This window comes from Lipophrys pholis (assembly GCF_963383615.2).
Source record: "Lipophrys pholis genome assembly, chromosome: 11".
In the NCBI taxonomy this organism is placed as follows: domain Eukaryota; kingdom Metazoa; phylum Chordata; class Actinopteri; order Blenniiformes; family Blenniidae; genus Lipophrys; species Lipophrys pholis.
Window position 1 is genome coordinate 5,014,449 of NC_137631.1, and position 144,179 is coordinate 5,158,627.

Below are 144,179 nucleotides of genomic sequence, written 5' to 3' on the forward strand. Positions count from 1 at the left end.
TGAACTGGCGCTTCGTTTGTAGCATGGCTATGGTTTTTTTTTTTTATTATCTATTTTTCTTCTGGGACCCGGCTAGCTCAGTTGGTAGAGCATGAGACTCACAATCTCAGGGTAGTGGGTTTGTGTCCCACGCCGGGCTCACCACCTGCAGGAAGGTTCTTAATCAGGTGTGATGTGATCTGGGTGACAGTCTGAGCACCGCGACCTGGAAACGGATAAGCGGAAGAAAATGGATGCATGGATGGATGGATCTATTTTTCTTGTACTGGTGCACGGTGTGCCCCTTCACAGATTGTGCCCTGGGTGACCACATCGCCCAGGGCAGAATCCCTCCCCGTTGAGTGTCATGTTGCCCGGGCTCCACTCAGAGCTCAATGGCCAGCATACAATCGTTCACATCCTTTTCTACTGCAGCAAAATCAAAACACGGAGGGAAGCAGCTGCTGCTCTCCCTGGAGCAGTGCACGTCCGCACGACTACAGCACAACTCCGGTTAGAGGAGACGCTTTTGCCGCTCTCTCCTCGGATCCCTCTGGGAAGTTCGTCCTGAAGGTGTTTCTCTCTGGAATTATATTTGTGCTCAGTGGTTCTATATGTAAATACTTGGTGGGCCAAGGGTTTTTATTTCAGGCCGAGTTCAACACCACTGAAGGCCAAAGTAAAGAGCGTGTACAACCTTTTATCCACAAAAACATTTTGACAAGGATGGAGGCGCTGATCCCGTGAAAAGGTTGAGCAATGGGGATAGCGGACGAAAAAAAACAACAAGATTAAATAAACAAAACTTTGTCCCAGGCGGGATTGAGGAACCCATCCCGGGACTACCACCTGCCCCTAACTGTGCCACAGTCCTGAGTTTTAAGCGCAGAAAATAAAACTTGAGCTTCATCTGAGCAAACAAAACTGTATTCTTCACTCTGCAAATATATTTTCTTGTTTGCGACGATCCACATACAAGCACAATCACGACGTTTTTCACTCGGTTTTATTTACCCTCAAAGAGATCTGGAGTCAGCGCACTCCAGGCGCTGTTAAAAATTACACCTAAATCCCACGGAGAGTGATTGTAGATTCACCATGAATCTAAAATGTCCCGCTTCCTTCTTGTGGAAGCAGGACTGACTTTCTGCAAAACCCTATCAAAACCATACGACTGCACTTTACCACACTGAACAGAACTGTCCTTTATTTCATGTAATTCAATAGTAAAAAGTACTCATCTAAAATGTTTAAAACCCAGAATAAATCACAAAACTCCGTTTTGATTTAGGGATCCTTTTTAACAGCGCAGTCAGGCGATGGCTGGAACAGCAACCTGATTGGATAGAATCAGCCAATAACAACGCCGAGTGAAAAACACCACGATGGTGTGTGTGTGTGTGTGTGTGTGTGTGTGTGTGTGTGTGTGTGTGTGTGTGTGTGTGTGTGTGTGTGTGTGTGTGTGTGTGTGTGTGTGTGTGGATAGTTGAAAACATAAAGATATATTTGTTGGATGCAGAATATTGTCTTTGCTCAGATTAAGAGTTTTCTGTGCTCAGAATTTCACACTGTGTGCTCTGGATTGTGGCACAAATATAATTCCGTATTTCTCCACGTGGTGCCTCGAGGGGAATGCAGTAATAGACAACTAAACACATGGGTTTGGTATTTGAAATTGTTTGTGAAATAAAAAAGATCCTTCTCTGTGCAGATCTGGTTAAATCAGCAGTTTTTATCTTCAGGGGTTTATTTGTTTGTTTGTTTTTTGATTCGGTGTGAAAATGGACATTTAAATCCATTTTTCAATGCGACGTCAGTCAGTCCCACCGGCCGGCAGGTTTCAAAGTAATTCACTGCGAGGCGACTCAGTCTTAAACTTGCTATCAACATATTTATTTTTATCTCGGACAAGAAATCTGTCCTGATCCGCTCTGTTTGCCATGTCATTGGATTGGATTTATTCATCCTGGACCAGGTCTGGAGCCTTCCAGGTCATATCAAAAATGTGGATCTATCAGGTCTGTTGTGATCCCAGACTGAGATGTATTGAGCCTATCAGTCTGCAGTCTAGGACTGCTCGGGATGGAGTCATAGCTCAATGAGCAACAGGAACGAAGTACAGTCACATGACTGCTGCAGACTGACGAAGGAGAAATCATGTAGGATATCTGCTGAAAATAATCTGCAACAGTCCTCTCCTCTCCTCTCCTCTCCTCTCCTCTCCTCTCCTCTCCTCTCCTCTCCTCTCCTCTCCTCTCTGTGGAGTCCTGGAACTTTACAGAGGGTACCCTCTGGCCGGACCGCTCAGCGGCGGCTTCGTTCGGCCCACCTCTTGATTACGCCTGTTTAAGAGCATTTCTTGCTTCATTGTGCTGATAAGCTGCACAGAAAAGCTTGTTTTCCTTCTCCATCGGGACTTTGCCCCTTTAAACTGCTCTGCTCACTGTAACTGAGCCGTGATCAGCTGGTCGGCCGAGCAGAGACTCTGGGCTGTCCACGACTCCAGCCGAGATGCAGCTCAGCAGCTCCACACACCAGCCAGGAAGAGGCTGAGACCTTTGACTTCTGTTTGTTCCGAATCCATTAGGGGGGGTTGATTTCATGAAGTACGGTGATTTTGAGGTTTTTACTTCATCCCTCTCGGACGACACGACAGCCACAAGTGAAGTGTGTGTTTATTGTGCTTGTTCCTCACACAATCAAAGTATCGGCAAGAACAACAAACGCTTGGAAAAGACAAACAACGAACCTTTAACTGTGACGGTGCTTCGCATACGTCAACAAGGCTGCGGTTTCACAAATGTAGCAGGGGTGTTAAACATAAGGTCCGTGGGCCAAAACCGGCCCAATCCACCAGAACCACCAGGCGAATTGTAAATATTTGGAAGAAAACATTGATTTCATTAAACACATTCCTTAAGAGAGGCGGTTCCAACACGACACTGAGACCTGAGCTGAGGTATCGGCGATGGCGCGGCCATGAAAGATAAGCGACCTTATTAAAGCCATGTAAGGTTTGGAAAAACATGCATAATGCAACAACTATAAGAGAAGGCTTTTGGACATTTCACCGTATTCTTAGATTCATGACGAGTGGAATCAAAACACGAAAACAAACGATCAAACAGAATAAATGATGTGATCAAAGTCAAATATCAATCTTTTTTTTTTTTTTAACCCGATAACTTGACATTGATACTGTGAAAACATTGTGGGATATCGGAAACTGATATCTGGTATATAACTTTTGACTTTTCACATTTCTTTTATTCTGACGGGTAATTTATGGAACAAGTTTCTTTAAACTTGTTGAAAAGTCGTCGGCAAAGATTTCTTGGCTTTGGAAATGTGACACATCTGATACACAAATGATTAAATAAATGAAATTGTTAGTGCAACTAAACTGTATTATTAAAAGTGACGGTGGGCAGTGAGCGCGTCGTGAGTCCGTGCTCTGGTCCAATAAATCCTGAGAATGAGAGACTGAAATATGACTTTGACATTCCGCCCTTTCATTCTTCTTACTCATGAAGCCCGTTTCTCCAAACCCACGGTGGGTTCAGTCACCACTGAAGCTCAGCGGGTTAAACTAAATATTCCGCCAGGGACTGGGAGTGGTGGCGTCGTCCCGCTGGGATTTGTCCCGGTATGCCGTCTGGCCAGTACACCACCGGACACCGTGTATTTCCAATAAATATTTGTATCGGAGGTGTTTACGCCAGGTGAAGGACGTAAAGCGCGTTGCTGTTGTAAACTCGGCCTCTTCGACTAACAAAAAGAATTCGATGGGAGAGGAGTGAATCTGAAACGTGAGAATGAATCCGGGAGCTGAAGGTCAATTCAATGAAATACAGTTTTGATTTTATTGTCCACATTCAAACCAATAGATTCAATTTCAAATTAAACTGTTCAGATTCTGATTTAAAGAAAAAACTCACCTCCTGCTGGCACAAGATTTACCCCGTACTGCAGTATAGAGACCTGACTGGATTAAATCAGCCAATCAGGACGACCCTCTGCAAGTCAGATTTTCTGTTTTCTCATTGTGTCTTTTTTCCCCGTGCTCACAATTTCACACTGCATGCTCACGATTGTGACGCAAATATGAAATATGATCCCATACATGCAGGCGGACTGGAGCGCGGACACAATGCTGCTCACACACGCCTCATCTCGCACGTGTGAGGACAAATGTCACTGCGAGGTTATTAGAGAATGTTGCAGGTGGAACAGATAAACTAGTTCTGCCCACAGAGATCATGGCCTTTGTCAGGAAGAGTTTCACTGCTGCGCCAGCAGGCAGCACCTCCACCCGATCACCGGACCCGCACCCTTCGTGAGCACAAGAAACACTTTGGCCCACGTTCCCCCGACCTCAGACTGTTTGGAGTTAATTGATTGATTCTATGTTTTTCTTTTCTTTTCTTTTAAATGCCATTTTTACTTGTATTTTTTATTTCTCATGATCTTTTCGAGTGACTTACTCTGTTCAGCGGTTTGAGCAATTTGACCCATTTTAACTGTTTGTGAATGAAATAAAACACTTTTTTTTTTTTCATCCATTAAGTTTTCTGATAGCTCCGTGGTGTTAAAAACCGGTCCTCCCAGATCATCCGTGACACATCCAACTCAACACATATTCAATTTCCTCCCTTCAGGCAGGAAATCCACGTCAATCCACTTCCTCACCGGAGTCAAACTGCTGAACTCAGTTTCACTCATGTATGTTCATGTGCAGTGAAGTGTTTGTCACTTTAATGCACTTTGCAATGTGCATCAGATAACATTCGCCAAGTTTTAGGTTTTTTTTTTAATGCACTGTCAGAGAGGACATGTGACCGAAATGATAATTGAAGGAATTTAGATTTTTAAATTCTATATATTGCTATTTGAGTGAAAACACTATTTCTTCTGCCTCTCATTCTGTTCCGTTGCGGCTCTTTTATTGTGTTTCTATGCCCTCTTTGACGCGCCTCTGTCATGTTGGGTTATGAACAAAGAGTTCAGAAGTTGATCTGGTCCAGGTGAATTTGTGTTTTAAATCCTGCAGGCGGACGCTGCAGCGACTTTGGATTTGATAAAAGCTGCAGATCCAACCGGACCGCAAGCAGCTCGGAACGGGAGCCTCTCCACCCCGTTTTAATAATGGAGTCCAGCACCTCCATGGTCCGCTTCTCCTGATGGTCGGTGAAGACGCACACTGGTTGGCGTTTTGTGAGTCTGAATCGATGAAGGAACGCCTCCGGAGCTCCACGGCTCCGTTTCCTCCTGCAGACGAACCTCCTCTCAGCTCTCAGCTCAACAGGCACGCCTCGGGTGAACCAATCCTGCACTGGTGTTTACATTCATCACATTTCTCCGAGGGTTCAACCTCACCTTACCAAATCACATTTGCTTCATTTCCGCGGGGCAGGAGGGCCGACGGTGTGAACGTGACCTCACGTTGACCCGTGAGGCTGAAGGGGCTGCCGTCACAGTGGGGGCATTCAGAGAGCTCTGTGACGGCGGGAACATTTAGACGGCAACTGAAAACCTTTGTTGCATTTTCTGGGTCCATTTAGCAGTAATGAGACCAAGTCACTCATGTGGAAGTCCCAAGTCTATTTGTCTTGGGCAAGTCAAGTCGTCTTATTTTCACATACTGTTTTAACATACATTTACTCTATTTTGAATGATATATACTTACTTTGCTTTTACAACCAAAGTTTAACAACCATATTTACCTCATGATCTGTCTGTAAGCAATACTCGTGTTTTTAGCTTGTAACGTTTCAGTTTCTGAGCCAGTACTTCATTAAGTCCTCACACAGTTTACAATCAACAATTCTAACCAAATTTCTCGGTACTTCATCTTTGACACTTGATTTTTTTTACTGCATGTAAAGATGGAGGTGAGTCTCACAGTCACTGCCGGGGGTTGTTTACTGGAGTCGTCAGAGTTTCTCCATCAAACCTGGGCAGTGCTGCCAGTGTCAGGAGTTTAGTGTGAAGGGATTATCGGTGAAAAAGCTTTGAGCAGCTGTAACTGTGGGAGAGTTGCAGCGATTTGTGTGTGTCAGTAAATTTGAGGTCACCTATTCTGTGTACTTTGATTTCTCTCTCCACAATCACAACACAACACTTACACATTCACGCTCATGTTGTCGCTCTGATTGTTGCTGGGAATTTAGTGGAAAAACAACTTTGTGACGTTGAGGACAAGTTTTTTTTCCGGGTGATGAAAATACTCCCCATGTTGTTGGACTGCGGCAGGAAACCAGAGAGGACACGCAAACTCCAGAGTTTGAACCCATGACCTTCCTGCTGTGAGGTGAGAGTGCGAAACCACTGCCCCACTGTGCAGCCCGACGGAGGGAAAAGCTCCACAGTTGCTCCACACAGATTCGAAGGATATTAATAGAATAGAGTATTAAGATATCAAATATTAAGAATACAATATTAAATAAGTAAATACTAACATGCACAAGGAAAAATCAATATTTATAAAGCAAATGGTAAATAAATACATACACAGTGAAGAGCTGGACAGTAAAAACAACCAGCCGGTGCTGTCAAATTCTCTTCTTCACGTTTTATCTGATTCAGTGGAGCCTGTAAACATTATTCTTTGCACTTCAGTCAGTTTTTTTAAGATAATTGTAGGACAAATATTGATATTGCATGATGAGACATGTCTGATACATTGTGCAGAATAAAGGCGGTGGTTAATCTTCACGTAGTTTTAATACTAGATGTTGCTTTTGAACCTCTAATGGTCTTAAAATGATTTTCCATCGGATCTCAAACTAAACTCTGAGGAGCTTTGTGTGTTTTTAACTCCTCTGTGTTTTACTACACTGGGTTGCTATTTTGTGAGACTGTCGTGATTTTTTGGGCCTTTTTCAGTATTGCAGTAACTTGCAAATGGTGTAATCAAATATTTTATCCATTATCGTGATAACATTTGATCAATAATGTGATAAGTTATTACAACGTTGAAGCAGCATTAAAAAAAAAAGTATTGCTGAATGTGATAACTGCTGCTAATCATCATCATCATCATCATCATCATCATCATCATCATCATCATCATCATCATCATCTTTATTACAGACATATCAGTCCATAAAAAAACATTCACAAATACAGAAAACTGGTAAAAAAAAAAACCTGTATAAAAATATCAGAAATAGAACAATCACAGTAGAATATCACCTTATTTATAAGAGACACTCGTACCAATTCCAATGACTGGGATGAGTCAGCAGCGTTATAATGGTGTTCTGAGAATCCTCAAGCCTGCGTATGAATTTAGACATCAGATTCCTCATGAGAGCCTGAAAAGTAGAACATCTCACTTGCTCTTTCCCAGCGAGGTTTTTTTCAGCCGGATCCTCAGAGCATCATTCTAAGCAACCTTAAGCCGCAGTAAGCTTGATTTTCCCAGTTTAATCCACAAGGGGGCGGTATACAAGGGAGTATTTTGTTTTGCTACTGACACTGAGTTCCTGTTCTGACAGGTAAAAATGAGGGTAGTTGAGCTCCTTATCCTCCTTAGTTCTACGTATCAGAACTGTGATCTTTATGGCATTATATTTAACATCATATTTTAGCCCACACTCAGAACAGATATTTAAAAGCTGCAGAATGACCAGATCATCAGCATACATGAGATGATTAATTATCTTGTTACCCAGCACACATCCAGTTTTACAACTATTCAGTTGTTGAGACAACTCATCCATGTGCAGGTTTTTAATTAATTTCATAAATAACGTTTCATGGTTTACACGGTCAAAGACCTTAGAGGCACCAGTATAAGAACAGATGAATTTTTTCTCATGTAAACTTCAACAGTTTCTTTCAAAGCATAAATAGAGAGATCAGTGCCATGTTTGGATTTAAATCCAGACTGATTATCATTGGTACCAATATATTTAGTGATTTGATCTAATAGAACCCTTTCCAGTACCTTTGATACCACACTGGCAAGCTCAATAAGCTCGTAGTTATCTCTAGTAGTAGGCTCCCAATCCTTCCAGCTTTGTCCTTAATGACAGGAACTAACAGGACGGACAACATAGAGTCTGGTAGCAGACCATGACCCAGTGAAGCACAGAGCAACAAGTACTGCAACCTTTGGGCTGGCAAACTTCAGATGCTCTGCGGTGATCCCATCTGAACCACTTGCTTTGTCAGACAGCTGTACTATTGCCTCCTTTGCTGAGAATCCCACCATTACACAGGGTTCCCCTTTAACACTGTCGAGTAGTTCCTGATAGTGTTTTCTCCTTAACTCTGCTATATTCTCTGAAGCAGAAACTCCCTCTACTGTACATGCAGCTGCTTTTCTCTTATTTAACGCTCTCACTTCAGAAATCTGTGAGCTTGTTCCTGAGGAGTTCTTCAGCCGTTGAGTCTGCTCTCATTACTTTCTCATTTCTGCACACAACACGTACAGCATATCTGAACCCAGCATTGGCAAGCTTCTTGTGGGACGGCCTGCCTGAATCCAAGCTCTGAAGCCTTCTTCAGCTGCTGATGATGGACAGCTACATGTTTATTCCATCCTGGTTTGATGTTATATGTATTCTTATAGGCAGTAAAGTGTGCTCTGCTGGCCTCATAAATAGATCCTATAGGACCATTATAAAAGGAGCTAAGGGATTTACCATGAGAAACATTTTCACAGTTGACATTAGAGCATCTATGGGTAGAAATAAGCCACCTCAGTTCTCTTATAGTATACCAGAAGCTCCTCATTGTCAGATTATGTAAACCAAACTGCATTTGTTGGGAATAAATGCCTTTTTTGGGGGATTTCTGTAGTTTGATGATCAAAAACAGAAAAAATATGACATTATTGGCAAGTTATTATATTATTGGTTGTCTATGAATGTTCCATGCACTGTATTTTGTAATAGTGTGTTTTTATATGTGTTTGTGTTTTAACACTGTGTTTTGTCATTTCACTTACCTTGATGGCTGAGATACAGGTAAAATAAACAGTAGAACAGTAGAACAGGGGTGTCAAACATGAGGCCCGCAGGCCAGAATCAGCTTGCCGGAGTCCAATCCGGCCCTCCAGTTGAAATTTGCCCCCTCTGAGGAATTTTCACAATTAACTGCAATATATTTATTTGGCCACCAGGGGCGCACTTGAGTTTGTTTTGAAGGATGCAGCAGACAAAGTGAGTCTTTATCATTTTTATTAATACTTCATCAGCATAACATTATATTCTCATCATCATCATCATCATCATCAGATCTGAGTGACCTTCACAGTTTGGATCCAGTCAGCAGCCGTTGTCTCGCGTGTCCAGTTCTCAGACTCCACGTCCACATGACATCCAGTGAAACCGCTTCAGAAAGGCACTTCCTTCATTTTCCCCTCACAGCTCATTTCCTTCGGCTTCATGTGGGCAGTTCAGTTGGGGAGGTGGGGGTGGGGCGGAGGTGTATTTGCTTGTTGCATGAGCTCCATCAGTGTTTGAAGCCTCGCAGGCCAAAGTCTTCATCAGCTGGAGGAGGTTTTGGTGTGTGTGTGTGTGTGTGTGTGTGTGTGTGTGTGCGCGCGCTTGTTGTTGGAAGAGGATCAGTGTCACACAGGCCAAAGCAGCTCTTTGCAACTAGACATACTTTGCATAAATAAGATTTTTTTTTCTTTCTTTCCAAATCTGTGTGCAGGTAGCACCGCCTGCTCCTGACTGGTTAGTACACACCTCCGATAAACACTCAGCGGCTCGAGGACCGCTGCGGTCGACATTTATAAACAAATAAAACACAAAGATATTTAAAATGTTGATCATGGCCTCGGGCTTCAAAGAAAATATGAACAAAATCAAATTTGATGAAATATCCTAATATTTTGAGATACTGTAGTACATGGGTTTCATGAGCTGTGATGAAGGTTTTTCGGTTTTGGTGGGAAAAAAAAAAAAAAATCAAGTTTGTCACAGTTTAGAGGAAGAGTTCCTCTCCGCTCCTGCTGACTGACACCTTTCACGTTCTGTCTCATTGAGTTCTTCCTTCCTTTAAGGCGATATGCTGAAAAAACCACGGGCACTGAAATATTGTAGGTGGGGATGCACCGATACCGACGGCAGTATATCGGTTCCAACACGGCAAGGCTGTGGAAGCTCCCCGATACAGCAGGGCAAGAATTACATGAGCGACGTCGGCTGCAGGTACAAAACAGAGCCAGAGGCAGTGCCTCCTTCGTGTAATGGAGTATGAATTGGGCCTAATGGCATTTAAGTACTTGTATCGGCACTCGGTATCATCAAGGAGCTAAAGGTTAGTACCCACACTCGTACTTGTGGTATCGGCACGTCCCTAATTCTAGAAGCTAAATCCTGAATGTCCATGAAGAACATTATTCGGTAATGAGGCAGTCGGCATCTCTCACCAAAAAAAATACTGGATTTTCTTTTAAAAAATAAAGACTTCAGCTGTTGATGAATAGTACAGTTACGTTCAAGTTTCACTTGATACGGTTAACGATGCATGCACTCATAGAGACTGAATGGAAACACACACACACACACACACACACACACACACACACACACACACACACACACACACACACACACACACACACACACACACACACACACACACACACACACACACACACACACACACACACACACGCACGCTTTAGAAAAATAGTGTAATAGTGTGCATATTTTACACGTTTCTATAAAATGTTCTCCGATAAAAACTTCTCCTGGGTCAGTTTGTTGTTTTCTCTCCTTTTTTTTTACAAAAGTGTGTTTATTTGTGGGCGCATGCGTGAGGAAGTTGACATCAGACGGTGGAAACGCGCTCAGGCTCGTCTCTCCCGTCTGTGAGTGACGAGACGTTCAAGGTTGAGTTCAGTATTTAAAAAAAAAAAAAAAAAAAAACGGAATTTCGTTGTATTTGCACAATGACAATAAAGCTTCTTAAATCTTAAAGTATTTGATTCTATGAAGAAGTAGCGGAATGGAATCGCTGCAGCGCCACAGACCACAGTCGAATGAAATTAAAGAGTTAAATAGTATTAGAATGTATAAATGCTCTTTCAGCAGCACGCCTGCCACTATTATACAATCAAATGAACACATGTGGAGGATGTGACGTGCAGTCTGAACATCGTGAGCAGAAGTGACGGAAACTGGAGCATTTTGCCAGAGGAAAGTCCATTTTTAGCTTCTTTTTTTTTTCTTTTTTTCTTTAAATGGTGCAAACCCAGCATGCAGTCTGGAAGATCGTCCAGGCAACGCTTCAACTGAAAACGTTTGCTTTTTTTTTTTAGTTTCAGAGACATTTTGCATTTATACGGCAAGATCTTGAAAACAAAAGTCTGTTTGCAGGAAACGGGGAAAACGACGTAGTTCTCATGTTGGGCCACTAGTGGGCGGTATTGTTCTGTACTTATGTGGGCCGAGACTTAAGTTGACTTGACTTTTGCTCACTAAGAACTACCTCTCGATAAAAAGCAATTGTTGGTTTTTTCACATGATTCTTTAATGAGCTACGGTCACTTTTTTATTCCCAGTCCTTGTCTGGGAAAACATGGGTCACATTTTTCTAAATTTCAAGTTCAGTACATAAAAACTCCAGTTTTATTTCTTTTTCCTTGCCCCACTGTTAAACACTAATTCTGTGAGGTAACAATTATAAGATACAACCAATAAAGTAATAATGGCCAATAAAATGAAGATTTTCACAATTTTTGGGGAATAAAGCCAATAATAACAGTAGTTTTCATTTGATTGAGGATTTCCTAGTGAACAATGAGGGCCGGTCAAGCAGAGCTGACGTTCTGAACTATTACTTGGCTGCTGCTTGACAGTTTGAGGCAACTTGTTTCAGCGTGAAGGACTGCGAGGACGCTTCACGTGTCACGCTAAACTTCCAGCTGTTGTACCGAGCTGTGGTTTATTCCCGGAGTAGGTGACATGGATGGAGCAGGCATCTTCAATCCGGTGTATCACGTTTGCAGTAGTCGAAAGGTTGTGTTTTGGCCTCTCTTTGTGTACTTCTACCCCCATACCAAGTATCTATCAAAAGCTGTTGCTGAAATATCAACAGGCATAAAAAAATATTCGGAGATAGTCAAATGAAACACCTTCCGCCCGCATAAATCCGAAGCTTTTCAAAGAACCTGCAGAGATGACGATGATGATTTGTTTTATTTGGTGCAAAAAAATAAAAATCTTAATAAAAATGACAATGAAAATATGTATAACATTCGAGATATCGCCGACGTTAACCATCTATTAAAACCCTAAACTGAGATGGAACCATGACTCTGCTGTTCCTCTCCAGCCATCAGGCACTGTCTGAATGATGCGAGAGCACAACGACCAGTGTGGAGCGACGCTCGGCACAAACAACAACCGGCACCACTTCTCCATAACGCCACACCGCAGACCGACCGCTCAGCGTTAGTCAGAATGTAAATACTGGCCCATGATGGCTGTTTTAAATGGAATAAAACCAATAACCTAATAACATTTGTAGAAATTATTTGACTATTATTACAATATTGAAGTATCTTTTCTTTTTTTTTTTGAATCCCTTGTAAATGTAAATGCAACACTGCAGCCAATAAAACATGAAGAAAACTGGATTTTTTTTTTGCCGTCATTGTGCCGTTTGTTTATCAAAAATATGTATAGTGGAAAGCATGATCATCATATTCCTTCACTGAGGTTACACACTATGCAGTACTCTCTCTGAATTCTCTATTAGCTTTTACTACATTCACAACTCCCCACATTACTACATCACGATCAGATAGAACGTGATCAGCCACTGTTCTACTTCCTCGTGTTCCATTAGTTGTGCTTCTGTTTCACTCGGTTTATTTGCTTTTAAAAGACCAAGCGGCCCGAAACAGACGCAGTTTCTGTGATCCGATCTTAAGGTGCAGTTTGTATGAAAAGTTAGGTTTTTGGCTCCTCGTCTGAATTCCTCCTCCCGCCGACCTGCAGGGCACGATGACCCTCAGGCGGACGGAGTGTTTCTGCGTCGGAGGAACGCCACACGGACAACGTGCTTCTCAACACTGGTCGTCGTGCTGCTTTTTAAAAGTGTTGTTATTTTGCACAGTATTGCATTAAGCTGCAGTAAACAGTTCGTAGTGCTGTTTTGTCGTATTAACGGCGTTTGGTCAGGATCCCGTCACAAACTTATGGCTTTTTTACCAGCAGACCGACTTCTTCATTTTGTAACTTTCTGTGGATCCCGGTTTAAAACCCGACAGCGCCCAGTGACTCTGACGCCGCAAAAACAAGGACAAGGTGGAGCGCTCTTCGTTCCCACCTGCTGGAGAGGTGTGGCTGCAGACTGAGTGAGGAGGAGGAGGAGGGGGGGGGAGGAGGAGGAGGAAGAGGAGGTTGCAGGGGACAAATCAACAGGAAGAACCTGGAAAGAACCAATGATGCCGCAGAGGCTGATCTCTGACAGGCGCACTGCCGGCTGCGGGTTGTCATGGTTACAGCAGCGCGGCTGTCGCAGTCCCGGGTGCGGCGGTGTCCCCGTCGTCACGGTTACAGAGTGATTATGGTGCCGTCCTCTCTCATGCTCTGTTGACTGCTGCTGGCGGCGTGGGCGGGGTTCCCGTTGTGATTGGACGTCGCGGCGCCGTCGCTCAGCGACGCTGCGATGCTATTGGGCAGCGAGACGCTCTGTGGGAGGGGCCGGCCTCCGGCGGGGAGCTGCGGCCCGTTGCTGGCTGAGTCTCTGTTGAGGTTAGTGTTGTTGCTGTGAGTCGACCGGTGGGAGTCGTAGGACGTCAGGCAGTCGTTCTCCAAAATGATGTCGCCGTCATCTTCGTCGTCTTCACTCTCTCCTTCTGCGATGCTGTTGCTGCAGTGGCGAGAAACACAACAACTTCATAGAAGACCTCCGAGGGAATCACAACAATCCACCTACTTCTGCATCTACAGTACACGTAGTACTGCACTGTAATACTGGAGCCACCAGGCGACGCAGTCGTTCACGACAACACATAGCCTTTGTGTGTGGATTATAGATTAGGCTTAATAGCATTTAATAAGAACTCGTATCGGTACTCGGTATTGGCAAGTAGCTAAAGGTGAGTACTTTAATGGTATCGGTGCGTCTCTACCAACAACCCCCCAAAGAGTGATAATAGAGATGTCTTCCCTCATCCATGCTGCAGTGGGCTACAACTGAGGAAAACATTTAAAAATAACTAAATAAAAAACAGTCAATGAATGAATAATATGTATAAATATTGTAAAATATGCTACCAGAATGAATAGATAAATTAATAAAATATAAGAATATAAAATGTAAAAAAAAAGTTACACAAATGAGGGCGAAAATACAAACAAAATGAAGATTTAAATTAGGAATAAAAAGTGACTAACAAGCCAAAAGATGGATGTGAATTAAAAGCTTCATTAAAAAAGGAGGGCCTTGTGCCTGTTTTTAAAAATGTTGACACTCTCCTGCAGGCTGTTCCATCAATGAAGGACAAAAGCTCCGTTCACACAAAAAGTGTTTTCACGTGAAAAATGTAAATTTTGTTTCAAAAAACGCTCACCGTCCATGTAAATGGGGGAAACTCAACTTTTTGGAAACGCTGCTACTGTGCATGCGCACCGAGGACATAGGAAGAACTTCTCCTGCACATGCTCAGTACATGAACAATGACGACAACGTTTCCTCCGTCGTGTCGTGACTCTCAGTCCAGAGTCTCCTGGACTTGGTAGTTTTATAGTCGAGTCAACGTGACAACAATCCAACTCTGTGGTCCGTCCACTAAAGTGTCTGTGTTCTCCCTTTGTTAATGTTTACAGCGTGTTGTTGTCTGCGTGTGTGTGTGTGTGTGTTTCCACTACAAAAAACAAACAACAGCACCAACTATTGGTTCAAAATACTGTAATGCAATGTAATGTGAACCCACCATCTGGTTGTTTGTGCTGAACAGAACAGCCCAAGCATTTTTTCTTATATATGGTCCGGTATAAACTCTTCACCGCCTTGTCCTTTCAGCTCCACTCTTATTTACATAAAACTATCTCAGCAGTGAAGATTAAAGTTGGATTTAAAGTGAAGAATGCTGCAGGCGTGCTGAAGGTCCTGAACTCCCTCTATCTAACCACAGCCTGAACAAAGAACGAGTCCACATGTTGAGTTCAACCAGTTTCAGCCACTGAACAATGACTGAGGGGAATCCACTGTGCTGCTGGTGGAACCGTTGAAGCTGCTGCAGAGAGCGGCATGTTCCACTGGTGATTATTTCAATTCCATCCTCAGTAAAACACATACACAGTACATGCTCTCCTCTTTGCAGTCCACCAATTTCATTTCTTTAGACCACTCATGTAATCCCCTCCCGGTGCTTGTGGCTATATTCGTCCCCATAATCCAGGGTCAGAAAGGCTGTGGTGCTTTTAGGAAGGTGTTTTCCACGGACTGTTAAATTGGTCAAATCGGGACTGAATTCTTTCAGGAAGGAGCCGGTGCGATGGAGGCGACTGAAGCCAGCGTGTTGCTCGTTAGAATCACTGGACCGTCAAGAGCTTTATGTGGGGGAAGCCTCCTCCATTGTGGACCCTAAGCCAGCGCCGTGCGGCTGGATTCTCCTTTGTGATGTTTATAATGTAGGGATGTCCGGATCGGACGACAACATGAGATCAGGCTCAATTGTAAGATTTGTTTTTTTTGGATTGACAGACACAAATTGAGCCAATTGGCTGTCGAACATCCCGACTGCAGCAGGTACAGCAACACAGAAGCTAAAATGTCAACAGTGTGGAAATACTTCAAATGACCAAAAGAGTCCAACAGTCACTTCCAATATCTGCAGTCACAGCATTTTAAGAGCTATTTCGGACTTTGCTTTGAAAGGAACTGTACAAGAAAATATGTCACAACATGCAGGATTATTTAGAACAAGAAAGGACTTGTGTTAGGACCCGTTGACACGGGCAGCACTTCAAGTGAAAACGCCTCGATTTCCCATTTCAGAAAAGTGTCACGTTTATGCTGCAACATTTTGAAAACGACGTCCACCCACGTGGAAACGGCCGATACGCTGAAAACAATGTAGTTTCCATGCCAGGCCACTAGTTGGTGCATGTTTTCGTATTAAAACTAGACACACATGCAGAGGACAACACGTTATTAACAATGGGAGTACCTGGACAGACGACAAAGTTGGATTGTGATTCTGGGTGACCGTCAACTATAACACTACAGAGTCCCAGGAGAATATGGACTGGGAGTCAGGACACTCTGGAGGCCGCCATGTTTGTTATTGTCCATTTACTCGTGCATGAGCAGAAGATTAGTTGCTCAGGGCCGTAGTGCACATTTCACCGCACATCAGCGCCGCCTACAGGGAGTCAGAACGTTTCCTGAAAGTTGTGTTTTTCCTTTCATTTACACAACAATTAAGTCGGAGCGTTTTCAAAAAGTTGCGTTTTCAGTGCCTCCGACTACAAAACACAACAAACGTTTCAAGTTTTCAAACGAAAAACGTTGTGTAAACAGGCCCCATGCAGAAGAAGTGCAAGAGGAAATCCAGGAGACGAGGCACTTTGCCAAAAAAACTGGACAAATTAATGTAATTTTGGATAAGAGTAAACCACCTGGCAGGTCGATATACAGAGAGAATATAATCATCTGATTTAGGGATCGGCTGATGGTTTGATTGAAAGAAATCCTCCCCATTTAAAACTCTTACATTCCCATGTACACGCGACAAATAAAGCAAGTTACTTTTCTCTTTTCCTTCAGGAAAACAACATGAACCGTGACTATGATTAGCTTTAGCTCAAAAGCATCTATTATTTGCAGGTGGTACCTGGCAGTGATGGGGTTGCTCTGAGAGGCGGGGCTGGGCGAGTCATGCGACAGAGCCGAGCCCGCAGATCCAGCGGAGCCCACAGAACCAGAGTTTCCCATGGAGGCTTTGCTCCCGCGATGCACGACGTTGTTCCGCTGGTTGGCCGGTTTCACAGTAACTATCAGGTTGTGGCTGTTGGCCACCATCATGTCTGTGACCTGGAAGAAGAAGCAGAAGATCTCAGCTCGGGTAGAAGAAGAGGAAACATGGACGGATTGTGACGGCGTTATTTACCTGGTCCAAAGATTTTCCCGCGACGTCGATCCCGTTCACCTCCAGGATCTCGTCGTTGACCCCGAGCAGCCCCGTGCTCTCAGCTAAACCGCCTCGCACCAGACGGGATATGAAAACCCCAGGTACCTACAGGAGGACGGAAAAATAATCCAACGTCAGAGCTGATTTTCAAAAGAAACCGTCTCTGACGTTACACCAGCAACTGTACATAATATCATCACACATTTCCTAAAAATTCAAAGTACAATGGTAATGTCAAAGTGTATTTCAAACATTTTTTTTCAATCTAATTCATAGTTGTTGTTTTGCTGATTACAGAACATCTGTACTTCAATTCTATCACTGTTGTTTTCTTCATGTTATTGGCTCGTTGCCAATTACCTCACGGGATTAAAAATGCTCTTCAAACTATTTTATCAGAATTAGAGAAATTTTTTTTTTAAAACAGTGGAACAAGTACGTACTGTAGACTGTGGGTCAAGACACAGAGCTCGCCGTCAATGAGTATCAGTCATTCTTTAATCATGTCGAGCATGTAGCATCGCAACTCAACTTTATTTAGAGAGCAACACCTGCTGCTGAAGCCAAAGTGCTTTTCATAAATAGACTAATAATATATATATTATTAAATGAGCAAAACCCAAAATACAGTGGAAGAATAATAAAACAATAAAATTGGGAACAGTAAAAACAGGCAGAGTCTCAAACTTGGTTAAAAGCCAGGGAATAAACGTGAGTCTTAAGATTGAAAGTGGAAAGTGAAGGGGATTGTCTGACGAGCAGTGGGAGCTCATTCCACAGAAAACTGAAAAAGCTCTGTCCCCTCTGAGCTTCCGTTTGGACCTCGGCACCGAGCAGGAGTGGAGGGATGAAGCAGCTCAGCGAGGTAAGGCGGGGCAAGACCATTCAGAGATTTAAAAAGAAATAAAAGAACCTTAAAATGAATTCTAAAATGCCCAGGCAGCCAGTGGAGAGAAGCCAGAACGGGAGTTTTGTGTTCCCCCAGGAGCCACTGGGCCCGAACATAGCCTTAGGAGTAGCATGTAGCATGTAGCATGTAGCACGGCTCGGCGTAAAATCCTCCCGGATCCACTGAGCAGTTAAAACAATGAGTTATTTAATCTTGAGCGAGCTGAACCAGTGAAATAAAGACACAACCTTTAAATTTAAACCTTCAAGTTAGTCTTTGTTGAGGGGCGGAGTATACGTGGGAAAAAACTTTGATATTTTCACAAAAACAAATAATTTCTACCAATATTGACCACAATCTCAACATAAAGTCGATTTTAATGATACTTTGTGGTGCAAAACAAAGTGAAATGTCCAAAACTCTCCTCCTGTAGCTTCTTATATTATCCATGTTTTTACAAACTCACCCAGACAGCATGGCTGTGAGACTAATGCTCGCTTTCATGGCAGCATCACCGATATCTCAGCCTGATTCACAGCTGTGTTGTGTCCAAAAGTCCGAAGAAATTTGTATAAAATAAAAAAATAAATAAAATAAAAATCGATGTTTTCTTAGAAATGTTCACAAATTGCTTGGTGGTTTGGCCGGATCAGAGCCTCTCGTGGGACAGTTTTGGCCCACGGGCCTTATGTTTTACACCCCTGCTTTAAAGTTCCTCTACCAGAATCCACGGGTGAAAAATTCTAAATTCCGGACCCAGTTTTAGTCTAATACATTGTCGATATCTTTCTGAAGGATGTTTGACATTTGAAATAATTTCACCGACAAGTGTGAGTACTTCGATTTGGTCACTTAAATGCTGATATGAGTACTTAAAAACAATTTCAAAAATGTTTTATTGCCAGTAGCTGCCGTTTGAATGTAATTTTTATTACTGAAATATCAGTTTTGTTTTTGTTTTATTCAAACGAGGCATCTCCACAGTTCGCCAGTCTAGAAACACACTGTGCTTTTTGTGCCTCCGGCTTCTCGGCTGACGTGATGTTTATTGCGGAGAAATACGATCCAGGATATTTTTGCTGTTAAAAAATTATTTACTACGCCTTTCATGCGCGCATTTCCTGCCTAAGTAATCTCATCAGCCTCCTGATGGACGGCCTGCGCAGAGTCAGAGTCAGAGTCAGAGTGAGAGGGAAAAGTAGAGCTGCAAACAGATTGGAGTGCGGCGTGGCCTGGACTGGTGTGAAACAGCTTCACCACTTAGCATCACTTAGTCCCCACTTAGCGCCACTCAGCATCCTGGAGGAAATACGATTCATCCTTTCATTCAATAAATGTTTTAATGGTGTGTTTCTCCTTCTCGACCGCAGCAGAGAGGACGGGTGGTGTCCAGGTGGGAAACAGTCCTTTGAAATAGACAAGTGTCGGTGGAGATGTCTCTGTGGAAGGTGGTGGTGTGTTTGTTTTTCAGTCAGCATTACATTCGTCCACTTCCAAATCTCCCCGGCGCACCACTCCGTGGTATCTACGAGTCGCGTTGCTAATTTTTTGCCCGAGGATGATGAATCCAGATCCTTCTCTCCTCTGCTTCTAATTGGCTAGTGCGCGCTGCATTCACTGATATGATTGGTTAATGTCTGTTTGCCGTGCAGCACGAGGGCTGACGAGCCAATTAGAGGCAGAGTAGGGCAGGTCGTTATGAAATGTTACCAACCGCTAAATAATAACGAAAATATGTGACAATGAACAAATACCATGATGGATTTTCACTAAATAGAGTCGTCTTATATATCACTGTTTCTATTAAAAAATGTAATTAAAAAAAAAATAATAATAATTTTTTTTAAAAGGTTGAGAGTATACCCATCTCCAAGGAATACTACACCTCTGGCAGTCTTGTAAATGAGGCCTGACTGATATTGAATACTTGTGGTGTACAACACACAAATAACAAGGAGGAAGTTGCTGCTTTCCAGAAATCCCTGAACAATATACCAAAAAAACAACAAAAAACTATGACTGGAAATTTGTTAACACAGAGTAGTTCTCATGTGACTGAATTTAACAGGCACCTGTGTTTGTTGTTTGAATAAATCAATCAATCAATCAAATGAATGAACAAACAAACAAATAAATAAACATGAAAGCATCCCCCTAAGGTGAAATTTATTGAAACAACCATTACATTTTGAAGTTAATATGCAGGATTTGAGTCTTTATTAATCGGCGTTTATTTATTGATGTACTCTGTACGGGGGACGCCGTGTGACTGTAGCTCAGCCTTGGCAACATTAAAGTCTGATCAATCAAATTCATGATGGTAAATCTCGTGCAAAATGGCTTTTAAAAAGGGGGGAAAAAAAACAAACCTTTGAGGTCTTAGTGAAGATAGACTGTATTCAAATCATCATCATCAAATGGTTGCTCTCACCTTCTCCACGCCCTGCGGCGTCACCCGCACGCTCACCCCGTCACGGATGTAGAAGCCCAGCGGTTTGTGGGTGCCGTGCTTGTGCAGCCGTACCCGCCGGTGGGTCTCCGGTAGTATGTCCACGTCAATGATGGATGAGATTTGTCTGAAGTCCTGCGGCTGTCCAATCAGGAGGCCTGACTTGTTCCTGGAGTGGGCGGAGCCTAAACTGGCAGTGCGCAGTCCTGTTAGGCCCAGCCCCTTTTTACGCCGCTGGAGGGAGTTCGTAGCAAAAACTACAGGCTCATCCTCTGAAGAAAAACACGGAACAAAGGAAAAATGTCATTAGATATATAATCACACAGTAATGCTTTGTGATGTGGAGCAGCTTCACCATGTCACAAAGCTGGTGGTCATATGACTTACAATAAATAAACACTGTCTTTGTGCTGTGAGAGTGGTGCTTCCAAATAACAGTACTCGCTCTTTTTGAATGCAGTCCTATTTTCTTTCTTTTTTTTTTAAATCAAGCCTGTCAAACATAAGGCCGGTGGGCCAAAACCGTCCCGCAAGAAACTCCAATCTAGCCCGCCAAACCACCAAGATAAAATGTAAACATTTCAAAGAAAACTGATTATTAAACACATTTCTTAAGAGTATTGAAACAACACAACACTGAGACGCGAGCTGAGATGTCAGTGACGCTGCCATGAAAGTTAGCAAACTAGCATTAGCCTCAACGCCGTGCTGTCGGGGTGAGATTATGAAAACACCCAGAATGCAACAGCTGTAGGAGAAGTTTTTAGGACATTTCACTGTATTTTGCACCTGAAGGTTTTATTAAAATTTGCTTTATGATTACATCGTAGTAATTTTCATTAATGATTGCTTGGTTTTGTGAAAAGTTGGTCATGGCGCCACAACAAATAAAGCCTTTAAAGTTCAAATGTGAAGGTTATTATTGCACTATTTTCCGGTGTGTGGCCCCTGAACTAAAAAGTGTTTGACACCTCTGCAGTTGCCAAAAGCGGCGTTTCTGAGGATGAGCAATTTTCTGACTTTGTGTTTGGTTATTTTTCCTCGATTTCCATGCTGCTGATTTGTGTTTGAAATATTGACATTTAATACATTACCCTTATTAACACAATGTAGAAGCTTTGAGGCTCTATTTGAGGGCCAAATATGCTTGGAAACGTACAAAATGTAGAAGTTGTGTATTTTGCGATATGTATAACCCAAATGTTGCTATTGCGATAACAATAAATTTGAGATATATCGCACAACACAGGTAGAAATGAAGCGATTGTTCCTTTTGTTTTTATTTTTAATGTATCCTGGAAAAAGTTGAATAGGTATCTTTACAGTCCTAAAAAATAGCTATATCTTTGATCCTTTTCAGAATAGTTCATTCAAATTCCAATTCAAAAAGTTCAGCTAAAGTGCATGTTACTTACACTTGGGATGCACCGATATCGTAACAAATACTGGTATCGGTATCAGTGTATCTCTAACATTTACTAAAGTCTGGACCTTATTGAAATAGCTTTAATGTACAGTGACTTTAATATGCATCAGAGGGGTTGACGATCACAGGTTGCTGTGGATGTTCAGTCGGCTGTGCCAGAGCCGAGCTGAGCCTGGCAATCATTCATTCACACAGGGGATATTTACATAGTTGCAGAGCGCCATCACTGGTTCCTTCTATAATCTAATAAGGTGAAGCGGGGGATCAGAACAGCTTCGGGAACTTTACATTAAATATTATTCTGGGTGTCAAATTTCACCTGTGAATTTTCTCCACACACGCAGTATCATGAATATTACAGTCATACTGAAATCTCCACAGATACTGCTTCTAGTTCGTTAATCATATATCCAACTTTACTTTTCCAGAATGCAGTAATGTTATCTTTCCTTTTAACCAGAGCAGAGAGTTGACGATAAACACGAATTGGGCGGTCTTCAGAGGCAGAGGAAAGGAATAAAAGATAAATGTCAGGACACAGGCTGTTTGAGAATATCAAGTACTATTCGGGGTAGAATCTGAGTGGTTGTACTGTTTGTCCTCCACGCTATTATTTATGGAATTCAACTCAAAGGACCTTGGATAAAAACAGCTGTTTTGACAACGTGACCATAATATCCACAAGCTTTGTGTCATGGTGGTGCGGTGGTTAACACACTGATCTTACAGTGAGGAAACAGATTATTCCAAACATAAACCTGAAATGTTGAGTGACCACTCTAAACTGAGCTCAACAATCCTAACCTGGACGAAACAAGTATAGGAGATTAGATAATTACAATGAGACTAATGGGAAAACAATACTTCTCAACGGTATAAATACACATCAGAGCACAAAATAACCCTTTTTTCCCCCCCATTTACTGATTAGTTCCAGTTGTTATATCTCTAAAGCTGCAGGTGACACTCAATACTTTCTCTCCTGTTTAAACCCCCGAGCAGCTTTAATGAGGACCAACTGTGCAGGAAGACTCGTGTTTCACTGACAACACGCCTTGGAAATGTGTACAATGTCATGATTGAAGCAGGAACCAGGTAGACTTGGAGGTAGAGTTTAGAAAAATAGACCGGAGCACGAGCTCGGTCACGTCTTTAACGATGTGATGAAATATCCTTGTTTGAAATACAGAGGGATTTGTTCTGCAGTAGAGCCTGAGAAAGAGAAGAAGGAACATGAGAAGAGGTGAAGTTCAACTGCCTGCACAAACCCAACAAAGACATCAGCAGACGGGATAATCCTCCTCATCCTCCACACAAGACCGTGGATGTGTAGACCTCTCCTGGACGTGTCGTCCACTGAGCGAGATTAAAATATGACACGACTCTGAACTCAGATAGTGAAGCTCGTGTAAAAAACGCTCCATCAGAAGTGGGCACCCCCGGACCTGGATAGAAATATACCGTTTGTAAACGTGAAGCCTCACAGCGAGACGACGAATATGGTCCACAGGCCCTTTCATGAATGAATGAATGAATGAATGAAAGGCTTATTTCTGGTCTCAGTCCAATACATGAAATATAAACAAAACCTTTACTTGCGTTCTGCGAGAAAAGCAGTGAGAAAACAAGTTCTGTTCAGTCGCTCCTTCAGTGTGAAGCTTTAAAGCTTTCCTGTGCGTCCAGCTTGGATCAAAATGTAGATTTAGTTTCAGTGGGAGAACAAAAGAAGTCTTTACTACTCTTAACTTTTATTTACACTTTGCATGTGTTGGATTTGTGTTCCCTGAAAATTCAAGGATGAAAGGAGTGTAGATGTGATGGGTTTGGTTAAAGAAAACAGACCTACTACTTCGTTTTCTGCACTTTCTGACGTCGCAGTGAGTGAACGAATAGAGTTACACTGATAGAATGTACTGAAAGTGCTCAGACACGTCACACTGGATTCCTGAAGCTTCATCCTTTTCCGCAGCAAACCGGCTGAAACAGGAGCAATGTCAGTTTTGTCGCGATAGCACGGAGAGATAGTTCGGAAATGACAGATATGTTGTTGGGAATCATCAGGTAAATAAAAACACCTTTGGAAGCTGCTTCCAGAACATGTTTTAGTATCTGACCTGTCGTCCCTCGTCAGGCTGTGAGCGAATGGTCACGACACTGGAAATTTAATTTAATTATAGTTTGGTGTAAATCTGTAATCAGTCATTTCTAATCTGTTTAATATACATGTAAACTTTTGTTTCTGAATGAAGGACATATGCCGCTTCACTAACCAAAAAATACAACAGCATCGATAGAACGAGGGGTCATTATCTACATCTACAACACAGCCGAAACTAGAAGAAGCACCTGCTTTGACAATAAAGCCATAAAATGTAAGTAAACCCAGGCAGCCTGACTATAACTAAAGAGAAATGAAGGTTCACGTCGTGGTGTCGGGGGATGTTCACCTGTCTGCCCACAGAGGACAGGCAGGGACCGGGTCGAGATTCTAACACAAGCCGGAGACGACAGAGCTCACTGCAATACGAGTGTCATGAAACCCTCCAGGGGGAGACAACCGGTCAAACTCCTGCAACAGGAATTTGAAGAAGTTGTGACTCCCAGCACAGTCACCATGTGATTATTACATTAGACATTTCATCTAAATTCTCCCCGGCTGCCCCTCCTTGCCACTCCCAGTAGTATCCAGTATGCTGTGAGTTGCTTATTAACAGGACAGAACTGCTCACCCGAGTCCATCCCACTTCTCTTGTGCTTGTTTTTGTGAGTACAGAGTCATTAACGGGGTATGTCAGAAATGTTCTGAATATTTTCCCAGTGCTGAGGAGAATCTGACCAGCAGATTTGTTTTCAGCTTCATGTCTCGAAGGTCCAAAATCACGTTTACTTAACTTAACCTACAAACAAACCTAATGTCCATTTTGTCATACCTGATAAAATTAAAAATGTGTCTGTGTACATTCTTCAAGCAGACACTTTCACAGGCACTGAACCTATCACAGCCACATCTACTCAAAACTTTCGGGGGAAAGTTTCATCATCTCATAATGTATTATACTGTATTCAGTTCTCGTTCAATTCGCTGAAGTTCATAGAAACTGAGCATGTAAATAAAACTATAAAGCGTCGATGGTTGAGAGGATTAGCCCCATTCGCTGTCCTCTTACCGGTTTCTTCAACTAAATGGCAAAGGGAAGCACAAAGCATAGTTTTTACACTTTTCATTACAGAACATTTGCTTTCACACAGCAACATTTCAATAACGATGGACGTTCACACGAAAACGCTGGAAACGAACTATTTCCTGCGGCCACGGTACGCCGTGGTAATCTTTTCTACCGTCTACGTGGAGACGGAGCCCAAACCTTTCCAGAAAGTTGCATTTTCCCCCGTTTGTACGACGACTGAGTCGGAGCCTTTTCGTTTCAGTGGCTTCGAGCACCGTTGTGGCGTGAACAGACACCAAAGACGCCCCGGAAGGTTTCGTTTTGACTTGAAACCGTCATGTGAACAGGGGCCTAAAACTGTATTCCACCTCATTACAGTCAAATGCTTTATTTATTTGTAATAGAAAGACTGAGTTTCACTGCTGGAGACAAAATACCTGAGCTGCTGCTGCTTCATCCCCCGTAAAGCATTCTTCCTGTCTGACAGACACACTTCCTGCAGGACTGCTGTGTTTGTGTGTGCGTGTGTTTCCTGAACAGGCAGACAGGACAGCACCTGACTTACTGGAAAGAGGACCATATTGAAGCCTGAAGGCCCAGACACCACTAAGCCCCCGCCACACACACACACACACACACACACACACACACACACACACACACACACACACACACACACACACACACACACACACACACACACACACACACACACACACACACACACACACACACACACACACACACACACACACACACACACACACACACACACAACTGAAAAACTGACATACAAAACATAATTATTATTTACATGGACTGCTGATTAAATTCATGCTGCAAAGGAATTTTTACATTTATAAAAAAACAAAAAACAAAGCAAGATTCCTTTTTCTTCAGCTCAGATTAAAGAGGCACGCTGTACCCGCCCCGATACTCTGCGGCCCTCGAGCCAATATCCAAAAATACATTTTATAGTGTCACGTGTAGAATTACATGGGGGTTTTTATGTTTGTTTTTTTGTTGTTTTTTTTAACCAAAAATCTGTTAAAATTCCATTAAATTGATGTACATTTCAAGATTTAAAAAGAAAATCTAATACATGCATATGGCTTACAATTATAGACAATCAGTTATTTTACATTTAATTAGCTGACACATCCCATAAGTCTTTGTGGTTGAGAGTTAAGGTAATTTTTGAGGCTGCAGCATGTTGTTCTCTGCACTCGTGTGCGTGTGGTTTCATTACAAAATCAAACAACTGCACCCAATAGGGGCCTGGCAGGTTGACTACCCTATTTTCAACATTTCTGCCACTGTCGTGGAAGCAGATATTGTTTTCAAAATGCTGCTGTGTAAACGAGAACCTTTTCTGAAACAGAAACGTTGTGGTGTAATCTACCGCGTCAGCATGTTTTTGTCACTGTATCTCTGTGGGAGACCGATGAATGTGACACGTCATCGTTGGCTATTTCATCACGCCAGTTGATGATGAAAACTAATACATAAGTGTGGTTTTCTTAAAGTATCAGTCAAGAAGCTTCAGATGGATTTTAGAGAAAGAATGCACCCATGAGGAGGCCTCACAGAGACACCCGTATCAGGATATTCAGTTGTATATTTGTGCACTGCAGCTGCAAAAATCCTGAAATCATATCCTGAGATTATCAACACAGACTAAATGAAGGGCTGTCTAAAAATCTAAAGTAAACCTCACAAAATGCTTATCTGTTAGGAAACAGTTTATTGATATGAAGGCTGTTTCTCCGTGCCACACACTGTGAATAATAAATATCTGTCTCACTAAGAACGTGTGCGTGGACTGACTGGCTTATTGACAAGCTCAGGGTGAAACTAATTTATTCACACACCGTCAGACCTGCGGCGGAAATTACATGTGAACTTTGAAACGTATATATTTTTATAGTGCTTATACAATGGCTGAATAATATATTGCCTATATAAGTCCATACTGTGAATATATTATTGTCTCAATCTGTGTTAGTCATATTGTATATATATTTTATCGAATCTATTAGAGTGTACTATCTTCATTGGATAATTATGTCTTACATTGGTAATATATTCTATATTGTGCGCATATTTCTTACAACTCCGTTGCATATTGCTGCGACGAAATCTTGAATTTCCATTTGATTATTTTCTCATCTACAGCCCAGATTACACAATGCGTCAAGTCAAAACACATATCTGGTACATTTTCATTTCAGAAATGTTTTGTATTTACATGGCTACATTTCAAAAACAATGCCCATTAACATGGTAACAGCAGAAACTCTGAAAAAGATCTCATTAACCTACCAGACCACTAGTGGGTGCTGTTGTTTGTTTTTTTGTAATTAAACCACATGCACACATCCACAGAGAACAATACACTAAAAATATTAACAATGTGAGCAGACGGACATTCATATGGACAGACGATAAAGTTGGATTGTTGTTAACATTGTTCATCTACTGAGCATGTGCAGAAGACCTATTTACTACAGCTGTGGTGCGCATGCAAAGTAGCAGCATTTCAGAAAACTTGTAAACAGCAAACCCAAAACGCAAAGAAAGATTTCTGATTTCACGTGAACACGTTCGGTATACAGGACATAAATCACCTCCACAGTCAGTAAAATAGCAAATAAATCTGCCTTACATGATCTTGATTATAGCATGTGTTCTCTCTACATTCTGCAAGTTTTCAGAATTCTATGCAAAGAAATAAGTTACTGTTGACTTTACAGTAAATATCACTTACTGAACCCTAGCAGTGCTTGCAGTTCAGATTTTCATGCTTGTTCCTGCAATGCCCAGTTTCGTGGGCTCAGTTATATTCAGCTTAGGTTGACATTACTCTAACTAGAATTATTATTATAAAGGCTGTTTATGTGCAGTCAGAAAGTACGGCGATGCTAAATTAGTCATGGTGAAGAAACAATACTTTTTCAGACCATTTCTGTCGACACGACGAGACAGACCAACTTCATTCCTCCAATTTCACAAGAATGTTTATCTATCAACAAGAGAGAAAACACTCCCGATCAGTGAGTGACAAACATCAGACATGTGGGACAAAACCGGCCCACAAGATGCTTCAGTCCAGCAGCCAAACCAAGCAAATTGTAAATATTTCAAAGAAAACATTGATTTTTTTTTTTTACAAGTTCCCAAGCTCAGATATCGATGTTGTATCGCGTTTGTAAACACACGCATAATACAACACATATAGGAGAAGGTTTCTGGACATTTCACTGTATTTTGCACCAGAGGCTTCATTAAAATGGGCTTCATGTTGAGATTGTGGTCATTTTTAGAACTAATTGTGAAACAATTTGCAAAAACATGCATTTTTTTTTCAAAACTGACATTCTGCACCACAGCAAAGAAAAACTTTCAAGTTTAAATTCAAAGTTTATTGTAACATTATTTTTCCCAGTCCGGCCCACTCTGGATGAGATTGGGCTGGATGTGGCTCCTGAATTAAAATGTGTTTGAACCCCCTGCTCTAGATCAAATCTATTGCAATCTCCCTCATACATATTTCATGCAATCACTCTGGGTCTGATATGCGTGTGATCACTTCTTCCACCAACATGCCCGACTCCATGGTGTCACTTTTCATTTTGTGCTGGCGAAGAAAAAAACAAAACATGGCTCGTATACCGTTTCTAATCTATCATTCCCTCATTCACCTGTTTGAGCGTGACGCCACTCGCTGCGTTATTCTTGGTAAAAACACCAGAGTGCAAACTGAAAGTGCTCCCCATTTTTGTGTGAGTATTCAGTTCGTCACACTTTTTTCTGGGATCAGGCTCCCCGTCTTTGATTGCAGCAAAACCACTCAGCAGGAGATAAAACACAACAACAACAACAAAAGAAAGAATCGGCGTCAGCAATACAACAGTGTCACAAAGTCAGACTGGGGAGTTGAACTGATGAGGAGGCAAACCTGGAGAGACACAGGCACAGTCTCAGCACTAAAGTTTAAACGGGAGATGACACTTTCTCAGTTTTAAAACTAGTAAAGTGCTCTCCAACAACAAACCGTAGCTCAACAGCACAGTGTGAGCCCTCTTCAAAACACGCGAGTCGGCTTCCCTCTGATTCCCTAATAACTGATCTATGAACCTCTTTTCTAACTTTATAATATGAATCTGGAAGGGCTGTTTTGGAAAAGTATGTCAGTGAACATCCAGCATCTTATTTGGGACCAATTGGCTCGTCTTTTCTTCAGTTTCACGTCTGAGCCGTTGTCCCCCGAAACAACAGTGAAGAGAAACACATACAACATCTTGTGTGTTCAGGTCTGGAATAGGTGCTTAACACAAACAAATTTCACTGCATGTTACACCGTGTATGATTGTCCATGAGACAAATAAAGGTCCTGACTCTTGATGTCAAAACAATTCAGCCAGCAGCAGCCAAAGTTTAGGCCAGTCACCACAGCAAGCGGTGCTAAATGTGATTTAAGTGTGAGCTCAGTCCCTCGGTCTACAGTACGCATAGGAACGTGCGTAGATAGACGCTCCGTATTGCTCGGTGCATACTGAAGGCTGCAGGGCTGTTGGAGGTGCGCGGAGCATCGAAGCAGATGCTGTGCAGAGGTGGTTCGTAGCAACGCAGTGCCATCGTGTATCGTTTGCATCTGGAGTATAAATTAGGCTTAATGGCATTAAAGAAGTTCTTGGCTTGTACTCGTCCTTTAAAAAAGTGTGACCGTGCATTCTTAATTTAATATCATTTTTGTATTTCTAACACCATGCACGGTCATTCCTCTTTCTCTTCCCGATCAGCGGTGACCAGCTCCTGCTGAATCTCCTCGTGTCCTGTTATGGACGGGAGCGTCTGCACCTCTTCAGAACACCCGAGTGCCGCGTAGCGCCGACATTTTCATAAACCCAGTTAACAGAACAACCAGTGTGCACCAAGCAGCGTATGTAAACAACCACGGGAGGGTTTACGGGAGATGAGACATTTAAATATTGCTGCTTGTCGACCAATCAGCAGACGGCTGCGCCGTCGCTCCTCCTTATAAGACCCGTTTCGTAGAGAACCGTACCTCAACGGAGGGGTAATGAAAAATCGAAACCGTTGGTTACGGTTGTTTCGGTGCCATCCACGACTTTCGTCAGTGGGGACGGTCAAAGCCCCGTCCCGGGACATACAACACGGTGGGACTGCAGCTTATGACTTATCCTGCTGTAGTGAAAGCAGCTCTGCTTGGAATGGACGAAATGACCAGAACTGCACTTGATCCAGATGGAGATCAGCGGAAGCCTTCCTCAACAACTGAGCAGACCAGTTGACTAAATAATCTTTAAACTCACCCAACAGCAGTGTATTTCTGCCTGAAGGCAGTCGGCATCGTTCCAGAACCAAAGAAGAAGACGTTCAACTCTCTCGATGCCTACAAACCCAGATGACTCCTGCCCTGTCATCACGTCATGTTTTCATATAATTAGTCGACTGAAAATGGCAAGGATTTGATTTGATTTTACTCTTGTTCTCTTTTAATTCCTTTCTTTCTCATTTTACTGCCTGATTGTACTGGAAAGCACTTTGGTCACCTTGAGTGTTGTAAAGGGCTTTATAAATAAATGTTGATTGATTGAGTTTGAGAAAGGTTCATCTTCACATGGGTGCATTTTGAAAACTATCACCGCTCACAAGGAAATCCTGAAAATGCTGCAGTCTGCCCGTCAGGCCACAACGTAAACATCCAAGATCCTTTCAGGTGTCTTTGTTTGTCGTATCGGCCCACTCAGTGTCTGGCAAAAATCAAGAAACATGATCCAGATGATGATGAAGTGAACAGATAGTCCGATGAAGAAGTGCTGTTGAAGGAGAGTCACAGGCTTTCAGAGGGCCTTGGTCTCCCCGACATCAAAGCTGCCAGCCCTGCAGACCTCGTTTGACTCCAGTACGTTAACAGAGCTAACGGCACAACAGTGTACGGATTCATCAAAGAGCAGAGCTCTCGCACACATGGACCATGAGAACACCTCTGAAAGAAGGACATTTGTGTTCTGTGGACTTTGGCTCCGCCTTTAACACAGCCCTATCTGGAACAGAAACTGGGTGACCTTGGATTAGGGAGTTCAATATGTGCTGGGATACTGGATTTGCTGAGCAACAGACCACAGACAGTCAACACAGGACTTCACACATCATCAGAACTCATTCTGAACACAGGCACACCACAGGGGTGTGTACTGATCCCACCCCTCTAATCCCTCTTAACCCATTATTGTTCACTCATACACCTCAAGACCAACATAGCCACATTTGCTGATGATGCCACCATAGTACGACTAATGACAAAACAACATTGAAACAGCCCACAGGGAATAAATTCAACTGTTTTATGATCATTTCTCTAATTACTGCAGTGTGCCTTCATCTCAAAACACCACGTAGCAGCAATTCCTCTACATTTTCAGCTTTCTTTCCCCTAAGATTCGCCATAAAGCGTGGTAAGACGCATGCTCACAGAAATAGATTGTGGTTTCAGTTCGTGTGCATTTTGCAAATGATTCACTACAAACAACACCATGAGTAATACTGGGAGTACTGAAATGAGTCTTTTGCATGCTTTACATCCAGTTTACATGAGAACAATCTTTTGGAAACTGTGTTTGTCCCATTAGGAGTGAATGGATGGAGCGCCGAGTCCCCACGTGTGCAATCCTGTGGAAATAATAACCGAAAATATTCTACGATAAAGTCTGCAAACAAACAAGGTGGAAGGCCAACTGAGGAACGGACTCGCATGACAATAACGTGTGTGTGTGTGTGTGTGTGTGTGTGTGTGTGTGTGTGTGTGTGTGTGTGTGTGTGTGTGTGTGTCATAATCCTCGGTGCTCCCATTAGTAGATCAACTTCCACGTGTGTGAGATCAATATCACAAAGCTTTTCGTACAGGGGTGTCACAAACATAAGACCTGGGGCCCAAAACCGGCCTGCAAGAGGCTTGAATCTGGCCAAACCACCAAGCAAATGGTTAAAAACCCCAAAGATTTTTTTTAGGAAACACAACACAACACTGAGACATGAGCTGAGATATCAGTGACGCTGCTAGGAAAGCTACCCAACTAGTATTAGCCTCAAAGCCGTGCTGTCAGGCTGAATTTGTTCAAAAATGCATAATGCAACACTTTTGTGGGACATTTCACACCAGGAGGTTTTAATAAATTGGCTTTATGTTGAGATTGTAGTCATTTTCTGTAGCAATTGTTTGGTTTTGTGTAAATATAGACATTTTCATCAAGTATACTCTGCGCTACAAAAAAGAAAAACTTTATCATTTTAATTTAAAGGTTATTATGGTAGTATTTCACCACTTCGACCCACTCAAGATGGAACTGGACTTTGTGTGGCCCCCTCAATTAAAATACTTTTAACACTCCTGCTTTAGTAGATCAGGCCTATTGTGTGAAAATGAAGCCATCCTTGACTCTGAACTTGAAATTAAACAAGCTTGTCTCTTTTATCAGCAGCAGATTGATTGGATAAATGATAAGATCGCTGCATATCTGCTGTAAAATGAATATTAGACATGGAGGTTATCAAGCCTCAGACAAACCCCTAAAAATCCATCTTTGTGTCTGATTGGGCCACACATGTATCATCCATCTTTGATCTGCAGCTGCCATAAGCTGGTGTGTGTGTGTGTGTGTGTGTGTGTGTGTGTGTGTGTGTGTGTGTGTGTGTGTGTGTGTGTGTGTGTGTGTGTGTGTGTGTGTGTGTGTGTGTGTGTGTGTGTGTGTGTGTGTGAGAAACAGCGTCCTCACTCAGCAGTGTCCACCATCTGGAGCCCAAGGGGACCGCCATATGGCTCAGGTCGACAATAGGCCTGTGGTACAGTGGGGGCAGAGGGGCAGCGCCTTACACTAGACAAAGAGCAAGCTTCATGCTGTGAAGGGGAGGGGGGGCAGTGTGGCAACACTACATTACTAGAAATGCAAAATCATGCTGACACGGCCAGTTATCACGCATAATTTACATGTATTTCCTGTTGCAGGTTACACAGCGTCATTGTTCTTACCTTCTACCATGGCTTCATACTTTAGACGTTCCAAACAATTTTCAAGCCCTGACTGTGATTGTTTACAAGCTGTTGCTAGGCGGAGGGACAATAAGACAGATTCCATATGTGACTGTCTAACAGAGGTGTTATCTGGTACACATCTGCAAACTTCAATTATTGGACCGATCTGAAGGCGTGGAGGCCTGAAGTTGTTCACCAAAGTCACTGGTCTGGTGTTCTTAAAAAAATAAATAAATACAACTTTGATGTTTCATCTGTTGACATATATATTCAATGTATTGGTCATGGTAATAGAAAACAGACAACTTTAACAATCTATCTGAAATATTTCCCCCAAAATAAAAAGAAACTACAACGTGTTTAAAAAAAGGGGTTTTGCACAGACTTCTATCCGAGATGTGTCTAAACATGAATGTGCCAGCCTTGTTTTCCTCCTATTGCAGATGTTCCCTCAGCCGTCGTTCATTATGTCTTGTCCTGACCTTCACCGACGCTCCATGGACAAGTCGTGGAGCGTCTAGACGTAACATACCGAACAAATAAACACGCGGAAGAAGAAAAAAAGAAGTCCCGTTAAATCCATCTTCTTATGGAGGCTACACTGTGAGCACAGAGCGTACAATTCAGTGCCTTGTCTCCCGGCCGGAGCAGAGTGACTTCAGATTGAGTTCTAATCTCCAGCTGCTGGAGCTGCCGGCTCACAGTCACGTCTCCGAGGAAACTGCTGTGGGGAGGAAAGTGCATCTGTCCGAATGGGCATCAATGAGGTTTCTCATAGAAGCGTCGGGATCATTATCTCTCTGTAGCAGGCCGCTGATGAGATGGTACTGATGTTGCGTTGCTGAAATTATCTAAACATTGACAGACAAGTTGACTGTCTTGGAGAGTAAAATATTTATCCTTCTTATGTGGCAGCTTTGGATCTCGACAGCTCTGTCACAACAAAGATTTCAGGTTAATTGATAACGAATAGCCTTTGCATATTGTTTCCATCTGGAGTATAAATTAAGTTTCATAGCATTTAACAAGTACTTGGATCGGTACTTGGTATCAACAAGGAGCTAAAGGTTAGTACTCGTACTCGTACCCGTCATTTAAAAAAAGTAGTATCGGTGCATTTCTAATGAAAGGATTCAATAGTAACAGTACTGCTCCTGTCTAATACCTGCTTGTTTTATCAGTAAACAAACACTATACACACCAAATAAACTACAACCACCTTCCATTAGTGGTACTGAATCTGTGCCAACAGTGAGAAGGCGCCCAGCCAGCGCGGGCTCTCTTACTGTTGTTGAAAACCTCTTTGTAGAACTGCATTCTAGTTCCACTCATCTCAGCTCATTAGATGAATTACTTTGATGATAAAGTTTTAAGAGAAGCGGCAGAGACTTAATAGTCTATCAGTCACATGATTGCTACTGCACAACAAATCAAAGTTGTTTTTTTTAACCTCGTCAACTGAGAGGATCAAATGGGATGAGTTTTTTCATTATCATTCGAGGCGTATTTGAATTAATCCCACCGTAATTTCCTTTCTAAGAAGTTTCGAAACCAAACTTTTCTATTTGATAATGCTCCTAGTTCAGGCCGGATCATTGTGTTTGTGAGATTATCTGTTCAGACTGCTGGGAGACGTCATTTAACTGACTCATCCATTCATTCTTTGCACACAGTGGTGTAGTGGCCCCGAGATAAGCGACTATAATCTCTGTTTTTGCCTTCTTTTAAAGCAGCCCAGAAATGCCTTCTTTTATTTATTTATTTTTTAAAACCAAAACGTGTAAGACGACTTCATTTTGTGGAAATCCGTCCATAGTATTTGCTCATTGTCGCATCATTTTGGTATCATTTTTTTTTAGTTGGCAATATTTGCCTTGTCATGACCCGAACCCTACTTTTCTGTGTAACATCCAGAATTCCCCGCCGCTGTTGCGGGTTGCTCAAGCCAATCTCAGACCACCAAGAGTACAGCCTGTACAGGATGCCAGTCAAAAAGCAAACACAGGAACAAACAACAGTCTCTCACACTCACACCTGCAGGCAGTTTAAGGTCACCAAATAACCTGAAATGCATGTTTTTTTGGGACTACCAGAGGAAACATGGCATACCGGAAGAAACCCACATCCGCAATGGAAGAACATGATAAGTGAATCTCAGAGAGGCGGGGCCAGCTCTCGAATCCGTAACATAAACACTGTGTTTGACTTCAGACTGCGAACGGTTGACAGAGCAACGGTTTTACTTTAAAGTAGCAACGACCTGGACCAACAAGCCAATGAGATGTGCACTTGTGCCGACCCGCTTTGTGCTGAGCATCACAGAGAGCGCTTTATGCCATTTCCCACTATCTCTGCATCTGGCTGCTACGGATAAATATTTGATTTTCTCCTTTCTTTCATCGTTTCTCTTAAGCCTCGACCACTGCAGTGAGATTTCCATAGGAAGTTTGCATTTCATATCCGTCACACTCCTATTTCCAGACTTCACACCAGAAGCTGGTCTTCTTGCTCTTTATTTGCATCGGTGTTGGTGTCATTTCTGGAAACTTATGTCTGAAAAAACAAATTATGCCTGTTTATTCATTCATGCCCATCAGCCTGCACAATCCTCTGATAGGATATATATCATTTTCCTTCCTGCGCACACGCACGCACGCACGCACGCACGCACGCACGCACACACACACACACACACGCACACGTTGTCACACAAGAGAGATTTATGAAGTCTTTTAGACTAAAGTAATCCCACTCAGTGGCTGATCGCTTACAACACCAGATGGGCTGCTATTACTCTCCCTTTCTCACGCATAAATGCATTCACACAACTCCAGTCCTAAAAGGTTGGGACAATTTGTAAAAACGTTAACAAGAACAGAATGTGATGATCTGCAATTCTCATTAGCACCATACAACCGATCAGCCACAGCAACATTATGTAGACTTGTCGGTCTGATCCATCAAGATTATTTGGACTCAAGAAAATGTCTCAGCGTGTTATGATGATGCACCAAAGTCTTTGACAATTAGAATAAATTCTTTATCATTTTTTTTTTCTTTTCAATCGGGAGAAAGTGTGTAAACAAATACATGTAAACATAAGAGTCCCATTCAGCTCACGAGCTCGCATAACATTCTCCATATGTTGATCGTTAACATGAAGGCTTACGTTTCTGAACATCATGTTTAAACTTTCGTTTCAGAAACGTTTCGGCATTAAAAACGGAGTGTGTTAACACGGAAAAAAAAAACGATGCAATTTTCATGCTGTTTCACTCGTGGTCTCGATTTGTTTGGTTTTGAAATGAAACCACGCGTCCATGCATCAGAGAACAACACGCTATAAACATTAACAACGGGAGAACACGGACATTCGTACAGCGAGACGAACAAGTGGGATTGTTATCACAGTGACTGTCAACTATAAAACTACCAAGTGCGAGGAGAATCTGGACTGGGAATCATGGTACGACGGAGGAAACGTTGTTCTTATTGTCTCTACTGAGCATGTAAAGTAGCAGCATTTCAAAGTGTTCGGTTTTCCCCCGTTTCCATGGAGCATTTTCAAAAATGGAGCCGTTTTCAAACAGCTGAATTTTCATAGGCTCCAAGCACCGTTGTTGTGTGAACAAACACCTAAAACGCCACGAAAAATGCCCATTTTCAATTGGGAACATTGTCGTGTGAACGGGGCCTCAGTCAAATTACTTTCCGTTCCCCTACTTGTGAAGCTGTGTTTGTATTGCCCGCAATGAAGCAGAGTAATCCCAGGAAAAAAGAAAAGTGTCAGCCTACAAATGAGGACTGACTGCGAAAAGGACGAGAGAGAAGCAGACAGCCATCAGGTGGCGTCGTCTGTGAAGTATAAACCCTGTTTGATGTGGAGAGTAAGGACCTTCCTGCAGCTGAGCGAAACCACACACGTCTGATGAAGCTTCAAACGGGGGAGGAACAGCCGACAGGCGGATCAGTCTCGTTGCTTAACAGCAGGTGTGTTGCTTCAGACCGTTCCCGCTCATGTTACATTTGATCGCCGCTCTCAACCTCTTACCTTTCTTGGTTATAATAATCCGGAGCAGCGGATTGGCCAACGACACAGCCTTGTGGTAGTTGTCGTCGTTGTTGATTGGAAGGAGGTCCCCGTGCACGTCTGCGTAGCCCAGCAGCACGTCCACGCCGGCGATGCGGTGGACGGTCTGGAGGAGGCGGTAAAACTCCTGGAAGCCGCCCGGGCCGTTTCTCTTCAGGGCAAAGCGGCGGTACTCTGCCTCGAACTGCACAAGGCAAAGAACACACACACACACACACACACACAAAACTGTTTAGTGTGAAAAACTTCAGATCAGTTTCACTGAAGCCATTCGGACGGTCGATCATCTTGGTGGGACTTGAGCACACAGCCACTTTCTGAATGTGATGTCTGCGGTTTGTAGGTTCTTTAATATTAATGAGGATGACAAAAGTAAGACAGACTGAGAATTATGTTCTGTCAAAACAACAAGAGGAGGAGAAAAGAGTTCGTACGACACCAGCAACTTAATCCGCAGAGAGGTTTTTGGAGCAGCGGCGTTAGAATGATGTCGCTCGTTAGTTTTACTGCTCAGGAGGATTTCACATCAAGCTGTGCTACATGCTACATGCTAAAGAGTTTCAGGGCTCACACACCGGCGATGCTACACGCTAAACATGATTAAAGTGTGACTGACACTCATTAACGGTGAGCCGGAGCGTGTGGCGGCACACAGCGAGCTGGGTCTACAGTCCACATAGCGCAGTGCGTACACAGACGCTACACCCTGCCCCGTGTGTGGCGCCGACGCAGTCGTATTAATGGAGCCTTCAAGGCTGTGCCTTCGTGTTTCATTTGCATATGGAGTGTCAATTAGGATTTATGGCATTTAATCAGTACTCGGTATCGGCAAGTAGCTAAAGGTTAGTACTCTTTCTTGTGCTTGTCCTTTAAAAATATGGTATTGGTCCACCCCGAGTGGAACTGAACCACATTAATGACATCCATAATTTAAGTGTTTTAATGTAATGTGACCCTCAAAGCCTTGAAAGGCGCCTTTAAATAACATGTATTCTTATAATGGTGAGAAAGATATGATGAGGAAAAGGCGCCATGTGGATCTTTGTGATTTGGGACCAATGGATAGGTAAAGGAGAAGAAATAGGAACACAGTGGCTCAGGGTACAACAAACAACTGGTAAAGAAGTGGGACAAAATGTATTGTTCAAATTAAACGCAATGACAAGAGACACAATTAGATCTACACAATATATCGCAACTGTCCATGCACTCTCTCAATCTCAGGCATCGGCTATTTAACACAAACCGTGTAGTTTTTCCAGTATCACTCATTTCAGTGATATTGTACTGCTATAAACACTAACCCAAAACTAATTAATCCAGAGAAAAAAAGGTGTCAGCAGCCTCTCCTACCGATCCATCAGTGAGACCTGCTGACTCATCGAATCCTGTGGTACCACATTCATTCACTATGACGTGCTGCCCATATTATATTTAATTTTTGCATCCATACTCTGTAAACAACAAGGCAGAATTTCTTTTCAGAGCCGAAGGTGACGGCTGCGGCTCATTCTATTTTTACGTTTTCATGTGTATAAACCTCTTTATTGTTTTGGTGTACCCTGATGGACTCTATGTGTCCAGCAGCACCGAAGCTGACCAGCCATTAATCTAATATGGACTTCCTAACCTGTAAACTGTCCTGCAGATCATCCACTGCCTCCATATGAAATGAGCTAAACAGAAGGAGAAAAGTACAAAGAGGAGGAGAAAAGGAAATCGGTCTGGCAGCAGGATTACTGCGCTGACTTAAGAGATGTTTGAACAGCCTTGTGGAGACGTTTTGCCGAGAGGTGCAGATGTAACCTTTGCAGGGGCAATGATACTGCCTGTTGAGGGCATTAACATTTGCCCTGACAACTGACTGTGTCTGACCTTGTCAACTTAGTTTAAAACAGCAGCGGGAAAGAATTTTTCATTCATGAAAAGGCTCATACGTGTGCAGCTAAGAGGAGTCAAAGACTTTTTTTAAAAGGTAAATACAGAACGCAGACGGTAAAAATGCTGAAATAAAAAGATGGACAGAACTAAATTTGACCATTTTGTCCTTCCAAAGTTCAGATCTTTCAACTATCTGGCTTTTCTCTTGTGGAATCAGATCTCAATTTCACTGATTGAGGCTTTTGAAAACGATGTCAGTTTCCGTGTAACCGTGGTGCGCAGCATTTCCGAAAAGTTGCATTTTCACTAATTACACAGCGATGGAGTGTTTTCGAAAAATTGTGTTTTCTACCAGTTTACATGAAGATGGAGTCAGAGCGTTTTTTTTTTTAAAAAGTCATGTTTTCCTTTGTTTCCCTGGTGACGGAGTCGGAATGTTTTCAAAAACACGTATTTTACCTATTTACATGGTGATTAAGCTTTTTCGAAAAAGTGAGTTTTCTCGCTGTTTACATGGAGACAGAGTCAGAGTTTTAAAAAAGTTGCATTTAACCCATTTGCACGGTGGAGTGTTTTTGAAAAGTTGCATTTTCTCTCAGTTTACACAGAGACAGAGTCGTAGAGTTTTCCAAAAGTTTGGTTTTCCCCATTTACCCGGAGATGGAGCATTGTCAAACGTTTGCATTTTAAACCCATTTACAGTGAGATGGAGTAGGAGCATTTTCCAAAGGTTACGTTTTCTACCCTTTTACACGAAGATGGAGTTAGAGCGTTTTTTGAAAACTCATATTTTACAAATTTACATGATGATGGAGCATTTTTGAAAAAGTACATTTGATGGAGATGGAGTCGGAGAGTTTTCACACTCAGACAGAACCATGTGTTGCCACTTGCAAGTCCAGTGTGGATGATTGTCATTTAGGAGAAGGAAACAAGGTCACATGTAGGCTGTCCAAGACAAAAACAATGATGTTTAATCACTCCACGGGGTCATGGCACTGACAATCATCTGAAACATTTGAATTTGAAGGAAACTGCTTCCTCCGTTATCCACTCCAATGTCGTTTACCAAGATAAGCGCTTATTCCCCCTGGTGGAAGAAGAGAACTCCTCATCAGGACAATGACCTTGCCAGATACCGCTTAACCTTGTTGGAGGTAAATTCTTAAGGATGTTGATGGAATACTTTGAGCCATAATCCCCATAGGAGTGGTAATACTTTGTAACGTACCTTGTTTATGTAATTGTTACCTTTTTTTTAAATCTTGTTTTATATCTTTTAATCTATTTTAGAGATTAGTTGTGCCTCCTTATTTTTCATCTGTTCATAATGGTAACTTAAAACAAAACACATTTTGGAAAACATGAATAAATTGTATTGTGAGAGAAGGACGATTGTACCATTTTGCGACTTTGAAGTAGACATTCATACAAACCGGCCTTTTTAGGCCCCGTTTCCATGACATTTCAAGTGAAAACGCTTTGTTTTTGCGTGTTCGTTTCAGAAAAGTTCTGCCTTTACACAGCATTGTTTTGAAAATGATGTCCATTCATATGTTGGGCCAGGAGTTACCAATGGCAGCACATGGGACATTCTAGTGGACGGACGACCAAGTTGGATTGTCATTACGTGACTGTTGACGATAAAACCTCCAAGTCCCAGGAGAACATGGACGCGAATAAAAAACGCGACGACACAAAATGTCCACTTTCACTTAAGAACATTGTTCCGTGAACGAGGCCTTCGTGTGAAAGATTTTGTCACAACATGAAGAGGAACCGTGTCTCATGAAGGCAGACGAGGCGACAAAGGGTGTTGAGGACATGTAGAGTCAAAATGAGAAGTGTTGTAGCCGGACGGTCACCCAAACACAGCCAGACCTTCAGCACGGTGGTCCACCTGGGCCTGCTCTCAACCTGAACACATGTCGAATCAGCCACAGGGAGCAAAATGTTTTCATTTATCTTTCCAGGTGATGTCGTGTCTATTGTTCTCTGGAGCCAGCACGACAAGTACTGCAAGTCTGCCGCGTGAACCGCCCACAGTTTATGAGACACGGGTTGCGACTGCAGGTCGCCCTGATCGCACACTTTGAAACGTCTCCCGATGACGCCACTGTGGTGGGAAAGGGAGGTGGTTGCTTCATTCACTTCTACAGAGTGAAGCAGTTCTAGTATCTTTGACCACAGAAATATTAAGAGTGATCATCATGTGAATATCAATTCTTTTCAGTCTCCAGACAGCCTCACAATGTTTGGGTGTATCACAGCTAGAAGCATGTTATTAGGGGCAGAGAAACGCACGCGGCTCATTAAAACCCTGAAAGTAATTCAGCCTAAGTAAAGGGATTATTACCGGGAGAGACAGGTTCCTGTAATTATGTTCACAGTTTAACAGGACTGTGCAAAGCACACGGTGATGCTTTGCCTCACAGCACAGAGACATTACCAACACAGCAATGAAATGCGTACAGCGACAACAGAAAGCTTTTTCATTAACCTACGAGACCCTCATATTAACAAATATTACTGTGATAGGCCATTTAGTAGTTCCCTCAGCAACATTGTTCAACCATTATTCCAAAAAGGCAGGGACATTTTGTAATAAAAATTTTAATTGTGCTAATGAAAAGTCTAGAAACGTTTAAAAAAATGCAAATGAGGGAGCTGTCTGCTGTAAACAATGTAGTTTTCATGTAGGGGCCACTGTGCTGTGGTTTGTTTTGGTTATGAAACCACACACACATGCTCACAGAGGAACAATACTCCCTAAACATTAACAATGGCGAGTACGCGGACATTTTTATGAACAAGGATTGCCATTACTGCGAGTGTCAACTCTAAAACTACCAAGTCCCAGGAGAATCTGAACTGGGAGTCATGACACTCCGGAGGAAAACATTGTTATTGTCTCTTTACTAGTGCATGTGCACAAGAAGTATTTACTCTGGCCGTGGCGTGCGCACAGTTCAAAAACTTTTTGTATCTCCTTGTTTATGTGCAGAAAAATTTGGGTTTTCCTGGGTTGCAAAGAGACTGAGCAATTTTGAAAAGTTGCCTTTTCCCCCTTTGTGCGACGCATTCCAAAAAAGTTGGACCATTTTTTCCAAAGGTTCCACCTCGGGAGCAGTTTTTAAAAACGTTGTGCTATACCTCACTTAATGCTGACAGTCGGTCTGTTTTCAAAAAGTTGTTTTCAGCATCTCCGAGGCCTAACAACTACATAACTGGGTATAAAAAATAGCATCCTATAGAGGCTGAGGAAATCTACAAAACATCACGAAAGGTCATCAGGTCAATTCAGAGGGCACAATCGAGCAAATTGGATAGATAATTAAAAAAAAACAAAAAAACAATAACTGTACTATCATGAAAGTAACTACTGTTACTGTTTCGCTTCAGTAAGAGGTTTAAGCAGAGGCGTCTGATGAAGCACCTGTCTGTAAACAACTGTGAGCTACAACCATTGGGAGAAAGGTGTAGAGAGATGGTGGGTGGATGGATGGAGCTCATAACACCCACCTCCGAGGAAACAAATCTAAACAGCAGACAGCAACAACGGTTGCAGCATATAGATCAGCAACTCTGCCGTGAAAGACGGTTATCTTATTGCCATCGAAATAACCTTCAAATAGAATCAGTACACGAGTGCATTAGTGAAAACATGCAGAAAGAGGCCTTTGCCCACAGTAGTAGTGGTAAAAGTGAGGGAAAACTGACATTGTTGTGAAGCTGCTGTATTGGTCCAACCCAACTGGGATCAAATAGCCCCTGAAATCCACGGGTTTGGTATTTGCATGGACTCAACACTTCCTGGACAAACATCATCTGTGAACATAGTTTGTCAGTGCGGTCTACAGAGCCATGTGTTAACACAACCCAAAAATGCAAATGTCTCTTCAGTTCCAGATGGACTGAGGCAAACTGCTCAATGAAGAAAAATGAGTAACTAACTAGTAAGTATTGTGCCACCACAATACCACACTGCAGGACTCATCTGCATTAGGAAAAGCTAAGAAAAAAACAAAACCAAAACACTGAACTGGTCACGCCAAAGTAAACCAGTAATAATGAAACATTTCACACAGGCTTGGCTGGTTTCATCAACTTTAACTATCACTTACATTACAATGCAATTTGGGGGGGGGGGGGGGGCTCAACTCTGAGTCATGCCTGCTACTCAGATGGTGACTCACACTGAATGCAGTATTCACATGAAAGTACTATTGACTGACAGTGCTCTGAGTTGGGGTCGCAATTAAGGTTCAGTTCTCTAGTTTGGACTAAATTTGGGGGAAAAGGGGAAAATACACCTCATCTTGGTTCACTTCACACTGGCCTTTTTTAACACGGGATCAAAAGATAAACAGGACGGATGTTGAACAGCTGTGTCTGCGTTTATTCTACAGTGCAGGTTCCACAACAACGCTGTGTTCTACACAAAATGCACGTTGGATTTTTATGGTGTTATATTTACAGGCTAAGAACAGCCAATAAAATGTATAAAGGAGCCTAAACAGCAGGAGGAATTCCTCGGTTGGAAGTGTTAATTACGACGAGCTGGGAGGATACGGCGCTCCAAAAGTGTTCGGCGTTCTGGTCTTCTTACAGATCTTTGGTTTGTGCCAAACTGGAACTGAACTGTACTATTCCAAACTTACACAGACCTCCCTCTCAAACGGACTCTGGCACCATGACACAAATACTCTTTTTCTAAGCTCTTAATGACCCAGTTCCATCACATCTCCGGCCCAAATTATTCCACAGAAACTCGTGTGCGAGCTTATTGATGATGTTGGAGTCCAGACAGCAGAATGGGAGGCGGAGCTTTCACCTTCTGGCTTCAGTTATTTTTGACATCAGGCTAACAACATTTATCCTTCATCACTTCACGAGTCACATTCAGCCCAATTTCTTCCCGAGTGTGCCGGACCAGTAAACTCGAGCCAGAACCTTTATATTTAAACTTTGAAGTTTATTTTTGGTTGTTGTTGTTGTAGCGTATATGTGATAAAGAAGTTCCACCTTTAGATGCATTTACATGGTAATGGAGCGTTTTTGAGAAGCAGTGTCCCAAAGTTTTCAAAAAGTTGGGTTTTCCCCATTTACACAGTGATGGAGCACTTTCATAAAGTTGCGTTTCCCTCCCGTTTCCATGGAGACCAAGTCAAAGAGTTTTCAAAAAGTTCCATTTTGGGAGCGGTTTTTCATCATTTGCATTTTCAGTGGCTCCAAGCACCGTCGTCGTGTCAACGGGGACCCAGAAGACAACTGAAGTTTTGTGTTTTTACTTGTGTAAAACAGAACTCAAAAGATCTGCGGTTTCTGCTCCTACTAGTCGACAACGAGGAGACTACCACGCTTCATATTGTTTGTTTTCTGTGCAGTTCTGCCCTCTTTTCATTATGGATGCAGCCGATAAACGTTTAAATGTCTGAAAACCAGAAATACTAATGGGTTAGTGTTTTGTCCACACGTTATAGTGTTTAACTGAAATGTTGTGGAGAATTCTTTTCGAAACTATGCCACGTTCGGACAGCAGCACTGCTCTCATTGACAGTCGACTCTCGCATGTGCAGAAGAACTATATACTTGGGCTGAGAGGCGCAAGAAGTAGCATTTTATAAAAGTTGCGCTTTCCCCTTCTACACAGAGACAAAGTTGGAGTGTTTTCAAACACTTCCCCCGTTGAGAACCCTTTTCAAAAAGTTGCATTTTCAGTGACTCCGAGGATCATTGTCGTGCCCAAAAAACAACAAAGGTTTTCACTTGAAAACATCAAAGCTTTGATAAATCACCCACAAAACACAGGCCAAGTGAGAGTGCAATTCAGCGCTGGTTGTTTGTCCCACCTGAAGTCTGGTCTCTCTTTTCTCTCTTTCAGTACTTCCCTGCACTCAAATCAAACTCGACAGAACAAGCAGTGGTGAGCTGGTCTCCCGAGAATCGTCTCCACTTTTTATCTGCTCCCACTTGTGCTGCAACTGTCAAACACAATCCAGCGAGGCGACGTCGAGCTGCAACAAGTTTGCCGTTATTTCAGAACGATCTGAGAAACAGGAGCCACCTTCATTCGTTTATGAGATTATGAGGCTCGTTCTGCATGAGGGAGGCAGAAGCGCCACTGAGAATCTGCTTGAAGTTCAATGAGTCATTCCTTTGGAGTTATTCCTGCTCCGTCTGGGTGCCATCAAGGAGAACTTGACTTTATCTTTTAACGTTGAGAAGAACCGACTCCCACGTGTAGACTCACTAAGTTACAGATTATAGAAAAGAGGTGATCATTTCCAGGTCACGTCTCATGTTTCCAAAGGTTTTGACAGGTCACTGAGGTTATTGTTGCTATCTGTAAAAAAAAAAAAAAAAAAAAAGATGCTGTGTAGATCCAGAGGGTCGTCGACATCAGCAGGCAGACAGCAGCACTTTGTTTAAACTCTTCACATCTTCATGAACTAGTCGTTACTTCAATACCAGAACCGTTTGTTGCGGCCAAAGAATGAAAGTATACCTTCATTTTCGATCTGAGACACCCACATGATTACAAAAAGGGCCGTAAATCAAACCGTCTTCAGCGGCTGTTTGGAAGCGTGAGCTTGCACGAAAGTCAAATCCGTCAGAAAAATCTCACAAAACATGAAGCAAAAGTCTCATTTCTTCCCGACCGGGAGGAATTTTAAACCCTCCACAGCTCAGACACTAACAGTGATATCAGCTTTCCCACTTGAGCTTCATACACGGATGATAGAGATCTAAAATATGAAATAAATCCCACAGGGGAAGTTAGGATTTTCTTTTAATCTGCTCATTTGGCATGAAATCCCCCATACTATCTATCTTTTAAACTGCTTTTTTCAACTACGGGTCACCGGGTACACCCTAAATATTAAAAAAATGACTACAATTAGTCTTGACTTCTTAAAACCTTCTGTATATTTGCACTTTAAGCATTTTCTTTTACCCTCTGGAGTTACTTTGACAGCGATACTGCATATCTACCCCACTTTCTTGACATTAAGGAGTTAAAAAAAAAACATCAATGACACATTGGACACAAAGTCCATCTGCACACGTTTACATGACAACGTTTTCAAGTGAAAACACTAAACTATTAGTTGGGTGACACTAGAGGACGCAACTTTTTGAGGACGCCTCCCAAAGCGTAAGCTCCATCCGTCTCCGTGGAAACAGGACGAAAACACAACTTTTTCAAAACTCCGGCTACGGAGACGCTACGACTGGGCGAGCGCACGGCGGCCGTAGTGAACAGTTCTTCTGCACGTGTGCGAGTAAATGGACAATAACCACAATGGTGGCCTCCAGAGTGTCAGGACTCCCAGACCATATTTTCCTGGGTCTTGATGCTTTTTCACTTGAAACGTTGTCCTGGAAACGGGGCCTTCGTGTTGTGTTGTGTCCACTCGTCTAAGGATTTCATTGTTTTTTTCCCCAAATCAATGTTTTCTTTAAAATTGTGACCATTCGCTTGATGGTTTGGATGGACTGGAGCATCTGGGTGGCTGGTTTTGGCCTTCAGCTTGAAACCCCCGATTTAAACGATGTAATCATACTCATGAATACATTTTCGGTCCTCATCTCTCTTCACCCTCACCACTCACTGTAATATTTTAAGGTTGAAAAATTCCGACCTCGTCTTTGTGAAGAGGACTTCACAGCTCAATTTTCACCCAAAGCATTTTAAAGCCACCGCAGTGAAACATTACAAACATTATGTGCTATTAATTCATCATACAATTTATATAAATGTGTGAAACTGAGCAAAATCACCTACATTATATAATTTCGAGCTTTAAAAGGTGTCTAAATAGAATACATTTCTCACTGGATTTCTGTAGATTTTGTGATGTAATGTAAAAATGTCTCCAATATGTCTCTTGTTATATTAGATATGATTTAAACATGATTTCCAACATCAGTCAATAGATCTTGTGGGGTCAGAGCTGCTTTTACAAGGCAAAGGGACAAAACATCAGATTTGATGGTCAAAATATGACAAATTTGCAGCACGACTGTCATGTTTTTATCATTATTTAGACAGATTCCACATGTTAGCGCCTATTTGAACGTGTCATATCGGTATTTTTCATGTTGTCTTTGTTTATTTGTCAGTAATTTGTAATTTAATGTTTAGGGAACATAGTGAAATTTAAACTAGGTAAAGAAAGACTTGATTAAGATACTTGTAAACAGTGGACAGTTCTTGTTTAAAGCAGGGGTGTCAAACATGAGGCCCGTGGGCCAAGACTGGACAGGCCAGAGGGTCCAATCTGGTCCTTTAACTTCAAGTTTCCAATAAAATCGACAGTCTCCTCAGTGTGGCTTTTAAAAAGTGAGGTGTTGGAAAACAAGGAGACAAAAGATTTTATCTCCTTTAAAATTCTAGACTCGGATGAATCTGAACTGAGGTGACCTGTCAGGACCGGGACGAAAGCAAACGGTGAAGCCGCCTCACGGCAGCGGTAATGGGATGAAGAGACAGACAAAGACGCGGTGAGTTACGGAGCGGGGATTACGGCGGCTGATCCGGGGGATGAACGACGACAAGCGGAGGCGGTGCAGCCGGGCGGCGGGCTGGCTTGTCCCCGGTAGCAGGCTCGCTTGTCCCCGGTAGCGGGCTCTCTTCTCTCCGGCGGAAGGCTCCTCGCCTCCCCGCGGAAGCCCCGCGGCAGCCAGTCGGCCTGTCAGCCTCAGTCCACACCGGGTGTCGCCGTTTGTCCGACACACGTCACGACTCACAACAACGCAAGGTTACGTCGCCGACATGCACATCCGCAACGCACACACTGCCGCTGAGACCCGGACCCCGGACACCCCCTGAAAGCCCCGGACCCCCCGCACTCACTTTGCTCTTGACCTCTATCACGTTGTCGGAGCGCCGGACGGAGACCCGCTGCGGCTGCGGCTGCGGCTGCTGCTGTCTGGACATCCTGCTCCCGAGTTCGCTCCCTGGCTCAGGCACTGCGGAGAAAACCATCCACCGGGGTTATCCTCGGTCTTTCCCTCCGTTTGCGTCCCGGGCGGAATGACACAATCCCCGGTTTCACCGGCTCGCTGCGTGGAAGAAAACCCGCAGGCTGCGGAGCTGCGTGTCCGCGCACCGCGCTCACGACAGGTGGAATCCAGTAGATCCAGTCTGGGATGGAGGTGCCAGTGTAACCCGTCCTCCTCTTCCTCCTCCTCCTCTTCCTCCTCCTTCTCCTCCACTCCTCCCGGTGAGAGTGGAGCAAACGGCGGAGGGGGCGGGCCGTAATAATACTGCAATAACAGGCCACGTCGAGGGTCAAACCGGAGCGTCCAGCTCCCCGACGGCCCGGCTCCGGTGTTATGGTCGAGACTGCCTGGCTCCGGTGTTATGAACCTTCCGGTGTCCCGCCCAGAAAGGGCCTCACGAGCCCCCGGGCGTATCGGCCATATCTACCCCCCCCCCCCCCCCCCTTTTTTTAATTACTTATTATTTAGTTACTTTTTTTTTTTTTTTTTTTTTGTATTTTGTTAACTTCAACCATAAACAAATTTATTAAATATTAAATATTTGCAATATATTTTCCAGCTGTTTAAAAAAAAAAAAATCTGGTTTGTTCTTTTTGTTTGTTTGTTTGGTAATAGCTTAAATATGCAGGTTTATCGTCACGTGTGCATTAAAGGTACACTTGTAAGTCAACTTGTTGAATATTTGGTATTGATTTATTTTTCCCTCCAGTTCATTGTTGTCGATAAATGTAAGCCCTTACTCTAAACAATTAATTTTTTTAATCACACATCACAATGTTTTCATTGTATAATTTACATTATTATTTGTGTGTTGGGTTAATTGCAAATGCTAATCAACCTGCGTGCAGGAAATAAACAAGCCACGATTTATTTTTCTTCTCTAATTAAAAGTTATTTTTGTAAATCAAAGTCGACACTCATCATCAATTCATTCATCTTGGATACCATCTTATCCCAGGTAATATGAGCGAGGGCAGGAAGAACCCCAAGGTCCAATTTAGGGTCACCGCTTGACCTCACATGCATGTTTTTGGACAGTAGGAGGAAACCCATGCACACATGGGGAGAATATGCAAACTCTTCAATAATAAAACCAAACAATTAGTACCGAACAGTGCTACATTCTCAACCAATACCCAATTTTAATGGTATTTTCTCTTTTAATGGCAAAATAGCCTGAAATATTTATTAAAAAATCATCCTATAGCGGTTACTATATGGGTGTTTTTACAAACTCACCTTGACAATATGGCTTTGAAGTTTGGTAGCAATCAGGCAGCGTCACCAATATCTCCACTCAGGTCTCAGGTTGTGATGTCCGCTACTCGTAAGAAATGAGTTTTATTTGAATATTTCACAATTTGCTTGGTGGTTTGTGGGCCGGTTTTGGCACACGGACCTCATGTTCGACATCCCAGTAGCAGACTGTTAATCTGTTCCAGCATTTTGTTCAAGCCTTTAGCTGATACCGATACTGTAGACCTCTATTGTAAACTTATTCAACAATCTCTCTGTGCTTTTGGTGCTCAGTTACAGAGAAAGTAGGCGCAGTACTGAATGTTGTTTATCAGTGGACAGCCGGCTTACTCAGGACTGCTCAATACCTTTAATGTGATGTAAATGAGAAATTCTTCATGGAAGGTCACCAGAGATTATTTTTCCACTGAGGCATTTTCAGATAAACTCACAAAACTTGAGTGTTTTTTTCTCTTCTCATTGAGTCAGTGAAGCAACACTAAGCTCATATCTTGTTTAATTGATTGGACTTCATGTTTGTTAACTCCCGCCTCCAGATAGGAGTTTTGGGCGTCATTAACCATAATGATTTTCCTTCATTTATCAACTGCAAGAACATTTGTTGTCCTCAGCAAAGAAAATGAATATTAGGATTGTGTGTTTGGAATTACATCAGGCACATTGTTTGTGACTTCTCACGGCGTTCGCATGTATTTTATTGCCATTATATTTCTCAAAATGTTACTTATCGAGTCCAAATCCACTGAATTTGAGATGGTTTCAGTGTTTCTTGATTTCATCACAGCATGAGATCAACCTCTTCCTCCTTGCTGTTGTTGATGACACGAAGAAACAGTCTTTAATGCTGTTTCGTCTTATATGGGAACATATAATTAGATGTTGCTAATGCTGCATTGCCACTTTTGTCTGGAAATCATGATTAGATTTTTCTGAGGCCCCTTTTGCGCGACATTTTTGGTTTTGTTTCAGAGAAATGTCAGCGTTTGCACAGCAACAAGTTGAAAACGATGTCCGTTCAGAAAGAAACAGCACAAACGCTGAAAATGATGTAGTTAGCATCTGCGGCCACTAGTGGGTCCCGTTGGTTGTTTTTGAATGAAACCACACACACATGCATGCAGAGAACTTTACCCTATAAACTTTAACGATGACAGTACACAGACATTGGAATGGGCAGACGAACAAGTTGGATTGTTATTACAGTGACTCAACTATTAAACTACAGTCACGACACTCTGGAGGAAAACATTGTTCTTATTGTCCATCTACTGAGCATGTGCAGAAGAACTGTTTACTCCAGCCGCGGTAGCAGCGCATGCGCAGTGGCAGCATTTTAGTAAAGTTCCGTTTTTTTCCGCATTTGCATGGCGTTGGAGCGTTTTCAGAAAGTTCGGTTTTCATTGATTTTTGACCACCTTTATCGTGTGAACCGACGCCCCGAATGGTTTGCGTTCTCGTCCCTCAAAATGTTGTTGCGCAAACGAGGCCTTAATAACAAGCAGATACTCTCACTGCTGCAGAAGTCCTCGGCCACAGCTTTATGATCAGAGAAACGTTTACACACACCGTCCCACTAGCGCAACGACGAAACTCACCGCCGCCGTGACATTTGACACCTTGATTGTAAAGTTTACACTTTAAGCGTTCGCACAGAGGATCGCTCACGGCTTCCCACGTGTTTGATGTGAAACTTTGTTTTTTTCCAGCTCAGTTTCCTCCTCCCCCTCTAGATTTACACTTTGTGCTAACCTGACCTAATCGTTTTCTGTACCAGGCAGTGCTGGGGCTGTGTGTGTGTGTGTGTGTGTGTGTGTGTGTGTGTGTGTGTGTGTGTGTGTGTGTGTGTGTGTGTGTGTGTGTGTGTGTGTGTGTGTGTGTGTGTGTGTGTGTGTGTGTGTGTGTGTGTGTGTGTGTGTGTGTGTGTACCATGGAGAGACCCCTACAAGCTTATGTAAGAGGCTAATTGCCAATAACAAGTAATCTGTCCAGATAAGGAAGCATTCCAAGGGGAGAGTGGGCAAAAGGTGAAGATGTGCTTTTGTTTTTTGTCCTTGGAGGTCATCTACGTTACACGTTGTGATCGGGGCTCTTCCTCTCTCGCGCTCAGCTCCCTGTTTTTACCTCGTCGTTTCATTCCTCTCCTTCTTCTCCGTCTTTCCATCGCACTGCCGCTCGTCCCCGTCAATGTCGAAGGAATGTAGGAATGTGTGGAGAGCTGGAAAAAGGAGGATTGACCGTGTTATCTCGTACAATCAGCCAAACTTTCGGTGTGTGCGCACAAGCACGTGTATTAAGGTTATAGTGGGAGCCAGGGTTATGGCCCTCATGGTGCGATACGTACTCTGACGGCATCGTGAAATATCTCAAGGCTTACATTTTATGTTTGTGGCTTTTAACAGTCTTAAAAAACACATTTACATTGTGACGTAATTTTTTTAATCAGAGATGGGAGAATGGATGCGTTCTGTGACTGTCATTAACTTAAAATTGGGAGTTTCAGACAAATAAGAAAATAAATCACTATATATGGTTACTTTCTTCATTAAGGGTTAAACTAAGGTCAATTCCATCAATGGGAAGGCTTCAGGAAGATTGAGCTGCATGGGCGCGTGCGTGAAAACATTGGTAATGACAGTCATGATTGAGTGTTGAGTCACTACTGTTTCATTTCTTTCATCTCCAAGAAATACAAAAAAAGTGTTATTAAAAAAAAATCCCCCAAAATTGTGATTTCTGTAAACACTGAATTCTGGTTGATAACATTTTTCTCTGTTTTTATAGCATTTTTATGTTTTAAACTGACAGTGACATACAGCGAATTAAAAGTTGTTGCGAGTCAATTCAAAAATTGTCTCTGCGAATTGCTCCGATGTAACTTCTTATGACTGACAAGCATTCAACACATTTTAAAATCACAGAGAACCAAAGTGAAAAACTCTAAAATAATAATGTGGGGACTTTTGGAGGGTTTCTACACACCTTATGAACCTACATTTTGACTTTACAGCCACTGATTGTCTGTATTATCTGAAAGGAGGGTTTTAGTCATCTCACCCAGAGGAGTCAATTACTTTTTAGTTCAGGGGCCATACACAGTCAAATCTCATCTTGAGTGGGTCAGATCAGTAAAACAAGATAAGATAAGATATCCTTTATTTATCTCACATGTGGAGAAATTTGCAGTGGTACAACAGGATAGTAAAGAGAAAGAAGCACACATAGCAGGAACTAAAAAAGCCGATAAAAATACAATATAATAAAAAATAGAAAATATGCACACGGTGCCTGTAAGTGTGGACAAGTACAGAATATGGGGGTGGATGTATTGCACATAGTAAATACGTTTTTATAGATTATTATTGTTATTGCACATCGTCCGGTTTTGGTGTGTCAGTGGTCTACTGGGAGCAGGCTTGGTTGAAGAGTGCCATAGTGAAATCGTGAAATAGTGCCATAACAAGCTTTTAATTTAAACTTTTAAGTTTTACTTTATTGTCATGCAGAGTATACCTGATGAGAATGTTTCGATTTTCATAAAATCAAACAATTACGGCCGGAAATGACTACAATCTTAACATAAACGTCTCCTACAGCTGTTGCATTATGGGTGTTCTTACAAACTCACCCTGACAGCACGGCTTTGAGCCTCATGCTCGCTTGCTGTCTTTCATGGCAGCATCACTGATATCTCAGCTCTTACTGTTGTATCGCGACTCTTAAGAAATTTGTTAAAAAACTATTTCTTGGAAATGTTTTCAATGTGCTTGGTGGTTTGGCCGGATTGGAGCCTCCTTCGGGCCGGTTTTGGCCCTCGGGCCTTATGTTTGACATCCCTGATCTAAACTGTCTTTTGTGTGTTTTTTAACTGACACTCTTTGTTCTGGTCTTGGTTTTCATTTCCTTGGTGTCTCTTGTTGAAGTGAGATTTTCGGTCACATCATCATTTTCGAATGACTAACAAAAAAAACACCTTTTCCTGGTTTGCAATCAGAAGTGTCCTGATGTTTTTAATCAACATTAGCCTCCTCTGGTCTGTGCCCACCCCTCTGCTGCATTGTTTTCCCCACAGGGTGATGTTATCCATCCCCCCTCTCAAAGATTAAAGCTCCTTCATCCAACAACACACATGAATTCTCAATTCAGCAAAGCACTCAAATCTAAAATCGGAAATTTTGAACTTCATATTTAACTCTAAATTCACACTCTCCCGAACACAGATGCTTCGGCTTTTGTCAGGTCGTAAGTTCTGTTTATTGCTGGACTTCCACTTCTCACATTAAAAGATAATGGTGACCCTGATTAGAGGACGAGGAGGATTGGAAGCCAGAAAATGAGTCCTGACAAACCTCCTCACTTTCTGGATTAAGTGCAGCTCAGGGACACTTTCAACACCACTGTAGAGGCCAAAGCAATGTCTTAGGCCAGTGATTCCCAACCAGGGAGCCCGACCCCCAGGGGGCGTGGTCACGAAGCCTTCTAGATTTTAAGGGGTGTAACATCTTATATTATAGGTGTGCCAGCATTTAATTCATTTATGTCACAAAACTACTAATGTTAAGCATTTTGGTTATTAAAGGTGTATCGTCGTGCGTCTTTTGTGGCTCCAATCCATCAAACACCCCAAGATGATGTGTACAAAGAGTTTATCTCAGAGAAAAGACACTCATCATTACAGAATACAACAAAGAAACTGTGTTTCACACAAAGTGTGTTATGAGGATCCTTCAACTTTTTTTTTGTAATAGCACGAGGCGTAGCGGTGGCGGGTGTAGGGAGGGGGTCGCCAATGTTTCCAATGGTATTAATTTGGGTCCTTCAACAAAAAGCTTGGGAATCATTGCTTCAGGCCATTAAGATCCGACACCAGGATTGTGTATTTGATGCCCTGCCTGTTGGTGTCAGATGAACGAAAGTCTTCATTTCCAATTAAACACCTTTCTCCTTCATTAACATTAAAAATGTGCCGTTTCCATGCATTCTTCCAAACATCCATACATGTACCTGCTTCAGCAGTCATAAACTGCTGAAAGTTTCCCCATATATGATCCACCTGCTAATTATCTAGGGCCCCGTTTACACGACAATGAATTCGAGTGTATCCGCAAAACTTTCTTCACTTTTGGGGGGTCCGTTTACACGGCACCAGTGTGCGGATGCACTGTATCCGCAAAGTTTTTAATCCGGCTCCCAAGGTGGAAAGATTCTTTCACGGCGCAAATCCCTCCAGCAGAGACTGATGGAGGCTACAGAGCCTGCTACTGCGCATGCACATCTCTCCCCCTCCGTCCTGCTCATTCAGTTGTAAACAAACATGGCGGCTGCGTAGTGGTACGACCCGCGGACTATATTCTAGTTTTATCGTCCAGATCAGTAGTTTAACAGTTGAGACTCACCCCTGATAGCGTCCGATGTGTCATCAGTCCATGCGGATGTCGGGTTCTCGCCATTTCCTTCACGTTTATAGTGTTTTGTTCTCTGCACACGTCTGTGTAGTTTCATTACAAAATCAAGCAACAGCGCTCTCTAGTGCCCCGGCATAATAACTACATTGTTGTCTCTGTCCGCCCCTGCAATGTAAACGCACTACTTTTTTTTTAAGCGGACTAGGTGTTGTCACGTGAACCGTTGTCGTGTAAACAGGGCCCTAGTGGCCCCCAACACACTGTTTACCCTAAATAAATGTGCATTCTGCTCCTACCATGTTGACTCAAAGAAACCTCCAACTAAAGATGGTGGCCTAAGTAAACAAAAAGAAAACTAATTTGATGAAGTTAATGATTCCACTGAGGAGTTAATCTGTGCTGATTATCGGTGACAGGGATGAAAATACAACAGAAGATGGTAGAGAATATGCTCTTCACCAAAAGACACAACAACTGTGTTCAAAAAGGGAAAGACAAAAGCTTTGGGTGTCTTTCAGTGTGGAGTTTGCAGGTTGTTTGCATGTCTGGGTTGTCCGGTTTCCTCCCAGAAACACGTGTGTTTACACGACAAAGTGAAAACGCATGGTTTTTGCATTTTCGTTTCTGAACAGCTTCGCGCTTACACGTCGGTGTTCTAAAAACGATGTCCATTTACACGGAAACGGCAGAATGACTGAAAACATTGTTATTGTCCGTCCACTCGCCCGTGTGCTCTCACAGAATTATTTACTGCGGCCGTGGTGTTCATGTGCAGCAGCATTTTCTCTGTCATTTACATTGACATGAAGTCTGAGCGTTTTCAAAACGTTGTGTTTTCCCTCTGAGCACCGTTGTCGTGTGTTTGGAACCCCCAAAAATGCAAGGGAATTTTTTGCGATTTCACTTTAAAATGTTGTGTAAACGGGGCCTGAATGAGGTGTGGACGTGTCTGTCTCTGCGTCTGTCTCTGATGTCCAGGTTGTTTCCTGCCTTTTGAGTCAGCTGGGATCAGTTCCAGCTCCTTGTTGGATGGTGGAGATGGATGGTGGAGATGGATGGTGGAGATGGATGGTGGTCGGCGCGCTGCTGTCAGTATCTATTAACCCACAGTCACACACAGGAACCTCGGTGGATTGGAAGGTGACTAGAAGCTCAGTTATTTGCCCCGGCCTTCCTGCCTCCTGCTCTGGGGACCTCTCAGTGACACAGTGAGGCCCAGACACACACACACACACACACACACACACACACACACACACACACACACATGAATGAGAGCAGGAATGTGAGCAATGTGAGCCGACCTGTACCTGAAAGTGATCCGCCTCTTCTCATCTCTTCCCATTCTTTCGTCATGACCCACTTCCGGCCTCATTTTATGAGCCTATTTCATTTTCTCATTTTATTTACTGTCGTCTCCCTCTTTTCCTCATTGTCTCTTGTCTTTCAGTTATCCTCTGTTCTTTTCTTCTCTCCACTGTTTGGCTCCTGCTCTCTTTTTAGTCTGTCAGTTTTACCCCCCCCCCCCCCCCCCCCCCCCCCTCTCTTGTTATTTCTTGCCCCCACCTGTTTCGAAGTGCGGGCTGAAAATGGAAACCTCCGTGCTGTCGAAGGCGTCGCACAGAATATCTGATGACTTTATTTAGTCCTGTGAGTCACGCGCCTCTTTATGTAGGTGCATTGCATGAAGTCCGGCTGACGTATGCGTGTTATGTGTGGTATGCCCGGGGCCTCCGCGTTGGGTAGGTTTGTTTTGTGTATCGGGGCGCGACAGGTGGCGATGCTGAAGGACAGGTTTTCATCTGCGACATGTGCCTGTGCTCAGTTCTATCTGACTTCCTACGCAACGGTTCGAGTAGATCTCAACACAGCACACTCTGGTTTATGATAAAGTCTGCACGCCAGGGCTTCGATCGTATCACCACACACAACAAAGATTCCATTATTGAGGAGCAAACTGGGATTGTTTGATGGATAACCAGTAAGTGTTGAGCGAATTAGTTTATTTTTCTATTATATTCCAGGTTCTGCAGGAAGTCTCCAACTCTGAGTTTTTAACATTGTCTTGTTGATTTTTCTCCGTAAAAGTGCCCGTGTTGGATTTGGTGCTCTGAAAATACAATCTTATTGCTTATGTGTCGGTGTTTCATTTTTGTTTTGTTTGTCATTGTTCATTGTTTTGTTTTTCTTTAACAAACAGCTTCGGCTCTGCTCATACAGATGAATTCCTTCCAGGAGAAACACCACACACTGGAATGTAGATGGACTCGTCTGACTTTCAGTCTCGAGGCCTCAGACGTGCTCGTCGAGTGTAAAGAAAACATATCCAAGAGAAGAGCAGGAGCCAGTTTTAAAAGGTCTCAAAAACACTGGCCCTCCCATGAACTGACTATTTCATTAAGAACTGATGTGCTTTACTGTTCCAGCTGCCGAACAGGAGATCCCACAACAGAGACATTTCAGCTCATTTACCTCATATTTACACCAAAACTGTAGTTTATGTTGCATTAAGTGGTGAAATTAAAACACATTTTATGTCATTTTAATTGTTTTAGCCACTCTGGCTTGGGGTGCAATAGAATTGGTCAATGCAGAAAAGGAACCTCCACAAAGGGAATTAATGAAATATGATACAGTACTATCGATTTGGCTATATGAGCCGATACTGCAAGGAGTAGCCTATTGATACTCGTACCTGTAAAAGCTCCCCGATACAACCTAGTAAGTACTATGCAATGTCCTCCGTCTGCGTCAGTAGCAGCCGGTAGACAAGCAAGGATGAAGGATGTCAACAGTTTGGAGAGTCTTTAATATTAATGATAAAATATGAGATTGTAAATGACGTTCTGCAAAAATATCAAGAGGAGGAGAGACAGAGACATTTGGACCTGCAGAGTTAGAATGACGTCACTCTTTAGTTTAACTGCTCAATGGATCAGGATGATTTTACTCCCAAGTCGCTACATGCTACATGCTACATGCTACATGGCCCGGTTGTAGAGCGGTCGTCTCCCAATCGGAAGGTTGCAGGTTCAGTTCCCATCCCCACCTGTCCACATGCCGAAGTGTCCTTGAGCAGGACAGTGAACCCTGTAACCCCGTCCAGTGAATGGACTGGGTGCCTTGCATGGTCCCTGCCTCCATTGTTGTGTGACTGACGGTGTGAAGCGCTGTGGGGACTGCGGTACCGCTACATGCTAACCGTGTAGCACACCACCATGTCCCAATGACATCCTCCTCTCTGTCCTCATCATGCTCGCCCTCACCATCGACCACTCCTTCCTCTTCTCCTGCCTGGTGCCGCTCTCTCCTGGCTCAGGCCATATCTCTCAGACAGGCATCTGCATCAATAACTGCACCTCCTCCGTCACCCGTCTGCTGCATGGCGTCCCCCAGGTGCTCCCCTCCTGTTCATCCTCTACATCCTCCCTCTTGGCAGTATCATGCGTAAACATCTATTTCTGCTGCTACTCTGGCGACATACACATCCACGACAACCTGCTCCACCCTGACCCACTGCCTCACTGAATGAAATAATAAATAAATAGACTTAAAACATACATGCAAAATAACTTTCTACAACTAATCTACAACAAATCGGGTCTAATAATCATCGGCCCCAAATCCCTCGCAAAAAACACTGACAACTCCACCCTGTTCATTGACAACGCCACCCTCTACTCCATCATCTCACATCTGTAATCTGGGAATAATTCTTGACAGCAACCTCACCTTTAAACAACACATCAACCAGATCACCCAGACGGCCTTCAACTCACTCTCCTTCTCTGTTGCTGAAACCCTCGTGCAACAGGCGTCTGTACGGCTCATCTTCAAAAGTCCTCAATATACTTCAGTACATCCAGAACTCTGCGGTCTACATTCTCACCACTCCAACTCCTGTGACCTCATCACCACTGTCCTCCAGAACCTCCACTGGCTCCCGATCCCACAACTCATCCAGCCCCATTGCTTTTTGAGTCAGCGTCTTCATGGGACTGTTTGTCATCATTTTAATTCAACGAGATTTATTAATTTATTTATTTATTTTTGTAATTGTAGGGACGATAGTGGCTTTTATTTTCGACATAAACGATCACAGCGTCATGATCTACTCAGATTTTATAATCTGTTATATGGTGACACCTGCTGGTGAAAATGTGAACGCGCAGAGCCAGTCGCGCAGCTCCGTTCAGAACAAGCTGGAGCTTGACAATATCCTTTTTCTGAACTACTGGACCAAACTAGTGGACAGGAGGAGTCCAGATGGGACTAATGACTGGATAACAGAGAGAGCAGAGAAATTCAGTTGGAGACCTGACATTCTCTTCTATTAAAACTCTTTTGAGGTCCAAAAAGATATTCTGCTCGCGGCAGTGACGTGCGGTGAGGTATGGCTGGTGAGGCACCGATTGCTCTGGAGTCAGATTTACAATTGTAGGAACTGAAAAGAACATCTTATTTCACTATTCATCCGGCAGCATGCAACTGGAAATCAATCAATCAATTTATTTATTTATCAGGGACAGTGCAATATACATAGAAAAGATCTCATGTGTTGCACATGGAGTATATAGCTCGACACTAATTTGCAACTCTCATTTTCAGAGGGTCAAAGAGGGAACAACAGTACATACAACACCAAGATACATCAGACAAGCAGAAATACACAGAATACACAGAATACACTGAGTAAATATCTGATTCACAATTACATGTTATCATAAAACACATCCCCCCCCCCCCCCCCCCCCCCCCCCCCCCCATTCACTGGGTTGGGACACATTCCCCCCCTCTCTTCTTCCTTCCTTCCCTCATTCACTCCTTCACTACAGTAAAACACATTCCTTCCCTCCATCTCTCCCTCATTCACTCCTTCACTACAGTAAAACACATTCCCTCCCTCCCTCTCTCCCTCATTCACTCATTCACTGGGTTAGGACACATTCCCCCTCTCTCCTTCCTTCCTTCCCTCATTCACTCCTTCACTACAGTAAAACACATTCCCTCCCTCTCTCCTTCCTTCCTTCCCTCATTCACTCCTTCACTACAGTGAAACACATTCCCTCCCTCCCTCCCTCCCTCATTCACTGGGTTAGGACACATTCCCTCCCTCCCTCTCTCCCTCATTCACTCATTCACTGGGTTAGGACACATTCCCTCCCTCCCTCTCTCCCTCATTCACTCATTCACTGGGTTAGGACACATTCCCTCCCTCCCTCTCTCCCTCATTCACTCATTCACTGGGTTAGGACACATTCCCCCCCTCTCTCCTCCCTCCCTCTCCCTCATTCACTCCTTCACTACAGTGAAACACATTCCCTCCCTCCCTCCCTCCCTCATTCACTGGGTTAGGACACATTCCCTCCCTCTCTCCTTCATTCCTTCCCTCATTCCCTCCCTCCCTCCCTCTCTCCCTCATTCCCTCCTTCACTATAGTAAAACACATTCCCTCCCTCCCTCTCTCCCTCATTCACTCATTCACTACAATAAAACACAATGCTTCATATCCCATCAGCATTCCTCTTTCAAATACACTTAGACCAACACAAACATACACAGGAACATATTTGTCCTCCAAAGAAAGTTTATTTTACAGAAATGGATAGAGCACCCTTCTTGTGTCTCAGCAGTTCATATTTACTGTAAACAAATTAAGGTATAGAGAAGTGTGCGGCACAAATTTTCACCTTCAGTATAAATTTCTGTTAGTTTTCAAACTTTAAATTCGGGTGCTTTAATCAATTTAAAGGTAGTCTATCAAAATGATAAGAAAAAAAAATGATTCTTTTAGTCCAAAAATGTTGTCATCACAGACTTGATTTATTTTCTAATCACTCCCATTTTTAAAAAATAAAAAAACTTAAAACCATTTTGGCCTAACCTTTACTTATAGATGAAGTCCATGCGCCGATCCTTCTCCACAAAAAGCTCCATGACTTGGTTGTAAAAGTCTTCCTTAAGTTTTCTTAGTTTTAAGAGTCTCTGCAGTCTCAATGGAGATTATGGCCAAAATTCAGTTCACGTACGCCCCCTTGAGGTGAGGCAGAGTACTGCCTGCCTCACCTGCTGACGATTCTCTGCGCTTTACTATCAGCAGCAACAATTCTCTCACACATCATTAAAGACATTACACCGACTGTAGAGAGTCATGCTGTATAACAAGCGTTTCTGTAAAGTTCATATTGGTGATATGCCGAGGAACAGGAACGGGCAGTCACAGCTCTCCACTGCCTCACCTGGGATTTCTGCCCTGTACTTAATCACAAAATACTCAAAATTGGTGATTCTTACTTAATAAAATGTCAAAAATGCGTAGAGTCATACTGAAAATGCTACTTTTTTTTTCTTTTTTATGATGATGGCAGGTGAGGCATTGCCTTCCTTTGCCATGGGTCCTTGAGCTCGATGTTTCAATTCAGTAAAGACATTTTCCCAAGGGGATTAATAAAGATTCTTCTTCTTTGTTAAATAGAAAAGTCTTAAGCCTAAAGTTAAAAAAGTAGAGACTGTGTCAGCCTCCTTAAATGAAAGTGGGGGCCGGTTCCACATGAGAGGCGCTTGAGAGCTGAAAGCTCTGCATCCGTTCTACTTTTAGAAAACCTAGGAACCTCCAGGGGGCAGCACTCCGAGAACCAAGTAGATATGGGACTACAGGTTGACATGTCTCTCTGAAGCAACACAGAACTAACAATGCTTCCTAATGCCACACAATACATCTCTTCTTCTCTACTTTATTTAGCAAAACTTTATTTGCACCCGACAAAAACCAAGAGGAAGACTGGGTCCTGCATGTTAAACACCTCAGTGGTGAGAGATATTCTAAAATATCTCTCACCAAGTCCCTAGAAAGTTCCTGCAGTTCCTCTGGTAACATAGCCGCCTTGTTTTTTTAATTAAATTTTTTTTGAAACTGTAGAATCCATTCTAGTGGTTCACTTGTTGACGTTTGTCTGCAGATTATCCGATAAAGTAGCCAACATGTTTTGAAACTCTTCAGACCAATGTAATGGGTTTGACTTTGAGTTTTAGCCCCGCCCACTGACATTGACGGCTGAATTTGACAGATAAAACAAATTCATGAAGCAGTGCAACACGCCACTATGAAATAATTAATTAAATAGTGAAATAATTATATGTTTTTTTAAACATAAAATGAATTGGTATTTTAATTAATTAATGACACATTTAATGACACATTTATACATTCATTTCCGATTTTAATTAATCAATGACACATTGAATTGCACATTTAGTCCTCCATACACCAGTGGAACTATAAGGAAATGACTTTGTTTTAAGTGTTTCTGCCAATTCTGTGAAAACAAACATTAGTTTTCAATGAACCGAAACGCAAAAAACTATATTTTCACTTGTAAAGTTGTCGTATAAACAGAGCCTTATATTCTCATTTAGATTTAAGTGAAAGCTGATATTGCAATGACGTGATCTGTGATGCTCGTTCCTGTCAGTACTCTCACTAATTTGAAGATTTCTTGTAGTTACTCGAATACTAGTGAAGTTTGTTTATTTCCTCCCACAGCTTCGAAAGTGGGTCAGTTTGCCTCTCTCAGCCAATCAGAGGAGAGGGGCGCTCGAGGGGGCGGGGCCAAGCCCACCGAAGTCCAGGAAGGGTTTATTTAAGGCCAAAGCGACATTTCTCACCGCTACATCTGCTACGTCTGCGTGCGGTCTGAGCGTCCGCTAGCACCAACCTGTCGACATGGCTGACAACAGGGAGAAGACCACCGACCAGATGAAGATCTGGAAGGAGAACAGGGCCTCACAGGTCGGTATGTGCGCAGTGTTTGGGGGAGAGGCTTCTGCTGCGCTGCGCTGGGTGTTGCGGGAGGAAATGGGTAAAAGGTCGTTTGGGGTAACTGGCCGAGTGGACAACGTTCACCATTGTCTGTTTACTGGTCGTTCCAAACATCCTAATAACTCTGTGCTGTACTTGAGGAATGTTTTCTACCTTTGCAAAGCCCGTCTTCGTTGGCTTCTGTAGCATTCTGCTAATGTTAACGGTCTCCACTGAACAGCTATATGATGCAGCTTTTTTTTTTTTTTTTTTTTTTTTTTTTTTTTTAAAAACACCAATTCAACGTTTAACGATCCTGCAAAGAGCTGAAAAGCCTCCAGGAGGAGGGATTAAAGTGTGTAGATATGCAATAGGTCATTGTCCAGAGGCATGTGGTTAAACTTCAAACTGGTTATATAATTGGACCACATCAGAGTAAACAGCCACAGTTTAGCAAGTCCCTTCCAGACAGTGCAAGTGCACACATTAATACCGTTTAACAACAGATTTATTTATTTTATTACTCGGGTTTTTTTTTTTTTGTGTGTCTTTCTCATTTGCTTTCCAGTAATTCATATCTGTTGTCTTGCCATGGGTTTTTACACCCATTTTTTATTTTAATTTTTTTAAAGCCTGCTGCACCTTTGTTTACATTGAATCAGTGGTACAATTAAAGAATCACCTGCTTCAGCTTAATGTCTGATTGTGGAAAGTATACCGCGAGTTGATGAATACACAAACTGATGCACAGAAGTGACTTTACAATGGTGTTAATGAATGACAAATGTTCTTTTAAATGGATGTGAAAACGCACAGTTTGATCACACACATCAACAGATGTGCACAAGCTCTGTGTGAAGAAATACAAATAATTAAATATATTCCAAAGAACGATCATCTCACACTTGCAGACCATCTAAAACAAGACAGGTGTGTTCAAATACTCTGTTTAATGACCATTTTAAGACACGTAAGGCAGTAGCTCGGGAAACTAATTCCTTTTGTGTAGTGCTGTCATATGTCTCGTCTTTTTGCACCATACCAATAAGCAAGAGTGTTTACATGTATGATGAAAGCGTGAAATAATCCTGTAGGAACATCTGCAGAAACCCCAAATCTCTGCCAAGTTAGAGAGGTCTGTCGTGAACCAAATAATGTGCAAGAGTCTCAAAATAAATGTTCAATGTTGCTTGTATCAGAAACCAGAGGTGATGACCACAGGGGCTGGCCATCCCATTGGGGACAAGCTGAACCTGCAGACTGCAGGACCCAGAGGACCCCTGCTGGTCCAGGATGTGGTCTTCACAGACGAGATGGCTCACTTTGACCGGGAGCGCATCCCAGAGAGGGTGGTGCACGCTAAAGGAGGAGGTGAGTGAGGCACCGATAACACTGTAGTGCCTGTCAGATTATGCGCCTCCTTCATATTTCCTCTGTTCGGCTGATATCGCAGACAGAAGTCCACTGTAAATGGGATACTGCCACTTGTTTGTAGCACGCCTCACTCAACAAGAGTTTGGCAATATGTCAGTGAGCACAACTGGTAATCGGAAGATATAAAAATCCTTCTGTTGCTCGTCGAGTTAAATTGTCCCAACACGCGACTGATCGAATACATAATAATCTGCTCCTTTGCTCGTCAGCACCTGAAGTAGTGTTGGCCAAACTAATTCAAGTATTGTTGGTGTCCAATCCCGCTCAACATCTCCGTCGGTCAGAGTTCATCGAGAAAATGAAAATGGAGCGATTTCCATTTCAACCTGTAGGGAGCAAAAGAGCTGCTGCCAGCAAGGCTCGCTGTACTCCAGTTTAATATCGCTCAGCCACAGACCATGTGATCCTGCCCGAGCTCAGAAGGTAACGCAGGTAATCGGGACAATGAACCCCACATCAGCTTCTTATTTATTTTGAATTATTTTAAGAATACCATGTTGAACTTCGACTCATTAACTTGGCATGGGCTCCGTTTACACGTTTTCAAGGGGAAACCCAAAACATTTGCTGCATTTTGGTCGGCGCCACTGAAAACACAACGTTTTGAAAACCGCTCCCAGGGAGGGACTTTTTGACAACGCGCCGACTTTTTAAGACAAATTTTAAGACTAATTATTAAAAGAACAACCAACAGCACCCACTAGTGGCCGAACAGGAAAACTACCTTTTCAGCATTTCTTCTGTTCCCATATAAACGGACATCGTTTCCAAAAACGTCCTGTGGAAATGTGAAAACACAATCGATGCGTTTTCCCGTTGGAACGTTGTTGCGTAAATGAGGTTGCTGTTTATCAGGACAACAACTCCTCGGGATCTGCTTTTTTTGCCAAATACTTCAGGAAGACAAAGAACACATTGATCCTGAATACACTGCTTTTATTTATGACTAGTCGACTTGGCTGAAATAAAAAAAAAAAAAAGATAAAAAATATTGTTTTGTTTTCAGAAACATCCCGAACTGACGCGACAGTAACAGAAAACTAAACACGGACAGCACGTCTCTCTGCTCCGACACCCTTAAATTAAATGCCTCGCTGCGAGACGAGAGCAGTAATCACGATGCCATATTTGAGCACAAAGGAATTCAAGTCTTGCAGGTCAGACGCGCTCCTAAAACCGTCCAACTGGAGCCAGGAATCGAGGCAAATGGTGTCAAACACAGTGCTTATCGGAGAAGTCGATTAAAAAATAAACATCCCAGCAGACATTTGATCCCAGCTATATGCAATATGCCAGCGACTGTTGTCACATGATCCCCGATGAACAAACTTTTTGAGTTCATTTGTATCCGGCTGAAGAAACCCCACAAACCAGATTGTCCAGTTTTTTTTTTTTTTCTTTTTTCTTGTTTTTTTTTTAATAATTCTAAGTAGATACAATGGCTTTTGAGCAGCTGTGATAGTCGAGACAGACTTATTTTTCTCACTGCGTATTCCTGCATCCAAACACACCACTTTGCATGTTGTGTGTTTTAGGGTGATTGTGCAGTTGAAGTAGACGTTCACTCGGCAACATATCACACAATAAAGTGTTATCACACCAGCAGATTGGAGTTGAACTCCGCCCCGGCTGCTCGTAACTATCCACACGAGTTCCTCGTTGATGTTTACAGTCTTCTGCTCAGCGCAGGACGGAGCGCTCCCACAGCTGCTCAAGAGAACTCGTGACGCTGTTGGGGGGGGGGGGGGAAAGGCTAATCGGAAGAAGGCGGGTGTTCAGAGAGGGACTATAACTGACTGATAAGGGAGGGGCTGCTCCAAGGGGGGCATCATGAGATACATCGGACGTATTGCATAATAACTGGCACCATGTGGAAAACGGCCTTATCAGAGACGGAGGCCCACTGCTTCTGCTACAGCGGTCAATCCTGTGTGTAAATATTACAAACCGTCGCTTCCAGACAGAGACTAAGAACTCTGCTCTTAATGGATTAGCTCCAGACAAATTGATCATCTTTGCAAGCATTAGTTGTAACTAAGCACATCATGTGGTTTGTGTGGCCAAACTGAAACAAGCTGCTTTTCTTTTGTTTTTTATTTCTACACCAACACTCGGCACATATTGCTTAAAACAGCTAAAACGATGAAGTTATCTCAAAAATACTGAAAGAAGGGTGAAACTGCTCAAATTGGGTACCAAAATAGCAGAAAATTACGTGTTTACCATCCTGAATTGTAACTGATTCATAAATAATAAAGGCAACACAACAGTTTTTGTGCGTGCATCCTAACTCCATATGAAACTTGATGCATGGATGGATGCTTTATTAACACTTCAAGCTTTTCTTATTTGTATGTAATTGCATATGCTTTCTTGGTGTGTGTCCTTTTTCAAAACAGGAGCGTTCGGCTACTTTGAGGTGACTCATGACATCACTCGCTACTCCAAGGCCAAGGTGTTCGAGCACATCGGAAAGACTACACCGATCGCTATCCGCTTCTCCACCGTGGGTAAGAATAAATCTACACCCCGTGGAAAAGTTCATCTTTCAGACTGTGAAACCGGTATTGTGCTTGCCAGGTGGTTAATTGTTAATTACTTGAATTGAAGGAGCGATCGTGTGGAGTTTTGACTTTTTGAAAGTTGTTTAAAATCGTCATTGTCGGTCCATACAAATGTCCGTCTACCCGCTATTGTTGACTTTTAGTGCATGACGTTCTCTGCGCGTGTGGTTTCACTCCAAAAACAAACGACACCCACTTTGTGGCCGTACATGAAAACTACATCGCTTTCAGTGTTTCAGCCATTTCCATGTAAACGGACATTGTTTTCAGAATGTTGCAGTGTAAATGCGAAAAGTTTCTGAAACAAAAACGCAAAAAATCGATCGTGTGTTTTCACTTGAAATGTTGTCGTGTGAACGGGATCCGAGTCGGAAAGGAAAAGATCAGTATAGGTACATTTTGAAGTATTTGTTGACCGCTCACTGACGTATGACTTAGATTTTGTACCTTCTTTGTGTTTTAATAACAGCCGGCGAGTCTGGGTCCGCAGACACAGTCCGAGACCCCCGAGGCTTTGCAGTCAAGTTCTACACTGACGAGGGGAACTGGGACCTGACGGGCAACAACACCCCCATTTTCTTCATCAAGGACGCCCTCCTGGTCAGAGAGCGCTACTGACGGCGCAGTACTTTTCTCACACAGGTTTTAATTTAGGTTGAATGAGGGGAAAAAGTGTCAATTCTGACCGGCGCCCTGTATTCCCCGTCCAGTTTCCATCCTTCATCCATTCCCAGAAGCGCAATCCACAGACCCACATGAAAGACCCCGACATGGTGTGGGACTTCTGGAGCCTGAGGCCTGAGTGTCTGCATCAGGTGTGTGTTGGGTTTCTAAAGGAAAAATGCACCGTATTAACAAGTTAATGCCGACGGCCTCAAGTGAAGCTGGCGGGATTAGTCAGGGCGTTCTGTCTCTCCTCCCGTTGGCAGGTGTCCTTCCTGTTCAGTGACCGCGGCATACCCGACGGCTTCCGTCACATGAACGGCTACGGCTCCCACACCTTCAAACTGGTCAACGCTGACGGCGAACGCGTCTACTGCAAGTTCCACTACAAGGTCTGTAGCCACACATCGTGTTGGGAATCACACCAAGAGCAACAATGGTGACGCGCTTCTCTTCATATCTCTATGGAGCTCGTGACCGATTGAAGCTTCTCGTAGTTTTGCAGAATTTAATGGAAACTGTTTTCCATTCAGTGCAACCTTTTTTTTTTTTTTTTTTTTCCTTATCTGTGTCTGGTGTTCGGGCAGCATGATTATAGCTTTGTCTACATGGATGAGACGACACTCAGACAGTCCTGGAACGTGCATATATACTTTTTGAGACAAATAAAGCAACTGCAGATGTGAGTTACAATTTAACCCAGAAAAAACTGCGGCAGTCCTTTTTTTTTTTTTTTTTTTTTTTTTTTTTGGGCCCCGAAGAAAAGTTAAAGTTCACTCAGGACATCAAATCAAGCAGAAATCAGGGTGTAATTCTGGATTCGGGGATGAAATCCCCACATTAAGATGGTAACAAGCTCGGCTCAACGCCACCTGAGAAATTAAAGGATTTCTGACTGAACAAGATTCCGATTAACTTTTTTTTTTTAAATTTTCAATAAGCTAGATCATTGGAGCGACGCGTTCACAGGTCTGTGGGAAACGGATTAGTCGACTGCTCGTCCAGAGTCCCCAGCAACTTGAAGAGGGTGGATCAGGTTACACCTGAGCTTCAGTTTCTGCACTGCAACGGATCCACTTCAGAATCCGACTCCTTGTCTGTAAAGCTTTAAATGGCCTCAGGCCTTAATACATCTCAGATTTCCTACTAGTAGAATATGAAACCTCCGGGCCCCAGAGGTCCTCGGGAAGAGGTATCCCCAAGTGTTTCAGAGTCGGAAGAAACGAGGTGAAGCAGCGTTTAGTTCCTACCTCCTCACCTGTGGAACAAACCTCCTGTTGACACACTTGCGTCTTTTGCAACAGGCATGGAGAGACACTATTTGCTCAGGCGTTCAGTTACACAATAGTTTTGACTCATTTTATTACATTTATCTTAATCTTAAGGTTTTTACTTTAATCTCCCTTTTAATGTCTTTTTAATAGCCTTGCTTGAGTGTATTTCCTTGTAAAGGTCTGTGAATTGTCTCGAATCTGAATGGTGCTTGAGAAATAAATCTGCCTTGCATAAATCTGGAGACTGGAGATTGGGACACATGAGCACCTGGTGTGAATGTAACCAGATTGAGATCAGACCAGGATGGCTCCTTTTTTAAAATTCATTTTATTTATGAAAAAGGGTTTTAAAGGTCTGGGCCTGTAGATAGTAAGGTTGTAATATTCGCTTATCAAATCAGAGCATATTCAATCGCCACAAGATCTAACGTAATTCCTGATGCCACAATGTGTTTTGAAATTAAAAACCCTAAACCAAATTGCATAAAAAGGGCTTGTTTACACAATTAAAGTTCCTTGTGTTCTAGAAATATTATTACAAAAATACCGTCTGCTAACATTGTGACCACCAGTTGAAGTATCCGCAAGGTGGTTTGGTGTTCAGTGCGGTCTGACGGCAGGCTTTTGGAGAAGGGTGTTGACACTAAGTTGTGCTTGTTAAAGTCCAATAGGTGGCGCTAAACTGCAACAATGACGCTTTTCTTGTTTGCCGTGGCTCCATATTTACAGGCGTTTCTTTGACACACATGCACTTATGAATGTGTCCTCGGACCATCTTTAAAGTGTTGCCATGGCACTGTGATCTTTACTTGAAGCCTCTTTGTTTGTTTTTCTTTAAGACTGATCAGGGAATAAAGAACCTGTCAGTGGAGGAGGCCGACCGCCTGGCAGCCAGCAACCCAGATTACGCCATCGGCGACTTGTACAACGCAATTGCCAACGGCAACTTCCCGTCCTGGACCTTCTCCATCCAGGTCATGACCTTCGAGCAGGCTGAGAAGTTCCAGTTCAACCCGTTCGATCTGACTAAGGTGCGTTTTTTTGCGCCACAGAATTGAGATTGAGCTGCAGGAAGAAGAGAAGTCGCTCTTGGAAGTGTTTTAGAAGTCGTGTGATTTTTCACTGAAACCCCCAATGGCTGGTGTTGTGTCCATGTTCCAGGTGTGGTCACACAAGGAGTTCCCTCTGATCCCCGCGGGCAGGCTGGTGCTCAACAGGAACCCCGTCAACTACTTTGCAGAGGTGGAGCAGCTGGCCTTCGATCCCAGCAACATGCCCCCGGGCATCGAGCCCAGCCCCGACAAGATGCTGCAGGTAACGCCCACAGCTTTGATTTGTCATGGAAGATGTAAGTTGTTGTTGTACGAACTTTCTTTCTTTCTTCTCTTGATATTTTAGCAGAACATAAACTACAGTTGGTCCTACTTTTGTCATTGATATTAAAGACGTCTCTCAGGCTCTCCTGTGCTGCTGCCTGGTTGTGTTGATGAGCTTTCATGAGTACAAGTAACTGTGTAGTATCGGACCGACACTGGTATCTGTATCGGTACATCGCAGTACAAAGGGACGTTCACAGACGGCGCTGTGCATTTCCCAGGAATAAAATGTCAATTTCGTCAAACAAAATCCAAAAGGTAATCTAGAAGGAATCGGCACAATTGTCACTCTTTTCCAAATTCGACATCGACCAACGTAATGTGGAGGGAAAAAAACATCCAGCAATGTTGATAGCTTTAGGAAAAAATAATCGGATCAATTATCCCAGCAAAAACAATCCCTGAAATATTAAAACTGAGTACGCAAAATATACAAAAAAGTGAAATGGTTGGATCCTCTCCGCCTCATTCACTGATCTAGTTTTTCCCCCTTTGTCTTTGCTATTATTATTATTATTATTATTATTATTATTATTATTATTGCTTTCATTAGTGCTGTCGTGCGAGCTGCACGCATGACCAAAGGTTAGAGAGTAAAAAAATAAAACCTGGGAGTAAACAAAACTGCATTAATTGTGTACATTAAAATAAATAAATAAATAAAAATTTAAACATTCTTAATTGCCGTAATTAACGCGTTGATTTTGACAGCGCTTTTTTTTCCCATGTATTTTTTTGTGTATATTTCTGTATGCATGTGTTGAGGCCCTGATTGCAGGAGGTTTTATTTCCATTTAGTTTTTTTGCACATTCAGAATTTTATACAAAATTCAAGGATAAAGTATTAATTTGCAACAACAATTTCTCAATTTTGGAATTGTGTTATAAAAAATCTCTTTACGCTCATTTCAGTAATATAAAAATCACTACGTCATGGGTAGTGTACATTGATAACGATATATTAAATCAGCCTGGTTGACGGCGTCTCATGGGTTGTTTTTTTTTTTCCCCCACAGGGTCGCCTCTTCTCCTACCCCGACACGCATCGCCACCGCCTGGGAGCAAACTACCTGCACATCCCCGTCAACTGCCCCTTCAGGACCCGCGTGGCGAACTACCAACGCGACGGTCCGATGTGCATGTTTGACAACCAAGGTCAGTCCCAGTCCAGCTCGGGCGGCTCCGGCTCAATCATTAATCCCGGATCCCAACAAGATGCTGGTTCCAGGTCGATACAGGGGCCGTGAAGCTTCTGACCACAAGTTCAGCGGTTTGAATCCCCTCTGCCAACGGCGTCCTTGAGCAAGGCCTTTAACCGAAAGCTACTCGGGTTGCGTCATGTTGGGCATTTGTTTTTGGTTTTATTGTTGCATTTGGTGTAAAACTTGTCCCAAATCAACCGTGTCTGTCTCTTCATCCACTGTGGCAAAGAGCAGCGATCGATCTGCACGAAAAAAAACAACATTTCAGAGTTCAGACAGAAAAGCCTCGTGCGTCTTTCAGCTGCATCCCTCGTGTCATCGGGCCTCTGTGAGGGTACTTACTGTTGCTTTCACCAAACTCGCCTCAAATAGTGCAAATGGGAGGAAATTGGAGAGTTAGAACGACTTTAAATCAAATAAAACCCAAATTTGCTTTTTGTAGTCCATTTTCGTAAACTTGTAGTTCTTTCCCCCCCACCGTGGCGGACGTCACTAACTTGCGCCGCCGTCGGATTATTATGACGTCACTAAGGGAAAGTGCCGTCCGACTGCCACGCCACCGTGATCACCTTTCACTAACTCCTTTAGGAAGCCTCCTAACACCTTGCCTTAACCCCGTGACGTCATCCACGGGGTTAAGGTAAAGTCCATAGATAAGGAGAAAGGAGGGACTTTTCAGACGTACCCTCAGAGTTCAGGGAGAGACTGAGAGTTTGTTGAACCTCCTTTCTGGAACACCCCCCCCCCCCGGATCTATAACCTGCTGAGGAGCTGGAGGGAGCACCGTCAGGACCTCAAACATTTGGGTAACATATTAACAAAACAATGGGAACGAGGTTATTTAAGCATCTTCTGATATTATATTTCACCACAAATTAACAAGAAGTAGACATGCTAGGCTCGCAGTGCTCCAATTCTGTCCCTCCGTCTCATCGCCAGGCCAGAGCCTGAGAACTGAGGCCCCGTTTACACAACGTTTTAAATGAAAACTAGAATGTTTGTGTTTTGCTTTTTACATGGAAACAGCAGAAATACCGAAATCAGTGTTGTAGTGGCCACTAGTGGGTGCTGTTGGTTGTTTTTGTCTCCTTTCTGAATGATCTGCAATCAGTAGTGACAACAGATATTTACCAAAAAGATGCCCCGCCCCCTCTCCTTCAATGCAAATGCACTGCCAGGCCGTGTCCAGCAGATGGCACTATTCAGTTGATGCAGAGAACCGCAGAGCAGCGTTTGCCATACTCCTGAATGTCTCAGCCCACTTGTATGTGCAAAGAATCTTCCCAGCCACTTCTAATATCATAGTCTGATCAAACGTTTGTTGCAGAAATTGATGGACTTAATTTGGTTTAAAGGTTTTGCAGTGCGAGTTAATAGATGAACAAAGATTTAACCTGCATATCTTTCAACAAAATCATCATTCTGTTATTACAGTTCAGTCCAGCTGATGTGTTTTGTGACTTTAGGCTCTACAAATACCTCACCTCAACATATTGGTTAAATAACTAGGTTTAGGTGTTTTCCACTAATACACAAAGTGTACTTTAAGGTCATTGGGTGGTACACCTGCCAACGGGAAACCGACTTCGTTAAGGATGCTGGGTTCGGCCCTGTTGACACGACAATGTTTTCAAATTCAAACGCAAAACCTTCTTAGCGTTTCAGGAGTCCATTTCCACAACAACGGTGGTCGGAGACGCCGAAAACACAAGTTTTAAAAAGTTCTCCACCATGCGTACGGAGGAAGAATAAACTATGAAGTGTTGGTCTGATGGCTTTTCGAATACTTTGCAGGGAGTGACTATTTCTTATGCTGATTATTTTTAAGTGGCCTTCCTCACTCATCAGTCTGTTCCTCCATCTGGCCTGCAGGTGGCGCTCCAAACTACTACCCCAACAGCTTCAGCGCCCCAGACACCCAGCCGCAGTTCATGGAGTCCAAGTTCAAGGTGTCTCCTGACGTGGCCCGTTACAACACCGAGGACGAAGATAACGTCACGCAGGTGAGGAGGATGACGGGGCAGTGAAACGCTCCCATCCTATTGTCAAAGGGAAACTAATTACACGCAGTAATACACATAGAAGGCATTGACATTGTAGGAACTCGTGAAATCTAATTTCTTTGTGTGATACTGGATAAAAACTCAGTAAGGCAAAACACTACACATTCTCTCCCGTTCACAATCTTTAAAGTACTGTGTAGACTTGGGGCAACACATATAAATGTACACTAATTTCACTATACTGCAAAACACGGCCAGACGGATCATTTAGAACTCTGGGGACAGCAATCGTGGATCTGTATGATCTCTTAGTTTTCATTGTTAAAACAAAAAACTTAACATTAACTGTTCTTACAGTCAGAAATGTAAAAATTCTAAATTTGAGGTACAAAATGTTGAAATTTACTACAGTTAAAAACATTAAAATCCACCATTTTTATGGTCAAATCTTACATTTCACTCTTTTAGTCAAAAACATTGAATTTTGGCAATAAGAAGAGTGAATTTTAGTCTTTATGACTGTTTTCACTTGAAGAATATTGAATCTTAACATTTTTTACTGAAACAGAGATCGCGATTTTGAGCTGAACTCTTGATTTAAGAGTGGTTTCTCACAAAAAGAGAAACCATTTTTGTGATGATTTTTTTTTCCCCAATACATCAAATTCACCAGGAGCCACAAAACACATTTATTCTTTAAAATGAGGGTTTTACAGTTTCATATACAGAAGTTGTTTTTTTTTTAAGTTTTTTTATTTCCCATTAACAAAATACAATTATACATACACATCCATGACTGTATGAAACCTTACAAAAATACGATCCGACACACACCTAACAGAACAGAGGGAGACATTGACTCATTCCATATGGTTTTGCTATTTAAAAACACGCATATATAATATATATATATATATACACACACACACACACAAGACAAGCATGTGTCACATGAGCAGAGCTCCTGTTTAACATAGTTCTATTTATACCTTCACCCTTTACTCATGCAATCGTCGTTGAAATGCTTCTGCCCCATTTCTGTTTATATTTGTGATCCTGTAAGACATATATTCTGATGCAGAAACCTTTACCATCCTAAATCTTAATTGGAACTTCATAAATGCAACAAAGTTTTGTGTCACACATTTCATTTTTCTTGTCCAGCATATTTTTTTTTTTAGACGAGTTTAACATTTTAGAATGGAAATAATTTTATTAATCTCAGAGGGAACTTCTTTGAAGCATTGCTCCACACGGAATAAATCCAAAGAAAGTTGAACATCAATTGAGACTAAAAAATGTTTGGTAAACACAGACATTTACCGGGAGGCGGTTTAGAGGCTTATGGCCACAGGATGGAAGGAACTTTAGCCATTTTAACCATATTATCTCTTTTTTTTTGTCTCCATTTATAAGCTTTTTATTTTATTTGTATTTTTTTCACCTTCTCGTCATTTAAAAAAAATCCCCCATCTTGGTTATTGGGTCTTTTTATTTAAGCCCGTTTTATCCAAAAATACAATAAATTTTGGGGTAAATGAAATAATAAGATGCCATGTTTATTTCAGGTATTTTCTGAAAGCTTCAACAACTTCAAAAACTGTAAAAGAAGTACTTTTTCTAGTAGATTTTGGAAAAAGACTGCATTCGGAGTGTAACTCTCCATCCTGTTAGTCTGTCCTCTGCATCTCACCTCTGCTACGTCATACTTTACATTTCATTTAGACTCCACACAGCAGACAATATTTAAATGCATTTTTGTTTCTGGATCTCGGAAACGAATTCAATTCAACTTTATTTATATAGCACCAACTACAACCGTCATTTCTAGGAGAGAAACTAAAGAATAAATTCACTTTCCTTTACGTCAATCAGAATATTTTCAGGTATAATTTGCTGTCAGACGATAAACTATGTTAAAAATTTGTCGTTCATGGTATAGTTCTATATTTGAAGCTATAAGAAGATTAAAATGTGATCGTCTTAACAACCGTTTCCTTTTCGTTGCGCGGCGGTCTGTGGTCTCCTTCTCGTTCTTCCAGTTTTCCCTCCTCGGATGTTTTCACCCAGAGAAGAAACACGAGCGTGGCTCATTCACGAGTTGTAAAATCCAGTTCACGTCTCTTCAGTCTCACACTTCTAGCAAGTTGCAGCGATGAAGGCGACGGGAACGAAGTAAAGAATCGTCTTTGGCCGAGTTCCGTCGTGTCTCTTTCATGTGTTCGGTTTGGTTGCAGGTGCGTACGTTCTACACCCAAGTGCTGAATGAAGAGGAGCGCGGGCGGCTCTGTCAGAACATGGCCGGAGCCCTGAAGGGAGCCCAGCTCTTCATCCAGAAACGCCTGGTGAGCGCACCTCCGCTTCCATTCCTCCGCTTCCTAATGCAGAATGCCGGCTCGGTTCACACCGTTTCAAGTGAAAACGCATCGTTTTCGTTTCAAACAAGGGTTTCGCGTTTACGCACCGACATTCTGAAAACGCAGTTGGTTTACACAGAAACGGCAGAAATGATGAAAAACGATGTAGTTGACATGTTGGGCCACTAGTGGGGGGTGTTGTTTTTGTAATAAAACCACACACACACACATGCTCACACTGCTCTTATTGTCCCTCTACTGAGCATGTGCAGAAGAACCAGTTCATACGGCCGTGGTGCACATGACCAGTAGCGGCGTTTCCTCTGTCTACACGAGTTGGATCGTTTTCCAAAAGTTCCACCTTCTGAGCCATTTTCCAAAACCTGTGTTAACTTTTCAGTTTCAGAAAGGAAAGTTTTGTGTTTTCTCTTGAAAATGTTGTTGGTCTCGGCCAGTACTTTTGCAGTGAGCTGCGAATAGCCACGGTGCCTCGTTTCCTGCGTGTCGACATGTTTTGGTCCACCGCCAGACCGTTCATCACGTCCTCATCAGACCTGTTGACCACAGACCACTGACCTGAATCCAGACGCACATGAATCAACAAGTTACGCTTCTGCAGCACTGCTCTGGGGAACTGCACGACACGTAGAGAATTAAAATAAATACATGTGGCACAGTTTGTGTTTAAAAAAAAAGAGAGAGAGAGAGAACACTGTTATTTGGAAGTATAAAGGCAAAACTATAAAAACTCCACATCACTTAGAGGTAGTGTTTGTTCATCACAACACACTCCTGCCTCGTGTTTAAAAAAAAAAAGATCATCCAGACCCGCTCTTGACAATATCGAGTCGCGTTCATGTTTCATCCCGTTTGCCCTGAACTGATCATTGGAAGATGATGACTGGGGATATGCACCAGTACCACTTTTTTTTTTTTTTAAATCTTATTTCAAACACAAAGGGTTCACCCTGAAGAGGTCTCGTCCTTCAGGGGGAACAACCCGTGTGCGCCCAGGTAGAACATGCAAACTCCCCTTCTCCTGTGACGTGAGGGGCGATGGCTGGTGATTCATACGGCGGAACGTTGGTGGCTTTTCTTTCCACCACAGGATGTCGGAGAAACGAGCTGCAGCAGGAAGCGTGCGGTTCTGTGGTTCTGTAGGAACAACAAGCTCGAATGAATCCTGCTGGTCTCTTATTGGTTCATCTCCCGCTTGGTTAGTTCTGTCAGTAAAAAAAAAAAAAAAAAAAAAAAGTCCCTCCTGTGTGTCATTTATCTGTAATGAATTCTACTGACGGAGAATTGGAGACGTGCAGGATTCTGGCGCGTCTTCTGCGAACGAGGACGTCTGGCTGTTTGCACGTCGTGTCCGTCTCCTCAGAGTGTTCGAGCGAGAGAGGTTCCCGTCACAGCCTCTTTAAATGCCGGCGTCAACGGTCAACACACCGACTTCAAATCGGTGCTGGTCTGATGGGAAGCTGCAAACCAGGGACAGTTTTCACACTTGATGAAATGTCGTCGTTTCACAGGGGTCTTGACGTTTGCTATGATGCAGACACATGAAACAACCAACTATTACCATGATGATAAATTTGTCTTTTTGGGAGTTTTACTTTCCAACAACGCTGACCTTTATCCTCTCGGACCCGACGGGTCCGGTTTGCGCCTCCAGTTTTTCCCTCTTTCTGCTAAGCTGTCGTCACCAAACATTAAGGCTGTGCATCTTCACTGGTCTCACCTTTCAATTCCCACGATGCATCACTGTGTGCGCCCTGGTCTACCTGCTGCTGACGGATGACGTCGCATAGTACTCGCTGTTTATTTGTTTTACTTCAACGTACATGATCTACGATGTTTAATCGCGACGCGTCATAGAAACCATCAATTCAACCCCCGACCATGTATGAAATCAACCGATTTGTTTTTCAACACGATGCCGGGAGGCCGAGCTCCATCCGATTGGCCGGACGTGTTGACACGCGGAGCCGCATTGCACGTTTAACACAGGTCATGGTGTAAACGGCAGGGTAAGAGAAGAGACGGCTTGTGGAGACCCTTTTGACTGACCCGATTCCCTCTGATCCAAACCGGGACCTCCGAGAGTCACGGCGACGCTTCAAATCACTTTGACCATCATTTTGTGATCCTTCACCAGTGAACACAGCTGCTCACTGGACCACAAGGTGATACGGCACTCTGGAGGAAACATTGATGTTGTTGTCCATCAACTCGGTGTAGCTGTTGGGTATTGGGGCAGATTTTTCGTATTTGTTATTATTCTACTTCCGTTGAGAGGTCAATTTATTTAGTTTGTTATATAAAGTTTTGGGAAGTAAATGTATCTCTATATCCCCTTGTTTGTTTTCTTGAGGGATTATTTCAGTATTTGTTGATATTTATGATTTTGCTAGGTTTTTCTGAAGCCCGCCTCTCCAGCCGCAGCGGCGTCTCTCTCTCGACCTTTCCCGTTCGAACAATCTGTTTTCACTTTTGTTTACCCTTCAGAAGTAGGTTGGGGTTTTCGTTTCCTAAGCCCCGTTTCCACAGTGCCCCTTGGTGCCGGTACGGGTCAGGTCGGAACCGGTTGTTGTGCGTTTCCACTGACTCAGAACCGTTACCAACCGGTACCATTGGTAACCATTTCTCGCTACCCCTCCACTTGGGGTACCAGGCACAATGTGCCAGATATGAGGGGGAGGAGCTTCAACACTGCCGTCTGCTCATTGGTCCGTGACAACCGCTGTTCTCCCAGCAAGCAGCCTTTTCCAATCAGTTCTTCTGCAGCAATCAGGAAACTTTTTTGAAAATGTCCTCCCGTTATGGCGTCACATCCTGCATGATTACGCAACCATTCATAACCCCGCCTACATTTCAAACCGTTCCCCCTGTAATGGAAACGCGGCACTGATACGGGTCTGGTTACGGATAGTCAACCCCCACCTGACCGGCACCGGTACCAAGGGGCACTGTGGAAACGGGGCTTTTAGATTGGGTGTTGGTACCGGCTCCTACGGCCCTGTACCGCACCTGTTGGTTTTGTTTTTGCCAGCCCACCAGGTACCTGTTCTGGGACACGGGGTGGTTATGGGGTTTGGTCGGGTTCTGGTTTTTACATGACCCACTTGCTTTTCAGGCTCAACACTTTTTTTGAATAAAAAAAAAAAAAAAAACGAGCAAATTAAAAGAAAATTAAATAAAAATGGTAAAACTCCAACCGTTTCCCTGTGTCCTTCAAGATATGTTCCGTCCCTCCTCGGGGTGTAACGGGAGCGTTTCAGAAAAGTTGAATTTTTTTTTTTTTGTTTGTTTGTTTTGTGCCCAGACGCTTTGGGAGTGTGTTGCCTGTGTCGGCTGTACTGACGGCTGTGTCGTCGTGTGAATCGATCCCCCTCAAACCTCTGTGGTTTTCTGCAGCAGATTGCTAAAACAAGTTGGTTTCCTGTGTCGCTGTCGTCTGATCGCTGGTTTGCAATTCAGGAAGCCTGTAGCACCTGTTTTGTCATTTCAAATCCCGAAGAGTTTATTTTATATGTGGCCGAGACTTGCGTCCCTGGAAAATGCATAATAAATGACGGACGGCGGATGCGGACATGCTCGCGAACCCTCGAGTCTGACGTTTCAGTCGGCGTCCTTCATTGGCTCAAATCGCCCACGATCCACTTCAGAAACACGCTTCACCTCTTTCAGGCATGTGATGACTTATGTTGGGATCTATATATATATATATATATGTATGTATGTATGTGATAAATCCTTTTGTGCAATAGATTTGTATTGGAAGAACTTTTTAAGTATTTTATCCTAAATTTATACTGTCCTTTTGTACAATTTAGTGTTTTTAACTGTTCACTATAATGTCACTATTTCATATTTTTTATGGATTTCTTTTATGAGGACCACAGCAGAAATAACTTATGACTTTTTTTTGTGTCATCCTCTGATTTTCTTTTTTTCCACATGTCATCAAAATGGTTCATATATATATATATATTTGCATGTTTTATTTTGTACATACTGTACGTGTAGAAAAATCCAAACACTTCCCTTCAGGCTCTGTTCCACGTTCCAGTGTGTCTGCGTCCGGGCGGCTCCTCCTCTATGGGCAGAGAGCTGCCAGTTACTTCCGCCACACGGATATAGAAGAGATTTAGAGATTCAGCAGTTTTTAGATTTTTGTTTCCGGCGTAAAATTATAATGGGTAAAGGAGAAAAGGATTGAAATGTTGACTTTTGTTTAGAATCTCTTACTTTTTGAATTCAATAGGACCACAAGTCAAATGATCTGAAATGAGTCTGGATGTGTCTTTGTTTCCAGGTCTTGTATGATGATGCATTGTAAAGGTGTGTGTGTGTGTGTGTGATTTAAAAATGGATTGACTCTTTCCTTGTGCAGGTGGAGAACTTGAAGGCCATCCACCCAGACTATGGGAACAGGGTCCAGACTCTGGTCAACAAGTACAGTGCAGAAGCCCAGAAGGTACGGCTGTAGTTTCTGTCTCTGAGGATCGCGCTCGCTCCGGCCACCTCCAGTAACGTATCCCAGACGAGCTCTGACGTCATTGCCGCGAGGTCATATGGGAACGATGTGCATGCTTTCAACTAGAGGATTTACCCTGAATGATCGTCATTGTAGTTGTGATCGATTTTTGCCTGATCATCACTTTCTGTTTCTATTGTCTACTTTCTGAATATATGTATAATCGGTGCATGTGTTTCACTTCTCAGAATTGGGGGAAAAATTGCTTGAATGATTTCTGTCCCGAGTCGTTTAAACCCGGCGTGTCGAACATATTTTAGTTAAGAGGCAACATTCGGCTCCGTTTCCTCTCCAGTGGACCCGACTGCTAAACTACCGACATAATGGCGTTTAAATTTCAACTTTTTAAAGTTTTTCTTTGTTGTGAAGCAGAGTATACATGATGACACGTTATTCTCACAAAACCGACAAATTACTACAATCTCGACATAAAGCCCATTTTAATGAAACCTTCTGGTGTAAAATCCAGTGAAATGTCCAGAAAACTTCTCCTATAGCTGCAAAAATGTACCATAATTATACATACGGTTCCTTTTTGGGCTTTAGTATTTTTTTAAAAAAAGGTCTTACGGCCACTTGTACCAGTTCAATAGACACAAAGCCGCTTCTCATTATTGATCGATGTGTATTCTTTATCGGTTTTCCTTCCAAATCGAGGAAGTAAATGAAAGGTGGGGCTGTGCGAGATGGCCATCCTTGATCTGACATGTCTCTCTGTCCCCCCCCCCCCCTCCTCCTCAGAACAAAGCCCCGCACGTTTACAGCCGTCCAGGAGCCTCGGCCATCGCTGCGTCCTCCAAGATGTGAACTCTGAATCTCGCCGTTCAGCGTCTCTCACAGCAAATGCACGAACGTGATTTCAAAACGCTACGAGCCGCAGCAGCATTACTGATCGGGTCAGATGTGATCAAAAAAGATTTTTTTTTTTTCTTTTTCAAAATATTGACGTTGTGGTTAATACATTTTTTTTTTTTTTTTTTTTTTTAATTCACTCATTCCAGGAGGTGATTTGTTGAATGAGTCTTGTAATCTGCAGGAAATTCATTGTAATTTCACTTCAGATTTGAACAATGACATTAAAAAAAAAAAAAAAGACTTTCAAGTCCAGCGGTTGAATTATCTCTGTTACTTTTAAATGAATAAACGACAATAATCGATTGTTTTTTTTTGTGATGAAAGTAGTAAAACGTTGAGTTTCCTCTGCTTTACTGATCCACTATGAACATGGAAGCAAAATCCATCTCTTAATAACAAAAAGCCGCTTGTTTTCTTTGTTTCTCTTTCCTCGCTGGTGTCTGCTTGTTTTTGTCCACTCGAGATTTCATAACAATCAAAAAGTGGTGACTGGAGCTCGGCGCCTTTTTACTGTCCTCGAACTATAATTTACAGATTCCTCACACATTCATGGAGATTCCAGCCAAGCAAAGAAAATCGTCTTCAGTCCAGCGCGACCTGCACATAATAAAGACGTTAAATCAACAGGTTTCCTGGAACGAACAGACGTCCTCACTGGCATTCATTTTCACTTGCTGACCTGAATGTAACTGATATATTTTTCTTTTTTTGTATTAATGAGTTCCAGATGCGATGCATACTTAGTGCCTGACTAGATTTTTAATTAAAGCTCATCAACTGCTTTCTTTTGTCTCTTGACTCTTTTTCTCAGTCGTTACACATCAAGATGAACATTTGCGGGGGGCGGCGGGGGGTTTATGGTTTTCAGACGGCCTCGTTCCCAGCAGAGCAGCCGAGCCGATGCTCTGTAGTTTATTAGATCAACGCCCACGTTCTTGTGTTGAAACTGTGTAGAACTTCGAGGCTGTTTATTGGAGAAGTGCTTTGAGCCGCACAGTCAAACACACAGAATATCCACATATTAAAAGCTGAAGTTGTCTTGGGGAAAAATGGAAGAAAAAAACAAAAACATTTGAACACCGCAGCTCCAAAATGAACCAGTTTTAGTCATAAAAGGCTTCCAGGTGTCGCCTCATAATCTTATGAATCTACAATGAATATAGAACAGGATTATGTGACTCGGCCAAACCCGTTAAATGAAAAATAGACGACCCCGGTTTTAATCTATCATCTAATCTTGGTCTGTGCCAAAGTGTGTTTTTTAGTGATGAATTTATATAAAAACAATTTACGTTTCTCCGTCAGTCAGTAAAATCCTTATCTACTCAACACCTTTCAGATAAAACACATCTTGAAAATCTTGGGATTAGTATTCCCTCCATACTACCTGGACTAAGTAAATTCAAATAGCAATATGAATGTGTGTATGAGAGGGGGGGGGGGGGTGATGTGGGGCAGAAAAAGTATTTGGCAGCCACCGATTGTACAAGTTGTCCCACTTAAAAAGATGAGAGGTCTGTCATTTTCAGTACACGTGAAAAAAAAAAAAAAAAACAATCCAGGGAATCACATTGTATGATTTTCTAAAGAATTCATTTGCATAATGGTGCAGAAAATAAGTATTTGGTCAATAACACAAGTTCAACTCAACACTTTGTATTAATGGTGGCAATGACGGAGGTCAAAGGTTTCCTGCAGGTCTTCACCAGGTTTACTCGAACGGGTATTTTGGTTCCGTTCCTCTCCAGGCAGATCTCCTCCGGAGCTGGGATTGTTTTGGTTCTGTAGTATCCAAAAGTCCCGTGGAATCGTGAAAAAGTCAATCAAGTGCCAATCAATGGTCTAAAGAGTATCAATGCAATCACAGTTATAATGAAAAAGTATTGAAGTACCAGAACAATTAAGTCCAGTGGGAAAGAGCTGACATGTAGCAAAGTGTGTTCTGGCTGGAAATGTGGGGCCATTTTGTCAAGTCGTGTAAATTATTTTTAAAACGGGCCTGAAAGTTGTTGGTTCACGTGAAAATGCTACGAGTCGTCATCCTTGTGTCAACGCAACATCTCTGAGAAACGCTCCGTGGGAATGGTGTGACTGTGCACGCGCACCACGGCCGTGGTCAATAGCTCTTCTGCACATGTGCAGTAGATGGACAATAACAACAAGAGTGTCGTGACTCCCAGTCCATATCCTCCTGGAACGTGGCAGTTTTTAACTCAACTCACTTGGACTTTATTGAGGAAATTCCCCCTTTTTCCCCATTGATCATGGTATTTCTAGGGTGTGGAGGTGCGGCCACATCACGGCACTCCGTCGAGCTGATGGGGGTCAAGGGTGGTGCTCAGTGGGTTCGAACCTGTGAGCTTCTGATTTCCAAGTCTGCATCTCTAGCCTCCAAGTCACCACTGCCCACCAAAGGTTTATAGTAATACTACAGTACTAGTTTTTAATTCTGAACACCCAGACAGTGTTTGTGCGGTGAGAACAAATTGCAGAATCTGGTTTGATTCTGCTAAAATGTTCATTCATTGGACGATTTCCGTTTCGTCTCAACACACGTTGCAGCGTTTTGAATCGCCACCAACTGAAATTGTGAAATTGGCAACTAAAAAGCCCAAATCCTCACCTGTCGTACTGAACCTTCAGAACTTCATCCTTCCTCCTGGATCCTGAAGTGGTCCGCTGGATCCACTTCAGGTTAACAGAGGGTGACGGCGGATCGCAGGGAAAACTCACACTCACACCTTCAGGTTCTCTATTCAGCCTCCGAAGGCACACATAGAGAGCACCGGCGTAATCTGCAAACGTCTCACGGACTCGAACCCACAGATATTCTTACTGTGAGGCGTTTCATCGCCGTGCAGCTTCAGAACTTCAGTTCTTAAATTCAAATAGTGAAAGGTTTTGGTTTTGGTTTTTTTTAATCTCATACTAAACTACAGCGGACACGTTGTCACTGTCACTGCTGTGACTGTCACTGCTATAAAAGGAAACGCTTCCTGACAGTCACCTCACTTTCAAGCCTGCCTTGCTGCCCGCTACACCACAACTGAGAGCCATGAATCCTTCAGCTTATCCCCTGCAGCCCAGGAATGAGTTTGTCCATGTGCAGCCTGTGGGCCCTGCGGGAGTCCAGTACACCACCCAACAAAAAGACCACATCATCTGGTCCGTCTTCAACTTAATCTACTGCAACCCTTTTTGTCTGGGACTGGGAGCCTTCATCAGCTCCATCAAGGTGAGTTTTGATGTGTGTGTGTGTGTGTGTGTGTGTGTGTGTGTGTGTGTGTGTGTGTGTGTGTGTGTGTGTGTGTGTGTGTGTGTGTGTGTGTGTGTGTGTGTGTGTGTGTGTGAGGAGGCTCTCCCTCCTGCAACTGATCGATATGATATGAAAAACAGGTTTTTGTCCAAAACTATGTGAAGCTATCAGTTGTTACAACTGCAGGATAGTTACTTGAAGTAACTATGTCAATTGTACTTCCTTTGAATATCTTCTTGGGTCCGTCCAGGCCAGAGACCGGAAGATGGTTGGAGATGTGGAGGGCGCCCGGCAGCACAGCAACACCGCCTTCTACCTTAACGTCGCTGTCACGATTCTGGTTTCCCTCTCAGTCATTATTATGATCATCATCATGATCGTTCAGGCAGCAAGCTACAGTGGTACATATGACAGGAGATATTAAACTTGACATTTTTCAGAAAATTCCTTTCTGTTGCTGTGACTCGGAATACTCCAGTTTAAGGCTTTTGACAACATTTGCAATGTATGTTACAAAAATCTGAAGTGGATCTGACAAGAGTTCATATCTGTTAATAAATTCATGTTTCCTGTCAAGACGTCTCGTGTCTGGTCCATTACTTTGAAAGGCTAAAGACTTTACAAAACTGTTCCGGTTTTCCACGGAAACGCTGCAATCGATAACCGTCAGCAGCTAATCTCAGTTAATCTGAGTTGTTTCTGCAGGAATGACGTCTCTGCATAATCTCATTGGTGCAGGACAGAGGAAGACAGCGACAGCGTCTCAACAACCTTTTCACAAACACCTCAAGGTGTGGCTGGGGGGGGGGGGGGGGGGGGGGGGCAAAGATTCAAGGGGGTCATGAAGCCCTCTTGATTTTAAGGAGAATAACTTTTTTTAGTTCTTCAAAATAGATGAGTCAGCATCTAGTCACAAAACTACTCAAAGCATTTACATTAGAAGTGAATCATTCATTTAAAGAAGGGAAACTTTAAAACACACACACACACACACACACACACACACACACACACACACACACACACACACACACACACACACACACAAAACTACTTCAAAAAATAGCTAAAATGTGAAAATTGTCTGGAAAATGGTGAAAAAAAAAAAAACCCATCTGGAAATGTAATCCTGAATTGTAATTGAAGCTTCATAAATGCAAGATAAGACACACTTTACGTCCATATATCAAACCTTAAGAGCCACATTTTAAAGGTTAAACCTGTTTTGCGGCTCCAGTTAAGTTTGATTTGGTGGTAAATCACAAAAGCTGCTCTTTTTGTCATAAAGGTCATCGACCCCTGCCCTAAAGGGACATATCACAGGGGGGGGGGGGTCAAGTTGGACAAAAAATAAAAAAATCTACACTTTCTGTGAGCACGGCATAAGTTTCTCTTGTGAACGAGAAACAGGAACAAAGTTCAGAGATTCAGCCTTCCAGCATCGACTCTTTAACCAATCGCCATCGTCACAACAAGACGATGCTTCCTTCCCATCGGTGTGAGGTAGAAAATACGCTACAAGCTAATTCTTATCAACGGTGTGGGTCTTTTCCAGCAGCAGAAATAACCTTGTTCCGTATGAGCAGCCGGCTGCGTGACCAGGGAGCGTCTGCAACAGCACAGACAGCGACCGCAAAGCCGCAAGGAATGTACTGTAGTGTGAAGACTGCAGTGATGTTGGTGACGCTGCAGGGAATACCAGGGACGTCCCTACATATTTCTGAAGTGTCTGCCCTTCCTGTTGCAGCCATTCTGGTCTTCTAGAGGTCCGACATGAAAGCTGAATCTTTCTCAGTGGTTCTGTTCCTGTGTTTGCCGTCGGAGCAGACAACGCCTTCATATCGTTGCCACTTAAAAGCAAAACTTTTCTGAAACCTAAACGCAAAAAAAAAAAAAAAAAACATTTTCACTTGAGCCGTTGTTTTGTCAACGGGGTCTTCTTTACTGTGTCTCTCTCCAAACTGGAAAATTCACCCAGCCAGTGTTTGAGCTCGGGACCTTCTCGATGTGAGGTGAGAGCGCTACCCGCTGGTAAGGTTGCGCTTTCAAAAAGTAAAAAGTGGAGTAACGATGTTTGGTTGGCAGGGGGGGCTGTGGTTCAAGCAGGCCTGATTCTGGTTTTCAGTGACATCGCCTGCTGCTGTCAAAGGAAGTCGGGGCTCGTGGCCTTGCGTCAGTTTTTCAATGGTCCTCCTGCTAAACTTTACTCAAAACCACAGCAGAGCTCGGCCGAGACAGAGATGAATCCTCCCGCTCACGCCACCTGCAGCCGCTCTAACGGGACCAAATGGTCCCAGGTCAGCCCAACGGCTCCACAGTGACTCATCACACCACTGCGGACAATGGAACCCGAGCCCCCCGAAGACCACATCACCTGGCCTCTTCTTCCTCAGACTGGCGGCTTTCGTCTTCTCCATCAAGGTGAGTCTCAGTGCGGGAAGAAAGTTGACTATTTCTTAGGAAATGACATTGGCCATTTGCCAGATCTCTGTTATGAACTTTTAAAAAAAAAACTGAAATCTTGCACTCTGACCATGAGGCTCGTGAGAACAATGTGCTGCCACTCCACTCGCCACAGCAAACAACTCGTGTCGTTGAAGCCGCGTCATCCATTCTTGCCGCTTTACTTCTGTAAACCTTGTAATGTTTGAGGCTTTGTGTGTGAAGGAGTTGACAGGACGGCCCAGCATCGGAGCAACAGCCCCATATGAGCAGCGCGCCCAATTTTAGTTCTATTACTTCCAGCGCACACGGGAAGTTATATCTACCAGCACCTGCGGACTTTCACAATAAAATAATGACACAATATTGTGTCACAATAAGCTTGTGCAGAACTTTGTACACTTACAACTGAGGTGCACTGGAACGCACCATGACGCTGCGGGCTTTACCGTAATAAGCGATGTGAACATGCATTCTAGTTTAAAACGTTGCGCGCAGCAGACGGAGACATCCAGGACGCACAGAGGGCTGTTTACTGAGAGTTCACTCTGTAATAGTTCAGTTGAAGGCTTCATGCACTGAAACAGTGTGAGGCTGATGATCACGTGCTGCAGAGATCAGACCTGCGTGTTTTAACGCCTCCAGCGCACCAAATAACCGTTTGGCATTTTTTAGATGAACCCCGCTCCACTTCTTCTATAAATACATCAACAGCTTTGGGAACTTTTTTACTCACTCAAACACCAATAAAAGTACTTCTTTTCAAATGAATATTGGGCTGTAAACTGCGTGTAACACATCCCGGCGCACAAAACTTTGTTGTTGTTGTTTTTTTTACACAAAAATAAGTTGGACGAGTGTGATTCCATCAAATCCGACACTTTGACCCATGATGTTAACTGTCTGAGCACAAAGTCAACTCGGCAGTGTTCTATTAGTCAGTGAGATGCTGAGGCAAAGTTAAAGGGTGGAGGAAAAGTTGAGCTCCATACCAGCAGCGTCTCCTCTCAGCGGGTGCGGCTCCTCCGGCGCTCCGTTGAAATCCATCTCGAGTCTCCGGCTTCACCGATCTAGTAGATATCAAGTCTTTTCCAGCACTTTTCCTCCGCAGCAGGTTTGAGCTCCGCAGTGGGCCAATGTCCGGGGGCAGAAAGGTGAATCTGAAAGACCTGCTGGCCTTTAATACCCCGCAGCGGCCCGTTACCATGACAACGACGCGGTTGACGCTCACGCAGGTTATCGTGACAGACTGGTTGTGTATGATCTCAATGTAAATGTGTTTTAAGCAACACAAGACGTATAACAGCCATTAACAGCTGGACTTTAACGTTGAAACAGCTCGCGACAAGACAAACAAGTTAAAATAAATAAAGATTAAGATAACTTTTGTTTTTTTCTAACTGATACAGGCGCTCTGATTATTGTGCATCCCTAAAGAAAGTGCATGAGAAATAGACAAAAGGAGGCAAAAATTCTACTCTTTTAAATAGCTCGAATTATGTGACAACTATAACATATTAATTCATCATTTAATGTTGGAAATGGTGTCTTCATTAATGGACTTTTAAGATGACAATGAATTTATAAAGTTTTATTAACAATTTTATGAATTAATTGATTGAAATGATTGATTGAAATGTTTATTTCGAATACGAAAACAATAAAAAAAAAAGAAAAGAAAAATTAACAACAACGTTTTCCTCTCAAATAATAAATAAATGAATAACAAAAATAAAATAAATCAAGAAAAAAACATCGTCAGAGAGTATTCGAAAAGGAGTGAGAAGAAGTAAAAACGTATTTACTCTCACCCCTTAATTGAGTATAACAACATTTAAATATATTACTTTAACTTACTCTTATTCATTATTCATCTTTCTTTATCATAACTTATTTGTCTTGTCACTGGCCAACAGCTCTCTTCAGACAGCAGGAATGAAACCTTGAAAAAACAAAGAGTAATCTGAACGCTTTATTCATTAATAACAGGCTCATAACAAACCTGCCCTTGGTAAGGAGTATTATTGAAAATGAAGGTTTCCATACAACTTAATGCTTTTATTGGTTCAATGTTCTTCCGTCTGGATTAAGGTCTGAAACAGCCTGAATGAGTTCTAGTGAGCAGTGACTCATCTGGCGTCTCTCTCTCACTCACTCACTCATAATGTTATCCAGATTTGACTCATTTCTTTTCTACTTGTTTTTCAAGGTGAATTCTAACTCCTTTGTAGCTTTGGAGATGCATGACGGCTTTTATGAATTTGTGGCTTGTTAATTTGTTCTTCATTTGACAGTTTTACGGTCCACAGTAATTGCAACCTGATCAAACTAGATCTCATGTCTCCATGAGATGAGGTCCCATGCTCTCAATAATCCTCATTTCCTCACTTCTAGAAGTGATCCTCTCTATCCAGGAGCAGCACAATATACCAATAAACCTCCATTTTACAATGCAGCTCAGGATTTCGCGCTGAAGATTCAACAGAATGTTGTTTCTGAGTGCATCGCTACACAAGCTCAACACACTCATGTCCATAGGTGAAGAAAAGAGCCCCACCGTTAGAAATCCTCCTCTTCACATTGCTCAATAATAATGAAGATATAATGAGATAAGAGTTTGATACTCCGTCTCCCATATATAATTCATTCGTTTTATTGTGACTGAAAGTACATTTGTTGTGAGCAATGACTGCCGATCCAGGTTAACAGTCAGAAGTTCTTTGCCGCTTCAGCTGAGCACAACAACAGTTTGGTAGTTTTGGAAAAATGTCCAGGGAATCCTCTATTTGGTGTTATTTGTATATTTAACAGTGGTTCGATTCGATTCGATTCGATTTGATTCAATTGATCCTTGAGAAAAAAGTCTCAAGTATCAGCAGGATGAAGCTGAACCTTTTTGCGCCGCCTTGCACTATGCCAAAGAGCAGTTTTTCAACCTGACGGAGGCGCGACACGTCAACTCCTTCAATTGGAAAAACCTCCAAGGTCAGATGAGTGTTCGTGGAAAAGAACGTGTGGACCCAAAAGGCTTGTTTGGTCCTGCGATGGCCACCATGCAAAAACGCTGTGAGGAGAAGAAAAAAAGAGGTGGCAGCACTTCAGCTGTGTCTACCCAGAAAGATGGGAACGTCAAATGGGAACGTTCCAGCCCACACAAGAGGTGTGCCTCCTATCTCCTTATCTACCGACTTTACCTTAACCCCGTGGATGACGTCACGGGGTTAAGGAAAGGTGTTAGGAGGCTTCCTAAAGGAGTTAGTGAAAGGTGATCTCGGTGGCGTGGCAGTCGGACCGCACTTTCACTTAGTGACGTCATAATAATCCGACGGCGGCGCAAGTTAGTGACGTCTGCCATGGTGGGGAAAGAACTACAAGTTTCCAAAAATGGACTCCAAAAAGCTCATTTGGGTTTTAGATGATTTAAAGTTGTTCAAGGCAGATTGTTACTTTGGTAACTTACATGATCTGCTCCCCTTTTCCGACATAGTGAGTTTCCCTGAACGCTCGGATGAGCGGCTCCCTTTAAATGTTGTCGCCGCAAGGAATTGTGGGGCAGCATGAGCTCGCCTCCTTTGATAAAGGAAGCATCAGTGGTTCCTAAGCCAAAGGAGGCTCTAAAGGAAGCATCAGTGGTTCCTAAGCCAAAGGAGGCTCTAAAGGAAGCATCAGTGGTTCCTATGCTAAAGGAGGCTCTAAAGGAAGCAACGAGCCTCTTTTCCTTTGCTTATTGAGAATTCGGACAGTCCTTATCATGGCCGCCACACAAAACACTCCCGGGGTTAAGGAAAGGTCGATAGAGAAGGAGTTAGGAGGGACAATTCGGACGTACCCTTACTGTCTGCTGTGGCGATGTGCGAGTTTGAACGAACCGTTCAAAACCCGCGAGTCGCTTTACTGAACGGTGACTCACGAGTCGTCACATTCATTAACTCGCTCACTGAGTCATTCTTGCTCCAGCCGTCCAGCTGCAGAGAGGAAAACACAAATGTCCCTGTTGTGCTGCTGCTAGTCTAAGTGCAACTTTATAAATATATCACATGACTCACTTTGGTTGCCCTGCGGGAAAAGCAGCTGCGCTGCTACTGCTCATAGCTGCTAAAAGCAGCCATTCGCGCTAGTAGCCGCGCCACTAGTGCTAATAGCTGCTAAGCACGGCAGCTGCCGGCTCCTTAAGGTCACATGAAGCGTTCAGCTCGAATGCCCAACTCAGTTCGAAACTCGAAAGAGTCGTTCACCTCTTCTGAATCGGTCCGTACGTAGAAGACGTAGTGAGATGAGCTGCTCCGTTCACCTCCCTCACCTGAAAGTCTGCAGCGGCGCTGCGCTCCCAAAGTTTCTCAGTCACGGTGGAGAAAAAAAACACAAATTGTTTGTTTTGCAAAGCTTGTAGAAGTAAATACATGAATAAATACACAATAAATATTGTTAAAATACGACTGTAGCGTGTCTCGTGTTACATTTAATATTGTCCCGTATAATAAGTTCTGCCCTATGAACATCGTGTTATTTATTGATACTATTAAAAAAGAAAATCTGAATGTTGGAGGAAAAAAACAACAAGTACAAAAAAATGTACATATAAATATATACTCTATATCTGTCATTCTGGATGCCTGGTGTTTATGCAGTTTATTCATTTATTTAATTTATTTCCTGGCTCAAATAAACCTCAAAAACAACACGAATAATCTAGACACCAGTGCCACTAAAAACTAATATGTAATTATTGTTTGTTTCCCTCAGAAGTGATTCAGCATTTTACTATTAATACATGATGCTCCCTCGTGGTTTGTGACGCTGCTCAGCTGAGCCTCCAGGTCCTGGAGGCGGTGGACATGGTGCACACTCAAATGACTCTAATGACTCAAATGACTGGTTCACTTCTTAGATGAACGACTCAAAAGTCCTCGAGCCATTTTAGTGAGTCGGGTTTCTCATCACTCGATCAGACTCTTTTACGCAAACGCCCACGCAATCAGCCGTACCATGTCTTGCTATAGCAGAGGGGGCTTTTGAGTTTAGGTAGGTTTTCCCCATCATTAGTTTTGCGTAGTGTAAAGTGTGTTTCCCCCGTGTGTCTTAGTTGGTTTTACCCAGCCACTATATATACTCCCCCCGTGCCTCATTCGATTCACCTCAGTTTGTTAATTATTTTGGCTTTGTTTTGTTGACCTCTTTTATCATCAGAGAAACTTAAAATTGTACCTTCTTCTGTTTATATGGTAAATAAAAATCCCTTTTTCAAAAACCTGTTTTCCTTGTTGCTTAACTGCTTGGTCCCCGACACGTGTATATATGTATATATATTATATACATCTTTATATTGGTTCGGTTATGTGGTTTCAAATAAGAGTTTCTTCCATAACATAATATATGGTGTTTGGTTCATTCAATATCAACTGGTCCTACAATTTGTCACATGTCACAATGTAGTATTTAGTCGTCCACAATGCATTAGAATACACCATATAAGGTCTATTTTTTCAACATATTTTGAGGGGAGGCCCCCAATTAGTGAGGTTTGTTCTTTCTTCATTTGCTCCACGTCTTTGGAAAAGTGGGGTGCTCCTCTATTGGGAAATATACGGTACTGTAAAGTTTCTCGGGCCCCCGTTTACAAAATATGAACAACTAGTGAGCATAAAATCAGAATTGGGTCGCATTTTCCTTCACTCACACACACACACACACACACACACACACACACACACACACACACACACACACACACACACACACACTGTAGGTGTGAGCAGTCATCTGATGGCTGGTGGGCCTGTCATGTAACATTTCATTGTTGTTACGTATGGTAAATAAACATGTTTATCTCCCCGTGAGTTGAATATGACTCAAACAGGACAAAGACTTGTTTGTCAGCAGTCTTGTGAGGCGCGACATCTTTCTTATAAGCATTGCATAACATGGAGCATTCAGACAAGTCATGATCATCAAATATCCAAAGAGGGGATTAAAATCATTAATCTTACATACTCAAAATTACATGCCAAATGTAAATTGTGTAAAACAATACAGGTAGTGTGTGGTTAATCTTAAAAGTTTCTCGGGCTCCGTTTACACGACAATGTTTTTAGTGAAAATGCAAAATATGAATCACCGGTGAGCATAAAATCAGAATTGGGTCGCTTTTCCCTGCAGTGTGAACGTGCCCATAGTGTGTGTGCTGCTTTCAAACACACACACACACACACACACACACACACACACACACACACACACACACACACACACACACAACCCCCCTCACTGGGGGGGGGGGGGGTGGAGGTGACAGAGGACAGAAGGGAAGTGGCAGTAGCCGCTATCCACCTCATCCACCTCACCATCTTATATCTCACATGCCATAATGCAATATCTAATTGTCTTTTCACTGCAAATGATCATACATGTGCAATAATTCTGTCTGTAACCACAGTGCAATTTAACGTTCGGCCACTTCCACTCCTATATTTTGTTAGGAGTCTTATTCTTTTTGCCATTTCTATATCTAGATAAATTAAGGTTAGTTAAGAGTTTTTTCTATACTTTGTACCTTTTGTACCTTTTTCTGTAACTCATCTTTGTTGTCCTCTGTGTGCTGCTCCTCTTCTATTAAGCTGCTGGAACTTAAATTTCCCTGACGGAGTCGTCCCGAGGGATTAATAAAGCAAAGTCTAAAGACTAAAGTCTAAAGTCTAAACCTGTGTCCTGACATGTATAAATGTAAACAACTGGACCGACACTGCTGATGCTTTTAATATTATCTCAGTAACACACATACATACCCGTGTGTGTGTGAGTGTGTGTGTGTGTGTGTGAGTGTGTGTGTCTGACGCTCTTGTGCGTCTCCCCTCACATTTCCATTTAACTCTCCTCCTCACGTCATCGCCTCAATGTGTCTCACCTCCTCATGCACATTAACCTCCTCTCCCAGTGTGTCTGTGCCAGATCGTCTTTGAACTTCGTGTCGGACATCCAGCGTCTCTGTATCCTCCTTGTGTTCCTGTTTTCTGGAATTTCAGACCGTTTTGCTCATCTCCTGACCTCGGCTTGGCTCGCCCCTGGGAAACCTTTGCTTGCTACTTTGAGATTTTTAAATAGCAGAGATTAAAAACCGTACGCATGAGGTCAGACTTGTGCAGGTTCAGCTCCTACGGCCAACAGATTTGAAGAAAAGACTGTAGAAGTTTGAGACAGAATTTAGATTTGAATCTGTTTTACAGAAAGAAACAAAACTCTGATGGAAAAAGAGACAAATTCTGACTCAGAATCCTGACTGTTCTCCAACCACTGAGTTTTTCCTCCTCAAATTAAAGTAAAAATTGGGGGGGGAAAAAAATCACATTTAAAGTTGCAATTGTGAGGATAAAAAGTCAGAATACCAAATGTCAGTTATTGTCCTCCCTGAATAGAAACATTGATAATTAAAGCTGCAAAGTGGCCTTGGTCGAGACCTCGCCCCCTGGGCCATTGGGGTCGGGCCAATGTTGGCTTCCGGCCCCATCGCAGCCCTGTTCCCAGCAGGTGGTGCTATGCCTTATTGTTGTAACCGTCTTATTGCTGTGATCAGATGTGGACTTTCATGCAACCTAAAGTTGCAGCCAGATCCGAGCATGTTACGCGCCACTTCCTGTTTCCAGCAGGTGTCGCTATGGCCGAATGAAATCCAAACCGCTTGAGTAACTGCAAAGTTGTACAGAAGTTTTGAGCAGAAGCGTCTCCTCTGTCACTTCATAGTGTTTTGAAGGCGATACGACGTTCACCCTCAGAGAAGATAACGTTTGCACAAGAGCCAATTTAAATTGTGGGCGAAAATCTTATTTTGAAAAGCAAATTGTGGACTCCCTGTTGGATTTAGTTTCAGGTGTGATATTTAGGTGTTTCTGAGACGAACAAGTGAGTTTTGGTTTGATCTCTCTTCGACGTTCTTATGGGCCGTCATTGGTCATTTTAGAGGTTGTAGGTAGCGCTAGAGAGCACATTTTGGCACTTTGGGGGTTGATTTTTACATTTTCTTATAGTCTGGGCCAGTCCTGGTGAGTGTACCAAATGTGGTGAGTTTTGGAGCGATTTTAGGGCGTCACATTTGGGTTCAATGGGTTCAATGCCGCGTGCTGCGTCAGGTGAAAGAAAGACTTGGCTTTAAAAAAAACACCTTTATTCCAAAAACACCAATCAATAACAAATGACATGTTTACCATTCATTCATTCATGAAACCAGAAACAGGTTACACACTGTGATCAGCTGAAATCAACAAAAAGATCACATACAATGTCAAAAATTCCTGATGAGACAGTCTCCCTTACCAGGAGAGCAAAGGAAGAAAGAAACTACAGATGCAATGGGGTGCTTGCCTACAGGCAGGCCCTCCTCTGAGGGCTTCCCTTCCGGGCTCGGGCCCTAAAAAGTCGTGTTGATACACCTGTTGTGCGATGCGCGCTGTGGTGTAGTACCAGCTTCACCCGGCAGAGGGCGCACGCCACAGTCCTCTCACCTGTTGTGCGATGAGCGTTGTGCTGTAGTTACCACCTGCAGCCGGCAGGGGCCGCCGATGGCGCAAGTAAAACCTGGCGCTCGAAAAGAAGAGCAGGAGGTAAAAAGGAGGAAGGAAGCCCGCCGCAGCAGCAACAAGCTGAACCCGGCAGCCGTGACCGGACGTGAACTTTAACTCGTCGCTCTCAACTTTCCCGAGTCTCTGAAAGGAAATAGCACCGGGAGCGACGGCGGCCGCCTTGTTTGAGCGCGGCTCACGAGGAAGTGAGCGGCGGGCTGACTCCCAGTAGCTTTCTCTGGTAAGTCTCGCTGCTTTTAGCGGCTTTGTGTTGCCTCCCGCCGGCGAGGGTTCGAAACCAGCAGCGGGGGCAGAAGTGAGACTGTCCACCGTGGGAAATGTTGAATTTCAGGGCTTCTTGTGGGCATTTAGCGAGTGCGAACAGAGCCGCGTTACCTCGGAGTGTCTCGTTGCTTTCTGTTCATCCTCCAGCCACTCATTCATTGTGCTGTGCGGACGTACGTAAAGTGCAGCTGGCGCGCGTGTGTGTGTGTGCGTGTGTGTGTGTGTGTGTGTGTGTAATGTAAACAAAAGTACATCTGAGTACCACATAAGTTCTGAACCAGTTCGACTCTGTAAACGTTCAGCACAAATCGAAGAAGTTCTGAGTGTCAACAGTGATCACCTGTTGTTATTATTAAGGAAAGAACACAACCTAGTCGCCTGCAGGAGTCAATACTAAACCCTCATGTTTGACTGAAGTTAACAAGGATGCAACGCAGACCAGAACGGTGTGCAAAATGACCAGAGAGAGACATAGAAATACCACAATGAGACAATGATCAGTCATCTTAAAACTGCTCCAATAAGACTTGAAATCGATGCTTGTCATAAATATGTTAGAAGTCAAGAGTGTTTAAAGTGATCGCTTATTTTAAAAGAAGTCTTAATTGTCATGTTTACAGTTCAGAGCTCTAAAGCGACAAAACAAGAAATGGAGAGAAGTGATAATACCCGGCCATGAGATGTAAAATGACCGTTAAAGAGCCTGTGAAAATACCACTGTGAGACAATATGGAATGCCAAATAAAAACGTCGACACCAAATAATGTCAAGAACATGCAAACTAAACAAAAAGCCAGAAACAGTCGCAACGAGACACAAAATAAGCAGGAAAGAAATAAAGCAATGATGCAAAATGAAACAGAAATACTCGAACGGCTCAACATGCAGATGGACTTGAAACACGCAGGAAAACCCCCCAATGAGACCTTAAACAATCAAAGTGATGCAAAAAAGACCACAAAGTTATAAAACAGGTGTTTGCATCATTCCCACATTTCCTTTAGTGAGTTATTGCATATGGTCGTCTGATGCTTCAGTAGTTCGTGTTAATAACCCGTGATTGGCATTTAATAAATTTCAACTGATAACTCGTGTTATTTTGCGAATTTCCTTAGTAACCTGACCCCTTTTATTAAAGTTCTTCCTTTCGGTAACCCCTTATAACTCACAACTGTTTGTTGATGAATGATGGTTTACTTCGATTAATAATGTGAGCTTTGCATAGATTACACTTGGTGTATTACTTTAGTAATCTATTACTCGGTAATATATTACTTGAGTGATCTATCGCTAGTGATCAGCAATTATTAATTAGTAAATGACAATTTAGTCCTCTTAATAATTTGGCTTATGCATAAATTACATCCAGTTATTAATTATCTTCAGGTAGAGTATCGCCTCCAAACGCAAATCCCAACATAGAGACGTTATCAACCACAAAGAATAGCCACGAAATCACCCTAATGTGATGTCACCGACCGCAATAAAATTCACATCGACTGAACAGGTTCCTAGAAATGTCCCAGTATCAGCTTAAACAAAAGAAATCTGCTACCCACAGTGAGACGCAAAATATATTACTCGGATGCACAAATGGCCACAAATGGACACAGACGTGTGGTATTACATGGAAAGAAATAACCACATGGCGAATTAAACCGTACTTGATGGCCCAAAATGACAGAGATGAGACACAAAAAAAACCCTGACTGGGATGCAAAATGAGCACAGAGAGACATAAAGCAACAGTGTGAAAATGCCAAAGCACTAAAAAGGACCACAAGGAGACACAAAACAGTGATGCAGCTGTAAAGAAGTTGGGAACAAATGACACAGACATGCGCAATGTCTAATGACGTGATGCCAAAGAATTGTACAAGTGAATGATCACTCACGAGAGATGGGAAATGACCAAAAAGAGACACAAAAGAATCAGAAGGAAAAGAACAATCACTAAAAACATACAAAATGACCCCAAACGAGCACAATGAGACACTGAAGAATCACAAGGGGATGCAAAATGAGCATTGAAAGGAAAGCAACAGTGACACAAATAGACACAAATAGCAGCAAAGAGACACAAGACATATAGGTCCATTTTACCACAATGTCACATCTACCAACTAGAATTAAAGCAACAATCGTGAAAACGAACCCAAACAATGGCACGTTGAGACATCACAAGGGATGCAAAATGGGTATTGATAGAAATAAAACTGAGCATCTACAAGGAGACACAAAATATCGGCAAAATAACCAAAAAGTTCTGCAATCAGCCACATGGCAACGCAACACGACCACAAAGTGACACAAAATAATCAACAACAACAGATTAAAGGAAGATGACAACATTACTACAAGTTGAGACTCGGTTAACCCTGAAACAAACACAGATTACCTGCAGCTTCTACGGAGGTGCAAAATGACCATCATGTAGACAAACAACTACAGTATGAATTAAAAGAACACAAATATACAGGAAATTCAAATACTACCAAGATACACACAAAAAACCCCTCAGAAACAACAATTAATACAAAGACACAAATGATTATGGATGGATGCAAAGAGACAGAAAAAAAATACACAAAATACCTCAGACTGACATCAAATGACAACAGGGTGAAGAAGATACCGGAAAGTAATAAAAACAACATAAAACCAAGACGACAAAATGAATCACAAAAACAAGACAAGTGACTGCAGAGGACTTTAAATGTGTCTTGTTCTGAATGATGATCCACTTGCTGCTTCCTCTATTTCGAGTCTGTTATCATCTTCCCAATTGAAGACTTTTGTGTTTTCGATAAAGTAAGTTGTGTTCTACATTTCCTGGGTATTCTGCTGTTGTGTGTCTGTGGCTGGTTTTCTTGGAGGCCGCGCGCGAGGTGTCCCAGCAGTGCGGTACACCGGGCGCCCATGCCATGGCAGCAGCGGCAGCTGAACCCCAGAGTGCCAGTGACCTGTTGTCCGTGATGTTTTCTGGGCTGCCGTCATCGGCGCCGCCTCGGCAGAGGGTTTTATGAGCTGCGATAATAAATGATGTAGTCATTAACTCCTCGTAGATATTGCTGAATCAGCTTTTTCCCCAGATACAAGAGTTGCACCTCTGAGCATTCCCCGTTAATTATCCAGATAACAGACTTATCGTATTGATAGACGCATGGCTTTTTTTTTCGTTCTTGGAGTGGCCTTGATCTGACAACCGTCGATAAACAAAGGGTTTCTCGGTCAGCTCATTGTTTATTTCAAATCTTATCTGCGCAGTAGTGATAGTGAATATGAGCTAGTGACCGGCTCCTCCCCGTCAGCCACCACGCAGGAGGACCGTCTCAAAGGTTAAAAGCCTTTTATTGGAGTCGTGTTGTTGGTCTAACGGCTCTGCCGCGCTGACGGAGCTGACTCATTCCCTGACGAGGCGGCTGGGGATGTTTTTAATCCGCGCCCTAATTTATGCATGAGTGATATCCAGTTTCAAGGGCAACAATAAGTGGCAGATGGGGGGAGTCTTTTTTTTTTTTTTTCTTCTTCTTTGTTGGGAGAGTACTAACTCATAAATTGTCTCTGTTGCGTTCACTAGTGTGAAAAAGTGTCTCGGACACACGTCATATTGACCTTTGACATGGCATCTAAAGTGTTTCTGTCTGATTTATAAAAGCATGTAGACTTTGAGGAGACGGCAAACTCTTGAATATTCCACATTATTTGATAGTAGCTTGAAGTCTATGGTCTTGGACCCCTTTTTACGTAACATTTTTCAGGTGAAAATGTAAAACTTTTGTTGAGTTCGAGGGGCTGCTTGCATGACAATGGCTCTCGGAGCCACTGGAAATGAGGGCTGTGCACCTTCACTGGTGGTCACACCATTCGATTCCACGATCAGACCAATATTGCTGGTCCAAATGTCTCTGGTGGTCAAGTTGTTTTTAATTTTTGGCAGAACACAATTTACAGTCTGTTGTACTTTTGTCATTCTCACTAACCGCAGACATAGTGCGTGCTCTCTTGCGTACCTGTGGGAGGCGTGACTGACGCGTGATGTCACGTCGTATTTGTACATTTTTATTCAACTTGAGAAATGTATTGTTCCAGATAATCAAGAAACATTACTACGTAATATTCAATGATGTGTTGAATGATCCGCATTGCAATTTATCGTAGAAACCATTAAATTCAACGCCCCGTCTGAAAATGCAACTTTTTGGAAAATGTTTCCCAAGGTGGGACTTTTCAAAAATGGTCTGTCTCCCTTTGAAATGGAGGAAACGCAACTTTTCTGATATGCTGCTACTGCGCATGCGCATCACGGCTATAGTAACTAGTTCTTCTGCACATGCTCAGTAGATGGACAGTAACAACAATGTTTGGCTCCAGAGTGTCGTGCCTCCCCGTCCACGTTCTCCTGGGAGTCGCCGTAGTGACAGTTCAACTTGGTCGTCTGTCCATATGAATGTCTGTATACTCCGTACACATTGTGTGTGTGTAACCACAACACTGCAAAAACAACAGGCGTGACCCACCTTGAAAACTACATAGATTTCAGCGTTAATGTCTTTTCCGTGTAAACGGACATCGCTTACAAAGCGTTGCCACCTAAACGCGAAACTTTTTGTGAAATGAAAACGTAAAAGCGTCGCACTTTCACTGGAACCGTTGTCGTGTAAACGGGGCCTCGTGTCATTCAGTGAGACCGGTTCAGGGACAGTTGTTGGCACAGCCTGAGATCATCTTCAGAGAGTGTCAGAAATGTGGTATCGCTTCCATACCGTGTTTTCTGGACTATAAATTGCACCTATGTAAATTGCATCTGTTACAAAATGTTGACTCATTTGTTGTCTTCATCACATACATCAACACGCACCGTCCTGTTTGATCTCAGTTGGACCTTAGCTGTGAGACGAGAGTGTGATAATCTAAAGATTCCAAAATTGTCTCTTCGTAGTTGTTAAAAGATGCACAAGTCCATTCTAAAATCTACTTTTAAGAGGTATGTTGACTAAACTCACTCTCGTGGACCCTGCTATTTCACAACAAGGTATTTCTTTTAGATTGCAAGAAATTGTCGATTTACAGTTCATGTCTGTAACGATCACATTTCCCTCTAATTTGTCGTCTCTGGTCACGTGTTTATCACACAGGCTCAATGTCAAAGTTTGAATTCTCGGCCAGATCGCGACTGCCAGTGATTTCACTTAATTTCCACAATAAAACTTTGATATTTGGTCCTATGAAGGCGATATAATCGTGGAATGTGATTATGACGACATTAATCTGAGGTGAACAGTGCAGAATATAATCAGGGGCCAGTAGATTAAATGTTGACGGCATTAAGCACGTGATGCAGAAAAATAGGCCAAATGTTGGGAGTAATGTTGAGTAACCCGAGAGATTTGATACTGACAGATACTTTTAGAGATGATGTACTCATTCTGATGAATAAATCCCAAAAAATTGAAACCCATAAGCAGAATTGCTCAGACTTCCATCGAACTCTGCTGGAGTTGTCATCCAAACACACCAGTGGAATTTCAATCCACAGAAAGTGATTCCATTTGATGTTGTCAGACGTACCTGGTAATGTTATTCCAGCAGCGGTGTGAAGTCATGCTGAAAGCTAAGAGGGTTTCCCTCCTTCAAACCAACACGGCAGCTGTTCACAGCGAGTTGTTTAGCCCCCTCCCCCCGGATGAAGTTATTTAATTCAGCAGCAGATCAGGGTGTGATCTGTGACTGTTCATTACCAGTTGTTTAATTTCTTGCAGCCGGAGTGAACGGCTGCATTTTCCATGTGACGTAGCGACTCTCATGCCGGGACTGGTGGCGTGCTAAAGGTCACGCCCTTGTAGATGCAAAGGCTGAATAAACTCCGGAGCGGCGCTGCCTTTCTAACAGCCGTTCCCAGCATATATTTACGAGTTTATCTCTGTTAGTGTTCTTCGACTCCCCCCGAGCCATCAAGAAGAGCTTCCACTTGGTTTAGTGTGGCCTGTCATCGCCCCGCAGGCTGGTAATGATGAGTTATCCTTGGGCAGCGTGGTTGAGCCCTGGCATCCGACACCCTCCTCTACGCTCCACCCTCTGTTAGTTCCTGTCTTGCAGAAGAGGACGCAGTTATTTTTGGGTACCAAGGTTAGGCTGGGGCCGTGTGTGTGTGTGTGTGTGTGTGTGTGTGTGTGTGTGTGTGTGTGTGTGTGTGTGTGTGTGTGTGTGTGTGTGTGTGTGTGTGTGTGTGTGTGTGTGTGTGTGTGTGTGTGTGTGTGTGTGTGTGTGTGTGTGTGTGTGTGTGTGTGTGTGTGTGTGTGTGTGTGTGTGTGTGTGTGTGTGTGTGTGTGTGTGTGTGTGTGTGTGTGTGTGTGTGTGTGTGTGTGTGTGTGTGTGATTCAGTCGCGGTATGTCCAGGCAGAAAGTCCAGTGACTGAGCACGAGAGCGTTTGCGCCGCAGCGGCTGGAGTACTCGGCGAAGCCAGCCAACAATCTGCCCCACCAGTCCGGGCAGTCATTCAGACACAGCGACGAGCGCACGGTTGGCTCGTGGACCGTCGCCGGGAGGTGACGCCATCCAAGCACTCTGGACCTGAAGGCTTTTGGTGATGAGAGACGCGTGAAGTGGAGTTTGTGCACATTGAGCCCTGTACATTGGCAAGTGTCTTCTCCGAGCTCCACCCTTTGCCTCGGGGCTTTAGCCCAGTGTCGAGGGAACGACTGGACACTTGATAGTGTGGCGTCGTATCATGTAACAGATTAGGAAAGACCACTGTTCCGTCTATTATGTAATGGACACAACTCAAACGTTACACTTTGGGGTTTTAACGAAAACACGACTCGACGCTCTGATAGAAAACCTGCAGTAACATCTGCTGCTAAAGGGAGTGTGTCTTCATCCTGGTCCTAAACCGGGACACAAATGACACTCACGGGGTCCAATGTATGTTTTAGAATTCACAGTGAAGGACACCACAATATTTATTTTTTATTTTGAAGGATTACGATTTTAAGTTTAAAGACATCCGTCTTCTAACCTATGGCAATCTGTGGTAGAATAGGAAGTGCTTGATGAGGTTTATGTGGTTCAGTAATGAATTACTTCAGTTTGCCGAGGTGAACTGACTGCATTGGTGCCTGTCACCTCATGTTGACCTTTTGACACGGCGTCTCTGTTTTGAGTCAACACACTATCTAGAAACGGGGTGTGAGACATTTTGTGACATCTTGTGATAAAGTCATCAGTTTTTCAACGTTCGCTTCCCTTCCATGGAGGTAAGAGACCCAGTGTTAGTTTCAAAACATGCCCGAAAAAGACTGTGAAGGTCTCCGTGAAGCCGGTGTTGGAATGGTATATTCTCCGGAAATATAGACCCACTAATATGGTATGGATTAAGATTAGAGGCGGCATCCTGAAACCTCGCTGCGCAGTTCACTTCCATGGCCCGACCGACCCTAACGGGACCGCCACGCTGAGTTCCACAACATTTTACACATGTCTATGGTTTTGTTTAATGTTTTACTTTTTGATTTTGGTTAGTGTTAAGGTTTGGTTGTGGTGAATAATGTTTGGGTTTATGTTAATAATGAAGCACTGCAAATATAGAGCTGTGTGTATAAAATGTAAAGCACCGGGGTAGAAGTAGCCCAGTTGTCGGTTGTAATGTGGTTAAATGCGCCTTCTTGCCCAGGCGTTGTGGTGCGAGAGGCGACGAGCTGTGATCTCGGCCGTGAAAGACAAAAGAAAACATGCTTGATGATATCTTTTGATCGTGGCTACAAGGTTACATTTTGAAAGAAGGGACGGTCGTGCTAAAGGAGGGAAAAGCAGCAGGGACTTACTGTGTTCATATTTATTTTTTAAATATTTCTTGCTGTCGCATCAAGGTTCTACATGAATGAAGTCAAGTCAACTTTATTTGTGGAGCGGTTTAAAACAACTGCAGCTGTAAGCGAAAGAGCCGTACATAAGTAGAGAAGACTCTAAATACACGACAGTGAAGCTCTTTGTTCCACTTCCCTTCACGTCTGGAAACACTCTGGGAAGTAGCTATGTAAAAGGAATTGCAGCGTAAACGTCTGTGTTGCGTCATGCTGGACCGACAGGCTGCAGATGACCGCGTCCATCAGAAAATAGATAAACGTAGACATACCATTTATTATTGCATTGACTAGATTTATTCTAATTTGTCTGCTGTAGAATTATAAAAAAAAAAAAGAAGAAGTGCAATGTGTGTCTTCTAATGATGATTTATTATTATTGAGTCAACAGAAAATTTGCCAGCAGGAACATCTCTTGCTGTAACTACTGTGTTTCCGCACCGAATTCTGTATAATTAGTCATGTTTAACTGTGTTTGTTCAGGATTTGTGTGGAATTAGTTGCTCAACCCGTCTTACCCTTATTTCTCCCGCTTTGTTTTCCTTTCTTTTTCTCCCAGGCCCAGAGAAATGATGAGTAAATGTTGACTGTGGAGTTTCCCATGTGGCTGGGGCATGTTTTCACCCAGACCTCCTCCTCCGTCCTGAAGCAGACTGTCCTACGGCGGCAGTCCTGACCGTCTACCTCAACGCACCTGGAGGCCCCTCCCTCTTTTCTACCTCTGGTTTTCTACCTCAGCGTGGACCCTGTTATCAGCAGGCTCACACCCGCCGCTGCAGCCTCTGGTCTTTATCGGCAGGCTCTCAGGCGCCGCTCACTCGGCAGCGCGGAGCAACGCGGTCGCCCTCGTCGTGGTCGAAGCGCTTTCTGAGAGGGGCCACCCGCAGCAGCCATGTTTCCACGCCGTCTGTGATGTCCAAGGCCCGCCGAGGAACCGGACTGAGAACGAGCGAAGCAGGGGGGCGGGGCAACAGAGACATTCCTCGCTTTGTGATTGGCAGTGAAGATGACGAGCAGGACATGGGCCAAATTGATGCAGTCATGAAGAACGAGATGTTTCGAGAAGAGGAGATGGAGGATGACGAAGATGAGTCGGTAGGTCACTGCCGTCCCCGTCACCTGCTGTTGAATGTTGTTGGCCTGGCGTCTCTCTGACTGACGCATAAAAAGAAACACAAAATCAAGGCGTGTTATGACTTTCATCACAACTTATCTTATTTAACGCCAAACTTTCGTTGTGTGTTGAAAGCCATTTACACGACTACAGTTCTCGGCGCCACTGAAAACTCAACTTTTTGAGAACGGCTCCCGGCGTGGAACTTTTTGAAAATGCTCTGACTCCATTGTTGTGTAGTCAGGCAAAAAAAAAAAAAGCGACTTCCTGGAAACTTTCCGTCTCCGTGTAGATGATGGAAATTACTGTACTATACTTTTTACTGTACTTTTTCTTCGTGTGTCTGAGTAGATGAACAGTAAAACACACGCGCACACACAGTTTTAAAATGCGACACAGACGTCATGCTTTTGGTGCCGTGTGTCACATTTGCTATCGTTCCACGAGCAGAAAAAACTACATAATTTAAGTAAAAATACTATCATTGTTTCTTTTGTTTTAAATCATTAGAGCAAAATGATCAAATAGGACATTTATAGAAGGAAAAACCTCGGAATGTTTTCTGTTCTTTTTATCTTCTCTATTTTTTCTTTATAAATTTTTATTTCATGTAGTCTTTAGAAATAATGAAAGGTCATCAAGTTGTACTTGAAATGCGTCCCCAGTATTAACACAAGTTGCAGCAGCAGTTTGTCAAAATGGATTCTGAGGATTCGTGTTCAGGACAGAGGAGGAATATTCAGTGTTTTCTTCTTTGGGCAGTAGGAAGTCAACGGGCCTGGATATTTAAAGAGCAGAGCTCGATTTGATCTGTGGAAAAAGAAGTGGAGACAAAAATATACAAAGACTAGCGTGAGAACGCAGCAGAAGATAAACAATTGTAAGGCCTGTGGCCTATAAAAGGCCTTTAAGTTACTGCCGTTAAATACCAGCTACAGTCTGGTCCTGGTTCTGTTTCTCTTTGTTGTACGTGATTAAGTGGTTCAGGGCATTCTAAGTCTTTATTCCCCACAAACCAGCAACAGATAATAAAAACACAAAACCTGTATTGTGTTATAACCTTAGAAACTTAAAACTTAAACTGTGATTAAGTTTCTGAAAGTGTTTTCTCCAGCAGTAATTGCATCCGCGAGGCTTCGCGGCCGCCACAGGATGATGTTCCCAGACTTGTTAAAGAGTAATCGCTGATCCAGGGATCTGATAATAGACCGTAGCCATTGCAAGATACCCCGTGGGACTGCGGCGCTCATTATCCACAAGAAATGAAGTTACTCCCAAGATGAAAGATGAGCAGACCTATTTCTAGGGCCCATTACCAGATGAGAGAAAGTAATTCAAAGGTTGGCCAGAAGAAGGGTCAGACAGTAATCTAAATGATTGAACCCTTGTACGCGGGGCGTGCTTCTCTTCTCTTGTCAGACGCTTTCCAGACGTGACGCATCAGTCTGAGTCCAACTTCACCGTCCTCTGATTTGCTCCGAGCTGGAGGCTTAAAATAGTCTTCTCATCCTCGGGCAGCTCTAAATTCTGTTTTCAGGCTGACAAATAGTAGATAGAATGCAGTTGAATTCAAAAGGAAATAATTCAAACTTAATTCATATGAATGGATTTCTGAGAATTGTGTCCTTCCGTTGTAAGGTTGTAGTATTTACATCAGGCCACATGCAGCCCAAATTCATTTTGAGGGGGCCAGACACATAAAATAGTGCTATAATAAAATATTTAACTTTAAAGTTTTGTAGTGGCGCAGAGTCGACGGGATGAAAATGTATATATTTTCACAAAACCAAACAAGTACTAGTGAAAATTACTCCAATTGCAACGTAAAACCAAATTTTACTGAAACCTTGCATATAGTGAAATATTGAAAAAAAAAAAACAACAACTTCTATTTGATTTATTTAACGTTGCATTATGGATGTTTTTGTAAACTCACCCTGACGGTACGGCTTTGAGGCTAATGCTAGTTTGCCAGCTTTCATTGCAGCATCACTGATCTCTCAGCTCGGGTCTCAGTGTTTGTGTCTGCGACTCTGAAGAAATTTGTTAAAAATAAATCGGTTTTCTTTTAAGTGTTTACAATTTGCTTTTTGGTTTGACGGACCAGTTGCGGGCCGGTTTTTGCCCGTGGGCCTTATGGTCGACACCTCCGCTTGGGAGAAAACCAGAATTCCAGCGACGTACCGATACAAAGGTTCACCTTTATGGAGACTCTCATGAAGCCACTCCAAGTTTTCTAAACGTTGCTGTGTAAAGGCGAAACTTTTCTGAAACGAAAACGCAAAAAAAACAATGCGTTGTCACTGGAAACGGTCTGAATGTGGACCAAACATAAACATAAACATATGAAGCCATGATTTCTGGTATAAAGATGGAGTGTGAGGATATGTGCCTACATGCTGTATATAACTACATGTTGATATGTTGTGTATATATATTTCTGTCCATGTAAATTGTACATATATGTACATATTTCAAGTAATCTATTTATATTTTTGATATGGTCAAACATCACGTGAGACCAAAAATAGAAATATTTTGGCCATTGTGATAGAATATATGTATCTTTATTTATTTGTAATATTTTGAATATCCTTCCATAATCATACTTTATTATATTTATTCTATAGTGTATAGCATTGACAATTTAAAAAAAAAAAAAGTCATTTATTTATACGTTTTCATCAGATAATTCATCTTAATAATAAAGTTGCAACATATTGAAATTAATTATTAAATAAGTGGACGCTAAAATAACTTTATATTATTTATGGAGAAGGGGTAGTATTTAAGAACCTTTTTGGACATGCAATCTGATTATTTGTTCTGCTGTTACTTATTCACTGTTTGTTGGTGCACTGTTGACACTGATAATTGATTTTGAGCATGTCGGAAAATAAAGAAAAGGAAATGAACGTTGTAAATGGGGTCTAGGTTGTTGCTCGTTTTTGGAAAAACGACTCCCATTAAATTCTAATGTCAATCTTAATCTTGTGAAAATGTTATTGAATTGACATGTCAATATTTCTTAATTACTCCGAAGCATCAGTCGTATCCCTCCGTCTTAACGTTGTCCTCCGTCCTCCCCACCAGCCGGCGGAGCGACAGATCGTGGTCGGCATTTGTGCCATGATGAAAAAGTCCACATCGAAGCCCATGACTCAGATCTTGGAGCGCCTTTGCAAGTTCGACTACATCGATGTGGTCATCTTCCCCGAGGAGGTGATCCTGGAGGAACCCGTGGAGAAATGGCCCCTGTGTGACTGCCTCATCTCCTTCCACTCCAAAGGTAAAACTTTACACTCATCATGACTTCACCCAGTTTGGGGATGAAGTCACATTGAAGCTGCATTCCCACCACAGGGACTTGGTGTTTGACGACTGGAACTAAATTTAGTACCGAAGAAATGTTTCACCTTCGAAAGGCGAGGGGGCACTTTTAAAAGGTGGAGAAGGTTTTGAGTTTGCTGAACATGCCCAATTGGATGACTGCTCCCCATATCTTATTTCAGTCACCATATTGAGAAAAAAAAAACCCCTCTGCAGCTGTGGGTCGACTGTTTGTCCATCCTTCACCGCTTTGGTGTCTGATTGAAATGGGACTTGGGAGAACGATGGTAATGTGGTAGTCTAGTGGTTTGCATGATAGCAGCAGAAGACTCCGCTTCTGATTTTAGGCCAAGATCTGTTTTCTTGCTGCAAACAAGCTTTTTTTTAAATACATTTAATCTAGAGATGCACCGATACTGCAACCAGTAACGGATGGTGATGGACAGATGGGGTTCTAACATGTAGAAAGGTTGGGATTTTTGTCTTCCCTAGATGTCAAATTTAAGTTTTAATAAAAAAATAAATAAAAATATGGACTTATTATAAACATAGTTATAGTGTAAATGTTATACCATATTTGTCAGTCAAATAATATTTTAAACTCACACTTAAAGAACACATTAGATAGTTGTATTTCTTGCCATTGGCTCTCAACAGCTCTTAAAATACAAATCTTTGAAGCTGATGTTCCCTATTAAGTTTGACAGCATAAAATGTACCTGGAAGCACCTGGAACCTTTTTTTAAAGGAGCTTATATGCCAACTGTTGAGCACTTTCCAGGAGTACCATGGAAATCATGATGATGAAAATCAAAAGCAAGAACCGACACTTCCAACCCGAGGAATAATCAGAAGACAAAACGTCATTCACACCAGACGTGAAGCAGTAAATGCCGATTATTGGTGATAATTGAAATCAAACTATATGACAAGCAAAATCCCCTGCAGTGAGTAGTGATCCAACGAGATCTGTTCAGGCCGGAAGACCCCATTCCCAAGGTTCTAAGTTTTTGGAGGTGAAAAATTTACGCTCAAGTTAAATTTAGCTCCCATTTACGTGACGGCGTCTTCGAGTCAAAGAGGAAAACTTTCTTTGTGTTTTATAGTTGAGTCACCAGTAATAGAATAGAAATACTTTATTAATCCCAGAGGGAAATTCCTTTAAGCATTGCTCCACACAGACTAAACAGTTAAAATCAATTGAGACAGAATAGCAATTGATTGAGTAATAATAATAATAATAATAACAGCAAAGAATTTATGAAATGAATCAGGACTCAACAAACACTAATTACAAGGAGGAGTTAGAGAGTTATGGAGTCTCATGGCCACAGGAAGTAAGAATTTTCCAACTTTGTCCTCTGTCCATACGGATGTCTGTCTACTCGCCACTGTTAGTATTTATAGCGTATATTTCTCTGTACGCATGTTTGTGTGATTTCATTTCAAAGACAAACAGCACCCACTAGTGGCCCAACATGGTCACCACATCGTTTTCAGTGTTCCTGCTGTTACCGTGTAAATGGACATCGTGATCAAAACGTTGCTGTGGAAACGTGAAACTTTTCTTTAAGAAAAAGTTTTGTGGTTGAAGTGCGACTTGCATATTATAGTATGTCATCAGTTCGACTTTCAGTACGTGAGATTAGGCAGTAAAGTTATTTTAATGAGGTAGCTGTAATCCCAGTTGTGAGGGAGATTTAACAATTCAGCAGTAGATTGGATCCGTCCAATCCGTCCACCGCAGCCACAGTAAATCCTCCCAGAAAGTTGCTCCCTGCTTACTGCTCTGCGAGGTCAACGCCCATGTTCCCTGATATTAACCAGGAGTCTGAAGTGTTTCCACACATGGATGTGATGATGAGTATGTGATTAGATGTCCGGGTTCTAATCGAGGTACTTTTACAGGATCGGTTTCAAAACCGGAGTCTCCGATGGCGTCGGCGTACGTTTTGCCTTCTAGTCTGACCTTTCAGAATGATTTTAAACACATTTGTTTTGATCTTGATTAAAAACCATCAGAAAATAAGAAGAGCTTACTAAAGTAGCGCCACAATGAGTCGGTACATTTCAGAAGAAAAGATTTTTCTGGGGGATGACTTCTACCCTCCATAATCGGTGAATAAACCGTCTCCTGCGCAGCTTTTTCTAACTCGGGCTGCTGATTAGAGGTGAAGGCAGGACGCTTCCTGGGGCCTCTCCTTCGACCCATGATACACAAACCCAGGAACTTATCTCTCAACATCTCTCTCTGTTTTCTGGGTCGACTTATCCACACACGATAGCTGTTAATCTGATAACCGTTAACACGAAGCAGGTTATCGACCCGGTAGTTTAACCCAGTGTTTTCTTTACCAGGATCAGTGTGCGGTCACTTGAAAGGGGCGGGGTTTGCAGCGTCTGACCAATCAGACACACAGAGAAACAGATTACTGAAGGAGCGATTATTCTCTGAGAATATAAAGAATTAAAACACCTCCACCAGGCTAAAAACAACACTGCTGCCGCGTCCAAAGCCAGAACATTCCCATCTTGTTGATGCCTGACTTAATGAGATTATAAGATATTTACTTTATTTGACAATATAAACTGATGGCACTTTGATCACTCAGTTTCACTTTATGACAAGAAACGTGTCAGGCAGAACTTCCTCTCTGCTCTTCTTTTAGTTTAGATTTTCCATCCAGTTGTTTTGAGGCTGAGTTCCCCCACGTGTGTGTTTTGTGTTGGAATGTTAATTTATCACCGCGACGGCACGAGTAGTTCTGCGTTCCATAAATTCATGTTTCTGCAGTTCTGTCAGCGTGACCATTATTATTAACCTCATTATTCCAGATCAACCCTCGTGGAACGAAACAGACTTGGAACAAGTCAAGAATAAAAACAACCTTCAAAGCCTCAGATGACCAGGATTTATTTTATTATGTCGAAAAGATCGCTCTAAATCCTTTCTCATCTCCTCTCCGCTGAGCTCAGCGTTGAACCCGCGCACCAATCATGATCATTTAAGAATTGGGGGTCATTTTGCAAGAGATCCGATTGGTCAGGAGGCTGAGCTTTACACTTACTGTGATCTTATCCAGAACGTACCCTGCTCAGGAGCAGGTGAGACATTCAGATTAAGATACCGGGGCGATTTATTCTGGTAACAAGTGAACGCGAGCTGTAGTACAGAAAACCCAGGGTTAATCCATGAAGTTATCTCGATAAGAGAAAATCCAGCGTCATAGTACAGGCTCGGGGCAGGTTAGCAGTCCATCACAGGGCAAACACTGAGACAGACGGTCAGACTCACTCATGTTCTCACCCACACACAATTCAAAGACACTACTTAACCTCAAGTGCATGTTTTTGAACTGTGGGCGAATGTCTGAGTGCCCAGAGAGAAACAACCAGACGTTCAAGCAGCTCAGCCTCAATACAAGAGTGACAGCAGAGAACTTTTCATACTCTCTCATACTTTCTGCTGCTCATCCCACAAATGCATATTCCTTACCAATGTGCCACGATTTATAATGGAAAAAATCATGTTTTCCAACAGGATCAGCCTTTTTTTTTTTTTTCAAAAAGCATTAATCCAAAAAGAAATGTCTTTTCTTTGTGTGCGTTAACCCCGTGATGCACCTCTCCGGGATTTATCCTGACCGTGACTTTCAGTCTGATGGGATCGGCTCCAGCAACTCCTGCAACCTCAACTTAGACAAAATATGTACAGAGGATGGATGTATAGAAAATGTAGGATTTATGAACCTTCGCTGTAGGCCAAGCTCTTCATACCTTGTGATTCAGTTCACTTTACTTCACTTTTTTTTTTTTCCTCAAAATTCTCCCCCAAAGTCAAGATTGTGTGCTGCACATGATCTTTGCATTACTTGTACAGCTGAACAAACGGCTCATAAAGATGCAGTTCCAGAAGACAACACCATGACGGAATAAAAAGTGTTTGCTGTGATGTTGTATGAAGTTAAAGTACCTGAAATGTGATTTCTTTATCCAACTACAGCAATATGTGAATCTGTTATGTGTTCTCTGGACAAATGGCTCGCCGCAATATGAAGTGTGTGTTTGTGTCCGGCTGACCGCAGCAGTAGCACCTGCATGGCCTTGGAGGAGGGAGCTGTGATTGGACGCGATCTACTTAAAGCTCCTAATGAGTTTTGGTCCTCACGCTGCCATGTGCGGGGAAACAAAAGCAACACTCAGGCGGATAGATCAATACACCGCTCCCAGCTCAAGCCCTCTGTGTGGCGGACACACATTTACATTTCAATGAGCTCAAACATGAAGATCAGTTGGATTTCATGTTGGGGATATGAGAATATAGAGGAGGGGGAAGACGGTCAGATGATTAAACCAATAAACACGCTTATTTAAAAGTTCTGTCCAGAAGTTTTTGACAGAAAAATTCAAACTGCCAATAACTGTTGAGTCTGTCTTGGGTGCTTTCATCCATCCATCCATCCATCCATCCATCCATCCATCCATCCATCCAGTAGATAAGTCTCTCACTGTTTAAAAAGTGAAAGTTGACGGATTTTATCGATTGTGTTTTCTGCTTCAGGTTTCCCTCTGGATAAAGCTGTGGAGTATGCAACGCTCAGGAATCCACTGCTCATCAACGACCTCAACATGCAGTATTTCATTCAGGACAGGTACGTTATTATTAAGTTTAAAGGAAAGACAGTGTACAGTTTAAGCAGACATACAGTAAAACGTATGATGTAGGAACACTCTGGAATCCAAGGGCAATTGTCCCCTGAAGACAGGTGTCCTCTCTTTAGAGGGACCAGTTGATATTGAACAAACCAAATGTCAAACATGTTATGGAAGAAACATACTGATTTAAGAGCACATGACATAACTGAACCGATATATATACACATGTGTATAATATAGAAAAAGATACATATAAAATAAAAACTAAAACTAAATTTACTTCAGGGGCCACATACAGTCCAGTTTCATCTTGAGTGGGCCGGACTAGTAAAATATTGCTATAATAACCTGTAAATTTACACTTGAAAGTTTTGCTTTGTTGTGGCGCACAGTGTACGTGATGAAATTGTCTAAATATATTTTCACGATCAAACAATTAGTACTGAAAATGAGTCAAATCTCAACATAAACTCAATTTTAATGAAATATTCTGGTGCAAAATACAGTGAAATGTAAAAAAAGAAAAACCTACAACAATTCTTGTAAATTCTTGCTTGTTGGGTTTGTGGGACCGGATTTGAGCCTTTTGTGGGCTGGTTTTGGCCCGTGGGCCTCATGTTTGACATCCCTGGTGTGTTAAAGTGAAAGTTAACCTGAGAGGAGTCACAGAGCAGCACCACCACCAAAATGACCAAATATTCAGATAATGGGATCCAGCCCGAGTATTTTAGCCATTTTTTGTGTCGCTCAGCATGAAATTTGCCAGGAAAACCTGTCCGTTGCCTGCGTTTGGCAGGTTGTCCGCTCATTGTCGTGTGTTAACAGTTGTCCACTCAGTACAGGGTGTCCGCTCATCAGAGGTTCTACTGTACACACATAATTTAGTTTGGCTTAGGTTTATTTTAAGTATTTTGGTTTGTATAATTTGTTTGGTTTAGTTGTTTTATATTGGATTGTATTGTTATATATTAATATCAGGGACGCACCGATACCGATACCAGTATCGGGTTGACACCAGGCGTGAGTACTCGTACTCGTACTCATAAAACTGCCACCGATACCACTTCACTGCAAAGTGCTGGCGGCCAGTGAGGAGCACAGCTGCTCAAAGCTCTGTTCCACCGAGCGCACCCCCACCCCGGGTGGCCCGCCACTCCTAAATGAACGTAGAGGAAACCCTGTGGTTCCTGACAAAGTTTTATTGAAAGCACTTAAATGTTAGTTCTCAGTTTATGACAAAGTGTTAACCCTTCCTGCTCCGGCCTCCAGACCGTGTTAGAAAGACGCAAGGGAGACCAGCTTCTACTGCGGGGTTAACTCCCTCGCCTCGCAGCCGGAGGAAAGCAGGACACGGGACTCCGTTTCTGAGAGGAACACTTGTTGTATTTATTGGCCAGTTAGTTTTATGTACTGCTTCATGCTAGATCCGCTCAGCATATGTACGCTCGCTCGCTCGCTCGCTCAGGCACACTGGTCAAGCAAGCATGCGCCTGTTAAAGGAGCCTCACTCACTCACTCACTCACTCACTCACTCACTCACTGATAACAAAGGTTTTTTTTTTTAAAGTATATGTGGCAGTGCCATAAAAGAACTAATGTTGAATGTCAGTACAGCACAATGTAGGAATGTTGTTCAAATAACATCTGTGGAGAAAGAAAATTTTTTGGTATTGGCCTAAGTACTCGTTATCGGTGAGTACTCAAATGCAAATACTCATACACTACTCATTTTGAAAAAAAAACTGGTATCGGTGCATCCCTAATTAGTTGTTATGTTTGAATATTTACTTGATTTGGTGTATTCAGTTTAATTTGATATAGTTTGATTCATTTAGTTTTGTTTTTGACATTTAGTTTTCTTTGGTTTATTTGTTTTGGTTTAATTTGTTTCTTGTTGGTTATGTTATGATTTTTTTTTTTGTCTGGGTGTCGATTAATTTAGGAACGCACCGATGACACTTTTTAAAGTATGAGTACTAACAGCAACTAGTGGATACTGAGTACTTATTAAAGCCTTCCTTTAGGCCGGTCGTGGGAAGACAAATAACATTAGCACAAGGGGATAAAAGCAAAGAAAAAGCTGTGGGCTCCTTATTATCAGACACATTACACTCTACACTCACATTAAACAAAAAAAAAAAAGGTTTTGGTATCGAGAGCCAATTACAAACGTACACAAATAGCTTCAGAAAAGTGTCACATGAGTAAAGAAAAATAAATAAACTACCAGTAAGTAGTTGCAAGAGCTTTACAATAATGCCTTCCATGACACCAGCCACAAGTTTGAGTATGATGAGACTTAATGACCAGAACAAGTAATCTGAGCTGATCTTTTGACAGCTTAAAGATGTGAACCTTGTTCATTGGAGGTGGAGCAGATCAGGACTACTAATTGTAATATAATCCCTGCACTGCTGAGTCTCGTGATCCTCATCATTCGAGATGCTTTTCATCACCTGACCGGGGTTTTTAGCCTCACTTAAACTTCAGGACGAGCTTGTTCTTGCAGCAGGTGCAGTAATATTTGCTTACGTGGCTGCGAAACTCGGTTTCTGCTGCCAAATGAGTTCATTTGCCCAAAGTACTTTCTTCAAATCAAAGCAGTGAGGAGCCATGCAGTCACAATAGAAATTACATTACTATTTACAGATCTTTTATTCCAACGTAACCACACAACTATGTCACACACACAGACTCTACTCAGGTTGTGCAGTATCGGTGTGTTTTTTGTTCTCTCGGCCTGTCTTTAACAGTATTGTGTTACCTTGTCAGGAGGGAAGTGTATCGGATCCTACAAGAGGAGGGCATCGACCTACCTCGTTACGCCGTGTTGAACAGAGACCCAGATAATCCCGAAGGTAAGCAAGAGTACTCAAGACAAATATGGCATATATGGCATATAATACCTGTAAAGCTTGATTTCTGTTAATGGTACCAGCAAACCTGCAAAAAAACATCTTTATGACAAAGTTGTCATTTTATGATTTACTCAATAAAGTGGAAATCTTGGTTTTCTGTGGTCTTATCAAAGTCACAAAAGCAGCCAAAGTGTTAAATCACACTGACTAGGTAATACCTCCAGTTGTCTCAGGAACTTGAATTGTTTTTAGGTCAAGCATTTAGAAATGGACATTTCCATACGAGTGTGTGACTCTACCAACAGCTTTGCCATCGTGGATTCTTTTCCTCTTGACTCGGGAAGACCAAGTTCCTGCTGGTCCACGTGCACCTATACAGTTTTTGGACCCGTGGAGAAGAACACTATGACTGTTTGATTCATGTGTTCGGACGTTTTCCTGCAAAAAATTGCTTAAAATGCTAAAATGTGTGGACGCAGCGGAGCACACTACTGCGCATCTTAAATGTAATGCCGGACTGATATGGATTATTTGGGGAGGATTGGAGAATAAGAAATTCCGATATATCTGCCGTTTCCATTTTTCCGTGCTGCGGTGATACGTCGTCGTAAGTACGGCGATTAGTAATGAGGTGCCTTGATGCGTCACATCGAAGATGGCGACGTCCTGTCGATGTGGCAGCAGTGATTAAAGTGTGGGCGGAGAGGTAGCTCACATAGCAGTCAGCGTGTGAATCACACAGCGAGGCTCGTCGTGGAAAAATTCTTGAATCGAGTTCTTAAATCGCCCGGTTCACTAAATGCGCCATCCACTTTTCACTCTTCACTACTTTACTGTGGGGTGAGTGGGGGGTATGAAGGAGTGAGAGCAACTTCGAGGAGATACATAATTAAATCACCATATTTCCTGCATTTTATTAGTGAAAAATAAGTGTGAACATCAGCGTCAATCGTTCAACCTTTTTGCTGATGACTGACTCTTCTCTAATGGCTATAATAAGACAGGCCCTAGTTAAAAAGTCCTGAAAACACAATGGTGCTTCTGAAATCTAACCTACTTGTTTCCTGCGCTCCATGATGGCAGCGTCTTCATTTCTATGAACAGATTACAGTAATCTAATGATTTTAATGACCAATTCACACAGGAAGACACATTTAACCTTGAGTTGAGTCTTCCTTCACAAGGAAAACAATTGTGCGCGTTCACTTCGTCTTTGTTGTTTGTTGCTTTTGAGCGTCGGTCAGTTGAATTTGAAGTGCTAGTCTTCCCCTGTGCAGAGTGTAACCTGGTGGAGGCAGAGGACCATGTGGAAGTGAACGGGGAGGTGTTTCCGAAGCCCTTCGTGGAGAAGCCCGTCTGTGCAGAGGACCACAACGTCTACATCTACTACCCGACATCTGCTGGAGGAGGCAGCCAGAGACTCTTCAGAAAGGTACGGCGGACCTGGATCTAAACGTCCAAGTCAAAAACGTCACAAACAGATTTCTTTCACCGATTGTGTTGAGGATTGAAGATTAGTGGTTGGAACTCTCCCCTCACAGTGAGGACAACTGGTTTGAGTCTCGAGCCTCTCCGTATGGCCTGTGGGGGGGGTTTAACTGTTAACACAAAGGGTGTTGCGGAGTAATCGCCAAAACACCCTCAGGTTGGACCGGATCCATCTCCACCCCGCCACATCACTGGACTCACTGATTAGTTTCTCTGTTGGTGTTAAACGCAATAACTGAACTCTCAGCTTGTGTTGTTACCACCGTCTCAAACATCAGATAACCCTAAGGTCTTGTTGACGGCCTCCCTTGTGGGTTTCTGACTCTGCTTTAAGATTGGCAGCCGCAGCAGCGTCTACTCTCCAGAAAGCAGCGTGAGAAAGACGGGATCCTACATCTACGAGGAGTTCATGCCAACAGATGGCACCGACGTGAAGGTGATGTGGAGTATAATCCGTCCTGTGGAGCTCCATGTGATCGTTACCGCACCGACTCATCGGGGGAAACCGTGACAATCCTTTGGCAGGTTTACACAGTTGGACCAGACTACGCCCACGCAGAGGCCAGGAAGTCTCCCGCGCTGGATGGAAAGGTGGAGAGAGACAGCGAGGGGAAGGAGATCCGCTACCCCGTCATGCTCACCGCCATGGAGAAGCTGGTGGCCCGCAAGGTCTGCCTGGCTTTCAAGGTAAACTGGAGTCTTGTTAACCATGATGGAGCTTCAAAGTTAGAGAAGCTAGAATATACTGGTCATAGTTAAATCTTTTAAACTTACCAGAAAACATCCTATAAGTAGTCTGCTGCCAAATCATTGCATCCCAGTTCTGTGTCCTAATTCTTCCCGCTGATGGAATTGAATGCGAGATTTTAAGAACCAAAATGTAAACCTGTTAATTATGGATCCATCCAGTCCGTCACAGCTTTCACCCCCGCAGAACATTCAAGTTGCCTCAAACACGTGTTTCAAGTGTGTGAGGAAACCCCCTGGATCCGACAATAACCCACACAGGTTCAGGGGGAATACGCAAACTCCACTCAGACTCGTGTCCCGTTTACACAACATTTTCAAGCGAATAAGCAAAACGTGTTTCCGTTTATATGACAGTGGTGCTCAAAGCAAGTTTTTGGATACTGCTGCCAAGGTAGAACTTTTTTAAAGCGCTCTGCATCTGTCTCCGTCTGGAAACGGGAGGAACATTCTTGGAAACGCTGCTACTGCACATGTGCACCACGGCCTTAGTAAATAATTCTCCTGCACATGTGCGAGTAGATGCACAATAACGGCAATCGTCTCCTCCACCAACAGCGCCAACTCATGGCCTTGCATGCCAACTACATCATTTTTGGCATTTCTGCTATTTGCGTTTTCAAAATAGTGCCGCGTAAAGGTGGAACTTTTCTTCAAGAAAAGTCGATACTTTTTGACTTGAAACATTGTCGTGTAAACGAGGCCTCAAACGGAGGATTATCTGTCTGTGAGGTTGGAGTGTGAACCTCTGCCAATAGTGTCAGACGCCACAATTATTCATCAGAAGTCTTGTTAGGGAAGGTGAAGCTTTTGCTATTTCTGTAATTCAGAATTTACCAAAGCCAAACTAGTTCTGTACTTTAAGAGTATGCACTGTATAAAAAGTGATTTTTTTTTTTTTTTAGAAAGCCAGAAAATGGTTTGCTCAGCCAGAGTTTTAAATTGCCTGATTTTAAACAATGGGTTGAATTTATGAGGAGTTGTTATGCGGAAATTATTTGGTGAAAAATATTAACAATAATAAGGATAACTGCACTTTTTAATGTCCAATACTGTTCTGTGTGCATTATACAATATCCATTTATCTATTCTGTGCAATAATAACTTCCAATCCAAACACTGCAAGCATTATCGTAAAATACTGTCAATGTTATCTTGTCTCTATATTAGTATAACTGGTATTTTTTGATTTATTGTTTGCTGTCTTTATTGCTGTTCACTTGCTGCTGCAGCAATGAAAATTTCCCCATTGTTGGACAAATCAAGGATAATCTAATCGAATCTATTATAATATAATATAATATAAGCACAATAATAATGCAATTTTATATGCACTTTAAATTTTGTAAAAAACATTTCCAAAATGTTAAATTAATGTTAAAACAAAAAGCAATGAGAAAAGAGTTATTTTTTTTTCTAAATTTTCCATCTGAGGCGATTTCTTGAACCCTGAAAAAAGCTAATTTGTCATCACTCGAGTAGTATTTCTGCACCAATATATGCCATTGTATTGTCACATATTGGTGCATATCGGGGACAACCCCGACCAAAGTAAAGACGAAAATAGCCTGACTTCATTCGTCTACCATATATATTTTGCTTCCAACTTCAAACTCAGAAGTTTGGAATTTCCCAACTGTCTTTCCAGCTTCGTCAGTAAAAGTGTGTCTGAAGGTTCCACAGATCATCACGGGGACTCTGGATGTGGCGTTCGTGCAACTCTGGTGTATGAAATTCCCTTTCAGCTGAATCGACTTAACATTTCGTGTGTTTTGTAGCAAACAGTGTGTGGGTTCGACCTGCTCAGAGCCAACGGCCATTCCTTTGTGTGTGACGTTAACGGCTTCAGCTTTGTGAAAAACTCCATGAAATACTACGACGACTGTGCCAAAGTGCTGGGGTAGGTCACCATACGTCACATCCTTTCCCGGTTTTTCAGAGTTTCCTTACCTTTCACTGCACTCTGTATTATTGCTGAGCCGTTTCCTTGATATAACAGCAACGCTTTGTGGTTGCCTTGTCCCCTCCACTTCAATGCAACTTTACTGAGAACGCCTGAATATACAGTCATGACATGGCAGCGGCGTCTTAAAGCAGTGAATTGAGATGATCCACAGAAGATCTCCACTTTATGTTTTGTTATCTTCTTCTGTTCTTGAGCCTCTGACCTGTACCTGCTATAGTCTTTAAGCCTGCATCTGCTCTTCATCACCAGGAACATGGTGATGAGGGAGTTAGCCCCTCAGTTTCACATCCCCTGGTCCATCCCCATGGAGGCTGAAGACATCCCCATCGTCCCAACCACCTCAGGAACCATGTACGTACACAGACACTCACTGTGGCCTTGTGCTGTTCACTCTCCATGAACTTTAAAAGGTAAAATAAAAGCTCAAAATATCAAAATGCAGATTTAAGAAAAAAAATCTCAATCAATAACCACAATCTCATCTCCTCCAGTTTGTTGTCCAGCGTTGGTTCGGTCTTGTTTGTCTAAATTGCAACGCGCAATGTCAGAATCATCGCTACATTTTAATCTTGCGTCTGTCCTCTCCAACCTCTTCAGGATGGAACTGCGCTGTGTCATAGCCATCATCCGACATGGAGATCGCACGCCAAAGCAAAAGATGAAAATGGAGGTCCGACATCCCCTGTGAGTTTAAACACATTAAAAAGTCTCTTTGGTTGGAAGCATACCTGAAACGTAAGAGAATTTCTTAAAGGAAATGGTCCACATTGTTGTAATGTCTCCAGTCTGTAACTGTCGTTTTGTTCATTTTCTTGATCAGATTCTTTGAATTGTTTGAGAAGTGCGGCGGATACAAGACGGGGAAGTTGAAGCTAAAAAAGCCAAAGCAGCTTCAGGTGAGTGAGGCCTCTTGTTCCACCTTCCCACGCTCTCTTTCTTCTTCTTCTTTTGTTCTTTCTGTGTCAAGCGTATTACCATTGAATCCTGCTGAAGAGGGAGAGTTTTTAGCCTCCTACAAACTGCGTGATTTTTTTTTTTAGCCGTCGCAGACAAAAGATTGCGATTGTGGGAGAGTTGTTGTGAAATCTTTGGCCACGGCTCTAATTGGTGGACGTACGTCGCCCTTGCAAAATTGCCGTCCCAGGTTGGCCTTTCTTCGAGCCACGACTCCGTCCATATTCTCCTCCGCCTGTTTTTTTTTTGTTTTTTTTAAATTCTTTTGAAACACATGCTGTCATTTCCGGACTATAAGCCGCTACTTTTTTCACGTGCTTTGAGCCTTGCGGCAGTGATGCGGTTAATTTAAAGCTTTCTATGGGTTAACAAACTTCACGATAGTGGGTGATGCGTTCAGGTGCATCACTTAACCCGACCTTTCCTTTTTCTTTTTTTTTTTTTTTTTTTTTTTATAAAATTGGTCTGTGCAGCTTCTATTCAAATGCGCTCAATAATCCTGGAAATTATGCTAAATGCCACAACGCCAATGCTCCGTTCATGTTTAGGTTTAGGACGTGTTATTGTTGCGCGATCATGTATTGTGCAAGCACGTCCACGGGTTCCGTAAATTGACTACTTGGGACTGCTTCTTATAGTCTTTGCTGGTTTAAGAGTGAAATATTTAATTTCATTGGTTGTCATCTGTTAAAATGAGGTGCAATCGGTTCAATTAAATTGTATTTCTTAAGCGCCTAATGCAACGGTCATTTCAAGACGCCTACAGAGAAAAAGCAACATGAGAAATCAGAAAAGAAAAAAACTCCCTTTTAGCAGGAAGAAAACCTGTAAAACCAGACTCAGACTGTTGAAAGTGGGTTTATATACAGTAGAGCAACACTTTTCAGTTCAGGGGCCACATTCCCCAGTTTCATCTTGAGTGGGCTGGACCGGTAAAATAGTGCCATAATAACCTTAAATTTAAATCTTGCTCGCTTTCATGGCAGCATCACCAATATCTCAGCTTTGGCCTCATTGTTGTGTTGAGTCACTTCTCGCAAGAAATTTGTTATAAAATCAATGTTTTCTTTGACTTTTTTACAATTTTCTTGGTGGTTTGGCCGGATTGGAGTCTCTTGGGAGCTGGTTTTGACCCACGGGCCTTATGTTCGACACCCCTGCAGTAGAAGTTGCTCCCCGGGTTAAATGCAGGAGTCCATGTCTTCCAGGAAGTGCTGGACATCGCCCGCCTGCTCCTGGTCGAACTGGGCCAGCACAACGACTGCGAGATCGAGGAGAAGAAATCCAAACTGGAGCAACTCAAGACCGTCCTGGAAATGTGAGTGACACTTCACATCAGATGCACACCCTCATTCATTCATCCAGCCATCACCACCTCCTGTGATCATCATCATCATCATCATCAGCAGCAGCAGCAGATTCCTCACCAGGGCTCAGTCATCTCGTACTCACAAGCAGACACCACGTTCACCATGATGAAACCAGACTCCCTCCCTCGTGTATGGACTTTAACTGCTTTATCTTTTTCTTTCCTTCTCTGTTCCTCTCTCTATGTATCTTTTCCTCCTCTCCACCCATCCTTCCTTCCTTTCTTTCTTTTTTCTCTTCAAAAGGGAATCCAGCTTGAATGACACTCAGTATGCACCCTCTCCCTTCTCCCTTTAAAGGATGAGGTTTTACCACCCTCCTTTTTCTTTAATCAAACTGGTACCGTATGTGCAAAATATCAGGAATATGACCAATATTAGATCACAGATATTAATTTTTTTTTACTCAGTTTGAAGCTGTGGAGAATAAAAAAGGTAGATAACTGTGGAGTTAAACTCTCAAGCATATTCCTAATGTTTTGGACACGGATCCTATCATTTCCATTAAAGTACATTTGTTGTTAATCATTAACATGGGACACATACACTGTCAAATGTCTGACGGTTTCACTGTGTTTCTGCGTGTGCTGTGCTACTTGGTGTGCATGTTCTCCTCACCACATATCAGCTGGACTCTCTGCTTATGCCCTCCTTCATCATGCTCTTGTACTGGGCAGACGATTACCTGACTTCACATTCCCTGCCCCCCCCCCCCACACACACACACACACACCCAGTCTGTATGATTGCTCTTCTCATGAGTATGTCTGAGACGTGATACTGGATGTATTGTGGGACATTATAAGGTTTAGTTTGGTGGTGGCAATGCTTGCGAATCTGTCTTTTGCTGCAGGGAGAGGTAAAGTCTCATCCAGATTGAGGTTTCATAAAGCCAAGGGAAACCTGAGCTATTCGATGCTAATTGATTAGCTAGAGCTAGCATGTTTTTGCAGATAAGGCAGTCCATGAATAAACAAAGGCCACGTTTCCACAGCAATGTTTCAAGTGAAAACGCATCGTTTTTGCATTTCCGTTCCAGAAAAGTATAGCATTTAAACAGCAACGTTTTGAATATGATGTCCGTTTACACGAAAAACAACAGAAATGCTGAACACCATGTAGTTTTCAAGTTGGGCCACTAGTGGGTGCTGTTTGTTTTTCTAATGACACGGACAGTCGTATGGACAGACGACCAAATTGGATTGGTATTATGGCGACTGTCAACTATAAAACTACCAAGTCCCAGGACAATCTGGACAGGGAGTCAGGACACTCTGGAGGCTTGTTGTTATTGTCCAGACATGAATGTGCAGAAGAACTATTTAATCAAGCCGTAGTGCGTGTGCTCAGTGGCAGTGTTTCCGCCGTCTCGCGGAGACTGAGCCTGAGCGTTTTCAAACCATCGACACGTAAACAGACACAAAAAGGTTTTGTGTTTTCACTTGAAAACGTCGTGTCAACAGGCCAACTTTGGGGTACCACTCACTTAGGCCTCGGTTGACACAATGTTTTAAGTGAAAATAACGTGCGGTAGCGTGCCAGGCCACTAGTGGGTGACTCTCACCTTAAAAACTTCCAACAGGGTTCCCACAAGGTCTTAAAAAGTCTTAAAAGTATTGGATTTACAAATCTGCATTTAATACCTTAAAAATGATTTACTATTTACACATTGCCGTGTGCTGCCACAGGCTCCAGCTCGCCAATGAGTGTATTCTTTAATCATGTGTAGCATGTTGCCTCACTAGCGTGTGAGCCCTGAAACTGCTTAGCATGGAGCACGGCTCGGAGTTACGTGCTGCATCTGGTTGGACAAAGGCGTCTCCGGGACCCGCTCTACTCTGCCTCTGATTGGCTGGTACTCGCTGCGTTCTCTAATCTGATTGGTTAGTGTCTATGTTTACCGTGCAGCATGACGCTTATGAGCCAATCAGAGGGAGAGGCGGACACATTACAAAGTGTTGACAACCGCGAGATTATGTGACAATGAGCAAAAGTTTTTAATGGCTTTTCACTAAACGGAGTCGTCTTACAGCCACTGCTTCTTAGAAAAACAAAACAAAAAAAAAAGTGTGTTTCTCGGTTAATTTTAAAGAAGCCACTTCTCCAGGATCAATACACCACTGAACATAAGGATTTGATTATTATTGAAACTGTGAGATATAGCCTGTACTTTTTATTAAGTCTCCAGAATAACAATGACGGTCTTTGGATGATAAAGAGGCTATTTAGACTGTTTATCAGGAATGTTTTAAGAAAGCGGCTTGTTGTATTACTACATACATATTTTTGTTTTTATTGGTTTACAGTAACTATATTTGTAAACTTATTTGTTTTGTTTTTTTTGCTTCATTTTATTTATTTGGTAATATTTAAGTTATCGTTTACATTTGTCATGGTACAGGTGAGCGTTTATGTTTTGGCCTCGAAGTTGTATTCAAAATAAAATGAACACAAATATATAGTAACCATTTGATTTAGAATTTATTTATTTATTTTAAATAGTCATTGATTAATTGGAAAATTAGTGGAAAGATTAATTGTTCCAAAATCAGCCGATAGGGGCAGCACTTTGTTGCCTTGCTGTATATTGTGTTTAGATGTGTCTGGGAAATGTCCAAGAGGCAAAGAAAGCAGCATTAGTGGACCAGATTCCAATTACGAACCAATTTGTGCTGACCGTCAAATATGCTCTGGAATGGACATTACATTTTTGTTTTAAGTAGTCTTAAAATTTTCTTCAAACTGTCTTCAATTTAACTTGTAGGAACCCTGTTCCAAGTCCCTGGAGATGTTTTGCGTTTTTTCACTTGAAAACGCTGTCCCTGACACAGGGCCTCACATGTCCCCATATTGTGGTTTGAGAATCTTGTTGGAGGGGAGGCCAGAGAATACAGGGACAGTCCAAGGTTGTCACAGTTAGATTAGCAGATGTCAAAGAAAACCACAATCTGACACTTTTCTAGAATCTGGTGGAGACCTTTGATTTGTGACATTTCTTTTACGCTCCTGCTTGTGTGTGCTGGTGAGTGGGCGTGTCCACCGGCGTTTGGCTTCACTGTAATGTTGGAGGGCTTTCTGTAGAAATGGTGGGAAAGACTAACCAGGATAATTCATCCACATTTAATCCCACTTCAGACAGTTCAGCGCTGCCGGGTCCAGAAGCCCTGCCCAGCTAACAATGGGTGAAGAGTAGACCTTGCACAAAGAATACAGAAATGAGAGCCAAGGGATTAAGGATAATTATAGAAGTAATTATTTCAAGTGAAAGCCTTGATTGTGATTGTTCTGCACAGATGGCACAAAGAAGGAAGCTGAGAGGTTTTCCATCATAGTCTGCAGAGCACTCTCGACCTTTTCAAAGCTCAAACAAACCGTCCAAATCCAGTAAGCCCCACCTGCCGGATTTTTATGTCCAGGCTCAGACTCTCTGGCTCTCTGCCACAGTCATTTCTCCCAGCTCCAGGCCCCACCATGACATGGCTTATTTTGAGGCGTCCTCTCGGCTGCCTGTCCTATTAGAGAACACGTTGTGGTCATTTGTCCACTGGACGTGGCAAATTCTTAATACCGCCTAACTAAGTGGGCAAGTGGAAGCACCTGATATGTGTTCACTTCATCTCTCTCTCTCTCTCTCTCTCTCTCTCTCTCTCTCTCTCTCTCTCTCTCTCTCTCTCTCTCTCTCTCTCTCTCTCTCTCTCTCTCTCTCTCTCTCTCTCTCTCTCTCTCTCCTGAACACACACACACACACACACTCTAAAACCATTCTCACAGCTCCACCAGAGCTTCTGCTCTTCAGATGTTTAACTTCAAAGACGCACTGAGTGATTGATCTGACATTAAACCGAGTGCTAATATTAGTACTTAGCTGTGTATGATGAGTTGTTGCCTTGTTGTCTTCACCTTCATGAGCTTGCGTTGTAGAAAACATGGAATGGGATTCAGAAGTGCACTTGGTGTCAAACATTTCAACACAAATGTTGACGATGGGGCTCAATTGTTTTCGTGTGTGAATATCAGACTGTTGTGTTCATTTGTTATGTGCGTCTGTGTTTGTCTTTGTGTGTTTGTGTTCATCCCTACCAGGTATGGTCATTTCTCAGGCATCAACAGGAAAGTGCAGCTGACCTACCTGCGTAGCGGCCAACCCAAAGCCTCCAGTGAAGAAGAAGGTACGAGCCAATCCTCACAGATTTGGATGTTTGTCAACTTTTGATTTTAGTGAGTCAAGTTTTGGAAAATGCTCACGCTACTGCACCTGCCCACCACAGCCGTAGTAAACCACTTTTTTAGCACATGCACATGTATCTGGACAATAACGGCCACGGTGAGTGTCATGACTCGCAGTTCATATTCTCCTGGGACTTGTAGTTGAATCGCCCGTAGTAGCAATCCAACTTGATCGTCTGCCTTGCCCCATCCTACCTGTCTGAGCTCATTCAAGCTCGTACTCCCACTTGCTCTCACTAGTCAGCTGATCAGCTGCTCCTGAGAGTGCCAGCTGAGCATCAGCTGAGAAGGGACCGCGTCTTTGCAGTCATTGCTCTGAAGCTGTGGAACGACTTCCCCCTGTCGGTTCTTAACACATGCATTAAAACCCTTCTTTTCTCTTTGGCCTTCGGCCTTGATTTTAATTAACTGTGTTTATTAGGGTCCAAGCCTGAGCAGAGCTGGCCGAGACCCTATTGGAATGCAAGAAATTATTCTTATTCTTATTCTTATAGTTTCTCCTGATACTGGGCTACCTGCTGCAGCCTAAAAGTGCTCAAACCTTCTTGAAAAATTGCACACAAGTCAGAAGTGGCGAAATATTTAATATTTTATGGTCAACGTGTATGTGTCTGATCAAAATGGCTCCATAAGTGCCCCCTACATTGTTTTTACAGTCGTAACATCTTAAGCGGGCATCACGTTTAAAACGTTTCACATACGTCCAAGACATTTGGTCTCCATATGCAACACGTAGAGCCGCAGAAAAACGTCACGGAAACCCACTGACTCCGAACCCAACAGGAAGTTATACTTGAAACGCATGAAACGCAAACCTCCCAGGAAATAAGTCCTGAAATCTGGCTGATATAAACAACAGGCTCAAGGACCGTGGCCATGGTGCTCCAATGAATATCTGATGGTTCGCCATGAAACAGGAAGTGACGTGGAACGCTGCTCCACATGCTGCAATCTGCCTGAAACCTTTCATGCGTCATCACGGTGCTTCCCTGAAAACATCTATATGCCAATGTCCATTCACAGTCTTAGCGCCACCTATTAGTAAGAGGAAGTTTAAGGAATTACATTTTCACATACCATGGCCCCAAACTTTGTGATATCGTCCTTGAGACTGGTCGGGATATGAAACACATCAGGACACACTAAAATGTCTCCAACACCCAAACTCTAAACCCAACTGGCTTTAACTGTGACATCCTGGTGTTCAACTCTTCCTACAGGGTAAATCCAAGAGACCTGAAATTTGGCCTGTATATCAAACAGTCCATCCCAATGAAAAGGGCATCAAAATTCTTCGCAAACGTCAAAGGCCATGGCATCCCTTCTTGTACTTATATCTAGAGAAAAGTCAGGAATGAAGAAGCGTAGACAGAGTCCAGTGTAATGCAGACTATACAGAATTAGGCAGGTGGTCATATTGTTATGGCTGACTGAATCTTATCGAAGACTTGGAGAATCTCAAGCAGTAAATTCTCCATCGTTGTTGTTTTTTTTGACGTTGCAGACTCGAAGAAGGACGGCCCGTCTCTGCTGCTGGTGTTGAAGTGGGGCGGCGAGCTGACGCCTGCCGGCCGGGTTCAGGCTGAGGAGCTCGGTCGGGCCTTTCGCTGCATGTACCCCGGAGGTCAAGGTACCAGCGCAACACAAAGATACACACTCCACACAACACATGCATTTCATGCAAGTGTGTTGCAAGTTGAAGAATATTGAATTCTTTTTTTTTTTTTTTTTGCATAAAAAGTGCATCTTGTTGAAGTAAATATCTCAGAAACTTTCTCATCCCCTCATATTTCTAAGGTTTCCTTCAGGCAGTAACTCTCATGTCCTTTTTTTGAACCTGTCCCACATGACTCTTGTTTTGTATATTTCCAGTCTCACGTCTTGCTGTCTGAAAACATCTTAATGTGCAGTGTAAACATTACATAGCTGGACAATACAGTCACATACAAGTCTGCAAGTTTCTATCAGCTGCGTGGACTTTTCTGGTTTTATTTATGCGTCTGGTCTTTTCAATGTGTGTGATTTAGCTGGCTGATACAATCTAGAATGCTCTGCTCTCACAATAACAGTCATTGTTAATTTCATCCACTTTACATGAATGTATTGTAATTATTTCTATTTATTGTACTTTCATATTTTATGATCTTGCACAAACAAAGGCCTCCTCCAATGCTTGAATTTCTTGAAAGTTATTGTTAAAAATAACCTTTCATTGCAGTTATGTAGTAGTTGAATTGTAGGCAGTGATCATGAGTTTAAGGAAACAACAGCACACACTTGTGGCCCGATATTCTACCTCCATAGTTTTCAGCGTTCCTGCTGCTTCTGTGTGAATTGACATCATTTTCAAGGTTGTCATATAAATGTGAAACGTGAAAGGTTTTCACCTGACGCGTTGTTGTGTGACGCGGTCTTACAGTAGATCAACCGTTCAGCGCTACGTCAGCGGACCGAACTACACCTCGTTGCATGCATGACACACAAATGAAGCTTAAACTCTGTTGTCGTTTCACCGTGAAATACTGTGTGTGAGAAGACAAACCTTCCTCGATCTCCTGCAGTACCTTCAACTAAACAACACCCGAGTACTATTTATTTTTTCTATTCCCAGGATTTCCCTCTTGGTGCTTTTTTTTTTTATTTTTTACTCTGCATGCCTCCTAAACTACAAAAACAGCCTGAGCCAAATGAAAATAGACACAACATCTCAGTGTTCTTTCTTTTTTTATGACAAGAAAGCAGTTTTTGTGTCATCACCTCTTTTTTTCCCCTTCTCACAGCCACTGTTTTCTCACCTCTTTCTTTGGTTTTTGTCAATTAACTCTGCTCTTCTCTTCTTGCCTGTTATTGCACTGTGTAAACTACTAGCCGGTAATCGCCGGTCCCTTGGCTGTGAGTCCCCTATTGACTTTGGTAAGAGAAGGGTTTCCTGGACGCCACCGCTCGTCCCGCTCCTCTCTCACTGCGCGTTCGCCGCTCCGCCTACTAACGTGCTCTGATCTCGCATCATGATTTCGGTTGATTTCACCTGGCGGGGCAGCCATGTTTGTCCCAGGTTGAGATTGCTGTGGGTTGATTTGTGTTGTTGTTGTTGTTTTTGATCCACCTCTGCAAACATTGTACTGGTCAGTTGCTCGTGCGTGCACACACACACACACACACACACACACACACACACACACACACACAGAGCAGGTGAAGGGTTGAAGTGTAAAGGTTGATACGTACTCTGCAAGAACGGAGAAAAAGCATCTTGTTCTTCACACTTAATCTGGTCAAAGCTTTTGTCTCGTCCAACGTACGTTCACGTGCACTTTTTCTTTCTTCTCCACACCGTAATGGTGCAATTGAGAAGTATGAAAAGTCCTGACCAGAACTACATCTCTCTGTTCTTGTGCAGTATGTGTTCACCTTTAAGCTCACTGGGCTGCGACAAGTAGCAGAAAATGGAAGAAAAATGCAATTTGGTAAAAAAAATAAAAATTCCTTTGGAATTGCACTGAATCAATATGTTATGTTTCACACAAATATTACAAGATACAGCAAATGGACTCATTTCTGATTCGCACATTTACCAGATACTAGATTTACCGGTTTTTGCCTCCTTGAGCTGTCATGCAAGATCAGGGGGTGGGCAACTAATTTTTCCAAAGGGCGACTTGAAAAATTAGCACTTATATTGAGGGCCAAGACTTAAATTGACTTGAATTATACTCAATAAGAGTTATGTCCTAATAAAAAGTCCTCCCTCCTTTTTTTTTTTTTTTTTTTTTTTTTTTCCACACAACTTTGATGAGCAATTGTTGCTCTGCATAACTTTTTCTCAGTCTTCCCTCGTCTGGAAATCATGATTCCATTTTCCTAATTTTGAGTTCAGTCAGTAAGTAATAAAAACTATATTTTTTTCAATAACTATCTTTTTTTTGTCCCACTCTGAAACACCCATTGTGTGACGTAGTAATTGCTAGCTCTGCTAGACACAACCAATAATGTAATAATGGACAATAATGACCATTTTTTTAGATGTAATAATACACTAATGGTAATGTTCATTCAGGCAGGTCAAGCAGAGCTGATGGGCCACTATCTGGCCCCCGAGCCTTATGATGTGCATCACTTGTGTACAGTTAGTGTATGCAAGACAGTAGAGGAATTCTTAACCAAGTCTTGGGGGGGATCCAACTTGATCGCTGTGGCGTTGGACTTCGAACTAAATGAATCTCTCAAAAGGTGCAGAAAGCTCCGGATGCGGAGCCTTAAGACTGACATAATAAAGGCTCTTTCCTCTCACTTCCTAATTCATGTACACTGAATTGAGGAAGGTTTGAGGCGGGTTTGAGACACAAGAATTTCTAGGGTCAAATAGTTGCGTAGAATTTTGAAAATGTTTAAAATAAGGAAGGTTTTGGTAACTTCCTTGAGTCCTGTTGCAGCCCAGTAAGATCAGAGTTTAAGCCAACACTGATCATCTCTCCATAAATCTCAGGGATTTTTTTTCTTGAGATGGTGTATGAAGTTCATTTATTTAGTGCTAACTCATCCTGAAAGTCCCCCAGCACACACCAGATTCTTCATCTCAATTCATGCATAAGTGATATGTGATAACACGACGCATCAATCGGCTACATGGCTTGCACACCACAGAGCAATGCATGAAGCATCAGAGTGATTTTACCGGTTGCCTTGCTACGCATTCGTCTCCTACAGCTGCATTAAATGATGAACGTTGAGCATGCAAAAAGATTTCCATTGTCTCTCTTCATTATAGGTGATCCACAGAATTTGAGTTCGTCTGGAACGAAGCTGTCGCCGCAAATTTTCAGGGTTCACTTCACTTTCACTTCACTCAAACTTTAAAGTTGACAAAAACAACCATGTTGAAAATCTCAGACGCACTTTTAGGACAGTGCAGCTGAACTGAAAGTGACGTTGCACCGGTATCGGTGCCCTGTTGGCTAATGGATGGAAATTGTGGTACATCTGGGCGCAATCAACCATCGATTCTTCCTTCTTTCCTCTCAACTACTTGACAGATCGAGCGGTTTCATGAAACATTTTGTGACGTGTACATCGGGGTTTGAACCCGGCCGGTTAACCGTCACGCTCCGCTCTGTGCGTCCTTTACAGGGGACTACGCTGGGTTTCCTGGCTGTGGACTCCTGCGCCTCCACAGCACCTACCGTCACGACCTGAAGATCTACGCCTCCGATGAGGGCAGGGTGCAGATGACGGCTGCTGCGTTTGCTAAGGTAACTTTGAGATGGCTCTGCTCATGATGCTCTTAAAGCCGTGTTCTGAACTGTCCGACATAGAAACCAGGATTAAACCGGGTCACCTTGTATAATCTACAGATGTAAAACGATGTCATTTACTGTGCTGCTATCTGCTTTTTGACTGGAGCTGCATTCACAATTCATTGCTGCCTGTATTCCATGATGAACTGGACCGACAGACAAACTCTTTCATTTCATTTATACAACTCTTCTGCAGCTACATCCCCTTCTCATTATTCACAACACAAATACTACATTGTAGTAGATTCACCCGTCTGGTTATATCTAAAGCCAGTACCTCCTTTGGTCGCTCCTCATCTCACTTCTCTTCTGTAAATGACTGAAATCGTCAACAAACTTCAAACTTTCTACATATATTCCACAAATACCTTCCAACCAATACTGGAGGATCACTGCTCTCGCTTTTACCTTTTATCAGTTTCTTAATACATATCACTGTAAACACTTTGAATACTTATTTCTTTCTTATAAGATTGTGCAACACTCTTATTGTATGCATGTATATATTTTAGGGCTGTCAAAATTAACCCGGATTAATCATCATTATGATTAATCAAAACATTTTAACGTAATTAATCCATCTGCAGTGAAGAATGAATTAAGATCCCTGAAATATCTCTGCCAGTGCAGTTTGTCCGAGTAGACTTTCTGTCGCGTGTGCAGATTAACAGTCGCTCAGCGAGGCAGAACCAACTCCGTATGGAAGACGCTAAACAGAATGTTGACCCTAACACGGAACAGTCGACCGACAAAACATCATGCACACTCTGCAGGAAGGGGTTTCTTTGTTCACTGAAGCTCTTCCATCTTAAAATCCCACATCAAAGTGAAGCAAACGTTAGTCTGGATTCTGCTGACTGTTCTCATCTGCAGCAACATCGTAAATCATTAGCGGTCAGCTCTCCCCTCGGACAATGTCAACAAATTAGTTTGTCTTAGCAACTGCTGAAGTTTGTTGTTAATATGAATTGTTTAATCAACACTTTAAGTACAGTTATATTCCCTTATTTATTGAGTCTGTTTGCTCATGCAAAATAAAACGTGATTAATGTAGATCAATTGACTTATCTGGTAAAATAAAGGTGAAATTAATTTATTATTTCCATGAGAAGTGAATGCTGGAGAAGAGGCCGCTTGAGAGAAAGCTGAAGATTATTGATCTCGCCAATCCCTGCAGTGATCACTTCAGATGTGCTGTTACCGCCAAGAAGCTGCAACGCCTGGAATTATTACCGGCAATTCTTTCCCAATAATCCCTGTCCCCTGTGACTGTGGATGAATTATAGTTGCTAACTCAGCTTGCTTATCTGTTTTTAGGCAATTTATTTTTCCCGGTGGGGGTGGGGTTTTGTAAGACAACTCCAGTATCTGAGAGTTAAAGGCAAGCATAAGTATTTTTCCACCACCATTCAGATGCCAGGCAATTCAGTGTTTTACAAGGAAATAAAAGAAAAAAACATGAAAAAACTAAGAGATTAAGACGAGCATGAAAAGGAGAATAATTGAAGTAAAAACTTTATTAAGCCAAGGGTAATGAAATAAGTCAAATCTATTGTTTAATTGAATGCCTGAACAAATAGTGTTTTAATTTCTGTTGCAACAGAAGTGTGTGTGTCAGCAGGAAGTTTGTTCCACAGGTGAGGAGGTAGGAACTGAAAGCTGCTTCACCTTGTTTCTCCTGACTCTGAAACACTTCGCGAACTTCTTCCTGATGACCTCCAGGGTCCGGAGGTTTCAAAACCTTTCAAAGCTGTGTAGGCCAGAAGTCAGATGTTGAAGTGGATCCTTTGACACGCAGGCAGCCAGTGCAGAGGCTGAAGCTCAGGTGTGAGGTGCTCCACCCTCTTGGTGTTGGTGACGACTCTGGATGAGCTGCAGTTATATGGCAGATTTATTTTACTGAGCTGTAAACACACCCTTCAATAATCCAGCCTCCTGAAAATAAAAGCCGGTTTCTCTGAATCTTGTTCAGTCAGAAGCTTTTAAGTACTAAGTTGATTTTCCTGTTGTCTTAATGTGATTGTTGAATTTCAGGTCTGACTTCAGAATTACATCCACATTTCTGCTTGATTTGTTGACCTGTAGTCAAGATGAGCTTTCCTTTCCTCTTTAGGACCAAGAACAATTACCTCAGTTCTTTCTGAGTTGAGCAGTAAAAGGTCCTGTTCAAAACATACTTGTGCATCCTGCATAATTTATGCATATTTTTCTGGTCTGTTTTATAATCCCATGTGGTTTATTCCACTTTGAAAGTTTTCTCTGTTGTAGTATTGAACCAATGTGATTTAAATGTTTTTGTTGTCGTTTTGTTTTTAATTTCTAAATCACTTTGAGCGATGAAAGGTGCTAAATAAGTTTAGTCTGTGAATTGAGGACGAACAGCAACATTACTTTCTGCTTCTTAGTGATAAAATTTTAATATTTTTTTCAGCATTCTTGAAGAATTGAAGGTGAACGTTTTAAATGACAACTAAGAGATAAAATGGACTGAATTAAGAATATTTTTTTTCTGCCTTAATTTCTACAGATGAGTGTGAATCTGTCTTGATCAGACAATCACTGTCATCATAAGTCATCAATATTCAGTAGTCATGCAAGAACAACAGTGGAGGTTCAGGATCCTATCTGGTTTCATAAATTGGAAGATCTTTGGGGTGTAAAAAGCTTATTTTATTATTTCACATGATAGCTTTAGTCACTGTTTTCCTGCAGGGCCTGCTGGCTTTAGAAGGGGAGCTGACTCCGATCCTGGTTCAGATGGTGAAGAGCGCCAACATGAACGGACTTCTGGACAGCGACAGCGACTCTCTGACCGACTGCCAGCAGAGGGTGAAAGCCCGGCTGCATGAGATCATGCAGAAGGATCAGGAGTTCACGCAGGACGAGTACCCAAAGGTATTTACCCATACAAGTTGTCAGAAAATACATAGTGAAAGAGCTGGATTTGATTAAGACAGTTTAGTTTAAACAGTCGGACATGCTTAATCAGTTTTCATTCCAGGAAAAAAAGAATTGTGGATATACATTGTTACACAAGAGCTGCTTTTGTGTGCACTGACAGATAAGTTTGTCCAAGTGTTTCCAATCTACTTCCTTTGGCTTGTTTCTTCATTGTTCATTGTAAAGTCAATCTTATCTGTTCTGCCTTGCTTTTATGTTCCAGTTGGCCCCAACAGGCAGCCCGTCGCTGGTGAACTCCATGAAGGTCATCGAGAATCCGGTCAAAACCTGCGACAAGGTTTACGCACTCATCCAGAACCTCACCTCACAGATCCGCAGGAGACTGGAGGACCCCAAGTCTGCAGGTAGCGCGAATCTCACGCACACAGAGAAAATAAATGCATCCACACAGTGAAAAAGAGAGAGGTTTTCCAGAAGCTGCGTTAAACATTTGTTGCCTGGTGCTTTTGCAGACCTGCAGCTTTACCACAGCGAGACCCTGGAGCTGATGCTGCAGCGTTGGTCGAAGCTGGAGCGAGACTTCCGCATGAAGAACGGACGCTACGACATCAGCAAGATCCCCGACATCTACGACTGCATCAAGTACGACTCGCAGCACAACGCCTCGCTGAGCCTGGAGGACACGTTGGAGCTGTTCAGGCTGTCCCGCGCCCTGGCCGACATCATTATACCGCAGGTTAACGTCGACGACGAGCTCTTGGATGGATGGAATAGATATATTATCAGAAAGCTGTCAAATTGCAGTTTGTTGTCGTGTGAAGATATTGCAAAGGTGTAAAGTTACTTTAAAAGCCTTAAATGTGCCTTAATATGAGAATAACTGGCTTCTTATACTGCACAAAATGGTTGCATGAACATATATTTTGATAAATGTAAGCATACTGCACTTAAAGAGGCTAAATGGGGACAAACTCAGACGTTTCTTGCTCTTTTCTTCTAAATGTGTCGCTCACTTTGAGGTACAAAGAAGTGAATGAGGGAGGCTTTAACTGTGCCTTTGTTCTTCCACATCAGGAGTATGGCATAAGCAAAGCAGAGAAGCTGGACATCGCCCAGGCTTACTGTGTTCCTCTGATGAAGAAAATCCAGCTGGACCTGCAGAGGACTCACGAGGACGAGGCCGTCAACAAGCTGCACCCGCTGTGAGGATACAGCCGATGCGGGCTGTAACACACACACACACACACACACACACACACACACACACACGCACACACACATCATTACCTGATCACTTCCCATCCTCAGGTATTCCCGAGGCGTGATGTCTCCCGGCCGTCACGTGCGAACGCGTCTCTACTTCACCAGCGAGAGCCACGTTCACTCCCTGCTCAGCATGTTCCGCTACGGAGGCCTGCTGGACGTATGTTCTGACGTTTCATCACTTTCTTATTGGAGGTGGTGGTTTCAAGTGAAAATGCTTGTTTGTTTTTGCATTTTTATTTCAGAAAACTTCTATGTTTACACGGCAGCATTTTGAAAACGACGGCCGTTTACAAGGAAACGACAAACACTGAAAACAATGTAGTTTTCATGTCGGGCCACTAGTGGGCGCTGATTTTGTAATGAAGCCATACACATACACGCATTGTCCATCTACTCGTGCATGAGCAGAAGAACTATTTACTACGGCTGTATTGCACATGCACAGTAGCAGCGTGTTCGCAGAGCATTTCAGGAAAATGTTATTTTCAGTGTCGGTGTTTTCAAAAAGTTCCATCAAAGCTGCGTTTTAAGCGGCTCCGATCACTGTTGTCGTATAAAGAGGAAAGAAAGATCAAACGGTTTTAAACTTACTGGAGCTCTGGTCTCAAACAAATAGACTTTGGTCTGAATAAAACCACTTTTTTTTTTTTTTTGGAGCTTATAGTTTTGATCCAGAAAGGGATACAACTTGATGCCTTTAGGGGACAAAGATTCTTTTTAGGGTTATCAGTTAATTCATTTCTTCTCTTAATTTGTTTTGCATGTTTTCTGTCCAGTAGCCCAAGTTGAAGTACTCTGGTTAAAGAGATTGAGACAAGAAAACAGGAAAAAAAAAAGCATGAAAAGCAGAATTTATTAAAAAAAGAATCATGACTACTTTTTGGATAAGAAAAGATAAGCTAATCCTTTATTTCTCCCACGATAGTAAAATTTGTATTGTTGTAGCAGCAAAAGGGAAGTAATAAAAGGAGCGGAATACTAACAATAATAATAATAATATACAAATAAGATTATGTCTTTAGAAACCTTAAGACCTCTTAACAAACTATTTGCATAAAATGAAGCTGAACTATTGAATTGACAAATTAAAAATATAAGTGATTTAAAACACAAATAAGAAATATAAATAAAGCTCTCATAGAGTATTTGAGATGTTACGATATCTATGAATAGTATATGTACTTAAAACGTAGGAAAATTAAAATCAAATAATTTCTTACTTCTGCTGACCACCCCCACACTTTGAAAACCACTGATTTGATAGGACCTGAATTTTCTAGACCTGATGTGCATATGTTTCTTGCAAATTTTCAGACATACGCATGTTTGGTATTTATAGGAACTATGTCTGTATATATATATATATATATATATATATATCTTTCTTTGTCTTGTGTTGCTTCAGGAGGAGAAGGACCAGCAGTGGAAGCAGGCGATGGACTATCTGAGCGCCGTAACTGAGCTCAACTACATGACTCAGATTGTCATCATGCTCTACGAGGACAACAACAAGGTCAGGCTGCACAGCTCTGCTGCACAGTTCAGTGAGATGATACCTTTCCTATGTTTCCTTATGTGTCCTCGTGTGTGTGTGTGTGTGTGTGTGTGTGTGTGTGTGTGTGTGTGTGTGTGTGTGTGTGTGTGTGTGTGTGTGTGTGTGTGTGTGTGTGTGTGTGTGTGTGTGTGTGTGTGTGTGTGTGTGTGTGTGTGTGTGTGTGTGTGTGTGTGTGTGTGTGGTGAGCAGGATCCATCCTCAGAGGAGCGTTTCCACGTAGAGCTTCACTTCAGTCCTGGGGTCAAAGGCTGTGAGGATGAGGAGAACGTGCCCCTTGGATTCGGCTTTCGCCCCGCCTCCTCAGAGGTCCGTGAGGTTTTTGTGTTTTTTCTTTAAAATTCTGGGAAATACAGAGGGAACAATGCTTTCTGGCCACGTTTACACAACAACGTTTTCAGTTAAAATTCAAAACGTTTGTGGCGTTCTGGGTGTCCGTTCACACAACAACGCTGCTCGGAGCCGCTGGAAACCCAACTTTTTTTTTTCCTTCTATTTTTTAAAAGAACTTTATTTATTATTTTTCATCAGCAAAAAAACTCAACTTTTTAAAAACAGCTCCCATGGTGGACCTTTTTGAAGATGCACCGTCTCCATGGAAACGCGGATACTGCACATGCGCACCACAGCCGTAGTAAATAGTTCTTCTGCACATGCTCAGTAGATGGACGATAAGAACAACATTTCCTCCAGAGTGTCATGACTCCCCGTCCAGAATCTCCTGGGACTTGGTAGTTTCATAGTTGAGTCACCCGGAATAGCAACCTGCCTTTGTCGTCTGTCCATATGACTGTTGGTAATGTTTATAGCGTATTGTTCTCTGCACGTGTGTGGTTTCATTGCAAAATCAAACAGCGCCACCTCGTGGCCCAACATGCTCACTACATTGTTTTTAGTGTTTTATGCCAAACGTCGTAAACAGACATCGCTTTCAAAATGTTGCTATGTAAATACAAAACTTTTCTGAAATGAAAACGCTAAAACGATGCCTTTTTGAAACGCTGCCGTGGAAACGGGAGTGTGAAGTCTAAAAACTACAAAGAAATTACTTTGAAGATCCAACAATCTACATAGTTTTGTTTTTTTTTTACCAACAAAAGATTCAGAAAGTCCAGAGTGAACAAGTAAAGATCTCTGCGCCTGTACGTTATGGTCTCAACAGCAGGTCTTGAGTAAACGCTATCATATATTCTGGCAATGTTTTTTATTACAGTGCAAACAGAAAAGGATTCATGTACATTGTTGGACACGGGGGGGTTTGAAAAACACGTTTTCTTTTTTGATTGTAGGAATGAAATGTGCATCAAATTCAAATTGAGCAAATAGTTTTTATCAAACAGGACAATTTCAGTTTGTACATCTGGTATGGTGTTTATGGTTTTTTGGCGGTAAGTTACGAATAATTTTGAGATTTGCAAGTCAGTGAGCTTAGGCTTGAACAGCCATTAAATTTAGAATCCCAACCTTCATTGGCATTATAAAAGCATCAAGTGGAGCCAGATGGCAGAAATCTTGTCAAGTAGCTTGAATGTTGTTCTGAATAGTGAAATCACACCCTGTAGGCTATCATTACGAGCACTACATCAGCCAAGGTTTTATTTAAAGGAGAGGAACATTTCTGTCATGGAAGTACGTTGACAGGACTTTTTCAAATTGGGATTATTGATCCTGATGGCAGTTATTTATCCTGGAAAAAGTCCCACATGTGCTTCAGCATGTCTGATCTGAAGTTCTTCAATCCGGAGAGCTCTTTCTATTCACCAGTTTTAGTTTTCTGATCAGTGAAAACAATGACGAGGCTTAATAAATGTCCAAAATCCAGCTTTTATGAGAATTTCTCAGTTAATCTGGTTTAAAAAGTCGATAATCTCTCGCTTTTCCTCATTGCCAAGCAAACTATCTTAATGTCAAGAGCACTTTTCATACAAGAAAAATTCTGCACAAAGTATTTTAAGTAATTAAGAAAAAAATCCCTTCCAAACACACTAAAGGACCAAATATGAAAAGATCGACGAGAGTTACTTCACATCTGCAGAGAGGAAATGCTTGAGTCAGAGTGATGCATTTAAATGGCAACAAAAAGCCAAACAAAAAAACCTGGGACCTAAAAGGCCTGAAGACTTGAGGCTAATATAATAAAAGCAATCCCAATGAATATCAGATTAATAAAATCAGTTCTTGAGCTGGCAGGTAGCCAACGCAGCAACTTCGAAATGGTTTTATTGTTAGCTCTCTTGAGTCGTGTTCTTTGTACTTATTTGGAGACAGAGTCTGAAGTTGTCATGTGAATGCATCAGTGAATGAAATGTCTGTCCAAGCAGAATGAGGACAAAAAGCCCAATCAGGGCAGTCTGGAGGACCTCTCCCAGGACCAGACTGACGAAGCAATTCCTATTTCCGAGCCAATCAACATCCAGCGGAGGTCTCCAATGATCCGCAACCGCAAGACGGGCTCCATGGAGGTACCAGACTGTCGTGTGTGATGATGATGGCAATCACCAAATATGACTTTGTTTAGCACCGTCCACTGTCTTTTGTTGAAGTCACACCCCAAGAGGAATGTTTTTCAAGTGGATTAGAGACATCAGGTGTTAACCAGCGGTCTCCGTGTCCCTCCCCCAGGTCCTCTCAGAGACCTCTCCCACCCATTCCTCCAAAGGCTGCACGTCCCATCGACTCTTCCAGTCAGGCTCGCGCCAGTCTCCTGAGATCAAACCAGCCAGTGGCCTAGGTGGGAATCCCATTGTACATGTGTGCCATTGTGTGTGTGTGTGTGTGTGTAGAGTGTGTTCTTGTGCCAACATACACACAGGCCTTTCAACATTTTTCCTCCAGCTGTCATCAGTGATCCCTCTCTCTGTAACAAACGCTGGGCTGGATGCCCTGCCTCCCCACTTCCATATCTCTTTCAGTCTTTATGCCTGTTTTTCTTTCCCTCTCCTCTTTCCACCCCCCTCCCCTCTCCCGTCTCCGACGGGCGCATAGCTTCCACTGCGGCTTAGCGCGGCCGCGGCCAAGCAGGATCAGACTCCAAACTATGTAGGCAAGAGGTCAGTGGGAAAGAGCGGCGCTCACGGCCCACTACTGGACGGTCTCCGGTGTAGCACACTGCTCGAAAACATCCGGATATATCCAGGAGGCGATAAGATGACAACCAAGAAACTCCAATGTGCTTCTGGTATCTACAAATTTCACAAATGAACAAACGTCCACTGATCAAGTCATTTTATGGACATTTACCACTTAATAATAATAACGGTAATGCTGCTGGAGAATTGAGTTGGAGGATATTACATATGAACTATATACAGTATTTGAATATATAATAATGGATTGGGGAAAAAAAAAAACATACTGATGGAGAATGGTTGATTTGAATAACAAATTAGACTTATACTATTAATGTAGGTTCTTAAATAATAGCAGAAAATCAGCTGCCCACTCACAAGTTGAGCTTTGTACATTTCAAACCTGATTAGATTTAATTGGCTATATACAAGTGCGAAATAACCGGTGTTAACGGGGATTAAGTTGAATTTCACAAACTGTATTTGGTGAATACTGTGGAGTAAAACTTAAATAAGTTAACTGTGAAATGAAACCCTGTTTGACTGGTCTGAAGCATGCAGTGTGAAGTCCAGTGCTCTCTTCATGTCAAGTCCACGTTACAGTTTTCAATAATCATGGCCTATGTAGTGCGGCATATTCATTATAATTTATTGTTTGTAATATGTGGTTCTTTGTACTCCAATATGCAAAGCTGTAGTGAAAGTGACAGCTGGAGCTCAGTCCTGAGAACACATTGAACAGTATCTTCCAGTGATCCTGTGCTCATGTTGAAGAATGATGCTGTAATGTGCAATTTTGCTTCCTCAGCGTCAGGGAAACCCAAAATACTCAATATGTGTGCTTAGTACAAAAAGAAGCCCCAGTAAGTGGCACCAGTGGTTCAACCAGGACAGTTATGGGTGCAGACATGTCAATGATGAATGGAATTTCAATTTAGGCCTTCATTTACACAACAAAGTGAAAACGGAAAACTTGCGTTTTGGCTGTCCGTTTACACAACAGCAGTGCTCCGAGACACTGGAAACGTAGTTTTTCTGCAAATCCACAAGTCGATAGACGATAACAACAATGGCGGCCTCCAGACTGTCATGAGTCCAGATTCTCCTGGGACTTGGTAGATTTAGAGTGGAGAGTCACCGGAATAACAATCCAACTTGGTCGTCTGTCCACTAGAATGTCTGTGTACTCCCATCGTTAATGTTTATAGTTTATTGTTCTCTGAGTGCATGTGTGGTTTCATTACATAAGCACCCTCTGGTGGCCCGACATGAAAACTACATCATGGAAATGGACATCGTTTTCAAAACATTGCCGTACAAACGCAAAATTATTCTGAAAGCCAAAATTACACCCTTTTACTTGAAACGTTTTCATATCAAGGGGTTCTTACAAAACAGACATAACGTGTTGTGGCTATGGGGTAGATATTTATATAATTCGAAGCAACTCACCATCGCCCTCAAAAATGTTTTCCCAAGTCACATTTTCTTCTATCAACCGAACCCATTTTAATCCTCCGAACAATCCAAACTGCGCCATTTATTTAATAATCTTAATGTGGGTGTCAGTCACTTTGATTTAACCTCCAGTCAACAGAAATAACCCTGAAAGCAGCCCTGTTTCAGTGTGCCCCCCTCTCCCCCCCCCCGGCAATGGAGCCTCCAACAACCTGCTAACACCGTGACACTCGTGAGCATGAAAGGCTGCAGTCTAAATCAGGATGTGTGAAAATGACCACGAAACCCCCGGAGTGTGAGAACCGTGTGGAGTCTTTTTGTGGTAACAACCTTTAATGTGTGTTTCACTGGGTTCTCAATCAAGGGCAAAAAAAACCTGAGGTCAGTCCAGACGCACAAAGCGAGAGTCTATATCGAAAGCTAAATGAGCTCAGCTGTGTCGCTCATCTTTTTAAATTTTTTTTAACGTAGACGGGGAAATATCCTTTTTTTTTTTTTTTTTTTTTTAACCCGGGTACATGTTAACATGGCTTAGCAAGTTAACTTTTCTCATCTGACTTTTAAGCAAAATGTCTCTGTAAAGTTCTTACAGTTAAATGAACAGTTGATGCAAGAAGAATTGCCTGGAGAAAAATGTCTTCTCGAGTAGTGATTCTCAACCAGTAAGATTCATGGGGTGGGTCACGAAGCCCTCTCGATTTAATGGGGTGTAACATTTTTATAAATTTTTTTACTGTAAAATAGATGAGTCTGCATTTAATTCATTTATGTGGAAAAACTACTCAATTTAAACCTTTATTTTAGTGTGAAGTGTATCATTTAAAAAAAAAAAAAATTAAATAACCAAAACAATTACTCATCAAAAGTTCTAAAGTATTTAACATGAACTTCCTGTCTCCAATATGCACAAAGTGAGCAACGACAGAAAGAGAAAGATGAATTGGTCAAAAGGAAAAAAGGCTTCATTGAAGTAATGGACAAGATTAGAGCTGAAAGCATCTTTTGTGTATAAAAGTTTGAAGCGTCCAGCTGAAGCAGCTCCAGTCCACCAAACACACCGAGACGGAGTGAAAACCCAGAGAGTTTATCCTCGGAGAGACAGAACACATCGTTCAAGAACGTCACAAAGAAAACTGGATTCCACACACAGTGTGTTATGAGGTTCCTTCACTCTTCTTTTGTACAGCGTGTGGTGGGGAGAACGGGTAGGAACGACTGGTCGAGCTCTGTGGTTCCCAACCTTTTTCTTGAAGGACCCAAATTTAGACCATTATAAACCTCGGCGACCTCCCACTACACTCTGTACTCTTAAAAAAAAAAAAAAAAAAAGAAGTAGAGGGCGGTGGCGTTAACTCCATCTCGTGGTGTCACTCGCTGCTTAATGAGAACTAATCTGAGAACAGCACTTTGTGCTGCGTCCACATGACATGAAAAGGCCTCTGGACATTCTCCCGCTGTCACTTTGCTATGTGTGGTGGGTGCGAGGCCGCGGGTGCAACGCCCCCTCCTCCCTCCCGTTCATCGACCGTCACCGCGAGCGCGTCGAGAGAGCAGCAGGTGTCGCTTACAGCCGCTGTCAGCAGCACGCTGGTTTTCATACCTTTTAGGCTTTTTTTAGAACAAAGCAAACAGCCGCAGACTCAACTCTGGCGCCTTTACAGTGTTTGTTTACATTGGAAGGCACTTTTTCCATTCCTGTGGTCGACAATCAAATTAAAATAAAAATACGAGAGTTATTCTTATCGTGAAGGAAGCAAAAACGATCCCACCTCATAGTGATTAATGTAAATTTATCATCATGTTGGACAAAGCATGCTCAGTCAATTACAACAAAGTAAACCGTGGCTCTCATGCATCCAGTGGAACTCACAAAGCTCCAAAGTGGCAATCCTTATCAGAGACATGACACGTCCACATTAAAGATATTGATGAAGGCTTTTCGGATCACTTGGCAATAAATAGCATTTAATAGTTTCTTTCAAGGGAAGGTAAGTCTAAATATGTTGAAATTTTAGTGTCGCAATAAAACCAGCTTTTTTTGTGAAAAGTTATATTTATTATATTCATTTGTGCTATTATTGTGTTTTATTGATGAAACGATCATAGGAGAAACGATGCGTCAGTGACTCGGGCTACATAAGTTTGTATGTTTAAGTTTTTCCTGTGAAACATTTTAGATAACCTATAAAGCTGAAAGTACATTACACTCCCTGGCCAGTTCAAGTTAGTAATAAAAGGCTGTGCAGCTACCGGTGCAGAGGAAACATCAGCGAAGCTACATAAACGTCATGATAGAGGTGGCGGGGAAGTAAAATGTTCAATATTCTATTGTTTTTTTAACTTTCTCAAGAGATTTGGAAACAAATCGCACACATGACAGCAGGCACAGCCAAAGCAAGTCCTCGGATAGAGACGAAGAAAAGGAGGAAAAAAGTGCCCATGTGTTGGTGTCACATGAAATCTTCTTGGGATTTTTCCAATAGATCAGTGAACATGGGTGGTGTTGTTAGAAAACACACAGATTAGAATCAGATAGATTTATTAATCCCCGGGGGAAATTCTTTGACGGTCAGGGATGTCAAAACATAAGGCCCGTTTGCCAAAAGCAGCCTGCAATAGAATGTAATCTGGTCCACGAAACCACCAAGCAGCTTCCTTTAGGAGTCGCCACACGACACTCAAAGCCATGCGGTCGGGGTGAGTTTGTAAAAACATCCGTGCAAAAGGCTGCAGAATACAACATTTGTTATATTGTTTTTT

At 42.6% G+C, this 144,179-nt stretch overlaps 3 protein-coding genes across 5 annotated transcripts in view; 2 read left to right on the forward strand and 1 right to left on the reverse strand.

Annotated features, from left to right (window-relative positions):
- Positions 1-12,123: 12,123 nt before the first annotated feature.
- Positions 12,124-48,254, reverse strand: pard6a (par-6 family cell polarity regulator alpha). Its single transcript, XM_080474906.1, has 6 exons — positions 47,908-48,254; positions 37,128-37,350; positions 20,410-20,699; positions 17,069-17,194; positions 16,793-16,992; positions 12,124-13,821 (listed from the first exon to the last, which is right to left on the reverse strand). The coding sequence occupies exons 1-6, from the start codon at positions 48,037-48,039 to the stop codon at positions 13,503-13,505; spliced, it is 1,290 nt and encodes a 429-aa protein (XP_080331032.1). The 5' UTR covers positions 48,040-48,254; the 3' UTR covers positions 12,124-13,502.
- A 14,054-nt stretch (positions 48,255-62,308) lies between these two features.
- Positions 62,309-81,560, forward strand: cat (catalase). Its single transcript, XM_080474897.1, has 13 exons — positions 62,309-62,504; positions 63,713-63,884; positions 66,347-66,457; positions 66,981-67,111; positions 67,222-67,326; positions 67,441-67,566; positions 69,288-69,479; positions 69,610-69,762; positions 70,841-70,979; positions 72,899-73,029; positions 75,267-75,374; positions 79,780-79,863; positions 80,665-81,560. Exons 1-13 carry the CDS (start codon positions 62,439-62,441, stop codon positions 80,728-80,730), a joined length of 1,584 nt encoding a protein of 527 aa, XP_080331023.1. The 5' UTR covers positions 62,309-62,438; the 3' UTR covers positions 80,731-81,560.
- A 13,504-nt stretch (positions 81,561-95,064) lies between these two features.
- The window catches only part of LOC308116287 (inositol hexakisphosphate and diphosphoinositol-pentakisphosphate kinase 1-like), a 69,347-nt gene continuing 20,232 nt past the window's right edge, over positions 95,065-144,179 (forward strand). For all 3 annotated transcript variants that reach the window (XR_013935766.1, XM_080474383.1, XM_080474384.1), the window contains exons 1-25: positions 95,065-95,266; positions 103,733-104,268; positions 107,381-107,576; positions 112,179-112,269; positions 115,046-115,131; positions 116,409-116,563; positions 116,954-117,055; positions 117,145-117,306; positions 119,145-119,266; positions 119,582-119,683; positions 119,930-120,016; positions 120,153-120,228; positions 121,495-121,604; positions 125,737-125,822; positions 127,385-127,510; positions 131,008-131,129; positions 133,887-134,069; positions 134,338-134,479; positions 134,588-134,811; positions 135,150-135,277; positions 135,384-135,498; positions 136,747-136,854; positions 137,086-137,202; positions 139,215-139,355; positions 139,516-139,624. Coding sequence is in view for 2 of the 3 variants with exons in the window: in XM_080474383.1 (XP_080330509.1) it covers positions 104,086-104,268; positions 107,381-107,576; positions 112,179-112,269; positions 115,046-115,131; positions 116,409-116,563; positions 116,954-117,055; positions 117,145-117,306; positions 119,145-119,266; positions 119,582-119,683; positions 119,930-120,016; positions 120,153-120,228; positions 121,495-121,604; positions 125,737-125,822; positions 127,385-127,510; positions 131,008-131,129; positions 133,887-134,069; positions 134,338-134,479; positions 134,588-134,811; positions 135,150-135,277; positions 135,384-135,498; positions 136,747-136,854; positions 137,086-137,202; positions 139,215-139,355; positions 139,516-139,624 (3,073 nt within the window). In the remaining variant the exon portion in view is untranslated. The remainder of the gene's footprint in view (positions 95,267-103,732; positions 104,269-107,380; positions 107,577-112,178; positions 112,270-115,045; positions 115,132-116,408; positions 116,564-116,953; positions 117,056-117,144; positions 117,307-119,144; positions 119,267-119,581; positions 119,684-119,929; positions 120,017-120,152; positions 120,229-121,494; positions 121,605-125,736; positions 125,823-127,384; positions 127,511-131,007; positions 131,130-133,886; positions 134,070-134,337; positions 134,480-134,587; positions 134,812-135,149; positions 135,278-135,383; positions 135,499-136,746; positions 136,855-137,085; positions 137,203-139,214; positions 139,356-139,515; positions 139,625-144,179) is intronic.

Bases quoted from the DNA above. Each gene is read 5' to 3' on its own strand.
- pard6a (XM_080474906.1), bottom strand. From the start codon at position 48,039: ATGGTTTTCTCCGCAGTGCCTGAGCCAGGGAGCGAACTCGGGAGCAGG. The intron at 20,700-37,127 runs GTAAGAGGTTGA...GTTTTTCTTCAG, and splicing joins GATTATTATAACCAAGAAAG to AGGATGAGCCTGTAGTTTTT. The intron at 17,195-20,409 runs GTGAGAGCAACC...GTCCTCCTGTAG, and splicing joins CGCCGCAGGGCGTGGAGAAG to GTACCTGGGGTTTTCATATC.
- cat (XM_080474897.1), top strand. From the start codon at position 62,439: ATGGCTGACAACAGGGAGAAGACCACCGACCAGATGAAGATCTGGAAG. The intron at 67,327-67,440 runs GTGTGTGTTGGG...TCCCGTTGGCAG, and splicing joins GGCCTGAGTGTCTGCATCAG to GTGTCCTTCCTGTTCAGTGA. The intron at 75,375-79,779 runs GTGAGCGCACCT...TTCCTTGTGCAG, and splicing joins TCTTCATCCAGAAACGCCTG to GTGGAGAACTTGAAGGCCAT.